General features: G+C 65.1%; 15 protein-coding genes across 25 annotated transcripts; 2 read left to right on the top strand and 13 right to left on the bottom strand.

The window, feature by feature from the left end:
- Window positions 1–7,928: 7,928 nt before the first annotated feature.
- S100A12 (S100 calcium binding protein A12) lies at window positions 7,929–10,931 on the bottom strand. Its single transcript, XM_075907832.1, has 3 exons — window positions 10,774–10,931; window positions 10,247–10,411; window positions 7,929–8,209 (listed from the first exon to the last, which is right to left on the bottom strand). Exons 1-3 carry the CDS (start codon window positions 10,780–10,782, stop codon window positions 8,042–8,044), a joined length of 342 nt encoding a protein of 113 aa, XP_075763947.1. The 5' UTR covers window positions 10,783–10,931; the 3' UTR covers window positions 7,929–8,041.
- Window positions 10,932–10,956: 25 nt separating this feature from the next.
- On the bottom strand, window positions 10,957–27,285 carry LOC142819606 (uncharacterized). 2 transcript variants are annotated; one of them, XM_075907823.1, is made up of 5 exons: window positions 26,442–27,285; window positions 25,742–25,852; window positions 17,024–17,373; window positions 12,059–12,149; window positions 10,957–11,108 (listed from the first exon to the last, which is right to left on the bottom strand). In XM_075907823.1, exons 1-5 carry the CDS (start codon window positions 26,533–26,535, stop codon window positions 10,957–10,959), a joined length of 798 nt encoding a protein of 265 aa, XP_075763938.1. In that variant the 5' UTR covers window positions 26,536–27,285. The 2 variants fall into 2 exon arrangements, with proteins under 2 accessions (XP_075763938.1, XP_075763939.1); XM_075907824.1 differs by having other exon boundaries at window positions 11,070–11,288.
- A 3,661-nt stretch (window positions 27,286–30,946) lies between these two features.
- On the bottom strand, window positions 30,947–67,188 carry LOC142819607 (protein S100-A1-like). Of its 3 annotated transcripts, none has more exons than XM_075907826.1 (3): window positions 67,086–67,188; window positions 32,795–32,985; window positions 30,947–31,271 (listed from the first exon to the last, which is right to left on the bottom strand). In XM_075907826.1, the coding sequence occupies exons 1-3, from the start codon at window positions 67,093–67,095 to the stop codon at window positions 31,116–31,118; spliced, it is 357 nt and encodes a 118-aa protein (XP_075763941.1). In that variant the 5' UTR covers window positions 67,096–67,188; the 3' UTR covers window positions 30,947–31,115. The 3 variants fall into 3 exon arrangements, with proteins under 3 accessions (XP_075763941.1, XP_075763942.1, XP_075763940.1); XM_075907827.1 differs by lacking the exon at window positions 67,086–67,188 and adding an exon at window positions 38,705–38,827; XM_075907825.1 differs by lacking the exon at window positions 67,086–67,188 and adding an exon at window positions 34,648–35,062.
- On the bottom strand, window positions 31,287–32,778 carry LOC142819605 (uncharacterized). The gene has a single exon (XM_075907822.1). It carries the CDS (start codon window positions 32,447–32,449, stop codon window positions 31,415–31,417), a length of 1,035 nt encoding a protein of 344 aa, XP_075763937.1. The 5' UTR covers window positions 32,450–32,778; the 3' UTR covers window positions 31,287–31,414.
- Window positions 44,992–47,236, top strand: LOC142819612 (protein S100-A8-like). Its single transcript, XM_075907839.1, has 3 exons — window positions 44,992–45,145; window positions 45,740–45,903; window positions 46,881–47,236. Exons 2-3 carry the CDS (start codon window positions 45,760–45,762, stop codon window positions 47,025–47,027), a joined length of 291 nt encoding a protein of 96 aa, XP_075763954.1. The 5' UTR covers window positions 44,992–45,145; window positions 45,740–45,759; the 3' UTR covers window positions 47,028–47,236.
- LOC142819608 (uncharacterized) lies at window positions 59,186–61,605 on the top strand. The gene is made up of 3 exons (XM_075907828.1): window positions 59,186–59,507; window positions 60,097–60,260; window positions 61,250–61,605. Exons 1-3 carry the CDS (start codon window positions 59,201–59,203, stop codon window positions 61,406–61,408), a joined length of 630 nt encoding a protein of 209 aa, XP_075763943.1. The 5' UTR covers window positions 59,186–59,200; the 3' UTR covers window positions 61,409–61,605.
- A 6,281-nt stretch (window positions 67,189–73,469) lies between the features above and the next one.
- On the bottom strand, window positions 73,470–76,258 carry LOC102454638 (protein S100-A6-like). The gene is made up of 3 exons (XM_075907478.1): window positions 76,118–76,258; window positions 75,248–75,406; window positions 73,470–74,084 (listed from the first exon to the last, which is right to left on the bottom strand). Exons 2-3 carry the CDS (start codon window positions 75,386–75,388, stop codon window positions 73,890–73,892), a joined length of 336 nt encoding a protein of 111 aa, XP_075763593.1. The 5' UTR covers window positions 75,389–75,406; window positions 76,118–76,258; the 3' UTR covers window positions 73,470–73,889.
- A 9,510-nt stretch (window positions 76,259–85,768) lies between these two features.
- LOC142819613 (protein S100-A6-like) lies at window positions 85,769–88,177 on the bottom strand. Its single transcript, XM_075907842.1, has 3 exons — window positions 88,038–88,177; window positions 86,963–87,121; window positions 85,769–85,983 (listed from the first exon to the last, which is right to left on the bottom strand). The coding sequence occupies exons 2-3, from the start codon at window positions 87,095–87,097 to the stop codon at window positions 85,849–85,851; spliced, it is 270 nt and encodes an 89-aa protein (XP_075763957.1). The 5' UTR covers window positions 87,098–87,121; window positions 88,038–88,177; the 3' UTR covers window positions 85,769–85,848.
- A 4,309-nt stretch (window positions 88,178–92,486) lies between these two features.
- LOC102462333 (protein S100-A6-like) lies at window positions 92,487–95,254 on the bottom strand. The gene is made up of 3 exons (XM_075907841.1): window positions 95,109–95,254; window positions 93,731–93,889; window positions 92,487–92,701 (listed from the first exon to the last, which is right to left on the bottom strand). The coding sequence occupies exons 2-3, from the start codon at window positions 93,863–93,865 to the stop codon at window positions 92,558–92,560; spliced, it is 279 nt and encodes a 92-aa protein (XP_075763956.1). The 5' UTR covers window positions 93,866–93,889; window positions 95,109–95,254; the 3' UTR covers window positions 92,487–92,557.
- A 2,439-nt stretch (window positions 95,255–97,693) lies between these two features.
- LOC106732620 (protein S100-A6-like) lies at window positions 97,694–100,139 on the bottom strand. The gene is made up of 3 exons (XM_075907840.1): window positions 100,005–100,139; window positions 98,730–98,888; window positions 97,694–97,913 (listed from the first exon to the last, which is right to left on the bottom strand). Exons 2-3 carry the CDS (start codon window positions 98,862–98,864, stop codon window positions 97,770–97,772), a joined length of 279 nt encoding a protein of 92 aa, XP_075763955.1. The 5' UTR covers window positions 98,865–98,888; window positions 100,005–100,139; the 3' UTR covers window positions 97,694–97,769.
- Window positions 100,140–100,934: 795 nt separating this feature from the next.
- Window positions 100,935–104,146, bottom strand: LOC102462470 (protein S100-A5). 2 transcript variants are annotated; one of them, XM_075907831.1, is made up of 3 exons: window positions 103,888–104,146; window positions 102,203–102,389; window positions 100,935–101,082 (listed from the first exon to the last, which is right to left on the bottom strand). In XM_075907831.1, exons 2-3 carry the CDS (start codon window positions 102,353–102,355, stop codon window positions 100,942–100,944), a joined length of 294 nt encoding a protein of 97 aa, XP_075763946.1. In that variant the 5' UTR covers window positions 102,356–102,389; window positions 103,888–104,146; the 3' UTR covers window positions 100,935–100,941. The 2 variants fall into 2 exon arrangements, with proteins under 2 accessions (XP_075763946.1, XP_075763945.1); XM_075907830.1 differs by lacking the exon at window positions 103,888–104,146 and adding an exon at window positions 103,148–103,864.
- Window positions 104,147–108,323: 4,177 nt separating this feature from the next.
- Window positions 108,324–110,467, bottom strand: LOC142819610 (protein S100-A4-like). Of its 5 annotated transcripts, none has more exons than XR_012897483.1 (4): window positions 110,310–110,467; window positions 109,211–109,368; window positions 108,521–108,773; window positions 108,324–108,474 (listed from the first exon to the last, which is right to left on the bottom strand). XR_012897483.1 is itself a non-coding variant. In XM_075907833.1 (4 exons), the coding sequence occupies exons 2-3, from the start codon at window positions 109,349–109,351 to the stop codon at window positions 108,609–108,611; spliced, it is 306 nt and encodes a 101-aa protein (XP_075763948.1). In that variant the 5' UTR covers window positions 109,352–109,368; window positions 110,310–110,467; the 3' UTR covers window positions 108,324–108,474; window positions 108,567–108,608. The 5 variants fall into 5 exon arrangements, 2 of the variants coding, with proteins under 2 accessions (XP_075763948.1, XP_075763949.1); XR_012897484.1 differs by having other exon boundaries at window positions 108,543–108,773; XR_012897485.1 differs by having other exon boundaries at window positions 108,324–108,499; window positions 108,544–108,773.
- A 1,152-nt stretch (window positions 110,468–111,619) lies between these two features.
- Window positions 111,620–117,922, bottom strand: LOC102462057 (protein S100-A2-like). Of its 2 annotated transcripts, none has more exons than XM_075907829.1 (3): window positions 116,341–117,922; window positions 115,314–115,477; window positions 111,620–112,447 (listed from the first exon to the last, which is right to left on the bottom strand). In XM_075907829.1, the coding sequence occupies exons 1-3, from the start codon at window positions 116,450–116,452 to the stop codon at window positions 112,283–112,285; spliced, it is 441 nt and encodes a 146-aa protein (XP_075763944.1). In that variant the 5' UTR covers window positions 116,453–117,922; the 3' UTR covers window positions 111,620–112,282. The 2 variants fall into 2 exon arrangements, with proteins under 2 accessions (XP_075763944.1, XP_014433499.1); XM_014578013.3 differs by having other exon boundaries at window positions 116,323–117,707.
- A 2,352-nt stretch (window positions 117,923–120,274) lies between these two features.
- On the bottom strand, window positions 120,275–125,692 carry S100A2 (S100 calcium binding protein A2). 2 transcript variants are annotated; one of them, XM_075907837.1, is made up of 3 exons: window positions 125,547–125,692; window positions 120,802–121,119; window positions 120,275–120,483 (listed from the first exon to the last, which is right to left on the bottom strand). In XM_075907837.1, exons 2-3 carry the CDS (start codon window positions 120,940–120,942, stop codon window positions 120,319–120,321), a joined length of 306 nt encoding a protein of 101 aa, XP_075763952.1. In that variant the 5' UTR covers window positions 120,943–121,119; window positions 125,547–125,692; the 3' UTR covers window positions 120,275–120,318. The 2 variants fall into 2 exon arrangements, with proteins under 2 accessions (XP_075763952.1, XP_075763951.1); XM_075907836.1 differs by lacking the exon at window positions 125,547–125,692 and adding an exon at window positions 123,689–123,974.
- A 209-nt stretch (window positions 125,693–125,901) lies between these two features.
- On the bottom strand, window positions 125,902–127,818 carry LOC142819611 (protein S100-A4-like). The gene is made up of 3 exons (XM_075907838.1): window positions 127,662–127,818; window positions 127,266–127,424; window positions 125,902–126,139 (listed from the first exon to the last, which is right to left on the bottom strand). Exons 2-3 carry the CDS (start codon window positions 127,404–127,406, stop codon window positions 125,975–125,977), a joined length of 306 nt encoding a protein of 101 aa, XP_075763953.1. The 5' UTR covers window positions 127,407–127,424; window positions 127,662–127,818; the 3' UTR covers window positions 125,902–125,974.
- Window positions 127,819–128,917: the final 1,099 nt, after the last annotated feature.

The following is a 128,917-nucleotide window of genomic DNA, read 5'->3' as shown; positions in this document are numbered from 1 at the left end:
TCTTAGGAGGGCAAAGCATCGGGGTGGGGTTAGGGTTCGGAATTTGGGGTAATCGCCTCGTCGAGAGGCAGCGAGGGCTCCTGTGTACAACCTCCCATGCGAGGGAGGCAGGCTGCAAGCTGCGAATGCTTCCTGCAGGGGCTGGGGGTTTCCACATGCAAACAAAAGGCGCAAACGTTCACCCGACCACCCTTCAGGTTAGACGAGAAAGAGCATCTCCGAGGCGCCAGGCTCTGACACAGCAAACCACCCACCGTGCACAAGAAGTCTGCCGCCCTGCGTCTAGTGCAGAGAAGGACAGACACGGTGTCCCGTTAGCCACGGCACTCCGGCCTCCGCCAGGATTCGAACTCGCACCCCCAACTCCCGCTGCCCCAAATCACCGTAAATGACGTTGCTGCAGGGGGGAGAATGTATCCTTGGTCCTGTCTCTTTCGTCGCCCTGCGCCCCTGCGCTGTACAGACAGAATGAGGCGGTCAGGGCAGTATTCCTGAGAGCCGCACCTTTGTAGCTGCTCGGGGGAGATTCCAGTAATCTCGGGAGAGATTAGCAGAGCGCCCACAGCTAGGTCATGTGTCTATGGGTGGTGCACATTCACACACGCCTCGGTGCACATGCACAATTATTCCACACATGGATGAAAAATCTGCACCTGGATGGGAAAGATTAGAGGGAACATTGGTAGGAGGGCAAAGCATTTTTATTCCCACTTTTATGGGATGTTAAAGGGCTTTTGGGGGGGAAGCAGAAATGTTCATGGGGGAAATTAGCATTTTTGTTAAGTTGGGGGGGTCTGTTAAAAAGTCCGCATGCCCCACCGGATCAGATCTGAACTGGGGACGGGGCTCAGTTTTCAATGAGAACTCAGAAAGGTTCAATGCATCCAACATTTGGGTTCTGCTGAAATTTGGGGGCAGGCGAACGTAAAAGAACGGCCCTTCCGGCTGCGTGAGAAAATGAAGCAGCTTTGTTACTGGCCTGCGGCCTGGGAGAGGAAACACCGTCCGGTCCGGACCCAGTAATCACTGTAGATTGTCTCAGGAATTCAGAATACGCCTGCGTCCTGTCCCCTCCCCTTAAATGAAGGGCTTTGGGGCAGGGGCTGTGTCTCTGTTTGCTCAGCACCCGCCATGACGGGACGCGGTTCTCAGTTAGCAGCCAGGCGTGACACTGCTAAGTGAGAGTCCTAGGAAGGCTGTCTCTGCTACTGCCTCCTCATGTGGCCTTGGCTGAGTTCCTTACCCTTTGCAGTCAGACCTGGCTGCCCTGCATGGGTGTACTGGGGCCATGGCGTATGAACACGACCCTTCTTAGAACAGCCAAGAAGCCACCATGGGCGTTTGGAAGCCACTCCCAGGTTGTGGGACACGAGGGTTGAAACAAGCCCTCCGCTAGAGCAAACCGTGAAACTGGAGGGGGCCTCCATCCATGTGCAGCAGCTGAGGGTGTGTCCTAGGCCTGGATGACTGCCCTGAACTGCTCCGCTGCCGGGGGCAGGATGGTGACGTTTCCGGCAGGTTTCCGCAAGGGACACCGAACCCACAGACGTTATGTGACCAGCGCCGGCTCTTCCGGTCCAGAGAGCCATTAACCAGCCTCTGGAGTGTTGTGGCCAGTTCTGGGCCCCCCACTACACAAAGGGCCTTGGAGAGGGTCCAGCGGGGGGGGCTGGAGCACACGACCTACGAGGAGAGGCTGGAGAGAGGCTGTTCTCAGTGGGGGCAGGTGACAGAACAAGGAGCAATGGGCTCAGGTTGCAGTGGGGGGGGCCTAGGTTGGATATTAAGACACACTATTTCCCTAGGCGGGCGGGGAAGCCCTGGGCTGGGTTCCCGAGGGAGGGGCTGGAATCTCCATTCCTAGGGGTGTTTCCGTCCCGGCTGGACCAAGCCCTGGCTGGGCTGCTTGAGTCGGGTTGGTCCTGCCTTGGGCCGGGGGCCGGACTCGAAGGCTCCTGAGGCCCCTGCCCCCCCCGGGGTTCTAGGATTTTAAGACTCAGGGACCTGGCCGGTACTCGAGTGGCGCACGAGTGGTCCTGTCCGTGCGGGGGGCATGTCACGGGCTCCTGTGGGAGTGAGGTGCCCCAGCCCCGTTAATGCCGTCGGGCCCCGCTGCCTTAGCCCCTGTCCCGCGAAGACGGAAGCACGGGCTCCGCTCTGCCTGCGCTCGGCTCAAAGCCGGGGAGCTCGGAGGCGGCCCGTGGGTCTGCGCTTCCGCAGGGCCTGTGCGGCTGACGGGCCGCACCACGTGCTGGCCACGAACCCAGCTCCCTAGACATGGTTTGGCTCTGAAACGAGGCCGGCAGCGGGAACCTTTCACGTCTCTCCAAAGGAGCCGGCCTTGTTCCGCACCAGGGGGTTCCGAGAGCCGGGGAGAGGTGCCACGGACTGGCCCAAATCCCAGCCACGTCGCAAAGGCCCCCCGGCTGCCGGCTCCCTGCTGGGCGCCTCCCATCCAGCCTCCGTGTCAACACCCGGCGGAGGGAAGCTGCAGCAAGCCCTTGCGCAAGCGTGCGGCCCGCGAGCGGCCGTTGGGGGCTTGGGGGAATCCGGGGCTTTGCTTCAGAGCTGCGGCTCCGGGGACATTTGTGGCAAGTTTCTTCACTGGATTGTCGGCGCCGGGCCAGGTTGCAGCATCTGCCCGGCCTTGGGAAATGGAAACGCTCGGGGCGGCGGCGACGCAGGCTCGGGGGGGCGTTTCGCAAGGGGCGCGCTGAGCAGGCTGCATTGTGTCACTGGCTTCCCCGGCCAGATTTCTGTAGCCGCGAGTGATTTGGGGGCCCCTCCTCTCCAGGAGCTGAGCTGCCGCAGCCCACGCCGGCTCCACAAGAACTGGGGCTGAGGCCCCGGGCCTTAGGTCTCGCCTGGGGAGCTCGAAACTAGATGTGCCCCAAATCAGCAGCAGCTGGAAAACGCCAGGCCAGTGGGTCCGTCTAGCGCAACATCCTGGCCCTGGACGTGGGCAGCCCCAGCTGCAAGAGGCATGGCCCTAAGGGCTAAGCAAGCCTAGGGCAAGTTCCCTCCTGACCCCGGCAGGCGGCAGCTGCTTTGAGCCCTGAAGCATGCGGATGTGTGGCCCTTGCAACGCTCTGTTTTGTATCCCTTCCGGATCAGCCTCATTAGCCGGGTACCAGCCCCGTCCCGTTTGGGATTAGCCCCCCGAGGCCCCTGCAGCAAGGGAATTCTGCACCGTTTGCAGGGCTGGCGCCGCGACGTCCAGGCAACGCCGGCCTTGCGCCCAGGCCCGTCTGTGCGCCTTGGAACGGGGTGTGTGCTTCATAACCGAGCGTGGGCCACGACGCGGTGAAACCCAACGGCCTTCCTGCCCCACAGGCCCCTGGCTGGGATTCCTCCCGGTTCCACCTCGCTTTTCAGGGGGCCGGGCTGTGTGTGAGCGCCACGGGACAACGCTCACAACAGCTGCGTTGAGCTCTGGTGGGGGGGTGCCAGGCCGCTCCCTCAGCCGCCGGGAATCGCCCTTCCTGGAGCCCTGCCCGGCACAGAATGGCTGCGGGTGAGGGGGCAGGAGATGCCTGGGAATTCGAGAGCAGCGAGCGGGGAGGGGTTGCAACCCGGCGTACCCCCTACGATCGCCCGCCCCGAGCCGGGGGAGGCTCCCTGGCGCCCCGCTATCGGGGTCTTGTGCGCTGGCTGCGCGCCACCGGGGCACCCGGGTTAGTGACACACACCCAGTGTGGAGACGTGGGGGACGGCGCCGCGCTCGCCCAGGGACCTGATTGAAAAGTGGATTTCACACCGAGCCAAAGCAACGCAAACGGGCGCTGGGGAATGTGCCATGGCCGGCGTCCCCTGCGGGTCCTTTCCCCAGCCTCCCCCGGCCCCCGCCTGGCCCTCCCCCGGCCCCCTGCCTGGCCCTCCCCCGGCCTCCCCCGGCCCCCGCCTGGCCCTCCCCCGGCCCCCTGCCTGGCCCTCCCCCAGCCCCCTGCCTGGCCCTCCCCCGGCCTCCCCCGGCCCCCGCCTGGCCCTCCCCCGGCCCCCTGCCTGGCCCTCCCCCGGCCTCCCCCGGCCCCCGCCTGGCCCTCCCCCGGCCCCCTGCCTGGCCCTCCCCCGGCCTCCCCCGGCCCCCTGCCTGGCCCTCCCCCGGCCTCCCCCGGCCCCCTGCCTGGCCCCCCCCAGCCCCCTGCGGGTCCTTCCCCCGGCCTCCCCCGGCCCCCTGCCTGGCCTTCCCCTGGCCCCCTGCCTGGCCCTCCCCCGGCCCCCACCCGGCCCCTGCCTGGCCTTCCCCTGGCCCCCTGCCTGGCCCTCCCCCGGCCCCCGCCTGGCCTTCCCCCGGCCTCCCCTGGCCCCCTGCCTGGCCCCCCCGGCCCCCTGCGGGTCCTTCCCCCGGCCTCCCTCGGCCTCCCCCCCCGTCCCCCTGCCTGGCCCCCCCCCCCGGCCCCCTGCCTGGCCCTTCCCCGGCCCCCTGCCTGGCCCTTCCCCGGCCCCCTGCGGGTCCTTTCCCCGGCCTCCCCCGGCCCCCTGCCTGGCCCCCCCGGCCCTCCCCCGGCCCCCCGCCTGGCCCTCCCCCAGCCCCCTGCCTGGCCCTCCCCCGGCCCTCCCGTGCGCCCCCCCATCCCGCACCCGGCCCCCTGCCTGGCCCTCCCCCAGCCCCCTGCCTGGCCGGGAGTCCTGGACGTGGGCTGGCCATAGCGGAGGGGTGCGCTCCGGTGTCGCAGGCTGCCAGGTCCTGGCCACGGCGCAGCAGGGCAGGGACGGGGAAGGCCCTCTGGGCCGGCTGCGCTGTCCATCTTGCCAGAAGCAAGTCCGGCTCCTGCCACGTGGGAGCAGCCTCCAGGCCGGCCCCGCCACCGTCCCACAGCCGCCACGGGAACAAACGCGGTGCCGCCCGGCTCTCGTCTCCGCCCAAATGCCCCGTCCCCGGAGCTGGGGGGGGCCCAGAGCCATTTCATGGGCTCTAAGCAAGCGAGGGCGGCCCCACCTCCGCTGGGGGGAAGGCCCCCGCAGGGAAGGGGGAGCCGCGTAGTGCTGCACCGAGAGCCGCTGGCCCGGCCAGGTGGATCCGGGACGGGGCTCTCCTCTCCCCTCTCCGCACGGCGCCGGGAGCCCCCTGCCCAGCGGGTCCCTGCCCCGGTTAGCCCCCCCCCCCCCCCCGTGCCTGAGCCGTGGGGTTGCTGTCTGCACGGGGCGGCCGAGCCGCAGGACAGCCGGGAGGCCACGCTGGGCGGGGCGCCAGCAGCAAGCCCAGAGCGCTGAGCAGTGGCACCCCCCCGGGCAGGCTCCCTGCCCCCCAGGCAGCAGGGAAAGGCGACTGGCTGGGGGAAGGCCTGGTGTCTCCCTGCCGCTCCCTCTCCCACACCCGCTGACGGCAAATGAACGGCAACCTGACCCCCACCCCGCAGCCACTGCCGCAGCAGCTCCCCGGCCCCCCACGGGGCACCACGGCCTCACCCCACGGCCCTGCGGAGGAGGAGGGCGGGATTCGAACACGTGCTGCACGCCCGCGGCCGCGCACCCTGGAGGGAACTTAGGCAGCGAGCGCCTGGCGGGGCGGGACGAGAACTCAGAGCCATCCCGTTGGACGGAGAATTGGTGAAACCTTTCCCCTTGCTCGGGAAGGGCCCAAGCGCGCGCCCCACACACGACGGCCCGGCAAAGGCCCTGCGGGCTGCAGGGGACCCGGCTCGGTGGAGTCCCAGGCGATGCTGTCGCACAAGCAGACGGGGGCCCGCGGGGCGGATCAGCGAGCCTGCCGGAAGACCCGGGGGATGGCTGGGGGTTGCTCGCCGGGGAGGCCGCGAGCACCAGGCCCGCTCGGATTCGGGAGGAGGCGGTGCAGGGGGACGTGCCCGGCGTCTCCCCGTCCGGAAAGGGCGGCTCTCGAAGGCCAATGGGCCGCGTGGCCCGTGTCCGAGGAGGGCAGGCCCGGAAGCAACCGGCCTCGTTTGCGGCGAGTCACTTCAGCTGGAAATCTGGTCCGCGGCACGGCCAAGGCTGCATGCCACCCCCTCGCCCTCCGGCCCGCCAGCCTTCCGTGGCACCGTCCACGCGGCCGGGCCGGGGGGCTGCCCCCTCGTCCTGGGGGACCCGGCGCAAGGGCAGAGCGCTCACAGGTCGCTTTCCCGTGTCCGAGCACCCGCGACGCGATGGCCACGTGGACAAGCCCACGACTCGCCACGCCCTGGGACAAGGCACCGAGGGGCCCCCCCGATCCCCGTCACTGGACGCCTGCCAGGGATGGTCTGGGGAGTGAGCCCTGCGCCCTCCCCCCACCCGCCACCTCCCTCCCGGGGCTGGAGCGCCAAGGGACCCCGAGCCTCGCAGGCCGGGGCCGGACCCGACCCACAGGCGCTGCCCGGAGGAGGGGAGGAGCATCTCGGCCCCCTGGGGACCTGCAACTCAGCAAAGCACCGCCCCCGCCCCTCCGATTGGCTGTCAGTATAGCCAATGGGAGCAGCAGGGGGTGGTGCCCGGGAGCAGCGAAGCACGGAGCCCCGCCCCGCTGCCCCTGAACTCTCCACCCACCCAGACCCTGTGACCTAGTGGGGGTACCTTGCTGGCTACAGCTCGGCCCAGCAGGGCAGGGGGGAGTCATTATGCAAAGGGGGCTTCCAACCGGTCCGACCAGCCACCCCCAGGGAGAGGAACAAAGGAAGGGGGATGCCGCCCTGGCTGGGGGCAGGGCTGGAGGAGAGGGAGTTAGTTTCTGCCTGGGAAGCAGGGGAGAAGCCACCCCCCATCTCAAGGGGGGCACTGAGGCCTCCTAGCCCCAGTTCCTGGAACCAGATTCCATCTGTGCTGGGCTGTATCCTGGAGAAGCAATAAACTCCCCCTGCTCTACTGGCTGGGGGAGTCCGTCCGTGCCATTTCGGGGGTGCAGGAGACGGGAAAACCCCAACGCGTTGTCACAGACCCCACCCCCTCTGCACCCTCCCTCCAACACAGACCCCACCCCCTGCCCCTGCCCCTGCACCCTCCCTCCAACACAGACCCCACCCCCCGCCCCTGCACCTGCACCCTCCCTCCAACACAGACCCCACCCCCTGCCCCTGCCCCTGCACCCTCCCTCCAACACAGACCCCACCCCCCGCCCCTGCACCCTCCCTCCAACACAGACCCCACCCCCCGCCCCTGCACCCTCCCTCCAACACAGACCCCTGCCCCTGCCCCTGCCCCTGCACCCTCCCTCCAACACAGACCCCACCCCCCGCCCCTGCACCCTCCCTCCAACACAGACCCCACCCCCTACCCCTGCCCCTGCACCCTCCCTCCAACACAGACCCCACCCCCCTGCCCCTGCACCCTCCCTCCAACACAGACCCCACCCCCCGCCCCTGCACCCTCCCTCCAACACAGACCCCACCCCCCTGCCCCTGCACCCTCCCTCCAACACAGACCCCACCCCCCGCCCCTGCACCCTCCCTCCAACACAGATCCCACCCCCCCTGCCCCTGCACCCTCCCTCCAACACAGACCCCACCCCCCGCCCCTGCCCCCTCCCTCCAACACAGACCCCACCCCCCACCCCTGCACCCTCCCTCCAACACAGACCCCACCCCCCTGCCCCTGCGTCCCGGCAGTCCCCTCCCCGACCGTGAGGTGGCTGGTTTCCCCTGTGGGTCGGCAGCCCCCAACCCCAGAACGGTGCCAATTGCTCAGGCCGGCTTGGTCCCTTCCAGGTTCACTCTGGTCCTGCCCCCCAGGGGTGGGAGGACACGGGGGCGCCCGGGGGGGCAGAGAGCTAGTGAACAAGCCGGCAGGGCCCCGGCCTGCCACGGGGCAGGGCCTGTAAGAAACTGGACCTGCCTTTCCCCACCGACTTTGCCCCTCTTCCTGCCCCTCCCTGGGGCGCACACGCCCCCCGGGAATGCCCATCGCCCCAGAGAAACTGCCTCGCCAAGACAGCAGCCCCCGGCCTGGCGGCCCCGCGGGGAGGAGCCGGCCCGGCAAGGAAAGGCAACAGGCTCGGAGACCGTCACAGCAAATCTTTATTGGCTCGCGGCCGAAGCAGCCGCCAGGAATCGCAGCCCGGGGCAGCGTCTGGCTCCATGGGCCTGGCCCCGCCGGCGTGGGGCACCCGGGCCTAGTGCTGATGCTGCTGCTGCTGCCCGTCGCCCTCGTGGAGGTGGTCGTGCGTGGCCACGGTCACCCGGCAGATCAGGACCATGAACTCCCCGAAGCTGAGCTGCTGGTCCCGGTTCTTGTCCAGCTCTCTGAACAGGCTGTCGACGGTGCTTTTGTCCTTTAGATTCTGTAGGATACCGGGGGGGGGTCAGCTGCCGCCAGCTCCTTGCCCGGAGAGATGGGGGGACCCAGGAAGTGCCCGGCCGGCAGCCCCCCAGGACCCTCGGCACGGAGCCGGGGGACAGGAGACTGAAGGGCGAGGCCAGGCTGGCCGTGCCCGTGGGCTGAGTGGCCCGGTGATTGGGGTGCAGGAGTAGGAGCCTCTTCCGGCCGGCTCCGCCCCTCGGTTCCCCCGGGACAAAGCTCCCAGCCCCCCGGAGAGCCCCCTGGAAGCTGCAGCTTCTAATCCCCGGGTGTCCCCTTCCACCTCCCGCTCCACCTGCTACCTGGCGTCTTCAGCCCTGTCCCCCGAGTCCAGCCCAGACTGGCTCTGCGCACTTCGCACGGCAGCCTGGCTCCGGGCATTCCTGAGGTTTCCAGGGGCATCGCCAAGGAGCCCGGTGTCATTTTCCCCAGGGGAAACTGAGGCACGGAGCAAGCAGGGGCTTGCCCAAGGTCAGCGTCAGAGCGAGGAGGGGAGCCGAGACCTCCTGAGTCCCTCCGGTGGGCGGCCAACTGTGCCGCAGCAGGGGAGAAGGGGAGCTTGGAAGACACGGAGGGCCAGGGCGCAGGAGCAGGGCAGGAGGACATGCAAAGCCCACGAGTGCAGCGGATCCCCAGAAACCCCTCCGTGATGGGGGGCGCCCCAGACACTCTGCCAGGGACCCGCACCTGGCTGCCAACCCGAGCAAACCCGGCTCCCCACGGGCACGGCCCCACGGCTGCCCGCCAAGCTGCAGTCCCCTGCGGCAAGTCAAACACCCGGGGCCTGGGGAGCCAGAGGGAGGCGGGGAAAGACCCCGAGCCGCCCCATGGCCCCCGCCTGGTGCGACTGACACCTGGCCCTGAACTGCGCTCCGCTTTCCAGGACCCCGGCCGCGGCGCACCAGCCTCACGCCCTCCCTCGCGCCCTGGCAGACCCGGCGCCCCCCACGGGCCAGCCTCGCGCCCTCCCTCGTGCCCTGGCAGACCCGGCGCCCCCCACGGGCCGGCCTCGCGCCCTCCCTCGCGCCCTGGCAGACCCGGCGCCCCCCACGGGCCGGCCTCGCGCCCTCCCTCGCGCCCTGGCAGACCCGGCGCCCCCCACGGGCCAGCCTCGCGCCCTCCCTCGTGCCCTGGCAGACCCGGCGCCCCCCACGGGCCAGCCTCACGCCCTCCCTCGTGCCCTGGCAGACCCGGCGCCCCCCACGGGCCGGCCTCGCGCCCTCCCTCGCGCCCTGGCAGACCCGGCGCCCCCCACGGGCCGGCCTCGCGCCCTCCCTCGCGCCCTGGCAGACCCGGCGCCCCCCACGGGCCGGCCTCGCGCCCTCCCTCGCGCCCTGGCAGACCCGGCGCCCCCCACGGGCCGGCCTCGCGCCCTCCCTCGCGCCCTGGCAGACCCGGCGCCCCCCACGGGCCGGCCTCGCGCCCTCCCTCGCGCCCTGGCAGACCCGGCGCCCCCCACGGGCCGGCCTCGCGCCCTCCCTCGCGCCCTGGCAGACCCGGCGCCCCCCACGGGCCGGCCTCGCGCCCTCCCTCGCGCCCTGGCAGACCCGGCGCCCCCCACGGGCCGGCCTCGCGCCCTCCCTCGCGCCCTGGCAGACCCGGCGCCCCCCACGGGCCGGCCTCGCGCCCTCCCTCGCGCCCTGGCAGACCCGGCGCCCCCCACGGGCCGGCCTCGCGCCCTCCCTCGCGCCCTGGCAGACCCGGCGCCCCCCACGGGCCGGCCTCGCGCCCTCCCTCGCGCCCTGGCAGACCCGGCGCCCCCCACGGGCCGGCCTCGCGCCCTCCCTCGCGCCCTGGCAGACCCGGCGCCCCCCACGGGCCGGCCTCGCGCCCTCCCTCGCGCCCTGGCAGACCCGGCGCCCCCCACGGGCCGGCCTCGCGCCCTCCCTCGTGCCCTGGCAGACCCGGCGCCCCCCGCACAGCACTGGCCCCACCAGGCCGGCCTCACGCCCTCCCTCGTGCCCTGGCAGACCCGGCGCCCCCCGCACAGCACTGGCCCCACCAGGCCGGCCGCGCTCACCTTCAGGAAGTTGGCCAGCTGCTTGTCGATCAGCTGCTTGAGCTCCCCCTTGGTCAGGGTGTCGAAGTGCCCCACGCGCTTGGAGTACTCGTGGAACACGTTGATGATCTGCTCCATGGCTTTCTCCAGCTCCGAGAGGTTGCCCTTGATGGTCTGGGTCACCTGCTACAGAAGCAGCGGGATTGAACCAGGGGAGAAACGTGCCGGGGTCGCGGGCGGAGCAGGGAGGAGGCGCCGGGAGCCACGCTCCACGGCCCCTCCAGCTGGCCCGCGCCGGGTGCGCCAGGCCGGGGGGAAGCGTCCGAAGCCGCGTGCACCACGGGGGGAGGGGGGTGGCCCTCACCAGCCCCACGTGGAGCGGCCACGCGAGCTCTGGAAGCCGCTCCCAGGAACTGCCCCGTTTCCCCCGCCGCCGGGCCTCGTGCCCACGGACACGGCAGGAGGAAAGAGGCTGGACCCAGGCTCTGCGCAGGACAAGCCCCCCCGCCGCACGCTGCACAGGACAGCGCTCGTGCGTCTGCACTTACCTGACTCATGGTGCAAGGGACGTGCGAGCGACACCCAGGTGCGAGGAAGAAGGCTGAATGCGGGCGGCCAGGAGAGACCCCGTTTTATAGCCTGCCCGGCGCGCGGCTCCGTCCCCCCCGAGTTGTGAAATGTCGCTGCCTCACCTGATTGCAGGCCAGGCCGTTGCACACCCCGGGCGTTGCTCAAGGCTGCGGTGCGGCCCCGTACGCAGCATTCCTGTGGCTTCTGCTGCAATGCCGCCGGGAGCCCAGCGCCCCTCCAGCCTGCCCCCACTTCCTCCTGCCTCTGCCTCGTGTTGCAGCTGGCTCGGCCGGGGCGCAGCCTGGGCCGTGGGCTTGGGGGCAGGGGAGGGGTGTGAGAGCGGGGCTAAGGAACGGGCCTCCGGGGTCCCCTCGCGCCCGTCTTCCCGCAGCAGGCGGGGGTGGCAATGGGCGACGCGGAGGAGGCCACGCGTGGGTCTCCCCCTGCACGGTGTCAATAGCACTGCGAGCCCTGGGGGATCAGGGCGCCGCCCCTGGGGACATGGGGGGAGACGCCCAGAGCTTCGTGAGTGCCTGGGGGGTGGCCTGTCGGCCCTTGGCGCCGTGGCCCCATGTATTCCTGGAGAGGCCGAGTCCAGCCCCCCCCGGCGCCGGTTCAATTGTTTGTCTTATGACCCAGCTGAAGAAAATCGTTGGTGCCGCGACCCAACGTAACGTGACTGGCCTGTGAGCTCGGGGGGGGGGGGGGGCGGGAGGAGCTTTGGGGGGCAGGAGGGGGCTGGGGCAGGAGGGGCACCCAGTGCAGCAGGGGGGCTGTCACGGCTCTCAGGTGGTGCCCACACTTGGCCCGTCCGTCCCCGGGCAGGACCCCCCCTCCAGGGCAGGGACCCTCTCCTGGGGAGCCCCCCTCCCCTGGGGGTCTGCCCCTCCAGCCTCCGCCTCTCAAGGCCTCCAGCCGCTACCTCCGCCGTGAGCCCCCTCGGGGGTCCCCTCCCTCTGGCCCCAGGGTCTCCCCTCCCAGAGGGCCTAGCGCCCCCCTGTTCCCCAGCCCAGAGCGACTCCGGCCAGCACAGGACAGGGGGTCTATGGAGCTTTGGGCGCAGCAACGGATCCCTCAGGCCAGTCGGCCGGGGCCTCCGCCCGCACGTCAGCCTCCCTGCAGCCGGCTGAGTCCTGCCTGCTCCGCCCTCAGCCCCCGTCTCCCAGCAGAGCCCCCGGTACCCCCAGCCACAGCCCCTCCCCCGGCCATTGTCTCCTCCCCAGCTAACGGGGTCGTCTGGGCCCCTCTTCTCTGCCCCCCTACCTGCCCGATGTCTCTCGTCTGGCGGGACCGGCCGTGTCCTCTGAGCAGGGTCGGGGTCACCAGGCACCAGGCTCCAATTCTGGGCTGTTCCCTGAAACAACAAACTCCCAGTAACCTCCAGGCACTGAGCCCCCCTGTGTGCAACCCCCCTTGGACCCCCCAAAACTCCCCCCTTCCTCCCAGGGGCTAAGGCAGCTTCCTGCCTCTCCCGGCACCGCAGGCTCCCAGCCGGTGGGCGTGAGGGGCTAGTGCTCGGGGCAGGGGCAGTGCCCGGAGCCCTCTCCCCTAGGGGCCGGGCCTGCTGCCGGGTGCTTCTGGGGCGCAGCACAGTGTGCGGTGCCAGGGCAGGCAGGGAGCTGCCTCAGCCCCCCACAGCTCCCCTGGGCCCTCCAGCCACGAGCCCCAGGGCCCGACATCCCCCGCCCAGTGCTGGGGCGCGGCCCCTCGCTTGGAACCGCCGTGCTTGAGTGACTGGGGTGCAAAATGCCTTGGACAGGCTGCAGAATTCGTTCCCCCTCCCCCCGCTTCCTCCGCAAGGGAGTCCGGGTGAAAAGTGACCAGCGAGACGCAGGCCGGGCCAAGCCCTCCCTGGGCGGGGGGCCCCCGGGGCGGATGCGGGAATGTTTCTGGCTACGCTGGCTCAGGGCCCTTCTCCGTGAATTCCCTGGCCTCGCTTCTGGGGTCCCAGGGCCTGGCCCACGGGCGTTACGCTGCAGCAACTTGCACCTGCTTCTGGGGCGGCTGGCAGGGAGGGGTCCCGCACGGTGGCCGCCTGCACCCCAGGGGCTGGGGCCACGGAGCTGAGCCACGGAGCTGAGCCTCTGTGCTCTGCCGTGGGCCTGTGCCGGGCCCCAACACAGCACACGGGATCCAGCCGGCAGCGCCCGCCCCCGGACTCAGCCCCCGCTGCTGATGGGTGGGCCGCTCTTCGCAGTCGGGAGGCCTTATCTGACAGGCTCCAGGCAGAGAGCCAGCGGGTCAGAGGTCCGGTGCCAGCTGATCTCCCCGCAGCTCGGGTGCCCCACCTGTTAGACGAGGACACTTGTTCTAAGCCCTTGGGGCAGGGATTGTCCGATGGGCTCGGGGGTTGCCAGGTCCCTTCCCAGAACATCCCAAACAGGCAGGGAAAAATTGGTTGAGAAAAAAAAAAAGAGGTCGCTGCGCCTTTAAATGACTGCGCTCCTCTCCTCCTGCCCCCACAGACCCACCCGCCTCCCCTCGGGGCAAACAAAGGACACCGGACAGTGTGCACGTCCCGGGTTCTCTGGTTCCTTTCACCGGACACGCGGCCAAAACACGGAACTGGCGGAAACCGGACCCTGGGCGTGAGCACGGGCGCAGACCCGGAGCGACAGTCCCTGCCCCATAGGAGGGAAAGTGACTTACCCGTGGCCCACAGATTCCGTGGCAGGCTCAGGAACAGACCCCACCTCCCCTGAGCCGCCCGGGCGCTCGGGGGACACCACGCGGCGGCATTTGTGACGTAGTGGGGGGACCTGGCTGGGGCTGTGGTAACCCCACTGGCTGCTGTCGGTACCACGGCCCAGCAGGGCAGGGGGGAGTCACTATGCAAAGGGGGCTCCAAACCCGTCTGGCCAGCTACCCCCATGGAGAGGAACAAAGGAAGGGGGATGCCGCCCTGGCTGGGGGCAGGGCTGGAAGAGAGGTTAGTTTCTGTCTGGGAGCATGGAGGAGACAGCCAGGGAAAGGGGCTGGGATTTAGGGGCCCAGGCTCCCCCATCTCCAGGGGGGCTGAGGCGTCCTAGGCCTGCCCTGGAACCAGATTCCATCTGTGCTGGGCTGTACCCTGGAGAAGCAATAAACCCCCTCTGCTCTACTGGCTGGGGGAGTCTGTTCGTGCCACTACGGGGTGCAGGAGACGGGGGACCCCGACGCGCCGTCACAGCACTATATTGGGTGACAGCTGCTGTGAGCCTGCCCCTGTGCGGGTCACCCTGCCGTGGTTTGTACCCATTCCCCTGCCTGGCTCCTCGAGTCCCATTCTGTAGCAATTTGGCTGGGCACTGCCCCGGTACGTCGGTGTGGGCCTGAGCTCGGCCTGCGCCGCGCCGCCCGCAATTATCCGAGCCAGGAGCCGCCTGTTACCCAGCACGCCCTCGGGCTTCCCGCTCGCTCGCTCGCTCGCAGCCAGCCTGGAGCGGCCGGGCTGGGGGTTTCCAGGCTGTGGGTTGACTTATTGCCACAGCCCCTCCGCCGAGGTTGGCTCTGGGCTGCGTGCCAGGAAGGAAATGCGCCCCCCCCCCGCACACACAGGCAGGCGGGGGGCGCGCGCCGGCCTAGCACCGGGTGTTTCACAAGGTCTCCTTGAGGGGACCTGGCCCCGGCTACAAACAGGGCGGGGGAAGGGTGGACGGTCGTGGAGTCAGCCGGCTCCGGGTCTCGGCCCAGCTCGGCTGCCTGAAGCAAAGCGCCGCGGCCGAACGATCGAGGGGCCGGCGGGGGCTCGTGTCTGGCCCCTGGCTCTGTCTGCGCAGCGCCCAGCGTGAGAGCATCCTCGCCAGCCCTGGCCGCTGCTCCCCTCTGCCCCGAGCCCTGGGGACGTAGCCAGGCCGCACGCCGCGTTGGCCAGCACGGGCTTGGCAGAGGCTGGTTCCCAGGGGCTCAAGTGCAGTGAGGGGAGCAAGATGTGGCGGGGGTCAGGGAATTAAGCTGTAGCGGGGGGGACTTGGGCTGCAGTGGGGGGTTTGGGCTGCAAGGGGGGGTTGGGCTGCAGCGGGGGGGGGGTTGGGCTGCAAGGGGGGTTTGGGCTGCAAGGGGGGGTTGGGCTGCAGCGGGGGGGGGTTGGGCTGCAAGGGGGGTTGGGCTGCAGCGGGGGGGGTTGGGCTGCAAGGGGGGTTGGGCTGCAGTGGGGGGGTTGGGCTGCAAGGGGGGGTTGGGCTGCAGTGGGGGGTTTGGGCTGCAGTGGGGGGGGGTCTTGGGGCGGCCCCACATCAGGCCTTTTCATGGCACAATCCTGCCCCATGGTGACCAAGTGAGCCCGGCCTTTCCGACGCTGCATCTCGCCCGCCCTTGGCCTGCCAAAAAGGGGGCCGCCCGGCCCCAGGAGCAGCCTGCCTGGCCCAGGCCTGGGGGCCCCTCCGGCCCCGAAGCCCGTCTCTGCCCCGGCCAGCCCCTGCGGGAGCTCTAAGAGCCCCAGTTACAGAATAAGCGACCCCCCCAATTGGCTAAAGGCGCGAGGGGAGTTCAGACGGCGCCGGAGGCGGCACCCTGCACTGGCCAGCTCTTGCCGGGGAGAGACGGGGGGCAGTGGAGCTCTGGGGAGCTGGGAAGCGAGTCCCCCCCGCCGCCCCCCGCCACCAAAGCTGCTCCAAGACGAGGTCTCGGCTGCCCAGGGTCCCGGGACCAGCCGCCGCGTGGGGGAGTTGAGGCTGCGTCCCATGGATCCCGGTCCCTGCCCGGTCGCCGGTCGGGGGCCTCGCGGCGGGGCCGGATTCCACGCTCCCCGAAGCAGCGCCCCCATGGCAGAGCCTGTTGCCGTGGAGAGCGACGCACCGTGGGCAGCTCACCCGCCCGGCCTGCGCCGCTTCGCGTTCTGGGCTACGCTCCCGGTGCCTGCTGGGAGCAAAACGGTGCAGCGGGTGGCGATGGGTTCATGTCGTCCGTATCCCACAATGCACCCGTCTGCTGCCTCCCCACTGCTTGAGGTCAACGGGAAACGTCTTCTCCCGCCTTGTGGGGGCGTGGGCGTGTGTGCGGACGCCGGAGCGGCGCGAGCCAGGGTCCCGTTTTGCACCAGACCAGTGCGATGTTGATCTCTGCCCCGGTGCGCCGCATGGCGCAGGGTTTTGAGAGCGGACGCCTCCCACGGGCCCAGAGCCTTGGCCTTGGCCAACACCACGTCTACGTGAGCATACACTCGACCCGGCGTGGCGGGGAATCGCGCTACTCCTCGCGACAACAGGAGCGCCCACGCCGACGTCACGGCCCCGAAGGTCGATGCAACAGGGTCCGCAGCGCGGGCGCATCGGTCGGCCAATCGCCCTCGTGCGGCTACCTGCGCTGTAAACGCCTGGCGTGGACCAGGCCTGCATTGCGCACTGGTGGGAAGGGGCGACGCGCGCCCCGGCGCGGGAGCCGGGCCACAGGGCCTTGTGCACTAAAGATTGCGACCTCGTTTCACAACCGCACCGAACGGGAAGCCGCCACAGCTGGCAGGAGGCCCATTTCTCAACAGGCCTGTCAGCGACCCTCCCGTTGCAGCACTCGGGCCGAGCTTAGGAAACCGCGCCTGTCACGTCGCGTTCCGGGGCCCGGCCGGCGGGCAGGGAAGCGGCCGGGCTAAGGGAGAGGCAGCAGCATTCTTAGCAAGACTCGGCCGGCCGGGCCCTGCCGCCCTCCGCATGATTCTAATTCCTTTCTCCCGGCCTCGCCTGAATTGTTCGGCCTGTTTGCAGCCAGTACGCTGTCCGCGGCTAAGACGCAAGGCAGTGAGGCGCGACTGCATGCCATCCGCCAGGCACACCCCCAGCCAGACACAAAACACTGTTGTGATATCTGCATCAGGCATCTTCCATCCTGTCTGTCTCCCAGCACTGAATGTGCTTGGGCAGCCACCCAGGAGGGATTCAAATACCACCCCGCTGATTAGCCGAGCGCCCACAGCCGGCAGCCTGTGTTTCTCCTGGTGGTGCACACCCGCACGGGGCTTGGTGCGCAAAACAAAATTCATCCCACACATGGATAGGAAAATTTAGAGGGACCGTCACTGTGGGGTCATTTTTTTCCAAAGCAGCTCAACTCCCATATCGACACTAAACTAAACGGCCTTTATTTAGCCTCTTCTGGCCTCAACATCCATGAGTCTATGAACCGCAGCTCAAGGAAACCAGGGGGTTTGTCTTCTCAAATTCGGCTTCTCTGCGAGCTGACCCACACGGCCTGAGCTTGGGCCAGTGACTCCCCAGGGCGCTGCACATGCCCAAGGGGTAATGTAAATCTGCTCACCACGTCATGCCAAAGCCACCGTCCTGGCTGGCGTCTCCTGGCGCGGCGGCCGTACACGTAACAAGCTCTAATGATGCTTCCTGATCTCCTGCGACCATCCCATGTCCTTGCGTGGGTCATAGACGCGGATCGTTCACGTCTCACCGCAGCGCGGCCGAAAGGAACCTGTGTCCTGCAAATCGCCAGCTCATCCCTGGGATACTCCAGCGGACGGGGCTGGTGCGTCTGGTCCGGGAGGAGATTCTCAGGGGTCCGTGCGATCAGGGCGGTCGTCATCGTGAGCTCATTCAGGCCCAGGGCGTCCCGTACGCGCTGCAGCTGGGGTGGGGCGTTCGGGTGCTGCTGAAAGACTGTGGGAAGGGAGAAAATGGGATTAAGGGCCGCGGCCTCCGTGACGACGTGTCGGGGACCCCCCCGCCCTGCGCCCCCGTCCGCAGCCAGTCGGGACTGTCAGGCAGGCAGTAGCCTAGGAGGTTTTATTGGTTCTCAGAGACCCAGCGCAGCGCAGGCTGGATGTTCGCATAGGAGCCAGGGCAGCCTCAGTTCTCTTGGGGCGAAGGGGGTTCACAGGCCCCTGAGCCCCCCTGCCCTGGACCAGGGCTGGATTAAGGGCGGCTAGCCGGGCAGCTGCCCAGGGCGCCAACCTACGGGGGGGTGCCCAGGGCCAGCCCGAGCCATTTGCGCGCCTGGGGCCCTGGGAGCATGGCGCCGCCCCGGGAGTGCGACGCACGTGTGGCGCCACCCCAGGTACGCGGAGCAGCGCAGTGCTGCCCCCGCCTGACCTGGCAGCCCCACACGGTGCCCCCTACAATGGGGCGCCCCGGGTGGTAGCCCGGCTGGCCCGTACCTGGGGGCACCTGACGGCAGCTGTAAAGGGCACCGTGCGCGCGGCACCCCTTAGAACTGCCATCAGGCGCCCGGGGCCGATTGCGGCTGTAAGGTGCGCTGCGCGCTGGGGGGCGGGGCCATGCATGCGCCGTGTGCCCGGGGGCGGGGCCATGCATGCGCCATGTGCCCGGGGGCGGGGCCATGCATGCGTCGTGTGCCCAGGGGCGGAGCCATGCATGTGCCGTGTGCCCGGGCGCGGGGCCATGCATGCGCCGTGTGCCCGGGGGCAGAGCCATGCATGCGCCGTGTGCCCGGAGGCGGAGCCATGCATGCGCCGTGTGCCCGGGGGCGGGGCCATGCACGCGCCGTGTACCCGGGGGCGGGGCCATGCATGCATCGCGTGCCCGGGGGCGGAGCCATGCATGCGCCGCGTGCCCGGGGGCAGAGCCATGCATGCGCCGTGTGCCCAGGGGCGGGGCCATGCATGCGCCGTGTGCCCGGGGGCGGGGCCATGCATGCGTCGTGTGCCCGGGGGCGGAGCCATGCATGCGCCGTGTGCCCGGGGGCGGGGCCATGCATGCGCCATGTGCCCGGGGGCGGAGCCATGCATGCGCCGTGTGCCCGGGGCGGGGCCAGGCATGCGCCGTGTGCCCGGGGGCGGGGCCAGGCATGCGCCGTGTGCCCGGGGGCGGGGCCAGGCATGCGCCGTGTACCCGGGGGCGGGGCCATGCATCCGTCGTGTGCCCGGGGGCGGAGCCATGCATGCGTCGTGTGGCCATGCATGCGCCGTGTACCCGGGGGCGGGGCCATGCATGCGCCGTGTGCCCAGGGGTGGAGCCATGCATGCGCCGTGTGCCCGGAGGCGGGGCTATGCATGCGCCGTGTGCCCGGGGGCAGAGCCATGCATGCGTCGTGGACCCGGGGGCGGGGCCATGCATGCACCGTGTGCCCGGGGGCAGAGCCACGCATGCGTCGTGTGCCCGGGGGCGGGGCCACGCATGCGCCGTGTGCCCGGGGGCGGGGCCACACATGCGTCGTGTGCCCGGGGGCGGGGCCACGCATGCGTCGTGTGCCCGGGGGCGGGGCCACGCATGCGTCGTGTGCCCGGGGGCGGGGCCACGCATGCGTCGTGTGCCCGGGGGCGGGGCCACGCATGCGTCGTGTGCCCGGGGGCGGGGCCACGCATGCGCCGTGTACCCGGGGGCGGGGCCACGCATGCGCCATGTGCCCGGGGGCGGGGCCACGCATGCGCCGTGTGCCCGGGGGCGGGGCCACGCATGCGCCGTGTGCCCGGGGGCGGGGCCACGCATGCGCCGTGTGCCCGGGGGCGGGGCCATGCATGCGCCGTGTGCCTCGGGGCGGAGCCATGCATGCGTTGCCCGCCCGCTGCCCGGGGCGCAGGAATGGCTCGAGCCGGCCCTGCCCTGGACTTAGTCTGCTCTCGTCAGGCATCCCCCAACCCAGACTGCCCAGCTCCCAGCCACGGGTCACTCACCCCCCGGGCAGACACCCCCCTTCCTTTGTTCCAACTCCTTCCCCTGGCCAGGTGTGAAGCGGCTGGGCCATTGTCTATGTGCCTTGGCTCAGGAGCCCCCCATGTCCCGCTGGGCCCTGCCCGGACAGACACAGAGCAGCGCAGGATCGCAAACGCAGACAGCCCCCCCCACGTCACAGCCTCTGCCTGGGGGAGGCGTGAGGAGAGCGGAATGTCGAATGCCAGACGCGCCGCCTGGAAACCGGAGGGGCGAGGGTCCCTTTGGCCACCGCCGGACATTGTCCAGCGCGTCGTTTTCCATTCGTTAAGACGTCGCGCCTCCTTCGCAGAACACGCCCTCTGCGCCCCGCTTGCGGCTTTGCAACTGAACATTCCCTGGCTTTTTTAACAGGTCCTTAGCCATTTTTTTCAAGTTTTGTCTGGAAAATGGCGACCGGCGCCGCCATGAGAACGAGGGTGCGTCGACACGGCACCGTTATTTCGAGAGAACAAGGCGAGCGTCTACCCAAAGCACTGGAAAAGAACAGGCGGCCTATTCCGAAATCTGCAAACCTCATTCTGCGAGGAAGAACGCCCCCTCCGGAATAGCGATTCCCAAAGCAGACGTGTGTAGACGCCCACTGCTGCCACTTCGCAATCGCGCCTCCCCAGGGCCATTTGACGTGATTCCTCCCCCTGCCTCCTGGGGCTCTCTGTCGAGAGCGCATCTCCACTGAGCCGGCCTCGGACACATGACGAGGCTTCCCTGCCGTGTAGACGCGCTATTTCGAAATAAGAACATTCGGAAGAACTATTCCGGAATAGCTTATTTCGAAACAAGCGTGCAGAGCAGACGTGCCCTTATGCACCAAGGGGCTAAGCCAAGATTTCCTCCTGACCCGCCTGGGTCTCCAGGTAAAAGCCAGGGCTGCTACTGGCGCAAAGAGGCCAGCTGCAGCATGCACGGGTCCAACTGACACCCCCCACCCCGGCTTTCCTGAAGCGACTCCCAATTCGCACTGGCGTACCTGACGGCAGGATCGGGGCCAGGAGCACCCTAACATTAAATGAGGGGCAGACGCAGAGGCAGGACCCCGCAGTCCTTGCTGGGCCCAGCAATCTCCCCAAAAGCGCCCAGAGGCCGCGGGCCTGTGGCCATCCATGGGGCTATTCCAGATTGATCCGGGGCGGGTCAGGGCAGAGCAGAGGGAGGCTGCAGGCAGAGGGGAAAGACAAACCCAGCTCTGCTCGTAACGTACGACTGGCGGGGGATCGTTCTAGCTGACACTGACTTCACACCAGTGTAATTAGAACAGAACCTGGCCCACTGGCCCAGTGACCTGCCCCTTGGGGTGCCCTTCCCCGGCAGGCTGAGCCGAATCGCCCCGGCTCAGCTCCCCGTCAGCAAGTTCCCGGTTCTTCCTGGAACCCCCTTGGCGGCTTGTCCTGCTGCGGCCCCGGGCAGGAACGTCTGGGGAAGATTTCGAGGCTGGTTTCAATAGCCGCGCAGGCCAGCCAGCTCGGCGTCTGTCTGGAAAAACCGGACAGGGGAGAGTGGGGCCTGCCGCAGCCACTGACGAGGCTAAAACCGGGAGCCACCTCCCTCCCCCGCACACCTCCCCCTTCAGCGATAATTCAGAGGCAAAGAATCTCTAGTAGGAAAAGGCCGAGGGGCAGGCGCTGATGGGCAGGGCCCACAGACCCAGGTCATCGGCTGTAGGCCTGACCCTGCGCCCTCAGGGCCTGAAGCCATGAGCTGCTCCAGCACAAGGCAAAAGCAGCCGCCTCGCGCCCGCGTCTCCAGAACGAGCGTTTGTCTGGCTCCGTCTAGGGCTCCCCAGTGCCAGGCAGAGAGAGGAAGTGACGTCTCCTCCGTCAGCCTGCAGCCCAGGAACTCACTGTGCCTGGGTCCCGGCCCTGCCGCCCCAGGTCTGGGGGAGGCACCGGATGGAAGGCCAAGCGGGCAGAGGGATTCCTGGCGGCGGAGCCCAGGACCGGGAGGACGAGCCGATGCAAACTCACAACCAGGCGCAATTCTCTTTGGGCGTCTACACTCGCCCCCAGTTGGAACTGGTGCGGACGTCCCCTCGGAGAGCCCAGGGGGCTGGAGAATCGCAGAATCCTAGAACTGGCAGGGCCCTCGAGGGGTCGAGTCCAGCCCCGGCAGGACCCAGGGGAGGGACCCTAAGGTCCAGGGGCTGGTTGCAGCCCCCAGCGTGCCTGGATCCGGCCCCTGAGGCCCCTCAGCACTGGGGAGCCTGCGCTGGCCCTTCAGCCCCCCTGCCGCCTCTCCGCAGGGCTGGAGCGCACAGATCTACTGGCCTGGGCCCCCAGGCCCATGGGTGCGAGGGGAGCTGCCTACGGGCCGCACCCAGCGGGCACACGCAGACACGCCAGCGAGGTGCCCGGAAGGCCAAGGGGACCGAGCTGTGGTGACCGGCCCCTTCCAGGAGTCTTCAGGGCAGACCCAGGAGGCCGCCCCTGGACCCAGCAGCCCCAAGGCGGCAGTTTCCTCCTGGCAGGGACTGTTCTGCCCTTCCCCAGAGCTGAGGAGGATGGATCGGTTCATGGGCCGTCTCGTCTCCAGGGCATGGGGGGAGCAATCGCTGGCCTCCCCGGGGCTTTGTCCGGCTCTCTGGGCTTTCCTTTGTGGGCAGGAGGCCGGGGAGCCGACAGCCGCACCAGGCACCTGACAAGTTGTGGAGAGGGGGGCAGGGTTCCCTGGAAGCTAAGCACTCGGGTGGCTGCCCAGGACAGATCCGGGTGCCTCCCAGCTGACTGACAAAGTGCCCAGAGCTTCCCACAGCCGGCAGCGTGTTTCTAGTGGTGGTGCACGTCCGCATGTGCACAGAACAAAATTTATTCCACACATGGATAGGGGGAAAATAGAGGGACCAATAGAGGGGCGGCTCAGGCAGAAGGGGCAGGGCCAAGGCAGCCAGGCGGGAATGCCCCGCGCACACACACACCCCAAGCCCTCGGTGCCACCCAGAGCACCGCTCCGGCGGGCTGGAAAGGGCCCAGGCCTCCCGCCTCTGCCCCTGCCGTTCTGTGTCTCCCAGAGGAACCCACGGCTGCAGATTTCTGCAGGGCTGCGCCGTCGGCACCTTTCTTCACGTCCTGCCGCCAGGCTTGTGAAACGGCCCTTGTGTAACGGCTTGGGCCACGCGCCGCTCCCGGAACGTGCCGGGTGCAGGGCGGGGAAGCTGGCCAGGCGCGTCGGAAATCAAATCGCCCCGGGGTGGGCTAGAAGCACCGTAAGCACAGCCCCGAGCCACAGCCGGAGGGAGCTAGGCCCTGCCCTTCCAACCGCGCGGGACGCTGCCACGAAGGAGCCACGCGCCACGAGGGGCGGCGCCCGATACAGGAGCCCTGTTACGCCAGGACCACCTGCGCTGGTGTGTGGCTCCGGGCCGCGGGGCTGGGCTGCCGAGCAGGGTTAGCCGCAAGCTCCCTACCCGGAGACGCTGCCGGGCCACGTCTGCCAGATCGACTGGCTGCCCCAGAAAGCAGAAGCCCCTTGGCCCATCCTGGCTGCCGCTAGACCGGGGAGCTTGTCCTAGAATCAGGGGACACTGGGGCTGGAAGGGGCCTTGAGAGGCATCGTGTCCAGTCCCCGGCCCTCACGGCAGGACCCAGCACCGCGTAGAGCATCCCTGGCAGGTGTGTGTCCAGCTCTTCTGCATCCCCAGGGACGGAGATTCCACAACCCCCAGGCACCGTATCCCCGTGTTTCACCCCCCACAGGCAGGAAGCTTTTCCTAACGTCCAACCTCAACCTCCCCTGCTGCACTTTCAGCCCCTTGCTCCTTGTCCGGTCCTCAGAGGCCGAGGGGACCAATGTTTCTCCCTCCTCCTTGTAACGCCCCTTTAGACGCCTGCAACCTGCTCTCCTGCCCTTAAAGGGTTGACACCGTTTCATTGCGTTTATGACTCCAGATCAGACCAAGGGGGAGGCAGTGTTGCCTAGTGGGAGAGCACTAGACTGGGGCTCAGACAACTAGAACTCTATTTTTTGGGCCAAGGGCCCTGACCCCCATCACCACCCCCAAGCCAGCGAGACTGACTCCCCGCGCAGCCCCGCTCTGTCCCTCCAACCCGCCCACACCTTTGTCCAGGTGTCACCTGGTCCCACCTCCGCCTCCCCGGCTTGTGCTACAGCGAGCATCAGCCACTGTGGACGTGCTGGGCTGGAAAGCCTCCCCTAAGCGAGTCACACTCCAAATTCCCACCCCCGACCAGGCACCGGCGCAGGGTCCGGGGAAACTGAGGCACACACGGGGGGTTCCTCCAGGCCGGACGAAATCACTCGCAACAGAGCAGAGCGAACGGCGTCGGTGCGATCCCCACGGGGCACACCCAGGGGAGCTGCTCCTCCCCTCCCTTCCGCGGAACACGCCTCCGCCCGCCGGCCAGGCCTTGGCCCCATCTCCGGCTCTCGGCTGCTGGCTGCGTGGGGGGAGCTGGGTGCACAGGGATGCGCGGCGGGTGGGGAATCACCTGCTGATGTGCAGCGTTGCTGCCCCCTAGCGACGCGTCCCAGCGTCCCCGGCCTTGGCACAGACGGGCGCTGGGCCCTGGAGCCTGGCCGCTCCCTCCCCTTGCCAGCGTGCAGGGGACCCTGGGCACTGGTGGGGGGGGTCTGCTCTGTGACCCGGGTCCCCCTGCGCTGGGCTGCGATTCCCATGGACTCACCCACGTGGGGATTGGCCCAGACACCCCGGCCCAGCCTGGGCAGGGAACAAGGCTCTTCCCAGGGGAGACAAAGGGAGGGAGGGGGAGACGCCACCCGGCTGGGGGCAGGGCTGGGAGGGAGGCAGGTCCTGGCTGGGAACCATGAAGGGGACAGACTAAGCTGGGGGCTGAGGGTCTGGGGGGCGATGGATCCCCTCCCCCAAGGGTCTGAGGCTGCCGGGCCCTGACTCCTGGAGCCACGTCCCGTCTGTGCTGGGCTGTACCCGGAGGAGCGATGACCCCCCCGTTCTACTGGCCGGCGGGGTCTGTTCTGGCTGCTCCGGGGTGCAGGATCGGGGGGTCCCCGACGCGCCGTCACAGCTGATCTCCCCGAGGGGCGGCATCACCCCAGGCCCTGCACGGATCCATGGAGGGGGCAGAATATTAACCCCCCCCCCAAGGCGCACTAGCTTTGGGCACCCTCCCAGGGCAGCCGGTGGAGGGTCCCCGGTGCCATCCCGGCTCGAGCCATTCCTGCGCCCCGGGCGCACGACATGCCTGGCCCGCCCCGGCGTGCTGCGCACCTTGCAGCTGCAATCGGGCGTGTGGCCCCTTAGAGCTGCCATCAGGCGCCCCCCATAGGTCGCTAGCCCCCCGCTTAATCCGGCCCGGCCCGGTGCTGGCACAGAGCCAGGAGGGCGCCGAGAAATGAGGTGCAGCGCCGTGAATTGTCCCACCGCGCGGGCAGGCGCCCCGGAGCGATCCCGCGAGTCCTGCTGGACGTTCCCTCCCCTCCCTGTGGCCGAGGGGAGCTTTGCTCATACGCCAGAGGGCAAAGGAACGCCCCGCCCATCGCCCCGGCCTTCCCGCCGCACCCACTGCCCCATGGGGCGCCAGCCGGGGTCCCCGGCCAGCAGCAGTGGAGTCTGGGCCTCCCGACCCCGGCTCTCCCCGTCCCGGGCGCCTCCCCGCCACGCAGAGCAGTTGGCAGCAGGGAAAACGATTCGCCCCCCCGCCAGCGCGGCCCGCGGGGGCGCTCAGACCCGCCCAGCTGCTCTGTAGGGGTGTGGCCAGGGTGCGCGGGGCCAGGGCAGGCGCGCACGGGGGAGCGGCCCCGGGGCGGCTCTAACTTGCCCCAGAGGCTGGGGAGTGCAAAGACTCCAGCCCTTCCTGCCCTGCCACCACGCGGCCCCGTGCCAAGGCCAGGAAGGGAGCCGAGCCCTTGGAATCAAGTCGTTCCCAACATCCCTGGGCCGGGCACCCACCAGCTGCCCCCAGGCTCACCCCGCTTGATGCCCCCAGGAACGGCCCCTGCTCGGAGATCTGGGCCCAGCTACAGGAAACCCCAACAGGAAGCAGCGCCCCTGGGCCCCTTTGCCTCCCCTCCCCTCCCCTCCCCATGCACAGACACACGGTTCTCGCCGGACTCCCGTGCATGGATGCAAATGGGAATCCCCCCCTCCCCCCAAGCTGGCTATATGGTCCAAAGCAGAAGGGGATTGGAAGCCCCTGCCTCCCCCCCGACAAACGTCAGGGTTTCCCAGGGGTGAGGGAGTCGGGTGCTGAGAACATTTCATTTCTATTGTGATTTTTATTTTTTGTAATAAACTAAACAATGAAAAGACCCCAGAATGCCCTGGGCCAAACAACGCTTCCCTCCCAGCTTCTGCTGCAGCAAACCCGGGTCAAACTGGAGCCGTTCCCAAAGACGGGTTTCAAGGCGCCGCATTGTACAGACTTACCCATCTCTCGGGACACCTCCTCCCTGGCCTGGGACCGGAGTCGTTCCCGGGAGCGGTCGCCCTTCAGAGCCCGCGACTCAGACGGGACAAGCCAGACCCGCCGTTGGGTATCTGAATGGGAGACAGTTTTGTCCAGTGTCTATTTCCTGGTTACAGATTCGTGGCGATCGGCGCAGGGAGCGAACGCTGAACCTGAGCGGTAGCGCGGGGAATGGACTGGAGGGGACGAACGAGGTGCGGTTCCAAACAAACCCAGGCGGTGTGTTTATTTGTAGGCCTAGTTCAGATAGAGGGAGCCTATTTGTGTGTCTGTGCACATACACGCGTGTGCACACACACGCGCGCACACACGTGCACAGACGCGTGCACACACACATGCACACACACGCGCACACATGCACAGACACATGCACAGACGCGTGCACACACACACGCACACACGTGCACACACATGCACACACACGCACACGCGCACAGACACATGCACACACATGCACGCACACGCGCGCACACACGCGCGCACACACATACACACTGTGTGGCACAAAAAATGACACAGAAAACAAATCCAAACTCTCTACAAAACTTGAACTAAGCCCAGGTGCCACATTGCTGTCGCTAACACGCGACCGGTCGTGCTGGCTGGGAGCCCGCGCTTGGGTGAGCGGGAGGAAATGAGAGCGGCTCTTGGCAAAGCCACCTGGGTACGAGTGTCGCCTTCTCTTTTCTGGAGCTGTTTCGCGTCGGGTTCCCAAAACCCCAGCAGTGACAATGCGTCTGCGCTGCTGCCGCATTGAGCCTCTGCGGCGGGAACCCCTCCCCCTGCACCGGGGTCACCTCCTCCTGAAGTCAACCGTGGAGCCAGGCCAGGGCTCGCAAAGGCCCCCGCCCCCGTCCGTCAGCACGGGACCAGCTCAGGCCTCGGCGCCGGCCCGACGCGCGTTTCCAGCCCGTGTGGCTGCACAGAGGCTTGAAAACCTGCTCGCTGAAGCCCCCAAAGCGACGTGGCCGGCAGCAGAACCCCTCGAGCAAGAGGTTTGAAGTCTCGTCGCTCTTTCAGCCTCGCTCATGGTATTGAGGGTGTGCAAAGGGCCCGCCTCTCGCGAGCGCCCCGTGGGGCCACAGGCCTGCGCCCCCCGGCCCCTCCGCCCTGACTGGAAGCGGAGGGGTCCCAGGAGGCCTTTCTGGTGGGTCTCCTGGGACCAGACTTCTTTTTTGTAGCTGCTGGGGGTTGGGGGGAAACCCAGGCCTGGTCACCCGTAACAAGCGGCTGCCCCATAAGTGTCTCTGTGGTCCGCTGCTACCCGGGCCACTTCCCCCGGAAGCTGCTCCGTCCAGCCCCCTCTCTTGGGGCTTTGAGGGCAAGTTCTCGCCACATGTTCCGCAATCTGTGGTCGTCTATCAAAGCCTGACATCAGCCACCGGCCCTGGACTTCAGCCAGAGTCAAATCCAGTCCCGCTCGGAGCTGTCTGAGCTGCCACTGTCTTCCCAGTCACCCCCTGGGACTGGCTGGGTCAAGCTCCTGCAAGGAAGGGCCAAGCCCTGGCCCTGCAGCTTCTTTTATATCAGCTGGCTGGGCCCTGATTGGCTGCCACAGAAGCAGCCACTCTAGTCTGCTTGGAGGACCTCTCTTCTGCTCTTTTGCCTGGGGTGGGGTATGGCAAGGCCACCAGCCTCCAGCAGGGGGCGTCAGACCTAGCCCACCCCATCCCTGTGATTCTATGAGTCTCTGGAGGTGTGGCCGGGGGAGGGAGTCAGGCCCCCCCCCCCCCCCCCCCGTCTGTGCGACTTCGGCTGGGCTGGCACCCAGTGCTCACAAAAAGAGCTCGTTTCCGGGTACAGGAGCCGGCCCATCCCTCCCTCCTCCCCGTATCTTGTGTCTGTCGCCGTTCCCGGAATCCTCATCCCAAAACATCAGCCCCCAGGCAACTGCACCGCCAGGAAAGGCCGACGTGGCCCGGAGGGCTGCGGCAGCTGGCGCCCCAGGCGGAACACGCGATCGGCGCCCCCGCCTGCACGGCCGCCAATGACATGACGTCACCGTGGGGCGCCCCATGGAAGGCGACGGCCGAGTCGGCCGATACTGGCGGGCCGCCCCTGCAGATGGCGACTCCCCTCGCACTGCTCAGGCAGGGGGGGGTGAATCGGAGAGCTCCCCGGCAGCACGGGGCTCTGCTCCTTCCAAACCCGCCCCGGGGCTCCCCTGGGCTCCCCTCAGGACCAGAAGCCAGCCTGGCCCATCAGCCCGTTTCCTTGCACAGCTGGGCAGCGCTTACAGACACCGGCCAGTAGGGGGCACCCACAGCCCACACAGCAACCAGTGACTGGCCGGGGGGGGGGCCAGGGCCACACGAGTAGACAGGCCCCCCCCCCGAGTGTACAGCCCCCCCCCGAGTGTACAGCCCCCCCCACACACACTATGTCACAACCCATCCCCCACCTCTCCTCAGACACCCCAGTGCTCCCTGTGCCCCCCAGCCCCCCTCACACAGGGGAGAGGTTAGAACCCATCCCCCACCTCCCCTCGGACACCCCAGTGCTCCCTGTGCCCCCCAGCCCCCCTTACACAGGGGAGAGGTTATAACCCATCCCCCACCTCCCCTCACACACCCCAGTGCTCCCTGTGCCCCCCCAGCCCCCCTTACACAGGGGAGAGGTTATAACCCATCCCCCACCTCCCCTCACACACCCCAGTGCTCCCTGTGCCCCCCAGCCCCCCTCACACAGGGGAGAGGTTATAACCCATCCCCCACCTCCCTCAGACACCCCAGTGCTCCCTGTGCCCCCCTCACACAGGGGAGAGGTTATAACCCATCCCCCACCTCCCCTCACACACCCCAGTGCTCCCTGTGCCCCCCTCACACAGGGGAGAGGTTATAACCCGTCCCCCACCTCCCTCAGACACCCCAGTGCTCCCTGTGCCCCCCCAGCCCCCCTTACACAGGGGAGAGGTTATAACCCATCCCCCACCTCCCCTCAGACACCCCAGTGCTCCCTGTGCCCCCCCCCAACCCCTTTACACAGGGGAGAGGTTATGAAACCAATCTCACCAACTCCAAACGGGCTCTCCGCGTCCCAAAGGACCAGCCGCATCCCCGGGTCAATGGATACGCTGGCTCCCTGGGCAGCCCTTTCGTGCCCACACGGATCGGTGTAGTCGCTAAGGACGGGCGGGCGGAGAGCTGAGAGTCAGGCTGCTGATGAAAGAAGCACGTTGCATCCACCGGTCACAAGGGTCTTGGCGCCGCTCGCAGCAGAGATGGAACAAGCGCCTGTCGCTGGGCTGCAGCCCGTGAGGAGGGGTCCTCCGTCCCTGCGGGCTCAGTTCCTAGCAAGCTGCCTCCAAAGTGCTGAGGCGGAGGAGACGGCCCCGGGCCCCTCGTGTGGAGGGAACCCCGTTGCTCTGGCTGTGCGAACGTGCCTCCCAGCACGGCCTTTGCCCCACGAGCAAGCCCCGGTCCACGCCTGGCTCACACGCGGGTCTGCAGGCTCACCGCCAAGCTCCCCAGCTGTGAGCGCTCCCCCGGAGGGGCACTGTCAGGGAAGCGCTGCGGGCCACTGGACTGCCGCCCTGCCGCAGGAGACTGCCCGGGCCTGCCGCTGCCTCCCAGAAGCAAACACGTGCCGTGCCGGGACAGAGCCACCACGCACAACTCCATGTACAGAAATGCCGCCCAAACAGAATCAGCGAGTCGCAGACACCGCACGTGTCTCGCTTTGCACGAGATTCGGTGCACGTGTAGAATGGTGGTCGCACCAGCAATTGGTGTGTTCAGAGCCGACTCCAGTCGCGTCTCACCCCCGGTGGGCGATAAATGCCTGCAGGGAAACTTGTCCTCCACTGCTCTTGGGTGCTGTGTGGGGCAGGGCGGGTGTGGGTTTGTGCCCACGGACGCTGCAGAAAGGCCTGACTCCAGTCTGTGACAGGGGTCCCGTAGGCTTTGAGCCCATACGCTTATGAATGCGACGTGCCTGGAGTACGCTTTGTGCGAGTTTCTTCGTGGGAAACCGTTCCCATGTTTGTGGTTAGAAATACGGCCTCCAAACCCGGGTCACTAATGCAGCCTTGCTAAGTGAGGGCCGCACAGGGAACTTAATGGCCCAGTAATCAACACAATGAATTGGGAATAGACTTGGATTTCCTGTCAGCCTGAGAGGAGGAGTCATGGTGGCTCCTCCCAAGACACATGGCCATGCCCCCCGATGCTGGGACCCATCTTGGACGCTGTACTTTTCCACTCAATGTGAGAGCGAAGTTTAGACTGAACACAAAGGATTCCCGCCCTGTGCAAAACCTGTTTCAGGGTGGGGAGTGAGGGACTCCTGCTCCGCGGTCTCTTGGGCTACCCCACCCAGGATGACGCCTGGAATCAGCTAAGACTGAACGGGGGAGCGGGAAAGAGGCTGGGTCCATCCTGGGAGGCTTTCTAGTCAGTGAAAGAAGCTTCTTAGAACAACTCTGCGGGCGAGATATTCCACATCCCCAGCTTCCTGCTTAGCCGCCAGGCCCCCCCCCCCCCCACGGATGGGCTCTGCCGGCCGCAGCTCGTGTTGCCGGCTGGAGCCCAGGGGGGGCGGCGGGGCGGGACTGGCGGGTGGCCCTGTCCCGGCGCGCGAGGCCTGGCGAGCCCCTTTCAGCAGAACGGGGCGAGGGGGGGCCTGCAGCCGTAGCTCAGGGGCCGACCGGGAGGAGGGGGACGCGGGGAAGGGCAGAGCCCCTGGAGCCGCTGGGCGCTAACCCGGGTGTGGGGCTTGCTGCTCCCGGGTGAGAAGGCCCAGGGCGGCGGGAGGGGGAGGGGCCCAGTGGTGGGTGTCCCTTGGGACCAGGGCTGTTGAAGGGGGTGATGCTCCACTCTGAACCCCGGCCTCGCACCTCCCCCTGGGCCGGGGCACCGCGACGGCCACCCAGCGCGCTCCCCTCAGTGCCGGGCCCTTTGGCCCCTCTGGGGCTCTTGGCCCCGGGTTCACACCCATGGCCACCCATGCAAAGAGGAAGGGGCCACGCCAGGGCTGTCCCGCCGCGGGGACAACGTGGGAGGAGAATCCGGGCACCCAGGCCTGTGCTGGGCTAGAACCCGAGTCCCTCACCCCTTGAGTCTTACCCGCTGGCCACGCGCCCCTCCCGCCCCATTGCCCCCCCCGCACCCAGCTCAACAGGCCCCCCGCCCGGCGGCTCGCGGACACAGCGACGGGACACGGGGCACTGGAGGGAGGCAGGTTTTATTGATGGTCTCTGCCCGAGCCGGCAGCGTCTCTCTGGGACACGGGCTCATGGCCAACCCTCAGTGCGGCGTGGGGGGGTGACTTTGTCACGGCCGGGATGTCGGAGCCTGGCAGAGGCTCTGGGGCCTACGGCGCCCGTGCCGGGCTGCTCTACTCTGTGTCATCAGGCGGGTGCGTCTCAGTGTGCGTGAGGGCCATCACGTTGGCCATGATGATAGCGAACTCGTGGAAGGCGATGCAGCCGTTCTCGTCTCCGTCAAGCCCCGTGAAGAGCTTGTGGATGTATTCCTCGTCGGACGTGTCGGGCTGCCCGGGCGCAGGAGAAGGAAGAATCCCTTGGTCACATGGTGCTCAAGGCTCGCCCACCCTGACGGAGCCAATGCACCCTCCTTGCACGTCTAACGGCAAAACCCCGCCTGCCCCGCCCACGCCGGGGAAAGATTCCCAGCTCAGGGGCAGCTGGACACCCGGCTCCCTAACGGCCAGCTCCCCGACCCCCGGCTCCCCGACCCCCGGCTCCCAGACGCCCAGCTCCATGACGGCCGGCTCCCAGACGCCCGGCTCCCTGACGCCCGGCTCCCCAACGGCCGGCTCTCCGACCCCCGGCTCCCTGACGGCCGGCTCCCTGACGGCTGGCTCCCTGACGCCCGGCTCCCAGACGCCCGGCTCCCAGACGCCCAGCTCCCAGACGCCCGGCTCCCCGACCCCCGGCTCCCAGACGCCCGGCTCCCAAACGCCCAGCTCCCCAACGGCCGGCTCCCAGACGCCCGGCTCCCAGACGCCCGGCTCCCTGACGCCCGGCTCCCCAACGGCCGGCTCTCCGACCCCCGGCTCCCTGACGGCCGGCTCCCTGACGGCTGGCTCCCTGACGCCCGGCTCCCAGACGCCCGGCTCCCAGACGCCCGGCTCCCCGACCCCCGGCTCCCAGACGCCCGGCTCCCCGATGGCTGGCTCCCCGACGCCTGGCTCCCAGACGGCCGGCTCCCAGACGCCCAGCTCCCCGACGGCCGGCTCCCAGACGCCCGGCTCCCAGACGCCCGGCTCCCTGACGCCCGGCTCCCCGACGGCCGGCTCCCAGATGCCCGGCTCCCAGACGCACGGCTCCCTGACGCCCAGCTCCCAGACGCCCGGCTCCCTGACAGCTGGCTCCCAGACGCCCGGCTCCCTGACGCCCAGCTCCCAGACGCCCGGCTCCCTGACAGCTGGCTCCCAGACGCCCGGCTCCCTGACGCCCAGCTCCCAGACGCCCGGCTCCCTGACACCCAGCTCCCAGACGCCCGGCTCCCTGACGCTCGGCTCCCTGACGCCCGGCTCCCAGACGCCCGGCTCCCAGAACCTTTCCCAGGAGTCCCTGACTCCCCGCGCCAGCAGCCTGAATGTGAAGCTGAGAGGGATTTGAGACCCCTCCATGGGGCCCCGGAGATCCCCAGGAGGTGGGAGGCTCGGTGAGCTGGGCTGGGCCCTGCGAGCTGGGCCTGCCTCATGTGGCGGCGTTTGCTTGCACCAGGCAGCACCAAGGGCAGTGCTACAGGGCCCGGGCGGCGTTTCACTGACAGGGTTCCTGATTTGGCGCCGCGCGGCGAGCGTTGGGTTCAGGGAGCATCGCCCTGCGCCCTGGCGCCCGTTCAGGGTCACCGCGCGGCCTCGTGGGCTCCCCAGGCTAGCCCCGCGGCTGCACTCAAGGTGGGCGCCCGGCATCCGGCGTGCAACAGCCAGGCCCACGGGGGAAATGCCCCCGACAGGGCGAGTGAAGGGAGAGGAGAGGCCAGACCCTGGGGGTGGCCAGGGCGCCCCCCACCCGTCCCTCACACCCCGGCAGCTCAGCTCACCGGACACGTGGCGCTCACAAACGAGCTGCAGTTCTCCTGCATCAGCTGCTGAAACTCGTCCTTGGCCAGGCAGTCGCCCTCAGAGGCGTAGCTGTGGAACGTCTCGACAATGGTGCTCATGGCATTTTCCAGGTCGCTCGCCATGGCGCTGGGTGTCTGGGAGCCGGAGACAGGGGCGCTGCGTCGGTTCACTGGGTTATAAGGGAGAAGCCAGGTCACCTCTGTGCCCCCGGGGGGCGGCCCCAGAGTCTGTACGAGGGGGCCATGTGGGGTGTCAAACGAAAGCTGATGTCCTACTGGTTCTGTGTGGGCTACTCCTGTTCCGGAGTGATGTCTGTGTGTGGAGGTCTGGCTACGGGCGCTGTGCTTATGCTGAGACAGAGCACTGGGCCAGGAACGTCCAGTCAGCGGCTGTGCTAAGTAGGGACCGCCAGGAGGGATATAAAATGCCATGAGGCGAGACCATCTGGTCTGCAGGGCTGCTCCTGATCCCACAGGCGGCCTTGCGAGAACATGAGAACACAAGAACGGCCGGACTGGGTCAGACCCAAGGTCCATCCAGCCCAGTAGCCTGTCTGCCGACAGTGGCCAGCACCAGGTGCCCCAGAGAGGGTGGACCGAAGACAATGATCAAGCGATTTGTCTCCTGCCATCCCTCTCCAGCCTCTGACAGACAGAGGCCAGGGACACCATTTTATCCCCTGGCTAATTGAGTTAAAACAGAGTTTGAAGAGAAGCTAGATAATGTACTGGAGGTTAGGTCCATAAAAGGCTGTCTGCGAGGGACAGAGCCGGGGGATCGCCGACCCCTCCTGACATGGGACGTGCACCAGAGACTCCTAAGCCGGCCGTTTGTACCAGCTCTGCTGAGAGCCTGCAGCGAGAACTGGGGGATTGGTGCATGTACCGTATTCTCCTCCACCTCACTCGCCTCCTTTTCCTTCTTTTATTAATAAACCTTTAGATGTTCAATGCTAAAGGCTTGGCCCAGCGCGCTCTTGTACATTGACCGGGATCTGTGACTGGTTCTTTGGGACCGGGGGACCCGTGCGGGCAGGCGAGATCGGGTTCCAGAACCCCTCACTGGCGTGCAGGCCCGGGGCAGACTGGGGCACAGGGAGAGCTGGGGTTTCCGAGGGGTTTTGCGTGGCGTGACTGGTATCTGACCTGTTTGGGAAGGTCGCTGGTCGGGGGCTGTAAGGAGCCCTGAGCGTGAGCAATTCACCCTGAGCGGTGCCCAGACCCAGCCCGGCCCGTCACACGCTGGCTAAGGACGGGTCCAGACACCGAGCCGGTGAATGACCGCAGCCTCCTGCCTCCGGCAGCCTGGCCGGCGCTCACCCAGCCGGCGGAATGTCCCTAGCACGGCCCCCGGGCTGGAGTCCCAAGGGCCCGCTGAGGATGCCCTGTGTGCGGGGCACAGATCTAGGGACGGGCCCGGCTCTGGGGGGGGAGGCAGAGGGCGGGTTCTTGAGTATTGGTCCCATTCGACAGACGGGGCCCTGAGCCACGGAGGGGTCTGCTCACTCAAGAGGAATATTCAGGGCACATGGGGGTGCATTATCCGCACTGGGCTGTCGCTGCTGGGCTGTCACCCAGCTCTGGCCGTTCCCTGGTTCCCTTTCCCAGGAGCGGAGCCTCTGCCCCTCCAGCCCAAGGCAGCGTGATCAGCCTGTCCGCGGCCCCGGAGACCTCCCTGCGCTCGAGCAGCGTTTCTGCCTCGCTGCCGGGGCGTTGCTGCTTCGTGAGCTCCCCCAGGCTCCAGCCACAGCTCCTGTCCACACCGTGCCCTGCCGGGCAGTGGGCTCCGGACGGCCCGGCCGTGGCTCCCACCAACGTGGCCACAGACTCACCTGTGTCGCTGGGAGCTGCCGGAGACGAGCCGCGGGGGTGAATACAGCCCAGGGCGCGGGCGCTTTTATAGGCGCCTGGCGCTGAGCCCTGCGCGGGCGGGAGAACGCCCCTGCCTGCCCGGTTCTTGTTTCCCGCCCCCGTCAGATCCCGGAGCCTTGTGCAAGGCCCCGCGCCCGGCACGCGCAGGAGAGGCCTCTGGGGAGGGGTCGCTCGGTGGTTTGAGCCTTGGCCTGCTGATCCCAAGGGTGCGAGTTCAGCCCTGGAGGGGCCAGTGAGGGACCTGGGCAAACCCGTCAGGGATGGTGCTTGGCCCTGCCGTGCGGGGGGGCTGGACTCGACTCCCAGGCCCCGTCCAGCTCTCCATAGAACAAGTCTGTGCAGAGCAGGGGGCTGGGCCATTCGCCTGGCGGCACCAGCTGGCGCGGGGCACCGCGGGGCCGGGGTCACCGCCGTCCTGCGCCTGGGGCCTTGTGCTCCGGTTCACCCCGAGCATGATGGGAGCTCGGAGCCGGGCCCCACGGCTCAGCGGGGTCACTGCAAACGCTTGTGGGGTGCCGGGGGTGTCACTGAAAAACCTCCCCTGAGGCTGTGGGAGGCAGGGCCCTCGCCAATGGGGGGCTTGGCTCCAGCCCTGGAAGGGGAGGGGAGGGGCGGGGGCGGCTCTGCCAGCGGTTTCAAGGGCCCAGAGGCTGCGGTCCTGGCCGGGAGCCAGGGGGCCGGTCGGGCCCTTCGGCTCCGCTGTTCCGGGGCACCGGGCGCGAGGCGCGGCCAGAGGAGTCCGGAATCCGGTTGCGGGGCGCTCGGTGCAGCTGCTCCCAGCCCGGCTGGGCTCCGGGGCTCTCCTGCCGGCCGCCTTGCGGAGCACCAGGGAAATGCAAACCCCTCTCCAGGCCCCCCCGTACTCTGGGGGGAGCTCCATGCAGCAGGTCGTCTTCCTCTTGCCCAGGCTCGCGGGAGCAGGACAGTGTCAGCTCGGCCCCCTCGTGCCCAACAGCCGGGGGGGGCAGGGAGGAGGAAGCAGCCGGCTGGGAACGTCCCCGGCTCCCCGAGAGCCAGAGGACAAAGAGCAGCAGGGACCCGGCCTGTGCGGCTGCAGCTCCCCCCCCAATGGCTCCCTTGCCCCCCCACTCATCCCTGCACCCCCTGTCTTGTATCCCTCCCCCCGCAGCCCTGACACCTAACCCCCCCCCCCACGTCTCCCTTCTCTGGGCCCAGTGCACTACAGCCCACTGCCCTCTGTTCTTGAGGTACCCGGGTGACCCCCTGCCGGGAGCTTTGGGCCCTTTAAATCTCCAGGCCCTGGGGCAACCGCCCCTTTGCCCCCCCCCCCCCCCCGGCCTGGTCACTCGCGAAGGCAAAAAAGAAGGTGCCTGTCAGACAAGAGACGTTTTACCAGGAAGCGTGGGGGGAAAGGGGGGGCTGGGCGATGTTCGGGGGGAGGGCAGAGGAGCAGGGAAACAGCCGGGCCGGGGGGCAGCCCCTCCCTTGCCAGCCTTGCTCGGCTTGCGGGGGCCAAGGAGAGGACAGATTTCTCTGTGGGTCAGGGGCCCCCGACCCAGAAAAGGTCCCCCGCCCTGGTCTCCACCCTTGGGATCAGCTGGAGGCTTATTAAATGGGTGGTGCCTTTATCAGGATCTCAAGAGGAGGGAAACTGAGTCACCATCAGTAGCTGGCTCATGGGCTTGGCCGTGTTCAGATCACAATGTGCTGCCCACGCTGCATGCTCCGAGTGCCTGTCACTTCCTGGGGCCGGCCCGTGGCCCTGTGCCCGGACGGACGCTGCGTTGGGGCAATCGCTCTGCACCTGTCCCCCGCCCCCGAGCCAGCCCCGGGCCTGAGCGTCCGGGAGGGACCCCAGCCTGCTCCATGCGCTTCCTGGAACCAGCTCCATGCGCTTGCTGGGAGCGAGGCCGCAGCCACGAGGTCGCCGGCCTGGCCCTGGCCAAAGCCCCGCAGGGTCCATCGCTGGGCGTGTCCCTCTCGGCCCTCGGCCTCGCGACGCCCGCCGGGGAGCCCCCCGGCAGAAGGTGCCAGCAGCAGCCCTTTGGGCAGGGGAGGGAGGGGAGCTGTTCCCAGCCGCAGGGAATGGGGGGGACGCCATGGCCCCTGTCTTTGCAGAGCCCCCCCCCCGTGCCCGTCCCCCATGGCCGGGGGCAGCTGGCCCCCTCTGCCCGCCCAGTGTGGCCAGGCCGCTCACTCCTCCAGGCTGCTGCTGGCCAGCCCCCTCAATGGCTGCCACGTGGGCCGGAGGGCTGGGCTGGGCTGCGGGGCCCCAGACCCAGCTGCAGGGGCTCTGCAAACCCGGCCCAAGAGGTGGGGCAGTGGGGAGCGGGAGGGGGCTGGAGCCGCCCTTGTTCCTGGGGCAGGACGCAGGGCTGGGCAGCAGGGGGCGATCTCCACAGGCCGGGGAGCTCGGGTCCCCCCAAAGTCTGGACCCTGAAAGTCAAACTTGGCATCTGCTGAGAGCGCCTGCCCGAGCCCGACCCGCCCGGCACGGGCCCCAGGGAGCCGGGCCTGAGCAGGCGTGTGGCCCAGGTAATTGACGGGTGGCGGATGCTCCTGCCGAGCGAGAGCAGAGAACGGGGACGAGGTGGCTGCAGGTGACGGCAGCGAAGGGAGTTACCGAGCCAAAGTAAACAACAGGCGCCAGCTCGTCCCCACGCCCGAGAGGCTCCGCCCGCCGATTGTTGTAAACATCCCTGTCAGGAGCCAGGCGGCCTCCACTCCTCCGTCAGTCGGAGAGGTTCCCAGCCGGCATCGCGGGCCGGGGGGGTCTCCTGGCCCCCCCCTCCGTTGTTTAGTTTCCCACCTTTGTTGCCCTTTGCCCAAGCCGGAGCTTCCTTGTGCCCGGCTCAAACCCCCCCCCCCCCTCCGGAGCGGAAAAGCGCCGGATCCAGCCGGGTCCCCGCACTGGGTGCCGGGGGGCGCAGGCCCAGCCCCCGTCTGGGCTCCCGGGAAGAACCAGCCCTTCCCCTGAGCACCGGCCCCCACGGCCCCGGGTCTCCCGTCAGCACGTCGCCCGTTCCGAACCGCGCCCGCGGCGAGCGCCCAGCTCCACCCGCCCGAGTGGTGCGCGAGGCACCGAACCTGCGTCCGGCTTTGAAACGGGCACCCAGGGTGCACATGCCTAGAGCGCCTTCGAGTTCTCCCTATGCATATTCATGAGCCAATTTACATAAAGCCGGGGGGGGGGGGGAGCGGGACAAGGGGTCTAAATTGGGTGGACCGCTCCGCAAGGGAGCTAGGCCTCGGCGTCCTGGAGGCCAGCTCCTGGGAACCCGTGTGCCGCGGCCGTCGGAAGCGTGAAGAGGCTTTTGGGAAGCAGGAGGAACGAGACAGAAACCGTCCTATTGGCGCTAGACAAACCCGTCTCCCGCCGCCGCTCACCCGCTCGCTTGGCATTGGGCGAGGGTCCTCAGGGCCACGCCCGGGACGGGGGTTTGGATCGGGGGCGATCAGAGAGCCTGGGAGTGTCGGCGAGGGCCCAGGGCCACAGGGGGATCTCCCTGCTCAGCTGAGGACGTGGCTTTGCCCCCGAAAGCGCATGCTACTAGCGAGATACATTCGTCAGGCTGGAAGGGGCGACAGGGCTGCGTGTGGCTTTGTAACCTTACTGACTAGCCCGCTCTGAGACTGTTACGGGGGGTATGGTGGAGAGCTACGTAATCATGATTAGTGGGGGGAATTGAATGACAGGCTGTTTACTCCTTCACCTTACAGTAGGTCACCCAACGCAATGTATAGGCAGCAGATTTAAAATTTAAAAATAACCTCACCGTTAACCTGTGGAACTCTTTGCCAGGGGATGGTGTGAAGGCCCAAACTATGACACTGGGCATTGGCCACTGTGGGCAGACAGGACACTGGACTGGTTGGACCTTTGCTCTGACCCAATTTGGCCGTTCGTATGGTCTGAGTATCTGCCCCCAGCTGTAACCCCTAGAGCAGAGAGAGCGCCCAGGAGTCTGGACAGGGCCTGTCTCTCCCCAGAGTTACTCGCAAAGGAGGAAAACACGTGACAACGTTAACCCTGGCCAGGTCCCTTTGGTGACTTACCACGAGAAGTCAGAGCATGTTAGCGCTCGAGCCGGGTGGATCTAACGGTTCCTGATTGGCCGTGCCCCTGGCCGCTCATCGCTCAGTTCTCTGCCAGGAAAGGAGTTTCCCGGTGCCGCCGTAGCCCTGGAAAACAGGGTGCATGCCTGAGGGAGGGGGGCCGGGGCAGTGCCCCTCCCCCCGATGTGGTGCCGAATCCACTGATGTCACCCCCCTCCCCCGCCTCCTGTGAGGAAATGGGGAGTTTGGAGGGTTCAAGGGGGGTTACATACTGGGGTATTGGTTCAGTGTGTAGTCCCCTTACTAAAGGGGCCTCTGTTTTATTCTGAAAAGACCCTGTGTGCTGCAATCCAGACTACAATTCCCATGAGCCCTTGGGAAAAGATAGGACTCTGGGGGGAGAGAGGGGGGCTCTCCATGTGCTTGAGGACAGGGACCTGGCAGCCTGGGACTCTGCCTTGGCGTGTGGAACCGAAGGGGGAGCCGGGCTGCGGCCAAGGACACTGAGCCAGTGCAGGGGCTGTCGGGTGCAGCTCCGGGATGCCTGTTGGAACGGGGGGCTAGCAGGCTGCCTCCGATAGGCCCAGCACGAGGCAGTGAGTTGGGCCTGTTGGAAGAGGCTGCCTGGGACCGAGCTGCTGCCTAGCCTGGACCGAATCCTCACTCCAGCGGCAACAGCAGCGCCCACGCAAGCACCTGGGACTGAGTCCAGGGGTGGGGTCACTGGGCTCTAGCTGTATGAGCCTCAGTCGTTGTTCTGGGTTTGTTAGTGCTCTTCCTTGCTACCCTGTTTATTCAGGCTAAGTACAGAGTGTGTATGTTCAAGTGCCCCATTAGATACCAGGGATTTGTACTTGCTCTGGAATTAGATCCAGATTTCTGTCGGGATGAGTCTCCTCCTGGAGGCTCCCCAGGCACCAGTGCGTGTCCAAGGCCAGCCAGGCGGAGGCACATTCATTGCCAGCAAGGGGGCGGACAGGGCTCTCCCCACTAAACACCATCCCCACTGGGGTGCTCAGGATCTCTTTGGGGTTAAAACACCAGGCGCCCCTGTGAGCGTGACCTGCTCCCCAGTAACCCGGGGAGGAAAAAGGGGGGTTACAAATCTGACAAGGGGGGGCCTTGATTGTTTCAGGGAACAGCCCAGAGTTGGAGCCGGGGGGTCTGGTGCCCTGGTGCCCCCGGCCCCGCTCAGAGGACACGGCCGGTTCTGGCCAGAGACAGACAAGGGGCGGCTGAGGGGAGACGCCAGCAACCGGCCCAGCTGGTCCCAGCGAGGGGGGAACACTGGGTGGGGAGGGGGGCGGAGAAGAGGGGCCCAGGCGACCCCGTTAGCTGGGGAGGAGACAATGGCCGGGGGAGGGGCTGTGGCTGGGGGTACCGGGGGCTCTGCTGGGAGACGGGGGCTGAGGGCGGAGCAGGCAGGACTCAGCCGGCTGCAGGGAGGCTGACGTGCGGGCGGAGGCCCCGGCCGACTGGCCTGAGGGATCCGTTGCTGCGCCCAAAGCTCCATAGACCCCCTGTTCTGTGCTGGCCGGAGTCGCTCTGGGCTGGGGAACAGGGGGGCCCTGTTCCTTCTGGGAGGGGAGACCCCAGGGCCAGAGGGAGGGGCCCCCCAAAGGGCTCACAGCAAAGGCAGGCGGCTGCAGGCCCTGAGAGGCACCGTCCCCCAGGGGAGAGGGGCCCCCCCACGAGAAGGTCTCCACACTGCAGTGGCTCCCGGGAAGGGGCGGCGGCAGTGGGGGGTCTGCCCAGGAGCCGAGGGGCCAAGTGTGGCCCGACCAGTGAGCCGTGCCCCCCCCGTACCTCCCACCGCTGCGCACAGAGAGCCCCCGAGCACCACAGCGTAGCCCAGTGCCCGTGTGCCGGCGAGTAACCCGCCACGGCCTGGTGCCTGCCACACGCCCTGGCCTTCGCCGCTCCCAGCGAGCCCAGGGCAGGGCCCAGCCTTGGGTGCAGGAGCATCCGCCCCCCGTCAATTAACTGGGCCACACGCCTGCGCTGTGCCTAGACTGGCCAGTTTTTCCGGAAAATCAGCCGCTTTTTGGAAAAACTTGCCAGCTGCCTACACTGGCCGCTTGAATTTCCACAAAGGCCCCGACGTCCTACTGTCCGAAATCAGCGCTTCTTGCGGAAACACTCGCTGCTCCCGTTCGGGCAAAAGCCCTTTGCGCAAGAGGGCCGGGGTAGACAGCTCAGATTTGTTTTCCGCACAAAAGCCCTGATTGTGAAAATGGCCATCGGGGCTTTTTGGCGGGAAAGCGCGTCTGGATTGGCGCGTCTAAAGTGCTGTGCGGAAAAGCGTCCTGCCAGTCTAGACGCTCACTTCCGCAAACGCTTTTAACAGAAAACGTTTCCGCTAAAAGCATTTCCAGAAAATCATGCCAGTCTAGACGCAGGCCCGGCTCCCTTGGCCTGGAGCCACCTCCCTGCCGGGGGCCGTGCCGGGCGGGCGGGCCAGGCTCGGGCAGGGGCTCTCAGCAGATACCAAGTTTGAATTTCAGGGTCCAAACTTCCAGGGGGACCCGAGCTCCCCGGCCTGCCGAGATCGCCCCCTGCTGCCCAGACCTGCCCCCTGCACCTGCCCCTCTCGCCCTCCCCTCCCTGCTGCGCCCCTTTGCCCCCCAGCTCCCAGGCCCGGGCAGCGGTGGGGGGAGCTGAGCCCTGCGTGTGCCAGGCCCTGCCCAAGCCGGCCCCATGGCTGTGGGGCGGGGCAGGACAGGGGAGCCATCGCCAGCCTGTCAGGGAAGCCCCCTTCCTCCCCTTCAGGCTGCTGCTGGCACCTTCTGCTGTGACCCTGGCAGAGACCTGGGGAGAACCGTGACCCCACGTGCTCCCCCTCCCCCCCCCGCTTTGGCCAGGCGCGTCGCCAGCCCCAGCAGAAGCAGCAGGCGAGAGGCCGGTTGCTCAGGCACCACCTGTCCCTGCTGAGCGAGGAGACGTGTGTGTGTGTCCGTCTGTCTGTGCGTAGCGAGGGCCTGCCCGACTCGCCCTGAAACGCCTCCGCGGACGGCAATTTCACAGCCTCCCCGGAGCAATTTACTCCTGACAGGAAGCGGCTTCGGCTCAGGGCGGGGGCTCCCCGGCGGGCGTCGCGAGGCCGAGGGCCGAGAGGGACACGCCCAGCGATGGACCCTGCGGGGCTTTGGCCAGGGCCGGGCCGGCGACCTCGGGCTGCGGCCTCGCTCCCAGCAAGCGCATGGAGCCGCTTCCAGGAAGCGCATGGAGCAGGCTGGGGTCCCTCCCGGCCACCTCCCACTCGGAGTCCTTCCCGGACGCTCAGGCCCGGGGCTGGCTCGGGGGCGGGGGACAGGTGCAGAGCGATTGCCCCAACGCAGCGTCCGTCCGGGCACAGGGCCACGGGCCGGCCCCAGGAAGTGACAGGCACTCGGAGCAGGCAGCGTGGGCAGCACATTGTGCGCTATCAGGTACTGACAGTGACTCAGTTTCCCTCCTCTTGAGATCCTGATAAACCCCCACCCTTTTAATAAGCCTCCAGATGATCCCAAGGGTGGAGACCAGGGCGGGGGACCTTTTCTTGGCTGGGGGCCCCAACCCACATAGAAGTCAGGCAGGGGCCACACGCAAGTGAGAAGCAAAAAACAAACCACAGAAAAGAGAAAATCCCAATCGAAACCAAACCCCACCGACCTGGCGCCGACGGAGGAGACAGAGGTTTGGGGGGGGACATGGGAGCCATTTTGGGGGGGGGCTGCTGGGTCCCTGCTGCTTTTCGCCCTCAGGCTCTCGGAGAGCCGGGGACGTTCCCAGCCGGCTGCTTCCTGCTCCCCCCCGGCCGCTGGGCATGAGGGGGAGCCAAGCTGATAATGTCCCACTCGGAGAGCCAGGGCAAGAGGAAGAGGGCCTGCTGAGAGCAGCTCCCCCCCCAACCAAAGGTCACTTGGGGGGCTAAGGGCTGGAGCACCCTGGACAGGGGGTCGCACCCCCCACCGACCCGTCCCCTGCCTAGCTCCCTGTCTCCGCCGGTGCCCACGGAATAGCGGAGGCCGTCCCGGTGCCCGGCTCCCTGTCTCCGCCAGTGCCCACGGAATAGCAGAGGCCGTCCCGGCGCCCGGCTCCCTGTCTCCGCCGGTGCCCACGGAATAGCAGAGGCCGTCCCGGCGCCCGGCTCTCTGTCTCAGCCAGTGCCCACAGAATAGCAGAGGCCGTCCCGGGGCCCGGCTCCCTGTCTCCGCCGGTGCCCACGGAATAGCAGAGGCCGTCCCGGCGCCCGGCTCCCTGTCTCCGCCGGTGCCCACTGTGACGGCGCGTTGGGGTCCCCCGTCTCCTGCACCCCGAAATGGCACAAACAGACTGCACCAGCCAGTAGAATTGAGGAAGTTTATTGCCTCTCCAGGATACAGCACAGCACAGATGTAGTCTGGTCACAGAGCTGGGCTAGGATGCCTCAGGCCCCCTTGAGTTGGGGGGAGACTGGGCCCCTAAACTCCAGCTCCTCTCCCTAGGCTGTCTCATCCATCCTCACAGACAGCCACCAACCAACCAACCAACTTCCAGCCCTGCCCCCCAGCCAAGGCAGCATTCCACCTTCCTTTGTTCCTCTCCATGGGGGGTGTCTGGCCACTGGTTCAACAAGTTTGGCATTACCTCTGCCTAGCGAGGTTTTCCCTGCTGGGTCTTGCTCCAGGCAGCAGGGGTCACCACAGCCCAGCAAGTACCCCCACTACGTCACACCCACGGAATAGCGGAGGCCGTCCCGGCGCCCGGTTCCCTGTCTCCGCCGGTGCCCACGGAATAGCAGAGGCCGTCCCGGGGCCCGGCTCCCTGTCTCCGCCGGTGCCCACGGAATAGCGGAGGCCGTCCCGGCGCCTGGTTCCCTGTCTCCGCCGGTGCCCACGGAATAGCAGAGGCCGTCCCGGCGCCCGGCTCCCTCTCTCCGCCGGTGCCCACGGAATAGCAGAGGCCGTCCCGGCGCCCGGCTCCCTGTCTCCGCCGGTGCCCACGGAATAGCAGAGGCCGTCCCGGCGCCCGGCTCCCTGTCTCAGCCAGTGCCCACGGAATAGCAGAGGCCGTCCCGGCGCCCGGCTCCCTGTCTCCGCCGGTGCCCACGGAATAGCGGAGGCCGTCCCAGCGCCCGGCTCCCTGTCTCCGCCGGTGCCCACGGAATAGCAGAGGCCGTCCCAGCGCCGGGCTCCCTGTCTCTGCCGGTGCCCACGGAATAGCAGAGGCCGTCCCGGCGCCCGGCTCCCTGTCTCCGCCGGTGCCCATGGAATAGCAGAGGCCGTCCCGGCGCCCGGCTCCCTGTCTCCGCCGGTGCCCACGGAATAGCAGAGGCCGTCCCGGCGCCCGGCTCCCTGTCTCAGCCAGTGCCCACGGAATAGCAGAGGCCGTCCCGGCGCCCGGCTCCCTGTCTCCGCCGGTGCCCATGGAATAGCAGAGGCCGTCCCGGCGCCCGGCTCCCTGTCTCCGCCGGTGCCCATGGAATAGCAGAGGCCGTCCTGGCGCCCGGCTCCCTGTCTCCGCCGGTGCCCACGGAATAGCGGAGGCCGTCCCGGCACCTGGTTCCCTGTCTCCAACGGTGCCCATGGAATAGCGGAGGCCGTCCCGGCGCCTGGTTCCCTGTCTCTGACGGTGCCCATGGAATAGCGGAGGCCGTCCCGGCGCCTGGTTCCCTGTCTCCGCCGGTCCCCACGGAATAGCAGAGGCCGTCCCGGCGCCCGGCTCCCTGTCTCAGCCAGTGCCCACGGAATAGCAGAGGCCGTCCCGGCGCCTGGTTCCCTGTCTCCGCCGGTGCCCACGGAATAGCAGAGGCCGTCCCGGCGCCCGGCTCCCTGTCTCCGACGGTGCCCACGGAATAGCAGAGGCCGTCCCGGCGCCTGGATGCTCTGGCAGAGAGAGACGGGCAAGAGTCCGGAGTGTCCTCTAGAAAAGGGCTCGACTGGCCCCCTGGCTCTCAGCCAGCACTGCCGCTGGGTCCTGGCCCCCCTGTGTCCCCGCCTCAGGCCCTGCCCCTTCCAGGGGCTGGAGCCAAGCCCCCCCCATTGGCGAGGGCCCCGCCCCCCAGACACAGCCCTGGGGAAGGTTGTTCTGTGACCCCATCGCCCCACACAGCGGCCGTGGGAGCGTTTGCAGTGACCCCGCTGAGCAGTGGGGCCCGGCTCTGAGCTCCCGTCATGCTCTGGGTGAACCAGGGCACGAGCCCCAGGCGCAGGACTGCGGTGACCCCGGCTCCACGGTGCCCCTTGCCGGCTGGTGGCCCCTGCCAGCCCCATGCCCTGCCCCGATGCCAGAGGCCTCCCCTAGGCGTGCCGGGCGCGGGCCTTGCACAAGGCTCCAGGACCTGACGGGGGCGGGAAAACAAGAACCGGGCAGGCAGGGGCGTTCTCCCGCCCGCGCAGGGCTCAGCGCCCATAAAAGCGGCCGTCCCCTGGGCTGTGTTCACCCCCGACGGCTCATCTCCAGCAGCTCCCAGCGACACAGGTGAGTCTGCGGCCGCGCTGCTGGGAGCCACGGCCGGGCCGTCCGGAGCCTGCTGCCGGTGTGCACAGGAATAGCGCGGTGGCTGAGGCCTGGGGGAGCTCACGAAGCAGCAACGCCCCGGCAGTGAGGCAGAAACGCTGCTCAAGGGCAGGGCGGTCTCCGGGCCCGCGGAGAGGCTGATCCCGCTGCCTTGGGCTGGAGGGGCGGAGGCTCCGCTCCCGGGAAAGGGAACCGGGGAACAGCCACACGGCCAAGGCTGCCGGGCTAACGCTGAGGGTTTCATCTGCTCCATGAGCGAGCAGACCCCCCCTCCCCCCCGTGGCTCAGGGCCCCGCCTGTCGAATGGGACCAGCGCTCAAGAACCCTCCCTCTGCCCCCCCCTAGAGCCGGGGCCGTCCCTAGGTCTGTGCACCCCACACAGGGCGTCCCTAGATCCATGCACCCCACACAGGGCGTCCCTGTCTGATCCCAGCGGGCCCGTGGGACTCCGGCCCGGGGGCCGTGCTCGGGACATTCCGCCGGGGGCTGGAGGCTGCGGTCATTCGCCGGCTCGGTGTTCGGCCCCTTCCTGAGCCGGCGCCCTCCTGTCTCCAGCTCCCCAGGCACCCAGCACCATGGCGAGCGATCTGGAAAATGCCATGAGCACCATTGTCCAGGTGTTCCACGACTACGGCCCTGAGGGCGACTGCCTGAATTTGGAGGAGTTTCACAAGCTGATGACGGACAAGTGCAGCGCGTATCTGAGCGCCAAGTGCCAGGTGAGCAGAACAGCCGGGGCTGGGGGACAGGGATTGGGGGCGCCCTGGCCACCCCCGGGTCCGGCCCCTCCTCTCCCTTCTCCGGGGCATGGAGGAGCCTCAGGGGAGCCCGCCAGGCCGCGCGGTGACCCTGAACGGGCGCCAGGCGCAGGGCGATGCTGCTGGGACCCAACGCTCGCCGCGCGGAGCCAAACCACAGGCCTCGTCGGGGAAACTCCGCCCGGGCCCCGCGGCGCTGCCCTTGGCGCTCCCTGGCGCAGGCAGGCCCAGCTCCCGGGGCCCGGCCCGGCTCATGGGCCTCCCATCTCCTGGGGATTTCCGGGGCCACACGGAGCCTTTCCCCTCACGACCCAGTGGAAGAAATCCTGGATGTGAGTGCAGTGCAGGGCCCCGGGGTGGGGCTGGGATGGGGCTTTGGGGGGTGGAGGGGGCTCCAGCTTTGGGGGGTCAGGACTGCAGACCATACTGCCCCCGGGAGCAGGCTCCCCCCGCTGGGCGTGAGGGGCTAGTGCTCGGGGCAGGGGCCGTGCACGGAGCCCTCTCCCCTAGGGGCCGGGCCTGCTGCTGGGTGGCTCTGGGGCGCAGCGCAGTGTGCGGTGCCAGGGCAGGCAGGGAGCTGCCTTAGCCCCGCCCCTCTCCCGGCCACGAGACCCAGCGCCCGACATTCCCCCGCCCAGTGCTGGGGCGCGGCCCGACAATGGAAACCCCCTGACACGGAGGGGTCTCGAATCCGTCTCGGCTCCACATTCTGGCTGCCGGCGCGGGGAGTCAGCGACTCCCGGGAAAGGCCCTGGGAGCCGGGTATCAGGGAGCCGGGCGTCGGGGAGCCGGGCGTTGGGGAGCCGGGCGTCGGGGAGCCAGGCGGGGCAGGCGGGGTTTTGCCGTTAGACGTGCAAGGAGGGTGCGTTGGCTCCGTCGGGGTGGGCGAAGCGCGAGCACCATGTGACCAAGGGATTCTTCCTTCTCCCGCGCCCGAGGGGCCCGACACGTCCGAGGACGAGTGCATCCAGAACCTGTTCACCGAGGCCGACAGCGACGAGGACGGCTGCATCACCTTCAGCGAGTTCTGCACCATTCTGACCAAGCTGATGGAAAATGAGCACGACTCCAGGCACAGGCGTTAGAACACCGCGTGAGGCGGCCCGGCGTGGGGCACGGGCCCCGCAGGCTCCAGCGCCTCTGCCAGGCTCCGACGTCCTGGCCGTGACACGAACCCAGTGAGGACCCTCACCCCCCACCTCAGCAGGCGAGGGTTCGACACTAACCCGTGTCCCCAGAGAAGCGCTGCCGGCTCGGGCTGAGACCAGCAATAAAACCTGCCTTCCGCCCGCTACTCCGTGTCCCGCCATTGTGTCCACGAGCCGCCGGGCGGGGGTGCTGGGTGCGAGGGTGGGGCCGTGGCGGAAGTGGGGTGGGCTGGTGGCCAAGATCCGTGCCTCTGTGGCCAGGGCACAGGTGCAGACAGGGCACCGCCAGGCTGTTTCTGGCGCTGCTGGGACTCAGACCGTGGCTGGGACGTGGTGTTTGGAGGCGGCCGAGCTGGCCCAGGGACCCTGGGCAGCAAGACGGGGTCTTGGGCTGCGAGCCCGGGGGAGGGAAAAGCCAAGGGGGTGCAGAGACAAGAGACTCCCTGTGGTGCCTCTCCAGGAGCACCGGACAACACGCAGCGTGGGCGAGGGAGGGAGGCAGCCAGGCACCGGGGGGCTGTCCAAGCGCTGGAGGGCCAGGATGGCAGGGCAGGGGGGCAGGCCTGGGACAGAGGCTTTTGGGGTTAGGCAAGGGTCCAAGAAGCCGCCACGGGGGCTGAGCTGCCCAAGGTCTGATTCCGGGGAGCCGAGATGGAAAACACACGACTTGGGGGGGGGGGGGATTGGTGCCTGCTGGGGACAGGGACAAAAGAGCCCTGGGAGCGGCTGCTTGCAGCTAAAACGTCTTCACGGGCTCAGGGCCGGGGGGGCAGCAAAGACGTAAGAAACCTGCGCTGCTGTGCGGAGGGGGAAACTGAGGCACCCAGCACGGGTGCAGCGATGGCTGACGGCCACGACACCGACGCACTAAAGACCTTGCTCTCTGCTCCCTCGGGCCGGCCGCACCCCTGGGCACCCTGGGGACAGGGACACAGAGCAAGGGCCATTAGGGACGTCCCAGGGCTGGCGACACCAAAGCCCACGCTGAGTTCTGATCACCAGCCCTCTCGCCGGGACCTCGGGGGCGTGTCCCCCCGGATTTATGTAAATTGGCTCATGAATATGCATAGGGAGAACTCGAAGGCGCTCTAGGCATGTGCACCCTGGGTGCCCGTTTCAAAGCCGGACGCAGGTTCGGTGCCTCGCGCACCACTCGGGCGGGTGGAGCTGGGCGCTCGCCGCGGGCGCGCTTCGGAACGGGCGACGTGCCGACGGGAGACCCGGGGCCGTGGGGGCCGGTGCTCAGGGGAAGGGCTGGTTCTTCCCGGGAGCCCTGGCGCCAGGGTGTTGGCGGAGTAAGTATACATATTCCCTGTGTCTTTTGTGTTTGTTAGTCCTTTTGGGACTCTTGCGGTCAGCACATAGGTCTGAACACTGCACTTGGCATTTGGGGCTGAGAAGTTGACACAAAGGGTTCGGGTCGCTCCCGGGTAGAAACTCCGCAACCCCATTGGGATGCATGCTGCGCAATTTCACTAAATGTAGGAGTGATTTGGGGATTAAGATAACAAAAGATGATTTAATTAAGTTCTGTCAGCTAGAGTGGCCAACCTTTGGGATAGGCTGGCCAGATACAAGGTCTTTTAATGTAAATCTAGTTGCCTCTGTGCATGGTGTTGTTACTCGAGATGGGCACTGGGATCAGCTCCAATATATTGATCGTTGGTTGAATGACACGCAGAGGCGACCTGCATGGCTGCTGAAGTGTAGCATAGGAGCTTGTAAGGTTATAGGGGCAAAAACTAAGGCCACGGGAGGCAAGGGTGCATGCCCCACGGTTTTAAATGATCCTGTAGTGAAGCTGATCTGACTCAAGGCAGGCGTAGAAAAACTCCCGTGGTGGAGCAACATGAGGAGGGGAAGGAAGAAGGCGAAGCAAGCTACCTGTGTGTAAACCCCTCCTCGCGAAGACTGGAAATAATATACTGGAGCATGCCTTTGTTGTTTCATCTGCATGCCCAGTTGCCCTGCTGGGGTGAGATATGCTAACTAAGCTGCAGGCTGACATTTTCTTCCGTGGTGATCAGATTGTAGTGCAGCTGCCGGTGAAACAGGGCTCTTCCCCCTTTAACACCCCGGTTTTGGGGGTGCTCAAAGCAGACGGCACCTCGTATAGATTAGTGCGGGACCCGAGGGCTGTAAATAAGAAGGTTCTTGTGGATCACCCTACGGTCCCAAATCCACACACCATTTTAACACAAGTTCCGGCAGATGCAAAGGTATTTTCAGTGTTGGGTTTAAAAGATGCTTTCTTCTCCGTCCCTTTGCATAAAGACAGTTAGAAACTATTGGCCTTTGAGTGGGAGGACCCACATACCCAGGACAAAACTCAGTTGTTGTGGACTGTGTTGCCCCAGGGTTTTGTATCAGCTCCCCATCTCTTTGGGATCGCATTGTAGAAAGACTTAGAAAACTGGAAAGGACAACGGAGTCCCTGCTGAATGCCCTAGGGAAAAAGGGAGATAAAGTTTCACAAGAAAAGGCCCAAATATGCCAGCCAAAGGTCACCTTCTTGGGCTATGAGATTGAAAAGGGAGTGCGGGCTTTGAGCAAGGATCAAATCCAAGCAACTTCAGAAGATTCTCAAGCCCTTCTTAGCAAATAGATAACGACAGCCTCTCTGGCTGGAATCGCAGGCAACCCAAGGAGGTTTCACAACACAAGTGGAGGCCGTCCAGAGAAAAAACATAACAAACAGTTAAAACCTTTCCCTCACACACCCTTATAATTGGCTTGAGGGCGTGGGAGAAGGTAACTTAAAAGCCACCCTAATGTCAACCAGTAAAAATTGAATGTAAAGATGTAATCACTAAAAGCTAAATCTGCCCTAACAAGGAGACACATTCTGCAACATAAATCTCCTTACAGAGCATGGGCGAGTGATCCACCCCAGAATCAGCAGCATAGATCAACTGCTGCAGCATGGATGTTATGAAAACCCTATGCTGAGAAATTTAAAATTAGTAATAGCTGACTGCAATAATACACATTTGGATTTATATACTGAAAAGAATTAGGAGGTGTGAGGGCTAATTGGAAAGCCCACTCTCCTTACCAAATTAATGCTGGATAAACTTGTGTCATTGGGAAAGGTCATTTAGCAGGAATCAGGATGGACCAGAAGAAGGAAAAAAGCATGTGAAAGGGGAAGGCAAAAAGTTTGGAGCCCTCTGGGCATAGTAGAAGGAAAATAAGGAATTCTGCTGAAACTTAATTGGTTAACCGCATAAAAGAATAGAATCTATACATTGTAAATTTGTAAAACCTGCACCCTAAGGGTTAAATGTGTCTTCCAAGGAAACTAATTATTGTTAAAAAAAACCAAGCCCAGAAACTTCCCGGTGTTTCTGTTCAAGGCTGAGCTGATAGCACTTTTGGCTTGCTTTCAGATCCAAGGTTGTGTGTGTCTGCAAACTGCCTGTCTGTTCTGGAACGGGGGGAGGCACTGTCCCCCATAAGTAAGCCTGTAACATTGCATGTGATTCTGTTCAGGAAAAGAAAACCTTTTTGCTTGCTGGAATAGTAACTAGCAAGCACCTTGTTCTAAGAAAGAGTTTCTGTGGCAGTAAATCATTTGAAACTTCACATTAAAAAAAAGAAGCCTGGTCTGCAGTACAAGAGGGAAACTGAGGCATGCCACTGTTGGGGAGGGCTAGCAACTCTGAGGTAATTCAAAGGAGCGGAAGGGCACGAGTACCGATGAAGTGCCCTTGTTCTCGGAAAGTTGCAGCTTACTTGCCCACAGAAGTGGTAAGGAAGTAGCTGTAACCGGCTCCCCTAACAGATCTTAGGCAGTATTTTAAGTTATAATGGGCCACCCCGACGGGGGTAGAAATGTTTTCTTGTCTTTCAGATCATCAGAAAGCGCTGGTGCCAGCTGAAGAAAAACAACAAACAACAACAACAACAACAACAACAACAAACCATGGTTCTGTGTCATGACATCATAAGTTTGTGTTCTGTCCAAGTTTGTCTTGTGTGTCTTAATTGTAATACGTATTGCAAATATTGTTGTGTGTAGAAAATTGTTTTTTAATGAAGGATAATTTGAGTAAAGCAGAAGCATGAATTTAAACAAACAAAATGAATAATGGGGCCCAATCAATTGGCAACTTTAAAATGTAGTGAAAGGATAATAGTGTAGTGATTGTTTAGACTAGGAGAATGTTAACAATGTCTCCACAGGTGAACACAAAAAAAAGGAACTGGAAGGAAGCAAGGAGTGCATCACGTGAACAGAAGGCTAGGAGACGTGAACAGAAGGGTAGGAGACGGGTACTAGCCTCTTCCCATCAGATTGGTTTTGCTTTAATGGCCACACAAATGAAATATTTAGCTTCTGAAAGTTTGCACACCAACTAGAGAAGTGGTTTGGCCAGAGATAAGAAGAAATCTGTAAGAAACAACACGGGCAAGTGGACATCAGCATATTTAAGTAAAGATGCCCACAACAATGAGGAAACTAGTAACCTCACCATTGCAATAACAGCTACTTGCCCTGCTACTCATTGGTGCCTGATGCCTTAAAAGGCCTCAAGAATTATGGAATTCCATGGGTTCCTATTAACAATTAAACATCTGTGAACCATGCTTATACTATAAGAGAAACAGCGACTCTAGTCAACGTAACCTCCTTCAAGTCACATACATAGAACAAATACACGCTGGCTATGTCTACACTGGGCCACTTATTCCGGAAAATCAGCCGCTTTTCCAGAATAAGCTGCGAGCTGTCTACACTGGCCCTTGAATTTCTGGAAAAGCAACGACACTCTACTGTACAAAATCAGCCGCTATTCCGGAAAAACTATTCTGCTCCCGCTCAGCCATAAGTCCTTATTCCGGAACACTGTTCCGGAAAACGGCCAGTGTAGACAGCCCAGAAGTCTTTTCCGGAAAAAAGCCCCGATCGCGGAAATGACGATCGGGGCTCTTTTCTGGAAAAGCACGTCTACATTGGCCATGGACCCTTTTCCGGAAAAAGGGCTTTTCCGGAAAAGCATCCTGCCAATGTAGACGCTTTTTTCCAGAAATACTTATAACGAAAACTATTCCGTTTTAAGCATTTCCGGAAATTCATGCCAGTGTAGACGTAGCCGCTAATAGCAATGGGGAATACACAGCCTTGGGCCTCTCCTCATTCACACAGAATCATTTTGTTTATTGTAACAGCATGGACACTACGAGGACAAAGAATACACAGTCCTCTGAGTTACATTTTGTATGGAATATTGTGGGAAAGAAGCTAAACACTGACATCAGGCCACTGAAGTTGGACCTACTGACTCCCACTGGGGCTTACCACTTAAAGCCCAGACAAAGGTAACCCCTGAGGCATGGCTGTCATTTGTTAAACAATGGCCATTGCTAACTTGCCCCCATTTGGATATCATCAACCAGGACTTTAAGGACAAACTAGAGCCTCCCAATTGTGCATCATGCCCTGAACAGACCCCTGTCCCAGAACCAGGCCAACTGTCCCTGGTCCTTACCTTGGTGATGATCCACACTGGTATAGACCAGCTGTGTGCTAGACTGGCTAATCAACTTGGCAAATGCCTGATTAGGCAACGACGGGGCTTAGCAGATACCATCGCAGATTGGTTTGGGCCTGGAAACTCTGTCAGCAACACTTACGTCATAGCCCAGAAATTGTATAGAACCCAGGCTGGTAGATGCAGTAATACCCTCTGGGGATTCCTCACTCAGATCAGATCAGAATGGTAACCTCCCTGCCTGTACCAAAGCAGGAGCATACAGATAGATCGAGGGCATCGCTTATTCTGAAGGTGTGGGAGCCTCCCTATACCCAGGGATTGTTGCACCCACTTCGATAAGGAAATTTTATGTACCTGCCCATTTAACATCATGACGAATCTGCCTAGGTTTGATGTGGTTGTCTCAGAGAAACAAAAACATCGAGCTGGTCCAAATGAACGGTACCTACTGGTGTTTGACTACCCAGACAGATCGCTCCATCCTGCCCCTTTACATATCCGTCTGTGTGCATAACAGCCCCTCACCGGATGATCCTTACCGTTGATGGAATGCGGCTCTATCGCACTTCGGCAGTGGAGGTAACCTCACATGAGATCCTGAGTGGCATGGTGGAAGTAAGTACCTAGAGGAGGGTTTACTGGCCCTGCAGGCAAAGATCAAGGAGTTAGTAGCCAATGCCCAAAGAAATATCGGGGCTGGCCGTCTGAGGTACACACAGATAGGGAAACACCGTGGACCATACCAAACACCTACCTCTGCAGCACTCGACCAGGCAGTAGAGGTCAAACCTATAATCATGGGTAGCGCCAGTAAGGTGATGAAATACCTTGGGGATGGATTTGAATAGTGTTTGCCAAATTATGTGGGAAGTTTTGATTTTAACATTTATAATAATGCTGGTGCTGTACTCGTACTTCCAGAGTAAATTAAAACCCCTTAAATTGTTGTATTTAACCTGGTGGGTTAAGGAGAACCCCAAAGTCAAGAGAAAGGAACTGTAGGAGTAAACTGAGGCAGTCCATGGTATCTTGCTGAGAACTGACAAACTCAGATCATTAGGTCAGCCTGAGAAGCATGCGCTACAGCAGTTACTGTGACCCTGGTTCCCCTGGCAACCACATTCCAAAGGGCCTCACTTTGATAAGGCCGGTAGCAAACAACCGCGCGGGATTGTTTTTACGGTTTGCTTTAAATAACCTTGGTTCCAAAGGAGCCAGCTGGCTTTTAGCTCAGAGAATAGAGACTCTTATGTCCATCGGCGAAAGACCGCTCTAGAAAGACCTTTGCCAAGTCTTGCTACCCACCAACACCGCTGTGATGTGCCAAGAACTGACTGTTGGCCAACGCTTCTCACTGCAAAAAGATCCCTCCATCTCGAAATGATCCTACCCCGATTGCTGGTAAGCCTCTCTCTTCTGGTCCTCCTTTCCCACCTGCTGGACACCAGAACCAAAATATTACAGGGTGATGTGCTAGTAACCTCTCCCCTGCGTGATGCTGAACCAAGACTGTTTCAAGGAAAAAGAGGAAAAGTCCGCTCCTCTGACACGGCCAAAGCCCAAAGATTTCTGACTACAAAACGACTAAAACTGAAAATTAGTAAAAAGGGAACATGAACACGAACCTCATTGTGCTGTGTTGGTACATTCCTGTTTAGCTCTGTTTTGTAATGATAATGTTATGCTTATTGCCTTGCCTAGCACCATGTCTTCTAGCTCTTGTACAGCGGACTGTACGGTCAGTTGTAAAACGTGCAGTGTTTGTACATTACCAGAGACTAGCAATGGCTGAGACAGATGAAGTATAATTCGAAGAAAGCATCTTGAGGAGGGAATTGTAGTAAAAACTAAGTGTGCTTCTTCCCCTCCATTGCTTAAGCTGGAAACAGCACATTGCGCATGCCTTAGAAGCTGCTAAACTTTCTGCCAGGGAACTGAGTAAACTTGCAGTGACCAATCACGTTGCGACACGCTGGCCAGAAGGAATGTAGAATCCATCAAAGTTTCAGCTCGGGCGCTGCCCGTGGTCGACCTTGCTTTGAGCACTGAGCTCCGCGGCCGAACTTGTTTGCAAACAATAAATGGAGTTGGACCCAGCCTGAAAGTGGGACTCTCTTCTCGAGGCAAATTGAACTAGCCTCCGGGGACGAAACTAGCAATTTATGCAACAGGGGATCTGCCCAGAAGCCGAGGGGCCAAGTGTGGGCTGGACCAGTGAGCTGTGCCCCCACCCCTGCACCGCTGCGCGCAGAGAGCCTCCGAGCACCACAGCGTGGCCCAGTGCCCGCGTGCCGGCGGGTAACCCGCCACGGCCTGGTGCCTGCCACACGCACTGGCCTTCGCCGCTCCCAGCGAGCCCAGGGCAGGTCCCAGCCTTGCGTGTAGGAGCATCCGCCCCCCCTTCAATTAACTGGGCCACACCCTGGTGTTATCTCAGGCCCGGCTCCCTTGGCCCGGAGCCACCTCCCTGCCGGGGGCTGTGCCGGGCAGGCCGGGCTGGGGCAGATGCCAAGTTTGAATTTCAGGGTGTGGAGGCAGGAAAAGGGAAGAAGGGAATTTGTGAGCAGCCATCTTGGTCTTGTTAACAAGAGAGCAAGAGTCAGGCCAAGTGTGTGTCCTGACCACGCGAGATGTGGAATGAGACGCTGCCTTCGCCTCTCCCTCCATACGGAGATACGGACAGAACGCTGACTCTGGCAGGGGCCGTGAGAGAAGGAGCATCTGGGAGGAACTAGGTCACTGTCAGCCATTGGCGTTTGGATGGGAAGGAGACTGATTGTTAATGTTATTATAGCTAATGGACAGTATAGAAACTGCTTCAGAATTGCTTGTATTCGAAGATCTGCCGGGGGGGGCTCGTCCCCGTCCGAACCAGTGTTTCCCTTGCTGCAGCTCGTAATTCAACTGCCCCTGGCTACGTGTTGCTGCAATCTCAGAGTGAGGACGATGTTTTCTTCCACAATTGTCCAAACGTCCAGGGGGACCCGAGCTCCCCGGCCTGCCGAGATCGCCCCCTGCTGCCCAGACCTGCCCCCTGCACCTGCCCCTCTCGCCCTCCCCTCCCTGCTGCGCCTCTTTGCCCCCCAGCTCCCAGGCCCCGGGCAGCGGCGGGGGGAGCTGAGCCCTGCGTGTGCCAGGCCCTGCCCAAGCCGGCCCCATGGCTGTGGGGCGGGACAGGGCAGGGCAGGGGAGCCATCGCCAGCCTGTCAGGGAAGCCTCCTTCCTCCCCTTCAGGCTGCTGCTGGCACCTTCTGCTGCGACCCTGGCAGAGACCTGGGGAGAACCGTGACCCCACGTGCTCCCCCCCCCCCCCCCGCTTTGGCCAGGCGCGTCGCCAGCCCCAAGAGAAGCAGCAGGCGAGAGGCCGGTTGCTCAGGCACCACCTGTCCCTGGTGAGCGAGGAGACGTGTGTGTGTGTCCGTCTGTCTGTGCGTAGCGAGGGCCTGCCCGACTCGCCCTGAAACGCCTCCGCGGACGGCAATTTCACAGCCCCCCCGGAGCAATTTACTCCTGACAGGCAGGAAGATTTTCCTAATGTCCAACCTTGTGTGTGTGTGTGTGTGTGTGTGTGTGTGTGTGTACGTATCTCTGTGTGTGTGTGAGAGAGGCCGTGTGTGTGTGTGTGTGAGATTGTGTGTACATGTGAGTCTGTGTGCGTGTGTGTGTGTGTGTGAGATTGTGTGTACATGTGAGTCTGTGTGCGTGTGTGTGTGTGTGTGAGATTGTGTGTACATGTGAGTCTGTGTGCGTGTGTGTGTGTGAGACTGTGTGTACGTGTGAGTCTGTGTCTGTGTTTGTGTGTGAGAGAAAGACTGTGTGTACATGTGTGTGTGTGTCCCCAGCTATCTCCAAGATACTACTGACTTCCTAAAGAAACTACAAAACATCGATAACCTCCCCAATAACACCATCCTTGCCACCATGGACGTAGAAGCTTTATACACCAACATCCCACATGAAGACGGATTACAAGCAATTAGAAACACTATCCCAGAGGACACCACTGCCAACCTGGTAGCAAACCTATGTAACTTTGTCCTCATCCACAATTATTTCCAGTTTGAGAACAACTTATACCTCCAGATCAGCGGCACAGCCATGGGTACACGCATGGCCCCACAGTATGCTAATATCTTTATGGCTGACCTAGAACAACGTTTCCTCAACTCCCGTCCTCTTTTACCCCTTCTCTACTTCCGCTACATCGATGACATCTTTATGATCTGGACACATGGCCAAGAAACACTGGAGACATTCCACAGAGATTTTAACAACCTACACCCCACCATCAACCTCAGCCTGGACCATTCCACACGAGAGATCCATTTCCTGGACACCACAGTACAAATCAACAATGGAAAATTAGACACCACCCTCTACAGAAAACCCACTGACTCATACAGTTACCTAAATGCCTCCGGCTCCCATCCAGAACACACCACACGATCCATCGTCTATAGCCAAGCCCTTCGATACAACCGCATCGAGCTGTAACGATCGTTCAGAAAAGCACTCCTAGTCCGAACTATCTAGTCCGTGCCGTGTGTAGCCGTGCGGCACGGAGTCCGCACTAGCGGACATTTAAAAATGGCGCCGCCCGGGATCATGCAAATGAAGCCTGGGAAATTCAAATCCCGGGTTTCATTTGCAACTCCGTATGACTACATTAACCATCCTAGTGTGAACTAGGGGGATAGTGTAGACATACCCCTATAGACAACCACCTCACCTCAAGATGATTCTTACCAACAACCACAGGACATACCACACTAATACCAACCCTGGTACCTTCCCTTGCAACAAACCCCGTTGCCAGCTTTGTCCACATATTCACTCTGCTGATACCATTATTGGACCCAACCAAGTGAGTTATAAGATCAAGAACACATATTCCTGCGCATCAAGAAATATAATCTATGCTATCATGTGCCGAAAGTGTCCGTCTGCTCTGTACATTGGACAAACGTCTCAGACACTTCGCCAAAGGATTAATGCCCACAAAACAGATATCAGACAAGATCACAAAGAGAAAACAGTTTCTTGCCATTTCAACCAGCTTAGGCCAGGGCCGGGCCGGCGACCTTGTGGCTGCGGCCTCGCTCCCAGCAAGCGCATGGAGCCGGTTCCAGGAATGGGCACCCGGCCGGAGCAGGCTGGGGTCCCTCACGGATGCTCAGGCCCGGGGCTGGCTCGGGGGCGGGGTACAGGTGCAGAGCGATTGCCCCAACGCAGCGTCCGTCCGGGCACAGGGCCACGGGCCGGCCCCAGGAAGTGACAGGCACTCGGAGCATGCAGCGTGGGCGGCACATTGTGATCTGAACACGGCCAAGCCCATGAGCCAGCTACTGATGGTGACTCAGTTTCCCTCCTCTTGAGATCCTGATAAAGCCCCCACCCATTTAATAAGCCTCCAGCTGATCCCAAGGGTAGAGACCAGGGCGGGGGACCTTTTCTTGGCTGGGGGCCCCTGACCCACATAGAAGTCAGGCAGGGGCCACACGCAAGTGAGAAGCAGAAAACAAACCACAGAAAAGAGAAAATCCCAATCGAAACCAAACCCCACCGACCTGGCGCCGACGGAGGAGACAGACTCTCCCACGTCCCCCTCCCAGCCCAGAGCCTGGGGGCCAGGCGAGTAGATTGGGTGTTGTGACGGCACGTTGGGGTCTCCCGTCTCCTGCACCCCGAAATGGCACAAACAGACTGCACCAGCCGGTGGAATAGAGGAAGTTTATTGCCTCTCCAGGATACAGCACAGCACAGATGGAATCTGGTCACAGAGCTGGGCTAGGATGCCTCAGGCCCCCTTGAGATGGGGGAGACTGGGCCCCTAAACTCCAGCCCCTTCCCCTAGGCTCTCCTGCATGTTCTCAGACAGCCAGCAACCAACTAACTCCCTTCCAGCCCTGCCCCCCAGCCAGGGCAGCATTCCCCCTTCCTTTGTTCCTCTCCATGGGGGGTGTCTGGTTCAACAAGTTTGGCGTCACCTTTGCATAATGAGGTTTTCCCTGCTGGGTCTTGCTCCAGAGAGCAGGGGTCACCACAGCCCAGCAAGTACCCCCACTACGTCACAGGTGTGCTCCAGGCCCACGTGGGGCAGCGGGGGTCGGAGAGGCTGGAGTGTCAGGGTGGGGTCCCCACTACTGGGGGGGGGGACTGGGCCTCAGGTTCCGCACCTCTGGGGGAACGAGGTGGCTCCATTGATGCCCATGGGCCCTAGAGCCCCCCTCCCCGGATGTAATCAGCTTCGCTCCCCTGAAACCGGCGGGCGCCCTGGGCCAAGAGCAGCTGCGGATCCGGCAGCCGCCTGCTCCAGCCGGGCTGAGACCCACGTCCCTGAGCAAACTGCTCCGTGTCCGGCCGCCCGGTCGTCTCCTCGCCCCCGCAAGCCGAGCAAGGCTGGACAGGGAAGGGCTGCCCCCCCGGCTGTTTTCCTGCTCCTCTGTCCTCCCCGGCTCCCTGTCTCCGCCGGTGCCCACGGAATAGCGGAGGCCGACCCGGAGCCCGGCCGCTCTGGCAGAGAAGAATCCCTGGGGAAGGTTGTTCAGTGACCCCTGGGAGCCTTTTGCGGTGACCCTGCTGAGCAGTGGGGCCCGGCTCTGAGCTCCCGTCATGCTCTGGGTGAACCAGGGCACGAGCCCCAGGCGCAGGACAGTGGTGACCCCGGCTCCAAGGTGCCCCTTGCCGGCTGGTGGCCTCTGCCAGCCCCATGCCCTGCCCCGATGCCAGAGGCCTCCCCTAGGCGTGCCGGGCGCGGGGCCTTGCACAAGGCTCCGGGACCTGACGGGGGCGGGAAACAAGAACCGGGCAGGCAGGGGCGTTCTCCCGCCCGCGCAGGGCTCAGCGCCCATAAAAGCGGCCGTCCCCTGGGCTGTGTTCACCCCCGACGGCTCGTCTCCAGCAGCTCCCAGCGACACAGGTGAGTCTGCGGCCGCGCTGCTGGGAGCCACGGCCGGGCCGTCCGGAGCCTGCTGCCGGTGTGCACAGGAATAGCACGGTGGCTGAGGCCTGGGGGAGCTCACGAAGCAGCAACGCCCCGGCAGCGAGGCTGCTCAAGGGCAGGGCGGTCTCCGGGGCCCGCGGAGAGGCTGATCCCGCTGCCTTGGGCTGGAGGGGCGGAGGCTCCGCTCCCGGGAAAGGGAACCGGGGAACAGCCACACGGCCAAGGCTGCCGGGCTAACGCCGAGGGTTTCATCTGCTCCATGAGCGAGCAGACCCCGCCTCCCCCCTGTGGCTCAGGGCCCCGCCTGTCGAACGGGACCAGCGCTCAAGAACCCTCCCTCTGCCTCCCCCCCTAGAGCCGGGGCAGTCCCTAGATCCATGCACCCCACACAGGGCGTCCCTAGGTCTGTGCCCCCCACACAGGGCGTCCCTGTCTGATCTCAGCGGGCCCGTGGGACTCCGGCCCGGGGGCCGTGCTCGGGACATTCCGCCGGGGGCTGGAGGCTGCGGTCATTCGCCGGCTCGGTGTTCGGTCCCTTCCTGAGCCAGCGCCCTCCTGTCTCCAGCTCCCCAGGCACCCAGCACCATGGCGAGCGATCTGGAAGATGCCATGAGCACCATTGTCCAGGTGTTCCACGACTACGGCCCTGAGGGCGACTGCCTGAATTTGGACGAGTTTCACAAGCTGATGACGGACAAGTGCAGCGCGTATCTGAGCGCCAAGTGCCAGGTGAGCAGAACAGCCGGGGCTGGGGGACAGGGATTGGGGGCGCCCTGGCCACCCCCGGGTCCGGCCCCTCCTCTCCCTTCTCCGGGGCATGGAGGAGCCTCAGGGGAGCCCGCCAGGCCGCGCGGTGACCCTGAACGGGCGCCAGGCGCAGGGCGATGCTGCTGGAACCCAACGCTCGCCGCGCAGAGCCAGACCACAGGCCTCGTCGGGGAAACGCCGCCCGGGCCCCGCGGCGCTGCCCTTGGCGCTCCCTGGCGCAGGCAGGCCCAGCTCCCGGGGCCCGGCCCGGCTCATGGGCCTCCCATCTCCTGGGGATTTCCGGGGCCACACGGAGCCTTTCCCCTCACGACCCAGTGGAAGAAACCCTTGATGTGAGTGCAGTGCAGGGCCCCGGGGTGGGGCTGGGATGGGGCTTTGGGGGGTGGAGGGGGCTCCAGCTTTGGGGGGTCAGGACTGCAGACCATACTGCCCCCGGGAGCAGGCTCCCCCCGCTGGGCATGAGGGGCTAGTGCTCAGGGCAGGGGCCATGCACGGAGCCCTCTCCCCTAGGGGCCGGGCCTGCTGCCGGGTGGCTCTGGGGCGCAGCGCAGTGTGCGGTGCCAGGGCAGGCAGGGAGCTGCCTTAGCCCCGCCCCTCTCCCGGCCACGAGACCCAGCGCCCGACATTCCCCTGCCCAGTGCTGGGGCGCGGCCCGACGCTGGAAACCCCCTGACACGGAGGGGTCTCGAATCCGTCTCGGCTCCACATTCTGGCTGCCGGCACGGGGAGTCAGTGACTCCCGGGAAAGCCCCTGGGAGCTGGGCGTCGGGGAGCCGGGCGTCGGGGAGCCGGGCGTCTGGCTGCCCCCGAGCTGCGAATCTCTCTGGGAGCCAGGCGGGGCAGGCGGGGTTTTGCCGTTAGACGTGCAAGGAGGGGGCGTTGACTCCGTCGGGGTGGGCGAAGCGCGAGCACCATGTGACCAAGGGATTCTTCCTTCTCCCGCGCCCGAGGGGCCCGACACGTCCGAGGACGAGTGCATCCAGAACCTGTTCACCGAGGCCGACAGCGACGACGACGGCTGCATCACCTTCAGCGAGTTCTGCAGCATCCTGACCAAGCTGATGGAAAATGAGCACGACTCCACGCACAGGCGTGAGAACACCGCGTGAGGCGGCCCGGCGTGGGGCACGGGCCCCGCAGGCTCCAGCGCCTCAGCCAGGCTCCGACGTCCTGGCCGTAGCACGAACCCAGTGAGGACCCTCATCCCCCACCTCAGCAGGCGAGGGTTCACCACTAACCCGTGTCCCCAGAGAGGTGCTGCCGGCTCGGGCTGAGACCAGCAATAAAACCTGCCTTCTGCCCACTACTCCGTGTCCCGCCACTGTGTCCGCGAGCCGCTGGGTGGGGGGCCTGGGGAGCTGGGTGCGAGGGTGGGGCCATGGCGGAAGTGGGGTGGGCCAGTGGCCAAGACCCGTGCCCATGTGGCCAGGGCACAGGTGCAGACAGGGCACCGCCAGGCTCTTCCTGACCCTGCTGGGACGCAGACCGTGGCTGGGACGTGGCGTTTGGAGGCGGCCGAGCCAGCCCAGGAACTCTGGGGTGCAAGACGGGGTATTGGGCTGTGAGCCCGGGGGAGGGAAAAGCCAAGGGGGCGCAGGGGAGAGAAGAGACTCCCTGTGGTGCCTCTCCAGGAGCACCAGACAACGCGCAGCGTGGGCGAGGGAAGGAGGCAGCCAGGCACCGCGGGGCTGTGTGACGGACCGGGCCGTGTCTGGGCACAGCTGAGGGCGTCCGCTCAGGGCGAATTGCTCAAATCCGGGGCTCCTTACAGCCCCCGACTGGTGACCTCTCCAAACAGGCCACAAACCAGTCCCACAGAGCGCTTCAGCAACCTGCCTGAAGCCTCACGAGCAAAACCCCTCCGACGCCCCAGCAATATCCGTGCCCCAGAAGGCCCCGGGTCTCATACACTGGTGGGGGGTCTTAGCACCCAATCCCACCTACCCCGAACAAGTCCTGTCCGGTTCCAAGAAACCAGCCACAGATCCCTGGTCAATTTACCCTTTGGACCTTACCCACAAATCACGCTGGGCCAATCCTTTAGCATCTAACATCTAAAGGTTTATTACCACAAGAAAGAAAAGCATGAGAGTGAGGTTGCTAAAGGATAGTACTTTACATGCATCGAGTCTCCCAGTTCTCGATTCAGGCTCTTGCAGAGATGTTACAGCTGCTGGCTCAAAACTCCTTGTTGCGCATCCTAGGATCAGGATGGGTCCACAGGTCTTTTCTTCGATCCCTGCAATGCTGCCTCTGGGATGAAGTGCTGAGCTGAGAACAAAACATGGAGTCCACCACATGGCCTCTTTATCCCTCCTTCCTGGTCTCTTCTTGGCTGCAGCAGGTCACCTGGCCAGCGGCCTATCCCTGCGTTCCCTGCCGGCAGCCCTCAGGTGTCCGCCCTCATTCTTTAGGTGTGTCCTTGGCCCATTGAGTGCCATTGTCCCACAGGGCCTCGCTGATTAGCATGTCCATAGGCCGGGCTCTGCCTAACGCTCAACCACATGCAGAGAAATATTCAGTATCCACACAGATTCCAGACTCCTAACTACACACACAGACATTATACAATCACATGGACAGCGTACACAGGATCGGCAGACAGTGAGCTCCTATTCAACACCCCACATGGCCCCTTTTATACCATTTCTGGGGCCAACACCCCCACCTGTGGGTGCAGCAGTGACCTGGCTGCTTCCCTCCAATTCAGTAACGTGACACCCCCAATGCAAAATTGATGCAGGAAGTGATGCCAGTAACATCACTGAGGGCATCATAGGCCTCCCCATGTTTTGGCTCTGGGTCATCACATGTTCTAACCCAATGTTAGAAACAACAGTACAGAGCTGGATCAGTGTATGAGAACCCAGCTTGCCTAAAATAGGCTTCATTACTGCAAGGTCTGTCATAGCGACAACCACGTCCTTGCACTGTCTTAGAATCCCAAGGTAAAACTTGGTAAAACCCAGAGCTACTTGGATCTGCCTTTGTAGCACGATCCCCGTGTGTGTCAGGTGATTTTGCCCAGAGCTGAAGAAAGTAGTGAATTTACCCAGGCCAGCTCTGGCAACTCTCTGAACCACAATTAACATTGTGTGAATGCAGGTATTCTCATCCCAAATAGTGTAGGCATTTTTGCACTTCTCCATGAAAACAAAATGGTGGTGTGCCTCAGTTTCCCTTGTCATGCAGCACCGTCTGGCTGGAACCTTTTTTGTCCTGTAAGAAGTTCCTAGACCAGTTACAAGCATTAACCACGAACTAGCAACATCACAATGTCCATTTACATCCTGTCTGTCGTTTGGCACATCTCCAGACAGAGTACATGGTATTTCCGTAAGATCATGCCCATTGAATACCCTTACAATTCTCTGCAACTATAATCCATCGGTTACAAGAATTAACATCAGTAACAAGAACAATCCTACATCAGGTGTATATTGACATACTCCATCCTGCCCCTTCTCTGGCCCCACCCCATTGCAGTTTTGGCCCTTCAGGTTTAAACTGCAAATCTTCTTGGCCAAAGCAAGTCCTGCCCCTCCCCCTTGTCCTGTGGGCTCCAGGCCTGAAACCTCTGGCCAGACCAAGACAATGGGCTGGCTGGGTGTGACTCCCTGGCTCACAATGGCCCTGGAATTCCCCCCCTTTCCCCACTCAGTGGGGTAACAGCAGTGAGCTGTAGCCTCCCAAGTCTCTCCTCTGTCCACCTCCAACCTCTGTTTCCACATGGAACCAGATATCAACTTCCCTGATTGAGTATGAGTGTCCACCGTGTCTAGAGACGGGAGCGTAACTGCCATCTCCTGCATCCTAGGGAGAGTGACCACACAGCTGTTCTGCTCTGCATACTTAGCTACCCAGCCCTTCTCCTGGATCTGAGACACTAACTTCCCACTCTCCTCACTCACCTGGGAACAATCCTGTCCCACACACACTGACTTCCCAGCAAGCTGGTCACCCACAGTCACTGGGTTAGCAGCCTGCTCCAGTTCTCTGGCTGTTCCTGCCTCCTCTGGAACAACCCTCAGTCCCTCCGAGACCTCTCCACCACCATCCACACTGGGTTTCCCTAAACCCAAGTCAGTGGAGTCACTGCCAACAGACAAATTCTGCCCATCAGGCACTGACACAAGTGCCTCACACACCAAGCTGCTGCCTTTTACAGGCAGAGCTTTCTCCTGAATGCCTTCTCCCAGCCAGGCATCGTCACCTCTCTCAGCTACAGCGAACTGCTTGCTACAAGCACTGCCAGGACTCTCTCTTTTTTTGATCAGAGGAAGTGGGTCTGGCCCACGAAAGCTCATCACCTAATAAACCATCTTGTTAGTCTTTAAAGTGCTGCATTGTCCTGAATTCTTTTCCCTATGAGCTTCCTTAAGCCACAGTTCACCCTTCTCTGGCTCTGCAGCAGCATTGCCCTGCTGAGCCCCAACCAACTCCTCTTGTAATTCCTTTACTCCCTGGGTCATCCCTGGCCCCTCCGGAGGATTCACAGATAATCCCTTCTCAGGTGCACAGACAAAGGAAGGAACTCTTCCCCACACACGGACAAACAACCAGAGACAGTTTCTCCCTTGTCCCAACACCCCTGGCTAATCTCAGGCATACAGCTAGCCACTGGGACAGCTTCCTTTACTGCCCCACTGCTACTTCCACCAGCCATATTGCCAGCTTGCACACACTGTGCTTCACACACAACTCAATTTCAGCTTGTGCAGGTTCAATTCCACAAACCTCACCAGCCGCCAACTCAACTAAAACTTCGCTCTGGCCAGCCACTCCCGACTGCCCCAGAGAAACATTTCCCTGACTTCTGGGCCCTTCCTGCCCTGGTTCTGATTCCAGCCTCACCTCTGAGACATCAGATGGGCCCTTGGGTCCCTCACCCACAGGCTCACTGCCCCCCTGCGCAGACACACAGCCATCTGCCACAGGCACACATGTAGAGACACTTTCCCCTTGGTTACAGTAAGACTGACCCGCTCCAGGAAACTTTCCATACCCACATGCACGCCCTTCCCAAACCTCCCTGTTAGCTACAGGTAACACAAAAGGTTTGCATTCACACATGCTTTGGGGTTGGGTCATCACATCAGCTGGGCAAAACACGTCTGCCATATCATAAGCATCCCGCATACCCACAGAGTTATACATTGAACCTTCAGGAGGAGACGGTCTCTCTTGTTCTTTTAGTCTCTTAAGCTGAAGTTCAAGTCTAGCATTTTCCTCCTTGGCTAGGGCCATCTTCTCTGCATGCTCCGCCATTTCCTTACGTTGACGTCTGGCCCTCTCTGCCTTTCTCTCTGCATGTTCTGCTTTTCTCTTCTCAAGTTCCCGATCCAGCTCCTGCTTTCTCTGAGCAATTTCTTCATCTGCCTTCGCCCTTCTTTCAGCAGCTTCTTGGCTCGCTTCTGCTCCTTTTCATCCACATCTCTGGTTAATAACAGCACTACCAGATCTAGTTTAGAGGCCCTCTTCCCAAATTCAGTACCGGGACAGGCTGTCCAAGCGCTGGAGGGCCAGGATGGCAGGGCAGGGGGGCAGGCCTGAGACAGAGGCTTTCGGGGACAGGCAGGGGTCCAAGAAGCCGCCACGGGGGCCGAGCTGCCCAAGGTCTTATCCCGGGGAGCCGGCCCAGCGCCAAGAGGGAGGGACCCGGGGCGCGCCGGGGGAGGGGCTGTCCTGGCGGGGAGTGTGTCTAGGGCAGGTCTGCATCTGCAAGCCCAAGCTGCCCACCTGTCACTCGGGTGCCAAGTGAGGGGAGCGACACGGATCCGAACCCTGCAGGACGGAGACAGCAGGACCCCCACTGGCCCACACCCACCGGCGCCAGGCGTCCGGCTGGGGGCCCCTCTCACAGCCAACGCCCCCCCGGGACAGGCAGCACAAACCCCCCAACAGCGCCTGGGGTCTGCAGAGACCTCGCACGGGAGGGTGGGAAACGCCCCTGCAGGAGGAGAGAGCGTGAGAGCTTGTCGCAGGGGAGGGGGCGGGCGGGCGGGGGGGGGGCTCCATGGGGTGCCTTGGCTTCCTCACGCCTCGGCAGCTGCTGGCCCCGGAGCACGTCCCCGGGGGCGAGGGAAGCCTGCAGCTTCTCACTCCCCACCTCTGCATGGCTGCCCGGCCGCTCCTCGGCGAGAGGAAAACACACAACTGGGGGGGGGGATTGGTGCCTGCTGGGGACAGGGACAAAAGAGCCCTGGGATGCCGGCTGGGAACCTCTCCGACTGACGGGGGAGTGGAGGCCGCCTGGCTCCTGATTAGAACAATCGGCGCGGGAGGAGTCTCTCGGGCCTGGGGATTCTGCCCCCGGTGAGAGAAGGGAAGTCGGGGGGAGCCTGCCCCGTGTGTGAGAAGGGGATGGAGGTGTCACCCCTCCCCACGCGACCCCGAAAGCCTCAAAGATACGGAGCTCAATAAAAGGAACCCGACTCAGCAGCTTCCCTTTTACCGGGGGCTCGGACCTCCCCGCACCCTGCCGGCGGCTCGCCCACGGGTGCCATTCCCAGGGTCCCGCCCTGCCCCCTGCTTCCTGCCCCCCCTGCCAAGGGCGTCAGACACACCCCAGCCCCCAGCCCCGTCTCCCCAGGGAGTTAGCCAGCGCCCAGCACTTGGCACCCGGCGCCTCCTTGGGGTTCGGGACCTTGCTCCTTCCAAAGCACCCGGGCCCTCGATTAGCGGCTTCGTGTCCCTTTGCTCGGCGTCCTGCCGGCCACTTCGCATCCCTCCCCAGAGGCACCGAGCTCCGGGCGGCTCAACTCACCCTCTGGGGCTCTTCATTACCTTGCACCATCCGCGCACCCTCCACCGCGGCCGCTCGCTGGCCCGGAGCCAGCCTCAACCCTGCCTGCTGACACCCACGGGCTTCGGGGAGGGCGTCGGGCCTCCTTTGTGTAAGCGGGGGAATGGTCCCGCTATTGTGGGGAACTTTCCTGGCTTCTATCCCACCCCGGTGAAATGGACCAGCAAAGAGATCTGAGTCCCCACTCCCACTTCCTTTACCCCACGGCTCCCTGATCCTGAGGGCTCCTCCTCCTCTCCTGAGTAGCAGAGCCCTCGAAACCCCAACAAGGCTGGGCCCAGGTTTCCTGGGGCTTAATCCCTGACCTTGTAGTCACTAGGGCAGGAGTCAGGGTGTCCCCACTCCGAGGTGCTCTCTGCACACTGCAGGCCTTCTTGGCCCAGCGACCACTTCATAAGGTTCAAAGCAAATACAATTTATTAAACATCAACTGATTAAAGAGAAAAGAATAAGAAACAATGAGACTGGTTCAATGAGAACACACAGCCCTGCTCTGCAGCACGGGGACATCAAACCAGCAGCCTGCAGAGTGTAAGGACAGTCCAGTCTCTTCCTTAGAGGCCCCTTAGAGGCCCTGGATGTGCTGCGGGCGGGGGGGCTACAGGCTGGACACGCTTGCTCTGGCAGTGACCACACAGCCTCATGCTCTAAGTGGCCAGACCCCTCTTCCAGTCTGGCCTGCTGGGCCTCTTGGCTGGTGAGATCTCCCCGCCCAGAGCCTCTCCCTGCCCTTTGCTGGTCCCAGCTGCTCACCACACCCAGCTGCAGGCTGTGCTGCTTTGCCAGTCTCCAGCTCCTTGCGTTGCTTCTCTGTCCCTTTTGGCTCTGAGCACTGCCAGTCTGCTGCTCAGCACAGGGTCTGCGCTCCTTGGGCTGTGTGTGCCTGGCTCTGTCACTGCAGGACTGCCCCTCAGCACAGCTTGCACTCCTTGGGCTGTGTGTGCCTGGCTCTGTCACTGCAGGACTGCCCCTCAGCACAGCTTGCGCTCCTTGGGCTGTGTGTGCCTGGCTCTGTCACTGCAGGACTGCCCCTCAGCACAGCTTGCACTCCTTGGGCTGTGTGTGCCTGGCTCTGTCACTGCAGGACTGCCCCTCAGCACAGCTTGCGCTCCTTGGGCTGTGTGTGCCTGGCTCTGTCACTGCAGGACTGCCCCTCGGCACAGCTTGCACTCCTTGGGCTGTGTGTGCCTGGCTCTGTCGCTGCAGGACTGCCCCTCGGCACAGCTTGCACTCCTTGGGCTGTGTGTGCCTGGCTCTGTCGCTGCAGGACTGCCCCTCAGCACAGCTTGCACTCCTTGAGCTGTGTGTGCCTGGCTCTGTCGCTGCAGGACTGCCCCTCAGCACGGCTTGTTCCTCTTAGCTGTCTCTCAGCTCTCCCCTTGCTCAGAGAGACCCAGAACAATCCCAGCTCACAGGGAGGACGGGGCCTGGCCTCTCCCTTTCCTCACTGGCCTGTCCAACCTGTCAATCAGGCTGAGCTGGAGTGTTGGCTGCTTTCCATTGTCTCTGGGGTCTGTCAGTCTCCGGGCCCTGATTTCTCATGGACCCTTCCCCTTTTGATACTGGGAGCTGGTGAACCAAAAACTCCCACAGTCCCCTTACATTTGGCTCCCCAGAGCCAGGCGTCCCCTCTGGAGACGGCAGGTTCTGACGGATACGCCATCCCAAGTCCGGATGCCAGCTGGTGCGAAAGAGCCGGTTCCCCCACAGGGCCACGTGCACAAGAGCGTGTGAATTTGCACCCACACACACAGCCCTGGTGAACACACACACAGAGCCCTGGTGAATGCCAACGCACGCCTGCCAGAGCTTTGCTGCCCTCTCGTGGCCTGTCCCACAAACACACCACGGCTCACAACCCACTAGCCCGGCCTCCAGCCCAGTGGGCACAGAGCTCCGCTCATCCCCGTCCTTCAGCCCCCGGCCCGGGGGGGCAGATCGGTTCTCCTCTTCACACGCCACCCGCCAGCGTCCGTGGGCTGCAATAGCTCTGCCTGCTTCCCACAGGGGCCAGACGGTCTGACCCCCACCGTGGTGCCCTGCCGGCAGGGGCAAAGCCCCCTCGTCTCTGAAAGAAAGAAAGAAAGAAAGAAAGAAAGAAAGAAAGAAAGAAAGAAAGAAAGAAAGAAAGAAAGAAAGAAAGAAAGAAAGAAAGAAAGAAAGAAAGAAAGAAAGAAGACCAGCCGGGCGGGGGAGGAGGATGGACGACCGTTTCACTTTCTGCCTCAGGCACTCACAATGTTCCACTGGCTTAAACATAATGAGATTATTAAAAATAATTCCTTGGAGGGCGGCTCTGTGGGCTGGGAGCTTTCTGGGGCCCTCGGGTCACGTTTTCCAGCCTCTCTCTGCCACAGTAGGAACGGGAAACTCTGAAATTCCATGTGAGGGTCTCGTGTCGTTTGGCCCGTCCGTTAGACGCACCGGGCGCAGAGGCCGGGGAGCGCGGCAGGAACCCGTTGGACACGTCCTCAGGCAGATGCGTGGGGTTTCGAGGCAGGTCCAGTTCGGGGGTGTGGGAAGGGGCCTGGTGGGTGTGGACCCCTGACAAGGCGGCGGGAGAGCGAGCAGGAAGCGGGGTGCGAGGCTGAGGGCAGAGAAGGGTCGGGCGACCCACACGAGACGCGGGCTGCCCCATGGAAGCGGCGGAGAGCCGCAGGCCTCCTGGGGAACGGCTTCGAGCCGCAGGCTTGTGGCTGGGAGGGGGCAGGAGTTTGGGCTGGGCGCATGAGGGGCTCAGGGCAGGGAGGCGGGGAGCAGGACGGGCGCAGGACACAGACTTGCAGTGTGCGGACGGCGCAGGAGAGCTGAGGCAGAAGACTGGGGACGTGGGGGTGCAGGAGTGTGGGGGGGCTCAGTGTAGGGGAGGCTCAGATGTGCTTTTGGGGGGGAGTGTTACGATGCTGCAGCCGGATGGGGGCTTGGCCCCAACTGGGCCTTGTTGGCCAGGGTTCATTTTTAAATAAAATATCACGTCAAACCCAACGTCTTAGCGTTGCCTCTGTTAGTGAGGGGAGGGGCATCTCCCCCCGCCCCGCCAGCAACCAGCCCGCCTTCCCTAAGGCTGCTGAGCCAGGACCCCCCTCCACCGCTTCTGCCCCCGCCGCCCGCAAAGGCCGCCGCCGCCACACGTACGGGCCGTGCCGCAGGGCGCCGGGGCGGCGAGCACGGGCAGAGACGCGGCTCACCGCGGGCCCGGCCGCAGAGCGGCTGCGGGTCGGGGCCGGTTCCTCAGGAGCCGCAATCCTTTCGCTCGCCTGCTCTAGCGGGGTCTCCCCGTGTCTCTCTTTGGCCTCGGCGTCCTCTCCTGGATCCGCCCTCCGGCCGGGCCTGCTCCTGGCTCTGCGCCCCCTCTGGGGGGGGTTTGTCCTGCTTGTGCTCCGGGGTCCTCCCCTCCCCAGGGCCCCCTGCTCAGCCCCCGGGAACACCCAGCTCCCCTGGGCCCCCCTAGCCGCAGGGACCCACGGCCAGTCTCCGCCTCGCCCCTGCCTCGGGCAAACTGCAGCCTGGAACGGCCACTCAGCGCTGGCAAAGCGGGGGGTCTGCTGCCCTGCCCACCACGGCTGCCTCTGCAGCCCCAGCAGCCTCGGGCCTTGCTTCAGGCTCTGCAGCCGGGGGGCTTGCCTGGCCAGAGCCCCCCCAGCCCGGCTCTGCTCTCTCCAGGGCAACAGGCAGCCCCCCCGGCTGCAGGAGAGCCCCCAGCTGGGCCTCCTTAGCAGAGCTGCCTCCCCTGGGTTTGCCCTTAAAGGGCCAGCGCAGGCAAACGCCCCGGCCCAGGTGTCAGACAGCAATCGGCACGGGGCCAGGTTGGCAGCGCTTCAGAAGGACGGGGCCCCAGCTCGTTAAGAAGGACCCTGGTCCCACCCGCAGGGCTGCCAGGTGTCCCGTAGTCACCCGGACAGTCCGGTATTTTCGCCTCCTGCCTGGAAAAACAATTCAGAGAATCCGGGACACCTGAGCTGTCCTGAGCTGTCCTGAGCTGTCCGCTATTTTTTGAATTTTTCCCCAGCCAGGAGGCGAAAATGCCGGACACCTGGCAACCCTCCGAACACTTAGCGCCCAGCCTCCTCCCGGCTCTCAACACCCCCAGCCCCAGCCCCCATGCTTACCTGCTTCCCCAAGGCTGCCAGCACGGAAAGGCTGCTGGTCAAAAGACCTAGAGGAAGCAAGGCTTCCCCTGGGTCTTAGTGCTCACAGCTCCCCTGTTCCTATCCCTGCACTCACTCTTAAAGGGGACATGCTCTTTTAATGCTGGTTTATTTTAATGTTTTGGGGTTTTTTTTGGCTTAATAAGTCCTTGGAGTCCTTTTTTTTTCCCCTTCAACAGACGTTTTTCCCCGGTGGGGTGTTTGGTTTTTTTTTGGCAGGGGGGCGTGTTTCAGTATTTTTTGTTTCAACCATCTGGCAACCCTCCCCACCGGTACCGCCCCAGGTCCGGGAGAGGGTCTAAACTGCCAGCAGGCTGGATAGAGCTGGTCCGATGGAACCACACGACGCAGGGTCAGGGGCGGTGCGCGGGTAGCATCAGAGGGTGGCCACCGACAATGGCAGGAGCGATGTGCGTACCTCTGTGTCCGGCCTCGGGGCGGCGGGACCTCTCGGTGCGTCGGGCTGTCGTCAGGGTGTAGCTGTGTGTCGGGGCTGGGTGGAGTCTACTGACGACTGTTGCTGGGAGTCAGCCGACAATAAACCCGGCCAGGCTCCCTCCTGATGCGCGGTCCGAGGGGGCCTCTCGGAGTCGGCCGTGGCGACCCCCAGGACCGAGCGCCCGCAGCTGAATGCTCGTCCTCGCTGATGGCCTGTTGGGACCCCGGCCGGCACGTCCTGCCGCCGGGGACCCGACCGCTGAGCTGCCAAGCAAGCGAGCTCCGACCGCTGTAGGAACTGGGCGCTGACGTGACAGGAAGCTGCGCGCTAGGGAACCCCCTTCTGCACGGGTGACATCCGCCACGGGCCCGCCACCGGCTCCGCTCCACAGAGCAACAAGGCACTTTGCTTAATGGGCCCGGCAGTGTGGGGCGGAGCTAGAGTGACCCCCATGCCTGCCCAGGTGGGCCTCGCCCCACGCGCGCACCGCCCCCAGCCAAGGGGTGCAGGGCCCCATATCCCCATTGTCTTTTCTTGCCCTGGGAGTCTAGTTGCATTTCCTCGGGCTGCAGGGCTCCAGCGCGTGGCTCTCCCTGACCCACCCCGTGCTGACAAGGCCCCAGGCGTGGGGCTGAGTCCTGCCGTGGCAGCATGCCGTGGGGCAGGGGCAGCACCAAGGAGCCACAGGACGGGCCCCACAGGCGGCCCAGCTAAACAGCTTCGGTTCGCCGCCTGGGCACAAGGCTGGGCCCCGCCCCCGGCCGCTCCTGGGAGCACCCCCTGGTTCTAGCCTCCCCCAGGAGACTGTGGCCGGGAGCCACCTGAGACGGGAAGAGCCTCCAGGCTGGGTCAGGGTTAGGATCCATCCAGCCCAGGGTCCCCTCTGCCCACAGCAGCCACTGCCTGATGCCCCAGAGGAATCCTCACGGGATCCCTCCCATCACCTGACAGAGGCCAGGGACCATATTCCTGCCCATCCTCACTAACAACCATTGATGGACCAAACCGCCATGAATTTATCCAGCTCTGTTTGAACCCTGTTCATAGTTTTGGACTTCACAACATCCTCTGGCAAGGAGTTCCACAGGTTGACTGGGTGCTGCATGAAGAAAAACGTCCTTTGGTTTGTTTTAAACCTGCTACCTGCTTTCATTTGGTGAGCCCTAAGTTCTTGTGTTATGGGAACAAGTAAATAACTTTTCCTTATTTATTTTCTCCAAATCAGTCATGGTATAGGCCTCGATCATACCACCCACCCCCCCCCCTTAGTCTGCTCTTTTCCAAGCTGAAAAGTCCCAGTCTTGTTAATCTCTCTTCATACAGCAGCCGTTCCGAACCCCCAATCGTTGTTGCAGAGTATGGACAAAGCAACACTCTGCCTGCCTTGACACCTCAGATACAGACACGCCTCCTGGTGAAATCTGGGACAGTCGCCTCTCCCTAGAGATCCTCCCCCACTTCTGACTTTCTGCCCAGGCCTGCTGGCCCTTCCCACACAGTGGATTTCGCCCTGTTCGACCCAGGCCCCCCGGGAGCCCAGCCACTCAGTGAACTACAGTGCCTCTCAGTGTTACCCCCAGAGACCGCAGGGAGCCAATGGGAGGAGAGTGTGAGACTCGAATGGGAGCAGCGATCTCCATACTGCAGTCTTGTGTGGGAACAAGAGCTGGGAGACAGGCTGAGCCAGGTCTGGAGGGTGGGGCGCTGCCCCGCCTAGCAAGGACTGAGCCTTAGAACAGCAGATGTGAGTAGAACAGGGAATGTGCAGTTAGACGAGATGCAATTCATTTCTTTTATTTGGGGTTTTGTGACCTCCTCGGGGCTGAGCCATGTGCTCCCCTTCCCCACACACTGTAACTTTTAGACTGAATCCCAGGGACACCAATGTGCTTTAATCTGCCTTTTCCAATTACGCTGTAACACTTAGCAACCAAGAACGGCGCCTTTGTGTTCTTAATAAACTCCCCTTCTCAAGGCTCTGGTCTGACTCCTGGGAGACTCGGGGAGCATGTGCCTGAGTCGGAGGGGTCTGCTAGCAGGAGGCACCGTTCATTTTCCAGCTCTCTGCTGAGGGAGGGTCAAGGAGCTTGGGGGACCCCGACAGGAAGAAATTCCCAAGTGCACCTGCCTGGCTTCTCCAAGGGGTGCCGGCAGTGGGGCGGGTCCAGGGAATCTGAGACTCAGGGGAGTTTAAGCCATTAGTGGCCGGGGCCTGCAGGGCCCCCACCTTCCTCGTCCGGAGTGCCGCACGGGGGAGCAGCCCCCTGAAGCGCCTCGTTGTAAGCCATGCAGAGCGCCCCTAGCAAAGAGGAGAACTCCGGGAAGCTGATTATCTCGTCCTTGTTCTTGTCCAGATCCTCCGTGAGCCCCGTGATTTTCTCCTCCGGCAGTTTCTAGAGGCAGAGCAAAGCACAGACACTGCTGGGTACCCTGGGAGGGGAGGCTTGGGGCCCAAGAGGGACATGGGGGCCAGATGTAACGTCTCCCAGGCACCTCCTTTCCCAGCCCACCATGGTTGCTATGGGAGGCGGTTTGGTGGTGGGGCTGCAGCGAGTGGGGCTGGACAGAACGGCTCAGCCTAGACCCTCTGGGGACCTTTCCGGCCGGCGACTCTCCCACGGTGACTGGGGGCCCCTGGAGTTTCTCCACGGGGTCGATTTGTCGTGCAAAGCATGAGGACGTCCCAACACCCCGCGCACATGGGAGCCCCGTGCAGAGCACCCTGCACCCGCCAGGCCACGGCTCCCCAAGTCCGGGGGCAGGTCCCTGCTCCCAGGGGGCCCTGGATCAGCTGGGGATTGTCGGAGCCACCCGCCCACCCCTCCTTGTCTGCCGCACGGGTAGCGCAGGAGCCGACTGCGCGGGATCTACAGCCGCACCAGGGCACCCTTACGTGAGACAGGCAGAGCGAGAGGGGGCTTGGGACCCAGGCTGCAGGAACCGGGCTGCTCGGCTCTCCGGCACAAGCAAGAGAGGGGCTGGGGCCAGCCTGGACAGCTTGTGCAGCTCACGCTCACCCTCGCTCACTCTCTTCAGGGCAGGGCTCTTGTTTGTGTAGCGCCCAGCACGACAGGGCCCCATATCTGACCAGGCACCCCATGCACTAAGACAGGGAACCTCAGGACCACAGGAGGGCCCCGGCTTGCTTGGATCTAGCCCCCCAAGGCTAAAGGGGCCCCCCTCAGAATTGGGGAGCCCATATTAGCACTCCAGCCCCCCACTGCTGGCCTGGAGCACAAGATCTACTAGCCGGGGCCCCCAAGCTCAGGGGCGGGGGGGGGGGAGAAGAGTCTTTCTGCTGCTTTATGTTTTTTTATCAGTGGGGGGTTTTTTGCTTCTCCCCATGGGTCAGTGGCCCATGACCCAGAAAAGGTCCCCCCGCCCCTGCACTAACGTAAGGCAAACAAACCTACCTCCAGCAGAGCCAGCCGCTAGCCCCAGGGGTGGCCAAAGTGGCTGACGCCCTCAGGGGGTGGCTAGATTCTCCCTCAGCCCAACTCAGCTAACTCCTGGGGGGGGGGAGATTCCACCGCCCCCCATCTCCAGCCCCACTCACCGCCCCAATGGTCAGCTCCTTCTGGATCAGCTCCTTCAGCTCGCCCTTGCTCAGCGTCTTCTTGTCCCCTTCCTTTTTCGCATACTTGTAGTAAGTGAGAACCATGCACCAGAGCGCCTGGTCAAGAGGGGTCAGCGCCATGCTCCGGGCTGGGGAGAGCTGGGGCAGCGAGGGGAGACGGGTCAGCGGGGAGGCCAGGGCCCCGAGGAGCCGCCCGGAAAGGGAACGGCAGGAGCTGGACGAGCAAAGCCGCCCCCAGACCCGCCTGGGGAAGGGACCGGCCCGGACACACGGGAAGCGCCCAAGGAGCGGGGCCGGTGGGTGGCTCCCCCAGCTCCCTGGGGTGCAGGCTTCCCCTGAGCTCTGTGCCAGCCCCCCACGAGCACCCCATGGCACGTGGGCATCCGCCGGCCCCTCCCCATGGCACCCCAGGGTGCAGGGGGCGTAGCCCTGGCCCCCAGCAGAGGGAGGGAGAGGAGCTGAGGCGACGGGAGGGCGCTGGGGGCCTGGGGCAGCGGGAGGGGATGTTGGCAGAGTCTGTAACCAGCACACGCTGTATCAGAGCCGGGGGTGGGGGGGCGTCTGTGGCCACCTCCCCACAAGCCCCGCATCTGGCGGAACCGCCTGCAGCCCCCCGGCCCCGCCCACAGAGCCCCGGCCCCACGGAGCTGCCCCCCCACCCCACTCTGAGGCGCTTGCGCCTTGGCAGACGGGCCGGGGCTGCGCGGAGCGCGCAACTTGTGCGCAGGGCCCGGGCAAGCCGCGGGGGCGCCCAGCCCGGACTTGCGGGCGCCCTGAGCTCCAGGGGACGGACTCGGCCCGCCCCGCGGCGCTGCAGCGCCCTTGGGGGCCGGGCTCATCCGGACTCACCCGCCGCACGCGAACCGGCTGCAGGTGCGAAGGAGGCGCGGGGCTGCGGTGACAGCGCCGTCCGCGGGCTGCCCTTATATAGCGGCCCGGAGCCCCGCCCTGCAACCCCGTAGCCCCGCCCACTTCTGCCACTGCCGCTGTGGCTGGCCCCCGCCCTGTTCCCAGCCGGCAGGGCCAAGGGTGGGGATCAAACGCGCCATGGGCAAGGCGGGCAGGTGCCCAGGGAGGCAGAGAAGCACCTGGGCGCTGCCCTGAGTCCCAGAGCGGGGCCCGCACTGCCTGGGACGGACAGGCCTTGGGGGCAGGGAGCACCGCACAGGAAAGGAAAATGACCCAAAGATCCACTGTCCCATAGCGACTCAGGAGAGCGAGTCCCTGCCCTCGGGGGGGGGATACAGCGGGAGGGGCCGTTACGGGCCGTCCCCGGGATCCTGACAGCGACCGACACCCTAGGGGAGAATAGAGAGAGACTGAAATCCTTTGGAACCCCTCAGCAAAAACGGGGGGTCCAGCTACCCCCACCTGGGCCGGGCACTCACCTCAGAGCAGAGTGCAGAGAGAAAACACTAGACCTGGCAGGGAGCATGGAGTCCAGTCCCAGGACCAAGCAAGAGGTTCCCAAACTTTTCGGCATCACGCCCCCTTTTGATTCCTGAATCCCCCACCCCCACCCTCCGCCCAAAATAGCACCAAAACTTGAGAAAAAAAAAAAGGAACTGACGGGGCAGCAAAACCTGATGGGGGGGCTGGATCACCTCACGCCCCCCCTGGAATTTCTTCATGCCCCCAGGGGGGCACGCCCCTCAATTTGGGAACCCATCTAGATCATCTCTGACAGGCATCTGTCCAACCTGCTCTTAACTATTTCTGGTGTTGGAGATTCCACACAGAACATGGCCAAGGGGGAGCCAGTGGATGGAGGTTACTTAGATTTCCAGAAAACCTTTGATAAAGTCCCTCACCAAAGGCTCTTAAGCAAAGTTAGTTGTCCTGGGATGAGAGGGAAGGTCCTTTCATGGACTGAGAACGGGTTAAAAGACGGGAAACAAAGGGTAGGAATAAATGGTCAGTTTTCAAACTGGAGAGAGGTAATTAATGGGGTCCCCCCAGGGTCTGTCCTGGGACCAGTCGTATTCAACCTTTTCCTAAATGATCTGGAGAAGGGGGGGAACAGGGAGGTGGCAACATTTGCAGATGATCCCAAACTGCTCCAGACAGTTAAGAGCAAAGCAGACTGCGAAGAGCTTCAAAGAATCGCACCAAACTAAGTGATTAGGCAACAACATGGCAGATGAATTTGAATGTTGATAAATATTGGGAGACGTGATCCCAACAATACATATAAAATGACGGGACTAAATTAGCTGTAAGAGAGAGATCTTGGAGTCATCGTGGAGAGTTCTCTGGAAACATCCTGCAGTGAGCGGCGGCCGTCAAAAAATCAAACAATGTTCAGAATTACTAAAAAAGGGCTAGAGAATAAGACAGACACGATCTTATTGCCTCTCTATGCATCCAAGGCACGGCCACATCTTGAGTACTGGGTACAGGTGTGGTTGCCTCATCTCCAAAAAGATATGTTGGCGCTGGAAAAAGTTCAGGAAAAGGCAACAAAAATGCTTAGGGGTTTGGAGCAGCTGCCATTAGAGAAGAGATTCATAAAACTGGGACTTTTCTGCTTGGAAAAGAGGAGACTGAGGGAGGATATGATAAGTCTATAAAATCACGACTGGAAAATTATTTACTTGCTCCCATAATGTAAGAACTAGGCGTAACCAAATGAAATTAATAGGTTGCAGACTTCAAAGAAACAAAAGGAGGCATTTCATCACACAGCGCACAGCCAACCTGTGGAACTCCTCGCCAGAAGAGGTTGTGAAGGCCAAGACTTTAGCAAGGTTCAAAAAAGAGCTAGCTAGATTCATGGAGATTCTGTCCATCCATGGCTATTAGCCAGGGTGGGTAGGTCTGCCAGAGGCTGGGGATGGGCAGCAGGGGAGGGGTCACTGGATGGTTCCCAGTTCTTTTCACTCCCTCCGTGGCACCTGGCAGTGGCCGCTGTGGGCAGACAGGACCCTGGGCGGGATGGACCCTTGGTCTGACGCAGTCTGGCCGTTCTTCTGACCGGTGTCCTACAGGTCAGACTAAGTTCTCTGACAGTCTCCCCTTGCCCACTACTCCCCTTAATCCCCTGCAGCCTGGCCCCCCCTTTCCCGCGGCCCAGCCTGTCTGCCCCGATTCCCATGGCACGAGCGCCGCGGCACAGGAGGAAACAAGTCGCTGTGTACCAGTGAGGAACACAAAACCGCCGGACCCGCCCCTGCGGGCACCTGCAGCCCCACCCGCCCCGTCATGGGGTGTGATTGCTCATCAGGTCCTGGCGAGCCAAAAGCCGAAGCCCCATTTCCATGAGAACAGGGCAGGGCCCGTTCCCAGTCACCGGACCGAACCGGCATTCGCGCTGGTTTCGGAACATGCCCGGTTCCCCGCTTTGCCACGGTCTGTCTCCCGCCCTCTGGGAGAAATGGAACCCGGCCCCGCACACGGGCCCCACTCCGGTCTGCGAAGCCAGGCCCGGCATGTGACCGGCCCGGCCCCCGAGTCACCGCCACCCTGCGGGAAGGGAGGCGGAGCCATGCTCCCGCCACTCTGCTCCAAACGCGGACCGTGCCCCCTCTGCCTGCCAGGCGCGGGGGGAAGCAAGTGGCCTCGCCCCGAAGCCGTGGGACGGGCCCTGGCAGAGCCAGGCGGTGGCCTCGAGGGATGGGCCCAGGATGGCCGTTCCTGGGCTCCTCGGAGCAGAGGCCGACGCGAGGAAAGGTGCCCGGCATGGGGAGCAGCGGGCGCTTGTATTGGTCTGATCGCGGCAGGGGCGGATGCTGATGCTCGCCTGGGCCCACCGGCCTCCTCACAGAGTGTGGGTCGGACGAGAGCTACCGCGGGAAAGTGCCTGCTGAGATTCCCACAGTTCCAGCTTTACAGGCCCCTAAAACACCATCACAGACTCCTAGAACCCCAGGCCGGGCAGAGCCCTCAGGAGTCATCGAGTCCAGCCCCCTGCCCAAGGCAGGACCAACCCAACTCAATCATCCCGGCCAGGGCTTTGTCAAGCCAGAACGTAAACACCTCTAGGGATGGAGAGTCCCCCCCTCCCTAGGGAACCCAGCCCAGCGCTTCCCCACCCGCCTAGGGAAATAGTTTTTCCAAAAGTCCAACCTAGACCCCCCCACTGCAACTTCAGCCCCATTGCTCCTGTTCTGCCACCTGCCCCCACTGAGAACAGCCTCTCTCCAGCCTCTGGAACCCCCCTTCAGGGAGTTGCAGGCTGCTCTCAAATCCCCCCTCACTCTTCTCCTCTGCAGACTGAACAAACCCAAATCTCTCCGCCTCTCCTCGTAGGCCATGTGCTCCAGCCCCCGAATCATTCGGTTGCCTCCGCTGGACCCTCTCCGATGCGTCCACATCCTTTGTGTAATGGGGGGCCCAGAACTGGATGCAAAACTCTAAATGTGGCCTCACTATTGCTGAATAAAGGGGAATAATCTCTGCTCTAGATCTGCTGGCAACGCTCCCCCACATGCTGTCAGCCTTCTTGGCTGCCAGGGCGCCGGCTGACTGCTAGGCGAGCGTGCTCTGAGTAAATGCCCTTCAGCCAAGCGTGCGCATTCCCAAGCGGCCTGGCTCTTTCTCTGCTGAAAGTCTGATGCCAGGGCAGGCTGGGGAGGCCAGGACGCTGCCAGGGTTGGCAATGAGCTCCAGACCGTCGTGCAGGTGAGACCCACCCGTGGCGGTTAGCCAGGCTGGCAGGGCGGGGGAGCCTCCCGCTGTCTGCCAGGGCTGGAATGGGCGATGGGGGAGGGATCCCTGTTTAGTTCCCTCCCTCTGGGGCCCCTGGCAGTGGCCACGGTGGGCAGCCAGGGCCCTGGGCCGGAGGGGCCTTGCTCCGACCCGGGCTGGCTGCTCTGCTGTGCTGTGCTCGCCCGATGGAGATGTTGTTTGTGTGGGCGCGAGTGGGTGTAAATTGTCGTTCACAGACATGGAGCAACAACACTGGAACCCGCCTGGATGTTCTCCCCGCACTGCAACCGAGGCGATGCCCAGCCGGCGGAACCGACGGAACCGGTACAATTAGCGCCACGTGATCCAGGCCTTCAGCGGCCGGGATCCCAGCAAGACGTCGTGTCCCTCCGAGACGGGCAGCGGGAGGCCGGCGGGTTGTCTCCAAGCCCGGCCGTTCTTACGCTCCGCGCTCCCGAGCTCGGGGGGACTGGTCGCCTTCCCGGCCCGAGTACTTGTGGAAGGTGCAGACCAAGGTGGCCAAGGCCTGTTCCACGGGGGTGTCTATGGCGCACGGCCACATCTGTCTGGAAGAGAACAGGGCCCGGAAGGGGCTGCTCCCTGGGCCCGGCCACAGACTAGAGACCCGAGGCTCATGGGACAGCAAAGGTGAGACCTGGCTGGGAGCCAAGGGTCCTCTGACTTTTCTACCATGTGTGGAATAAATATTGTTCTGTGCACCAAGGCATGAGCAGATGTGCACCACCCGTAGAAACACAGGCTGCCAGCTGTGGGCTCTGCTATCACATGGACGCCATTGGAATCTCTTTTGGGGGCTGCCCGAGCGCCCGGCTTCCCGGGAAGACTGGAAGGAGCTGCGCAAGGCAGACGGGCAGTGCCCGGACAGCTGGGTGCTGGGTCAGAGGGGGAGGGCGGATACCTGCCCAGGCATTCAGAGCTCGGCTTCCGCTCGGCACCTTCCGCTTTCCACATGCTGGCCAGCCCAGCGCTGGTGTTCTGCTGGGCAGGACAGTTTGGGTGACCATATCCCCCAGCTCAATACAGGCACCTGGGAAATGACTCGTATTCAAGCAAGTTCAACACCAAGCAAACAGAACGCCAGGGCACACGGAGCATGCAGGGCGGGTGTAGCCAGGGTGCAGAAAGGGGAGTGGCCAGGGGCCATGTGTGGGCAGAGGCACAGCCCACGGGGCCGGCATGGGGTAGCCGGGGGCTGTGTGGGGGCGGGGGTAGCCCGGGGCGAGCAGGGGGTAGCTAGGGGCCGTGTGGGGGCAGGGGTAGCCCGGGGCAGGCAGGGGGTAGCTAGGGGCCGTGTGGGGGCGGGGGTAGCCCGGGGCGAGCAGGGGGTAGCTAGGGGCCGTGTGGGGGCAGGGGTAGCCCGGGGCAGGCAGGGGGTAGCTAGGGGCCGTGTGGGGGCGGGGGTAGCCCGGGGCGAGCAGGGGGTAGCTAGGGGCCGTGTGGGGGCAGGGGTAGCCCGGGGCAGGCAGGGGGTAGCTAGGGGCCGTGAGGGGGCGGGGGTAGCCCGGGGCAGGCAGGGGGTAGCTAGGGGCCGTGAGGGGGCGGGGGTAGCCCGGGGCGAGCAGGGGGTAGCTAGGGGCCGTGTGGGGGTGGGGTAGCCCGGGGCGAGCAGGGGGTAGCTAGGGGCCGTGTGGGGGTGGGGTAGCCCGGGGCGAGCAGGGGGTAGCTAGGGGCCGTGTGGGGGCAGGGGTAGCCCGGGGGTGGGGAGGGGGAGCCAGGGGCTGTGCCAGGGGCTCAGGGGATGATGCAGCCTGGGGAGCCCCAAGGATCCCAGTCGACCCCTTGGCTCCAGCTTTCAGCACCGTGGGGGTGCCAGGCTCAGCCCTTCTGCCCCCAGCTAATGCTCATGGGGGGAGCAGCAGGAGTCAGGGCTTAAGAGTCAGGGCTTAAGCGGGGGGCAGGGCAGGGGCGCCAGCTCGAGGGGGGGAGAAGGAGGCAGACCCAGGGGGCGCTGGGGGCCCTGGGGTTCAGGCACCAAAGGCTCGGGCGTCCCCACCGAGACACCTGCGTTGGGAGACCACCCCCCCCCCCCCCGGCTCGCTGCCCGACCTCGCCTCCTCCCCCTCCCCCCCCCAGCTCTGAGAGCAGAGGGGCTGGGGGCTCTCCCGGGGACAGCGATGCCCCTGCCCGAGAGCCCCTCGGGGCGCAGCCCTCCGCTCCCGGCCCGAGCCCCGGCACTGTGGCTTGGGGGGAAGGGTCAGGGATTGGGGGGGGGGGGCTCTGCGGATCAGGGCTGCTCCTGGGGTCATTGTGGGAGGGGCTGCCGGGGACTGGCGCTGAACGGGCTGGCAGACCCCCTCCCCCCCCGCTTTGGGGTGCACGTGGAGAGGGGCGACCCCCGCCCCCTCTGTCACACACAGCCCCCCCCCCGTGAGAGACTCCGTGTCCTGCTCCCCCGCCTGAGCGCCCCCTGCCGCACTCACCTGCCGGCACTCACCTGCCGGCCCCTCACAGGCGGCGCTGGCCCAGCCTGGCCAGCAGGGGGCGCCGCGCCCGCAATACGGGACCAGTGGCCGGTTCTATAACCCCTGGGGAGCGCTGCAGTGGGGGGTGGAAAGGGCCCCCCCCGAGAAACACACCCCTCCCCCCCCCAGCATGGCCCTGCACCTCGGGTCTGTGTCCCTCTCTGCTTCCACCCCCCTGGGGGGCGAGTCCCCTTGTCCCCATTTCACAGCCCCGGAGCTGGGCGGCTGGCGCTGGGGTCGAACTAGGGACGTGGCAGAGTCACTGCTCAACCGGCAAGCAAACGCTCACAGGTTAATGCCATGGGCTAGGCTCCCCGCCCCCCCCCCAGTAGGTTTTTTAGCAGGCTGGCAGCAGCTCAGCTCAGGCCCGGCTAGCACCGTCCAGGCCCTCCCCCACTGCAGCTCTGCACTTAGGGGGTATTAGGAGCCAGGTGGGCAGGCTCAGATCCGGTTGGAGCCCAGTCCGAGAGCTCAGACCCTCCCTCCCCACAGACAGGGGCTGCCCAGGCGCTATAGAATTGTCCTCTCTGCCGACAGTGGCCAATGCCAGGTGCCCTGGAAGGAGGGAGCACAACAGGCAATACGCACGTGATCCCTCCCGTCACACATTTGCAGACAAACAGAGGGGGGCACCGTTCCTACCCATCCAAGCTAATAACCATTGATGGGCCCAACCTCCATGAATCTATCTAGCTCTTTTTTAAAGTCCTAGTCTTCACCACATCCTCTGGCAGGGAGTTCCACAGGTTGCCTGTGCGCTGAGTGAAGAAAAACTTCCTTTTGTTTTTGTTTGTTCATTTGGGGTTTGTTTGTTGTAAACCTGCTGCCTATTCATTTCATTCGGTGACCCCTAATTCTTGTGTTATGGGAACCAGTCAATAATCTTCCCTTATTCACTTTTTCCACACCCGTCATGATTTTCAAGCTCTCTCTCCTGTCCCCCTTCGTCTCCCCTTTTCCAAGCTGAGAAGTCCCCGTCCCATTCAGCTCTCCTCACATGGCACCGTTCAAACGCCTCGTCACTGGTGTTCCCGTCTCTGAACTTTCTCCAAGTCCGGGAGATCAGGTTTTGAGAACTTTTAAGATCCCCTTGGTGCTAGATCTTAACTCCTTTGAGCGCTGGAACCCGCGTGACTCGCCCCGGGTGACACAGGCCGTCTGGGGCAGGGCCTGGCCAGGCACAGCCCCAGTGAGCCTCTGCCCCCAATGGTACCCCCGGCTTTCTTGGGCCGCGTTCGGATGCCCCGGGCCGGGACACAGCTCTGCACTGAGGACGTTTGACGTGTCACAGGGATGCTCTTCACGCGTCTCCCGCTGCACCCGTGTCACATGCCCATCATTCCCTTGTTGACTTTAACACGCTCCGTGACAGCAACCCACAATTCCCTACAGCTCTTGTCCTGTTCCCCCTCCCAGCACAGCTCCTCCTGCTCTTGTGGGAGCAGCACCCCACGGCGTCCCACTGCCCATCACCTCTACCCCTAGGCCCTGTGGCTAAGCCGGGGCTCTGCTTATAACCCGTCTGCTTCCCGCTCCCCCCTCGGGCAGGTGGATCCGACCCAGGCGGGCCCAGTGCTGAAGGAGGCCGGGGAGGCCCAAGGCTGCCATGTGCCACCTGCAGGTTTGCTCTTGCCAGCACCCGGAGGGCCCTGCTCAGACCGGGGCTGGGGAAGGGGCTGGAGCGGCTGCCAGTGACTGAGCCACAAACAAGCACAAAGACGCCTCCTCGGTACAGGGCCAGTACCCAGCCTCCCCGGGCAGCACCAGCTGCTCCCCCCAATGCACAGCGGAGCCAGCTCCCAGTAACAGAGCCACCCTGGGGCAGGGGGAGGTGGGTGCTGGCCGTGTGCTGGTGCTGGGAGGGGCAGGGAAACGCCCCTCCCCCCCTCCCGGTGGGTCTGTTCCCTGGGACTGGGGCTGACTCTTTGCTGGACTGTCCCCCTCTCGGACCAGCCCCCCGGCCCGGCAGGCAGAGATCCAGGCGGCGCTGCGCTCCCACCAGCGCTGTTCTCCGACAGACCCGGTCTCCCCAGCCTGGCTGCCCACCGGGCGGAGACGGGCCCCACCCCCGTGTGCTGCTCCCCGCTCAGAGCCACGGGGCAGGCGGCCCAGGGCCTGGAGAGAGAGGCCCAGGACATGCTGGTGCTAGGGGTGAGCCAACCCTCCTCCGGCCCGGGCCTCTCCTGCGGTGCCGCTCCCCAAGGATGGGCCGATCCGGTTCCGCGGGAACTATCGGCCGCTCAGCACCGTCCCCGTGTCCGACCCCCCCCCCCCCGCCCAGGCGAGCCACTGGACACACTGGGGGAGCTCGCTGACCCCCCCCCCAAAGGGCTACTGGCAGGTGCCACTGGCCCCGAGGCCAGGCTGAAATGGGCATTTCTCAGCAGGTGGGGTCTGAGTTCCTGCTCCTGCCTCTCGGCCTCCAGGGGGCGCCAGTGGCTGCAGGTGGGGCGCTTTGCCCAGGCTCACCTGGAGGGTATTTGTGTCCCAGGCCAGCCGAGTGCCGGGTGGAGCAGGGGCCCGGGCTGACCCCGAAGGCTGGAAGTGCAGGGTGGGGATGTGACTCCCCTCCCCCCCAAAATACTGCCTGAGGCAGGTGACACCTTTCCCCTGGAACCAGAACACAAGCCTGGGGGGCAGGGCTCTGAGGGCTGCTGGGGGTGGGTGAGACTCCAGCTTAGGGGGCAGGGCTCAGTGGCCACACCCCTCCCCCAACACACACCAGGGCAGGGCCGAGTGGAGCCAGTGCCCGGGTGGGGCAGGCAATGCCACCGCACCCCCCACCTTACGTGCCCCCCAGCCCTGCAGCAGGGGCCACGGCCCAGCTGGGCTCAGGGAAACAGCGGGGGCAGCCCAGGAATCCCCCTGGGGACTCCGCCACCAACTTTCCCCCTAGGAGCAGGGAAACGCGGGAGAGCAGCTTCCCCTGGAGCCGGCTGGGAGGGCGCGAGTCCCCAGGGAGCCAGGGTCCCCGGAACGGAGCCAGCGCGGCTCCAGCGCCATTCAGAGCCACCAAGGAGGGACCCAGCAGCCTTTCCTGGGCCCCCCACTGCCATGGCACCACCGTGTCCCTACTCAGGAGCCGGTGTGGGGCTGCCCCAGCTGGAGAGCAGGCCAGGTGGGCGATGGCAAAGCAGCCGCCTGGGGAGAGCTGTGTGCAGGGCTCTGTGCCAGGCCGGTGCCAACGCCCCAGAACCTCTAGCGCCGGCTGCGGGGAGTGACAGCCGCTACTGGAGGCGGAGCATGGCCGGAGCGCTCAGGCTCATGGGGGGGATTCGGGGGACATTGATTGTTTGGCCCAGCTCACAACACCCCCGCAGCCCGGCGCAGTTCACGGCGCTTTGCCAAGCACCGAGCCAGGCGCAGCAGCAACGATACAAAGGTTTATTGGCTACAGGGCGACCCGTGGGCACGTCCCCGCTGGGCCGGCAGCATCCTCCCCGCCACTTCTTAATGTGCCAAATCCTCGTGGTAAATCGTGGCCAGTACTGCCAGGAACGTGACGTACTCCTGGAAATCGACTTCCTGGTCCTTGTTATGGTCCAGATCCGCCATGAGCTTCTGGATTTCCGCCTCCTTCAGCTTCTAGAGGCAGAGCCAAGCAGACACCGCTCAGCACCGGCAGGGGACGCTCTGGGACCCAGGGGTTAAACCTGGCACCTGACTGGTGGGGCCGTAGCGTGTGGGGCTGGGCCTGTGCCCTAGAACAGCCCGGCCTAGACCGGGCGCTGGGAACCTCTTTGGGTCAGGAGCCGCTGAGCCGGGGGGGCCACACTCAAGTGAGAAACATTAAGACCCCTCGCTGAGGTGCCCCCGACTGACAGATGCTCCCCACGTTCCCCTCTCCTGAGCCTCAGGGGCTGGGTCCAGGCATCCGGGGGCAGCATGTGGGCCCAGGCCGCAGGTTCCCCACCCCCATCCCAGACCCTCTGGGGGCCTTTCCAGCCTGCGACTCACAGTGACTGGTCCCTGGCGTTTCTGCTCTGGGTTGTTGAGCAAAGCGGAGCCCAGAGCACAGGGGAGCCCGGAGCAGAGCGCCAAGCCCGTAGCACCCCGAGTCTGGGGGCAGGTTCCTGCTCCCACGGGGCCCTCAGCCAGCTGGGGATTGCTCCAGCCACCTGCCCACCCTCCAGATCCACCCCCAGGCCAGGGCCCCCTTGGGAGAGATTCTGCCAGAGCGAGGCAGACGGGGCAGCGAGAAGGGGCTGGGGCCCAGGCTGCAGGGACCAGGCTGCCCAGCTCTCCAGCGTTGGGCGGGAGTGGGGCTGGGAACGCAGGTTCTGGGCCCGGCTCGGACACCTCACACGCCGGCCCCTCCCCGCCCGCACTCCCAGGGCAGGGCTCCCTGTCCACGCAGCACCCACCCCAGCCTGGCCCTCCCTGGCTCGGGCAAAGGAACCGGCCTGCCCAGAACCAGCTGCCAGCCCCGGGGAGCAGCCAGGCCCTTTGCTAGGAGTCCCTCCCCCCAACCCAATGGTCACCCCTCTGCCCCCAGCCCCCTCCCCCCCATGGCCAGCTCCTCCCTCAGGGACTCCCCCCCCCCCCCATCTCCAGCCCCACTCACCGGCCCAAGGCACAGCTCCTTCTGGATCAGCTCCTTCAGCTCGCCCTTGCTCAGCGTGTTCTTGTTCCCTTCCTTCCCCGAGTACTTGTGGAAGACAGAAATCAGGCCCCCGATGCTCTGGTCCAGAGATGCCATGGCCGCGGGTGCGGCTGGGGAGATCTGGGGCAGCGAGGGGAGACCGGTCAGCGGGGAGGCCAGGGCCCCGAGCCGCGGGGAGCTGGACGAGCAAAGCTGCCCCCAGACCCGCCTGGGCCTATTTGAAATCATGGGAAGGTGGGCGGGCAAAGCCCCAGGAGCGGGCCGGTTGGGGGCTCCGAGCTCGCTGAGGTGCAGGGTTCCCTCGGCACCGAGCCAGCGCCCCGCGGCACCTGGGGCTTCCGCCTGCCCCTCCCCATGGCCCCCCGAGGCCCCGGCGACGTAGCCCTGGAGCCCCCAGCAGCGCGAGGGAGAGGGGCTGAGCCCGTCCGGGGGGCGCTGGGGGCCTGGGGCAGGGACTGCCGGGGAGGGGCTGTCTCGGGTCACACGGCCGAGGCACTGGGGCGTCGGGGGAGGCGTCTGGCCAGGTTCTCCCCAAACCGCCCGCTGCCCTCTTCACCCCGCCCCCAGCCTCTTCGGGCGCTCGGTTTTGCGCCAGGTGTGGGGCGGGCGGGGCCCAGCGTCCCCCCCCCCCCGCCTCCTTTCCACAAGGGGCCGCCCGGTCTGCCGAAAACCCGAGCCTGCGGCAGTGACGCGGCTGCAAGTGACCCAGCAGATCCCGCGCAGCGCCCCAGGCTGGAAGGGCGCAGATCCCGCGCAGATTCCGGAATCGGGTCTAGAGGGGCGCCGCCGAGCTGGAGCCCTGCCGGGGCTACGCGGGGCGCGCAGTGTGTGCGCAGGGACCGGGCAAGCTGCGGGCGCCCAGCCCGGGGCGAGGGGGAGCTCCGGGACCTGCGGCGCCCCGACCTCCAGGGGATGGACTCGGAGCTGGAGCCGGAGCCGGAGCCGGAGCAGCAGCGCCCTTGGGGCCAGACGGGCTCCGCTGCGCGGTGCGGGGGCTCATCCCGCGCCCCCCGGGCAGAGAGCGGACCGGACTCACCAGACAACGAAGGGCGCTGCAGGTATGAAGAAGGCGCGGAGCTGCGGTGACGGGTCTGCCCGCGGGCTGCCCCTTATATAGCGGCCCGGAGCCTGCCCCCTGCCCGGGTCAGGGGGCTGGGTGTCGCGTGGGGAGGCCCCGCCCCATCTACCGATAGCTCCGCCCACTCCTGCCACAGCCCCAAATGTGCCCAGCGCAGCCTGCCCTTTGCTGCAGTGTCCTGCCCCCTCCCCCAGCCGAGCAGGGCCGGGGGGGGGGGGCGGGCAGGTGCCGGGACCCCCTGGCCCAGAGCTTGGCCCAGCCAGCAGGGAGCCTGGAAGGTGGGCGAGGCCCAGGCTGCGAGGGCCGTGCGCCAGGGGCTGCCCCGATTGCCCCGCCTCGCCCAGGGGCAGCCGGCGTGGGGGGCTGGCTGGGCCGGGGAGGCGCAGAGCAAAGCGGCCCCGTGGCCCCGCGCGCTCCAGCCTGGGCGGCCGTGGCAGGCGGGGAACCGAGCGCCGCGGCCTGGGCAGAGCTGTGGATGGGACCCCGCCCGCAGCGCCAGCTCCCCGCGCCCCTGGAAGAGGTGGCCGCAGGCCGTGCACAGGGCGGAGAGGGACACGGAGCGCTCCTGGGAGTCGAGTTCCTGGGCGCTGTTCTTGGCCCGGCTGCTCGATGCCGCCTTCCAGCCGCTGCAGGGAAAGGGGAGAGAAGCCAGGGGGATGGGCGCAGCTGGCTGGGATGGGCCCGGCCTGGGGCTGTTTCTCCTGCTTTCCAGCAAGCTGGCAGGAGCACGGCGGGTGCTGCGGGGCCAGGGGCGGGGACACGTCACGGCTGGCAGCACACGACCCACCTGACCCACAGGCTGGGGGGCAGCTCTGAAAATGCCCATCCCCCCCCAAACTCCCCATCCTTTCTTTGCACTTTGTGAGTGAAAACCCAGCAGCTCAGCAGGGGGATCGGGGGGGGGGGGGGGGCACGAGGGGGCACCAAAGGTCAGATTGCTCCCAGCTACTGCCCCCCAGCAGCACATCTCAGAAGCTCTCACCTCCCCCAGCCTCAGCTTGTTCACAGGCCCCTCTGGCTCAGGGGGAGCTTGTCGCCTTCCAGGACTTGTGGAAGGTGCAGCCCAAGGTGGCCAAGGCCTTTTCCAGGGGGGTGTCCACCCATGGCCACATCTGTCTGGAAGAGAGAACAGGGCCCGGAAGGAGATTGGAGCCGCGATGGGACAGCCAAGGTGAGAACGGCTCAGACAACCCCCGTGCACCTGGATGGGAGCCAAGGGTCGCTCTGACTTTTCCACCACGTGTGGAATAAATTTTGTTCTGTGCACCATGGCGTGAGCAGATGCCAACCACCCAGAGACTCGCAGGCTGCCGACTCTGCTATTCAGCTGGGCAACAATCGAATCTCTTTTGGGGGCTGCCCGAGTGCCCGGCTCCCAGGGAAGACTGGTAGGAGCTGCACAAGGCAGATGGGGAGTGCTCAGTGTGACGGACCCCCCCACCCCATGCTTTTTGAAATGGACTTATGGACATGAATTGACTTAACTCAAAGGTACTTTGAGCAAATGATTTTGTGTAACCCACGGATCTTCATGTCATGATCCGCAGGTTCTGTTGATCTTACTCTGTGGTATGTATCATTTGTGTGTGTAGAAATAGACTCAGGGAGTGGGGAATACTTGGCGAGTTTCCAGTGTGTGTATGGGAGACATGGAGGGTGTTACCTGCAACTTCTAGATGAGCCACCGTTAAACAATCTTTTGTCCTTAAGTCTGAGCAGGGGTTGGTAGGGAGGGGCCTCAACTCCTTAACAAAAAGAACAGGAAAGGAGAGGCCTAGGTCTTTGGGCTGGGCTGCACCTGGAGGAAGGAGCAGAAGATCCCAGGGTTGGTTTGGAGGGGCAGCTGGAAAAGAGGGTTCAGGGTGAGTTTGTACCCAGGTTTCAGTGGAGAATTAGCCAAGTGTTGGTGCTTCTTTGATTTATAACCGACTTTGCTCTGCCTGTTCTCACTTATTACTAGTTAAATCCTGCTGCTCCCACTTAATGCGTCATTCTTCTTTTCTGTCACACCCCAGGCTGTGTCTACACTGGCACGACCGTGCGCGAATACTCTTTAACGCAAGAGTTCTTGCATGCAAGTATTTGTGCAAGAGAGCGTCTACACTGGCATGTGCCTTTGCACAAGAGATGTGCTTTTGCACAAGAGCATCCGTGCCAGTGTGGACGCTCTCTTGTGCAAGAAAGCTCTGAAGGCCATTTTAGCCATCAGGCTTTCTTGCGCAAGAAATTCATGTTGCCTGTCTACACTGGCCTCTTGCACAAGAACGCCGCGCCAGGGTAGGCAGGCAGCATGTTTTATCTCGCCAATGTAGACACAGCCCCAGTGTAAATAATTGTTACCTGGAGGCACAACCACTGTGCACCTTCCCCCTTTCATTGGAAAAGGGGCTTCCTAATTCTTTGGGGTTCGACCCCATTTGGGGAGGGGTATCCTGGGAAGCTGGGCACTAAACTGCTCTCTGCTTGGGCCTGAAGAGGTTCAGTGTCTGTGCTGCTTATTGGGGGCAGGACCGGGCGGTGAGGAGCCCAAGAGAGCGGGAAGGCGAGTGGCGGTCGCCCGAGGGGCCGTCTGTGACCGGGGGCTGGGTTGGAGGGGGAGGGCAGACACCTGCCGTGGCATTCACAGCACGGCTTCGGCACGGCCTGTTCCGCTTTCCAAGGGCTGGCCAGCCAGTGGGCAGGACACTGGAGCCTTGTTAATGCCCAGGAGCGGCCAAGGCCCCCCCCCCGCCCCACTCAGCTGTGGTCGCGCCTCCTTCTTCCCACCCGGCTCTTGCCCGTGGGCCCAGCTGTGCTGGGGCCTGGCGGAGCGAGCGGGCTGCAGGCCGACTCCGGAAGCGGCTCTGATTCACAGCCCGCGGAGCCCCCCCCACGCAGCCCAGGAGGAAGTGGCTGCAAAGTGGTTAAGCCTGTTGCATCCTGGTGCTGCAGCTGCCTAGAAACAGGCCCCGGCTGCCGTGGGCAGAGCCCAGGGAGGGGCCGGCAGCCTGCTGGCTACAGCCATGGCCCGGGTGGGAGCGTGGGCGCCTCATTCCTACCCCCAGGGATAGGGGCAGCCAGGCAGGTGGCGCTGTCCATGCCGTGCCGTGGCCTGCTGCTTGGCTAGCTCCTGGCTCATGGCATTGGCCTCGGCTCTGACACTGACTCCCAGCGTGACCCTGGTTTCATCCCCTCACCTCCCCCGCCCCCCCCCCCCCCCGGGGTCTCAGTTCCCAGCCCATCCATTGCCTGTCTCCTCTGCTGGGCCGGGGGCCTTTGGCGCAGGCGTCTCAGGGCTGGTGGGACACCCAGGGGGACGCACAGCCTGGCAGCCAGAGAGTTAAGGCTCAGGGGCGAGGATTACGGGGAGGCTCTGCCCAGGCCCCAGGGCGGCTGCACACGGGCCGGATCCTCCATTGCCCGGAGCAGGGGTGGGCCCCCAGGAAGCGAGAGGCTGTAAAACCCAGGGCTGAGTCAGGGCCCTTCCCCGCGCAGCGAGCAAATCCCAGCCCTAGCAGCGAGCCGCAGGGAGGGTGGGGCCAGGTGTCCTGGGGCGAGGCCCTGCCGGGGAGCTGGGCCCCTGACTCCTCCTGCCAGCCGGAGCAGGCGGGTCTCCACTGGCTGCCGGGCCACCTGCGTTTGGCCTCTGAGGGCGTTTCCCGGTCAGACCTGGGGCCCTCCCTCGGACGCCCCTCCCCCACGAAATGCCCCCGATCTGGTGTCGGCACAGCGGGAACGCAGGGCGGCCCCGAGTAAGACCCTGCAGGGGGAGCAGCCGGCTCAGGAGTTGCCAAGGCAGGAATCTCCACCGGGGGGGGGGGGGGGGAAGGGGAGACACACAGTCTGGCGCAGAGCCAGTGCTTGGGGGGGGGGAGGGGAGAGACAGGGAAATGCCACTGTGCCCCCGGCCTGCGGTACCTCTAGACCAGGGGCCACGGCCAGCCGGGCTCAGAGAAACAGCCAGGAATCCCCCCAGGACTCTGCCACCAACTTTCCCCCTGGTTCAGGGAAACGCGGGAGAGCAGCTTCCCCTGGAGCCGGCTGGGAGGGCGCGAGTCCCCAGGGAGCCAGGGTCCCCGGAACGGAGCCAGCGCGGCGCCAGAGCCATTTGGACCCAGCAGCCTTCCCTGGGCCCCACTGCCATGGCACCGCCGTGTCCCCACCCCAGCCGGAGAGCAGGCCGGGGGCGATGGCGAAGCAGCTGGCCCGGGGAGGGCTGTGTGCAGGGCTCTGTGCCAGGCCGGGGCCAACGCCCCAGAGCCTCTAGCGCCAGCCGCTAGCTCCCAGGAGTGACAGTCGCCGCTGGGGGGAGCCCGTGGGGCTGAGCCTTGTGGGGGGCACCTGGTTTGGTTGTTTGGCCCTTCGACGCCCCTCCCAGCCCGGCGCAGTTCACGGAGCTTGGCCAGGCACAGAGCCAGCCGCAGCAGCAACGGGACAAAACCCAGTTTTATTGGCTACAGGGTGACCCGCTCCGCACGCTGGGCCGGCCGCATGCGCCGCTACTTCTTATACTTTATCAGAGCCTCGTTGTAAACCATGGCCAGCGCCCCCAGGAAAGCCACGTACTCCTGGAAGTCGACACTCTGGTCCTTGTTCCGGTCCAGATCCTTCATGAGCTTCTGGATTTCCGCGTCCTGCAGCTTCTAGAGGCAGAGCACAGACGCCGCTCAGCACCGGCAGGGGAAGATTTGGGGCACAGGGGGGACATGGGGGCCAGGTTTAATGTTTCCCAGGCGCCCCATTTCCCAGCCCACGACGGCTGCTATGGAGAAGGGATCTGGGTGGTGGGGCTGTAGCGGGGGGGCTGGGCCCATGCGATAGAACAGCTGGGCCAAGACCCAGGCCGGGAACCTTTTTGGGTCAGGAGCCACTGACCCACAGAAACAAATCGGGGACGGCAGTGCAGGCGCCCCAAAGCCAGGGGAGCCCTGAGCCTCAGGGCTGGATCCAGGCAAGCCAGGGGCTGCATCCGGTCCCCAGGACAGAGGTTCCCCACCCCTGCCCTAGACCCTCTGGGGGCCTTTCCAGCCAGCGACTCACAGGGAGAGCGGGGGCCCCTGCGGTTCCGTCACAGGGTTGTTCTGTCCAGCAGACGTCCCAAGCACTCAGCACACAGGGAACCCCGAGCAGAGCGCCGTGCACCCGTCAGGCCCCGGATCCCCGAGTCTGGGAGCACGTCCCTGCTCCCACGGGGCCCTGGGCCAGCTGGGGATTGCTCCAGCCACCCGCCCACCCTCTAGATCCACCCCCAGGCCAGGGCCCCCTTGGGAGAGCGAGGCAGACGGGGCAGCGAGAGGGGGCTGGGGCCCAGGCTGCAGGGTTCCTGCAGGGACATGCTGCCCGGCTCTCCGGCATCGGCAGGAGTGGGGCTGGGAACAAGTTCTGGGCCCGGCTTGGACACTGTGCGGCTCACACACGCCGGCCCCTCCCCGCCCGCACTCCCAGGGCAGGGCTCCCTGGTCTGGGCAGCGCCCAGCACGAAACCTGCCTGCTGCAGAACCAGCTGCCAGCCCCAGGGAGCAGCAGAGGCGCTAGGGACTGAGGGCAGAGGAACAAAGGGGGCGCTTTGCTAGAGGTCCCTCCGCCCATCCCAACACTAGCACCTCTGGCCTCTGCCCCCTCCCTCCCCTGCAAGGGCCAGCTCCTCTGGGACCCTCCCTGCCCCCACTCACCGCCCCAAGGCTCAGCTCCTTCTGGATCAGCTCCTTCAGCTCGCCCTTGCTCAGCGTGTCCTTGTCCCCCTCCTTCCCCGAGTACTTGTGGAAGACACACACCAAGGCCCCGATGGCCTGGTCCAGAGATGCCATGGCCACGGGCGCAGCTGGGGAGATCTGGGGCAGCGAGGGGAGACCGGTCAGCGGGGAGGCCAGGGCCCCGAGCCGCGGGGAGCCGGACGAGCAAAGCCGCCCCCAGACCCGCCTGGGGAAGGGACCGGCCCGGACACGCTGGAGACGCCCCAGGAGCGGGGCCGGTTGGGGGGTTCCCCGCACTCAATGGAAGATTCTACTTGAGTTCAGGCTTCGCCTGGCGCCAGGCCAGCCCCTGCCCCTCCAAGGCACCTGGGGTGTCCCCCTGCCCCTCCCCATGGCACCCTGGGGAGCGGCCCTGGTGCTCCCAGCAGAGCGAGGGAGAGGGGCTGAGCCCGTCCGGGGGGCACTGGGGGCCTGGGGCAGGGGCTGTCTCGGGTCACAGGCCGGCTGGGCGCAGGGCGAGGGATGCTGGGGAGGCGTCTGGCCAGGTTCCCCAACGTCGCCCCCCCCGCTGGCGCAGGGCCCAGGGGGAGCTCAGCCCCGCAGAGGGGGAAGGCTCCAGCATTACCTGACTGTGGGTGGGCAGGACACCCCCTCCCCCGCCCCATCGGAGACCGAGGTGCCAGTCACCGGCTGGGTCCCCGCCCCCACCCGGCCCCGTGGCTCCGGAGGGGGGCAGGGATTCTTGCGACCTCTCCCCCCCGCCCCTTTCCCAACAGAGGGGCGCTCGGTTTGGCAGCCAGGGGCGGGGCCGGGGGCGGGGCCAGCCCCCCCACCCGGGGCCAGCCCCCCCACCCCCGCTTGCCACTAGGGGCCGCCAGGTCTGCCGAGAAATCCGAGCCGGAGGCTCCCAGCGGTTGCGCAAGTGACCCAGCCCCACGCGCCGTGCGCCGCGTTCCACCCCCGCCCTGCCCCGCCCCGAGCCTAGAAGGGCGCAGATCGCGCGCAGAGCCCCCAGGCTGGAAGGGCGCAGACCCCGCGCAGATTCCGGGAGCGGGGCTGGAAGGGCGCGGCGCCCCCTCTCCGGGGCTGGAAGGCGCAGACCCCGGGCGCAGCCGCTTTTTCGCTGGAGCCGCCCTGGGGTTGCGCGGGGAGCGCAGCGTGTGCGCAGGGACCCGGCAAGACGCGGGCGCAGCAGGGGGCGCACAACCTGGGGCGGGCGGGAAGCTCCCGGACCTGCGGGCGCTCCGAGATCCGGGGCGCAGACCCCCCCGTGCAGCAGCGCCCTTGGGGGCCAGGCGGTCTCCGCTGTGCGGGGGCTCATCCCGCCCCCCCCGCAGGAGAATAGGACAGGACTCACCCGAGACAATGAAGCGGACTGCGTTAACGGCACCGCCCGCGGGCTGCCCCTTATATAACGGACCGGAGCACGGCCCAGTGCCCCGTAGAGGGGGGCTGGGTGTGTCGCGTGGGGAGGCCACGCCCCGTCAACCCATAGCCCCGCCCACTCCTGCCCCAAAAGTGTCCCGCTCAGCCTGCCCTTTGCTGCGCTGTCTCTCCCCGCCCGGGGGCTGGAGAGTGGCCCAGGCCGGTCTGAGGTGGGGGCCTTAGACACCTCCCGGGGCCGGGCCGTGCGCCAGGGGCTGCCCCGAGAGCCCCGCCTCGCCCAGGGGCAGCCGGCGTGGGGGGCTGGCTGGGCCGGGGAGGCGCAGAGCAAAGCGGCCCCGTGGCCCCGCGCGCTCCAGCCTGGGCGGCCGTGGCAGGCGGGGAACCGAGCGCCGTGGCCTGGGCAGAGCTGTGGATCGGACCCCCCCCCCCCCCCCCCCGCCCGCAGCGGCAGCTCCCCGCGCCCCTGGCGCCAGTGGCTGCAGGCCGGCCCGGCCGAGACCCGCGGGCCGCTCCTTGGAGTCGATTTCCTGGGCGCTGTTCTCGGCCAGGCTGCTCGATGCTGGGGGAGCGGGGGGGGGGGGCCGCTGGGGGAGCGGGGGGGGGGGGCCCGCACTGATGCTGGGCACGGCCCAGGGCACTTCCTGAGCCCGGCCCCAAACCGCCCCCCCTCCCAGGCAGATGTGCGAGTGCGCCCGGCCCCAGCACGGGCGCGGCCCTTGGACAGCGCCCGCCTGCCCGTAGCCAGCCCAAGCTGGGGCCCCTGATGACCCAGCTGGGGGACCCGAGCCCCAGGGGACCCCGGCAGCAGGCAGCACCATGCACACCCCCAAGCAGCAGCAGCCACGCGGCCTGGTGCCCCATTCCCCCCAGACTGGGGGGGAGCATCCTGCCATGGAGCAGCCCATGAATGCGCGGGGGCGCCCGTGGCTTCCCCCTGCCACTCTGCTGGGGTCGCGCCGCCATTGCCCGTGGGCCCGGCTGCGCTGGGGCCGGGCCGCTCTGAGTCAGGGCAGGAGCGGGGGAGCCCCCCTCACGCGGCCCTGGAGGAAGCGGCTGCAAAGTGGTTCAGCCTGTTGCATCCTGGCGCTGTGGCTGCCTAGAAACAGGCCCCGGCTGCCATGGGCAGAGCGCAGGGAGGGGCCGGCAGCCTGCTGGCTCCAGCCATGGCCCGGGTGGGAGCGTGGGCGCCACATTCCTACCCCCAGGGATAGGAGCAGCTGGCGCTGTCCGCGCGGGGCCGTGGCCTGCTGCTTGGCTAGCTCCTGGCATTGCCCTCAGCTCTGACACCGACTCTCAGCGTGACCCTGGTCTCATCCCCTCACCCCCCAGGTCTCGGTTCCCAGCCCATCCGTTGCCTGTCTCCTCTGCTGGGCCGGGGGCCTTTGGCGCAGGCGTCGCAGGGCTGGTGGGACACCCAGGGGGACGCACAGCCTGGCAGCCAGAGGGTTAAGGCTCAGGGGCGAGGATTACGGGGAGGCTCTGCCCAGGCCCCAGGGCGGCTGCACACGGGCCGGATCCTCCATTGCCCGGAGCAGGGGTGGGCCCCCAGGACGCAAGAGGCTGTAAAACCCAGGGCTGAGTCAGGGCCCTTCCCCGCGCAGCGAGTGAATCCCAGCCCTAGCAGCGAGCTGCACGCAGGGTGGGGCCGGGCGTCCTGGGGCAAGGCCCTGCCGGGGAGCTGTGCCACTGAAGCCCCCTGCCAGCTGGGTCTCCACTGGCTGCCGGGCCAGTGACATTTGGCCTCAGAGGGGTTTCCCAGTCAGACGTGGGGCCCTCACTCCGATTCGCCCCCTCCGGTGCAGCAAGTCTCCGCAGCCCAGGTGGGAATAAGACCCTGCAGGGGGAGCAGCTGGCTCAGGAGTTGCCAAGGCAGGAAACTCCACTTGGAGACAAGTCAGGCACAAAGCCAGTGCCTGGCGTGGGGGAAGGGAACTGGCACCGTGCCCCCAGCCTGCAGCGCTAAGCCCAGCCTCTGGCCCAGGAGCCACGGCCAGCTGGGCTCACAGAGAAACAGCCGCAGGGGCAGCCTAGGACTTCCCCCAGGACTTTGCCACCGACTTCCCCCCATCTAGGAAAATGCAGGAGAACAGGCCAGGCTTCCCCTGGAGCCACGTGGGAGGGCGCGAGGGCCCAGGGAGCCAGTGTCCCCGGAACGGAGCTGGCACGGTGCCAGAGCCATTCAGAGCTGCCCAGGAGGGACCCCGTAGCCTTCGCTGGGCCCCCCTGCCATGGCACCGCCGTGTCGCCGCTCAGGAGCCCGTGCGAGGCTGCCCCAGGCGGACAGCAGGCGATGGCAAAGCAGCCAGCCCAGGAAGAGTTGTATGCAGGGCTCTGTGCCAGGCCGGTGCCAATGCCCCGGAGCCTCTTGCAACAGCCAGTCAGCTGGCAGCTTCCAGGGAGTGACAGCCACCACTGGAGGGGGGGGCGGCGTGCGCAGAGCGCTGAAGCTCCAGGGTGGGGGCACCTGCCAACATCTGGTGGGTGTGGCTGTTTAGCTGCTGATGCCCGTGAGCCTGGTGCAGTTCATGGACCTTTGCCAAGCACAGACCCAGCCGCAACAATACAAAACATTTTATTGGCTACAGAGTGACCCGCAGGGCACGTTCCTGCTGGGCCGGCCCCATGCGCCCTGCTACTTCTTACACCCTGCGAAAGCATCGTGGTAAACCATGGCCACTGCTGCCAGGAACGTGACGTACTCCTGGAAGTTGACTTCCTGGTCCTTGTTCCGGTCCAGATCCGCCATGAGCTTCTGGATTTCCGCCTCCTTCAGCTTCTAGAGGCAGAGCAGAGCACAGACGCCGCTCAGCACCGGCAGGGGAAGGTTTGGGGGCCCACAGGCAGGGGGGGGATGTGGGGGCCTGGTTTAACGTCTCCCAGGTGCCTCGTTTCCCAGCCCACTACGGCTGCAACAGAGGAGAGCTCTGGGGGTGGGGCTGTAGCGTGGGCACTTGTGCAATAGAACAGCTCGGCCTAGACCAGGTGAGGGACCTTTTTGGGTCAGGAGCCGCTGAGCCACAGGAAGAAGAAACGCCAGGGGGCCGCACCCAAGTGAGAAACATCCAAAACCCCTCGCTGCGGTGCCCCCGACTGACAGACTCTCCCCACGTGTCCCTCCCCCGGCGCCTGGGGGCCCAGCCTTGTGGACTGTGCGCTCCAGCCCTATGGGCAGGGACAGGAGGGCCAGAACAGGCACCCCACAGTGCTGTGGGAGCCAAGTCTTGGGGGCCAGATCCAGGCAATATGGGGGCCACTTCTGGTCCCCAGGCCGGAGGCTCCTCAGGCCACGCTAGACCCTCGAGACCTTCCCGCCCTGCGACGCTGCCAGGGGTTGTTTTGTCTTGCAAAGATCTCCCCAACCGCCCAGCACACAGCATGGACCCTCCCTGCACTCAGGCAAACGGCTGCCAGCCCGGGGCAGCAGCCCGAGTCGCTCCGGACCCAGGGCAGCAAGAACAAAGGGGGCACTTTGCTACGGGCGTCTCAGCCCAACCCAGTGGTAACACCCCTGGCCTCTGCCCCCCGCACCAGCAGCTCTCCCCCTCTCTCGAGCCTCAGGGACCCTCCCACCCCCATCTCCAGCCCCACTCACCGGCCCAATGCTCAGCTCCTTCTGGATCAGCTCCTTCAGCTCGCCCTTGCTCAGCGTGTTCTTGTCCCCCTCCTTCCCCGAGTACTTGTGGAAGACACACACCAAGGCCCCGATGGCCTGGTCCAGAGATGCCATGGCCGCGGGTGCAGCTGGGGAGATCTGGGGCAGCGAGGGGAGACCGGTCAGCAGGGAGGCCAGGGCCCCGAGCCACAGGGAGCCGCCCGGAACCGCGGGAGCTGGACGAGCAAAGCCGCCCCCAGACCCGCCTGGGGAAGGGACCGGCCCGGACACGCTGGAAACGCCCAAGGAGCTGGGCTGGTTGGGGGGAGGGGAGGACTACTACCCCCCCCACACTCATTGGGGGATTCTCCGGGGCTGCAGGCTTCCGCTGGCACCATGCCAGCCCCTGCCCCCATGGCACCTGGGGGCACCCGCCTGCTCCTCCCCATGGCATGGCCCCGGGGCTCCCAGCAGAGCGAGTGAGGGGCTGAGCCCGTCCCAGCAGGCACTGGGGGTCCGGGGCAGGGGCTGTCTCGGATCACACAGGCGGCTGGGCGCGGGGTGCAGCAGGCTGCCCCAGAACCGGCCCCTGGCACGGTGCCCCCGGGGAGCTCAGCCCCGCAGAGGGGGGAGGCTCCATCGTTACTGGACACGCCCCTCCCCATCAGAGACCAAGGGCTGGGCCCCCCCCCCCGCTGCCAGCCCCAAGGCCCCGCTGCCAGCCCCGCCCTGTGGCTCCGCGGGGGGGCGGTTCTCGCGACCTCTCCCCCCCAGCGCAGGGGCGCTCGGCTGCGCAGCCAGGTGAGAGGCGGGGCCCAGCGGCCCGTCCCGCTTGGCCACACGGGGCCGCCAGCTCTGAGCAGAAACCGCAGCCCGAGGCTCCCGCTGGTTGCGCAAGTGACCCAGCCCCGCGCGCCGCTTTCCGCCCCGCCCGCAGGGCGCAGATTCCGGGACCGAACCTACAGGGGCGCAGCCGCCGCGCAGCGCCCGAGGCTGGAAGGGCGCAAACCCCGCGCAGGATCCGAGATGGGGGGGGGAGCGAGGGGAAGTAGCCGCTCCTTTGCTCGGGAGGCGCCGCCGGGCTGGAGAGGGGCCGGGGCTGCGCAGGGCGCGCAGAGACCGGGGAGCCGCGGGCGCAGCGCGGGGCGCACAATCCACGCCGGGCGGGAGGGAACCTCTCGGACCTGCGGGCGCCCCGAACTCCAGGGGACGGAGCCCCCCGGTGCAGCAGCGCCCTTGGGGCCAGGCCGGGCAGAGGGAGCGGATCGGACTCACCCGAGACAACGAAGCGAGATACGAGAGCGAAGGAGGCGCAGGGCTGCAGTGACTATACCGCCCACGGGCTGCCCCTTATATAGCGGCCCGCAGCCCCGCCCTGCAACCCCGCCCACTGCCGGGGAGGGGGGGGCTGGGTGTGTCTCGTGTGGAGGCCACGCCCCGTCACGCCATAGCCCCGCCCACCCCTGCCCCGACCCGAAAGTGTCCAGTGTCCAGCCTTCCAACCCGCCCTTTGCTGCGCTCTCCCGTGTCCCCCCCCCGCCAGCCCCGCCCCACTCTGTGCAGCCGGCAGCATGGGGGCCAATCGTGCCTCTGGGGGCCAAGGAGGCAGGGGAGCACCTGGGACCCGCCTGAGGAGCTGTGGAGAGTCCCCCAGGTGGCCGGGACCCCCTGGCCCAGAGCTCGGCCCATCCAGCAGGGTCGCCCTGGCCGGCAGGGCCAGGGGTGGGATCAGCTGTGCCATGGGCAGGGCGGGCAGGTGCCAGGCGCCCAGGAGGCAGGGGAGCTCCTGGGCGTGGCTTGAGGGTTTCCGGGGACCCGCAGGTCGAGCTGTGGAGAGTCCCCCAGGCAGGTGGCCGGGACCCCCTGGCCCAGAGCTTGGCCCAGCCAGCAGGGAGCCTGGAAAGTGGCCCAGGCTGCGAGGTTGGCCCAGGCCAGTCTGAGGTGGGGGCCTTAGACACCTCCCGGGGCCGGGCCGTGCACCAGGGCTGCCCCGAGAGCCCCGCCTCGCCCAGGGGCAGCCGGCGTGGGGGGCTGGCTGGGCCGGGAGGCGCAGAGCAAAGCGGCCCCGTGGCCCCGCGCGCTGCAGCCTGGGCGGCCGTGGCAGGCGGGGAACCGAGCGCTGGACAAAGGAACCGTGCGCCGCGGCCTGGGCAGAGCTGTTTATTGAACGACCCCGCCTGCAGCGCGAGGATTGCGGGGCCTGGCCCGGCCCCTACTTCCTGCTCTCCTGGAAGAATTCGTTGTAGGCCATGCACAGGGTGGAGAGGAACACGGAGTACTCCTTGAAGTCGATTTCCTGGTCGCTGTTCTTGTCCAGGCTCTTCATCAGCTGCTCAATGCCACCGTCCAGCCGCTGCAGGGAAGGGGGAGAGAAGCCAGGGTGATGGGCACAGCTGGCTGGGATGGGCCTGGCCCCGGGGCTGTTTCTCCTTCTGCTTTCCAGCAAGCTGGTGCAGGAGCAGGGCATGGTGTCACAGAGGCATGGCCCGGGAGACATCACGGCTGCTTCCGCGGCCAGGCTGGCAGCACACAACCCACCTGACCCACAGGATGGGGGGCAACCTTGAAAAACACCCGTCCTGTCCCCCAATTCCCTGTAAATCTCTTTGCATTTTGAGAGTGAAAAACCCAACATTTTATGCAGGTTTTCAGAAAGCACCAAGGGTATGTCTACACTCGCGGCTTCTTGCACAAGAACCCACAGGGTGCGTCTGGACTGGCAAGATTTTGTACAAAAACTTGCCAGCTGTCTACACTGGCCACTTGAATTTGCACAAGAGCACTGACGATCTAATGTAAGAATTCAGTGCTTCTTGCACAAATACTTTGACGCTCCCACTTAGGGATAAGCCCTCTTATGCAAGAATACTTGTGCCAGAGGGCCAGTGTAGACAGGCACCTTAACTTTTTGCACAAGAAAGCCCGATGGCTAAAATGGCCATGGGAGCTTTCTTGCGCAAAAGCGCGTCTATATTTTGCTCAAAAGCATCTGTGCCTATCTAGATGCTCTTTTGCGGAAATAAACTTTTCTGTTAAAATTATTTCCACAAAATCTTGCCAGTCTAGACGTAGCTCCGCCTGCTTTTGCACAAGGAAATTTACAGTATGGCGTGGGAAGAGAGAGCTCCTTGCACAAGAGCTATGCTCTTTTCTATCAGGTGTAAGCCCTCTTGCACAAGAGCTCTTGCACAAGAGGGCAGTGTGGACACCCAGCAAGGATTCCTTGCACAAGAAAGCCCTCTGGCTAAAATGGCCATTGGAGCTTTCTTGCATCAGAGAGCGTCCACAGTCCCACGGATGCTTTTGCACAAAAGCACAGCTCGCACATGGCAGTGTGGACATTTTGTTGCACAAGGGTTCTTGTGCAAGGTGTTCTTGCACAAGAAGCCACCAGTACAGACATAGCCCAAGAGAACAAGTGGGGGAGGGAGGGACATGAACCCCTTCCTTCCCCACAGCCCTCCAAAACTCACCTCCCCCAGCCCCAGCTCGTTCTTCACCAGCTCCTTCAGCTCCCTCTTGCTCAGGGTGAGCTTGTCGCCTTCCCGGCCTGAGTACTTGTGGAAGGTGCAGACCAAGGTGGCCAAGGCCTTCTCCAGGGGGGTGTCCATGGCGCACGGCCACATCTGTCTGGAAGAGAGAACAGGGCCCGGAAGCTGGCTGCTCCCCGGGCCCAGCCACAGATTGGAGCCACGAGGCTCATGGGACAGCAAAGATGAAAACAGCTCAGACAACCCCAGTGCACCTCTGACTTTTCTATCAGGTGCGGAATAAATTTTGTTCTGTGCACTGATGCATGAGCAGCTGTGCACCACCCGTAGAAACACAGGCTGCCAGCTGTGGGCTCTGCTATCCAGCTGGGTGGCATTTGAATCTCCTCTGGGTGGCTGCCCAAGCGCCCAGCTCCCAGGGAACACTGGTAGGAGCTATGCAAGGCAGATGGGCCGTGCCCAGACAGCTGGGTGCTGGGTTCGAAGGGCACTTTCCGCCTTCCAAGTGCTGGCCAACCCGTGGGCCTGGCTGAGCTGGGGCCGTGCAGAGCGAGCGGCTGCGGGTTGGCTCCGGAAGCGGCTCTGATTCACGGCCCGCAGAGCAGAGGAGCCCCCCCCCCCCACATGGCCCAGGAGGAAGCGGCTGCAAAGTGGTTAAGCCTGTTGCATCCTGGCGCTGCAGCTGCCTAGAAACAGGCCCCGGCTGCCGTGGGCAGAGCCCAGGGAGGGGCCGGCAGCCTGCTGGCTCCAGCCATGGCCCGGGTGGGAGCGTGGGCGCCTCATTCCTACCCCCAGAGATAGGGGCAGCCGGGCAGGGGGTGCTGTCCATGCTGGGCTGTGGCCTGCTGCTTGGCTAGCTCGCGGGTCACGGCATTGGCCTCAGCTCTGACACCGACTCCCAGCGTGACCCTGGTCTCATCCCCTCACCCCCCAGGTCTCGGTTCCCAGCCCATCCGTTGCCTGTCTCCTCTGCTGGGCCGGGGGCCTTTGGCGCAGGCGTCTCAGGGCTGTTGGAACACCCAGGGGGACGCACAGCCTGGCAGCCAGAGGATCAAGGCTCAGGGGCGAGGATTACGGGGAGGCTCTGCCCAGGCCCCAGGGCGGCTGCACACGGGCCGGATCCTCCATTGCCGGGAGCAGGGGTGGGCCCCCAGGAAGTGAGAGGCTGTAAAACCCAGGGCTGAGTCAGGGCCCTTCCCCGCGCAGCGAGCGAATCCCAGCCCTAGCAGAGAGCCGCAGGGAGGGTGGGGCCAGGTGTCCTGGGGCGAGGCTCTGCCGGGGAGCTGGGCCCCTGACTCCCCCTGCCAGCGAGTCAGGCCAGGGGCGATGGCGAAGCAGCCGGCCCGGGGAGAGCTGCGTGCAGGGCTCTGTGCCAGGCCGGTGCCAACGCCCCAGAGCCTCTAGCGCCAGCTGCTCAGCCGGCCGCTCCCAGGGAGTGACGGCCACCGCTGGGGGAGCCCGTTGCACTCAGCCTGGCGGGAGAGGCGCACATCTGGCCAGGGGGGGCCCGCTGACTCTGCATGCCAAGGGGGGGTGCACATCTGCAGGGGGGCAGGCGGCCGGGGAGAGGAGCCGCTGTCCCTGGGCTGGTGCCAAGGGAGCCGCACATCTGGAGAAGGGCGAGTCCAGGAGTCGGCACGGCCGGGGAGCAAACAAACCCAACTTACCCAGAGAGGAGCAAAGAGCAAAGCAGAGAGCTGGGGCCAGACGGCAGCGCCCGCCTTTATCCGCTGGGCGCCCCGAGGGAGCCGGCACCTCGCCCCCGGGAGCGCCAATGGGAAGCCGAGCTGGTTGCCAGGATCCGGCCTCCCGGCTGGATTCACTCCAGGTGGTTTCCAGGGGTTGCCCGGCCGCCGATCCGACTCCTCCCGCAGCTGCTCTGGGGATGGTGGGTCGGGCACACGGGGCAGCCGGGCATCCCCCCATCCCGCCGCCCATGCGATAACTAGGGCACGGTCGCCTGTTTCCATGGCTCCAGCTGCAGCCTGGCACCGTGGGGCCGGGGGATTTCCTGCCAAGGGGACGCAGAGGAAGGCAGGGACCCGTTGCTTAGCAGCCAGAGGCAGGAGAGCAGTGAGCCCAGGGGATGAAGGCAGCTGGACCATGCGAAGGGCGGGGCCAGGAGGGATGAGCAGAGAGAGAATGAAAAGGTCCGGGGAGGAAATGGGGAAGGGGAAGTAGCTGATTTGGGGGGCCCATGTGGAGCGGAAGGCAGGGAATTCATGGTGCTCTTATTGCTGGAGGGGAGTGAGACGGGTTGTATGGGGGAGACGTAACGCCAACCTGTGGAACTCCTTGCCAGAGGATGTTGTGAAAGCCAGGACTTTAACGGGGTTCAAAAAAGAGCTACAGGTTGGACCTCCCTGGTCTGGCACCCTCTGGACCTGACTGGTCCTGGACGAGGGATTTTTCTGGACCAGGGAAGGTTATTTCAGGGCCCCTCTGATGTCCCATCCCCACTTCCTGGCTCCCCCTGCAGCTCAGCTGAGCTGGGCGCTGGCTCCTGGGCCCCCCTCGCAGCCTAGCTGAGCTGTGCAGGCTCCCTGCCTCCCGCCCAGCCCAGCTGAACTATGCACCTGGACCCCCGCCCCCCTGCAGCGCTCCCGGACTCTGGTCATGCCAGACCACGGATGCTGCCAACAGAAAATCCCAGATTCCAGAGGTGCGACCTGGCGATAAATTCCCGGAGGTTCGGTCCGTCGGTGGCGATTGGCCAGGCTGGGCAGGGATGTCGTCCCCGGCCTGTTTGCCAGGCCGACGGCAGTCGACAATTCCCTGTTCTGCTCACCCCCTCTGGGGCCCCGGCAGGCTTCCGGCTCAGATTTTCCATCCGTGAGCAGAGGGAGTTGTGCCTCGTGCGCCAGTGAAGTCGTGTGCGCTCGCTCGGACGCCTGGCACCGCCCGGGATAACAAACCCTGCACCCACCACCCCGAAATCCACCCAGCTCGCTGGCCCCCGCCCCAACCCACACTGTGGGGCCACAGCCTGGCCCCTCGGCCCACGCACAGCCAGGGACAGATCTAGCCTGTCGCCCTATAGCTGTGCCCAGCCTTGCAGTCTGCCCCCCATGTGCCACCAGTGTGTGTACGCCAGGGCCAGGCTCTCTGCCCCCAGACAAACAGCCAGGACGGGGCCTAGGGCCCCTGGCACCGGCCCCTGTGGGCAGACAGGACACTGGCCCCGCTTCTAATCAACGGGGGCTCCAGGCAGGTCTCTCCCCAGCTCAAGGGCCCGTGTCCTCGCCCGGCTCCCGCCATGCTCAGGGCCTGGCCCCCGGCCTGCCGGGTGAGCAGCGCCCGTGCCCACGTCCTCGCGGCGCGGGCTCCCCGTGTGCAGCCCCGCCCGGCAGGGGCCTCGGGGCCGGGTCTCGGGGGCCTTGGCTGCGCTCAGCGGTGACGCCCGGATTCTTTCCCAGGGGATTCTGGGAGAACTTGTGGCAGGGAAGCGGTTGGAGGATGGTCAGCAGCCAACCTCCCCGCACAGTGGGGCTACCCATCCCCCGCCCCGGGCTTGCGCCCCTCCCCCAGCTCGCCCAGACTGCCATCCCCACGGAAGAGAGGGGGTGAGGCAGCAGGTGAGAGCCTGGGGAATTGCAGTGGAGCCAGACCCTCAGGGCCCGGCTCGCTGCTGCCCTGCCGCTGCCCAGTGGGCGTGAGACTTTGCCAGGTCAGCAGGGTTCCTTGCACGCCCACTTGTGCGCACTGGTGCAAATGACAGCTCGAGGTGCAGGTTGGCAGGATGCCTTGCACGCCTGCTTGTGTGCACTGGTGCAAATGACAGCTCGAGGTGCAGGTTGGCAGGATGCCTTGCACGCCCGCTTGTGCGCACTGGTGCAAATGACAGCTCGAGGTGCAGGTTGGCAGGATGCCTTGCACGCCTGCTTGTGCGCACTGGTACAAATGAAAGCTCGAGGTGCAGGTTGGCAGGATGCCTTGCACGCCTGCTTGTGCGCACTGGTACAAATGAAAGCTCGAGGTGCAGGTTGGCAGGATGCCTTGCACGCCTGCTTGTGCGCACTAGTACAAATGAAAGCTCGAGGTGCAGGTTGGCAGGATGCCTTGCACGCCTGCTTGTGCGCACTGGTACAAATGAAAGCTCGAGGTGCAGGTTGGCAGGATGCCTTGCACGCCTGCTTGTGCGCACTGGTACAAATGAAAGCTTGAGGCGCAGGTCGGCAGGGTGCCTTGCACACCCGCTTGTGCACACTGGTGCAAATGACAGCTCGAGGCGCAGGACAATGGTGAGCCCGCCCTGGCCGTGTAACGGGGGTTTCCAGCCTGCCCTGGAGCGACAGGATCCAAGGGGGCCATGTGACCCGGGAGGTGGGCGATGGCTCTGGACAGAAGAACCAAGCCTTTGTGCTCGCCGTGCATTGCAAACGCCCAGCGGTCACGAGGGGCGCCCAGCCCTGCCGAATGGGCGCCACATGACCCGGCCCTGCCGCCTCCCCAGCCTTGCAGCGTGACCGGGCGCCTGGTGATCTGGGGGGGGCTGTGGCGTAGTGGGGGGGTCTGCTCTGTGACCCGGGTCCCTGCGCTGTGAGGTGAGATTCCCACGGACTCACCCGCGTGTGCATTGGCCCAGACACCTCGGCCCAGCCTGGGCAGATAACAAGGCTCTGGGGGGCGGGGGGGGGAGACAAAGGGAGGGAGGCGGAGGCGGCCACCTGGGGGGGCCTGGGAGCTGGGAAGTCTTGTCTGGAAAAACATGGAGAGAAGAGACTAAGCTGGGGGATGGGAGGGGGGCGATGGATCCCCTCCCCCAAGGGTCTGAGGCTGCCGGGCCCTGACTCCTGGAGCCACGTCCCGTCTGTGCTGGGCTGTACCCGGAGGAGCGATGACCCCCCGTTCTACTGGCCGGCGGGGTCTGTTCTGGCTGCTCCAGGGGTGCAGGATCGGGGGGTCCCCGACGCGCCGTCACCGAGGTGCCTTAGAGCTGCGGGAATCGGACCCCCTCCCCCGCACCTCGGGCCCAGCCAAGTGCCCCCCCGGGTGGGTGCCGGAGCAGCTCGGGCAGGTGGCTGCTAGCGGCTCTGGGACGAGCTCCCCGCCTTTATCATTCCACCAACGGCTCTCATGGCCTTGGCTGCCCCCCCACTAACCCAGGGGGCCACAGTGGGGCAGCCCCTCCCCCCAGCCTGGCTGTCCCAGCCCTGGAGCAGCAGGGACCTGCCGGAGCAACCGGGGGCCAGTGAGGATTCTGTCCCAGGGGAGCACGGGGCAGGACAGCGGATACCGGGGGGGGGGGGAGCCTCGGGCGCCTCCGTCCCTTTGATCCAGGAGGAGCAGCTCCCTGGGGAATGGGCCTGGGGGGGCAACTGGCCCACAGACCAGCAGGTGTCGTTGGTTTCACCCCCGGGAGCACCCCAGGGTGCGGCTCCTGCGCCTGGGAGCAGCTCGAAGGGCAGCCGGCCGCGGGCGGGGGAGGGACCCCGGGGGGGGGGGGCGCCTGGCCGGATCGCAGCCCACCCAACACAGTGAACTCCGGCACCCCCACTGGGGCCTCCCCACGCGGCCTGGCCCGGCCCTGCCCGTCTGCTCTGCCCCGCCACACGCCCGTCCTCACGCCGGGCATCCTGGCTGCCCCTGGGCCGGGCCATGGGGATGTCGTCCCAGCCCTGCTTATTCCAGAGCCTGGAAGGTAGGCCTGCTCTAGGGGAGAGCCCCACGGACAGCTGGGGGATCCGACACCCCCCCACATGTAACCCCCAGCCCCAGACTCCTGCGTTCATAAGGGGACTTTTCGCCCCAGGCCTTTAGCAGACACCTCTGCCGCCCGAGCTAAAGGAGTCATTCTCTTAGCTGGTAGCAGTAGTAGGTTGGTCTCTGCTGTGTGCCCGGGCCCTGGAAGGACCCAGCACGCTGCCTAAACGTTCTGCTGTTTGAGACTCAGCAGGCAAAACAACGGGGTGGGGGCCCCTGGCGCTTTGCAGTCCTCTGTCTCCGCCACCGTTACACGTCAGCCCAGCTGGGAGGGAGGGGGCAGAAATGAGTCACGGGTCTATTTTCATCCAGGCCCCTGACCCTAGGCCACAAAGAGCTGCCCATCACCACGGCATCTGGGCACCAAGCAAAACACCTGCATGCGCAGTACACCAGGGCCTGTCGTTAAAGCACCCTTTATTGACCGCGCCGGAGGCGAATCCCGCAGGGGTCGTGGGGGGCGGCGAGGCAGGTGCTGTCAGCCGGGGGGGGCGGTGCTGTCAGCCGGGGGGGGCGGCGCTGTCAGCCTGGTGGGGGCCGGCGCTGTCAGCCTGGTGGGGGCCGGCGCTGTCAGCCGGGGGGGGCGGCGCTGTCAGCCGGGGGGGGCGGCGCTGTCAGCCTGGTGGGGGCCGGCGCTGTCAGCCGGGGGGGGAGGGGCTGACAGTGCCGCCGCCAGGGCCGGGCCTCACATGTTGCGTGGCATCTTGTCAGGGCAGTCGTGGAAATCCTCGTTGCACATCATGGCCATGCAGGCCAGGAAGGTGGCGTACTCCTGGAAATCCACCTCCTGGTCCCTGTTGCTGTCCAGGTTCTTCATGAGCCGCTGGAAGCTGGCCTCGTCGGTCTGCTTCTGCGGGGGCGGGGGAGAGGTTTGCACGGCGCCGGAGGCAGACACCGCCCGCCCGGAGCACCTGCCCCCCTCGCTGCAGCTCCCCCCACCTCGCGGCATCTCCGCTGGGGGAGCATCCCACAGGCAGGGCCCCCGGGGGCTTCCCTCTTCCCTGCCTTCAGATACCGCCAGCAGCCACAGCTCACATGCCTGTCGCCCCGGCAGGTCTCCAGTCACCCACACGCAGCCCCCAGCCCCCTGGGAAAGGAGGCTCTGCGTTTATAAGGGGGCTTTTCGCCCCAAAGACCTCTGCCACCCGAGCCAAAGGAGTCATTCTTAGCTGGTAGCAGTAGTAGGTTGGTATCCCCCCGGCCCGGCCTGCTCCTGCACCCACTCCTGAGGCCTGTGTGGAGCAGGGTGGGCCATGGGCCGGTCAGTCTGAGCCCCCCCTCACTTACGCTGATGTAGCTGGGCAGCTCCTTGGTCACCAGCTCCTTCAGCTCTGCCTTGTTGAGCTTGTGTTTGTCGCCTTCCTTCCCCGAGTACTTGTGGAAGGTGGAGACCATCAGCTCCAGCGCCCGCTCCATGGGCCGGGCCATGTGGGCGGCTTGCAGATCTGCCAGGCAGACAGGGGATGCTGGTGAGAGCTGCTCCCCCGTCCCTGCCACCCCACCGCGGAGCTGGAGAAGTAAATCTACTCGCCTGGGCCCCCAGGCTCCGGGGTGCGAGGGGAGTGTGGGGGAGCCTGTCTCCGCAGTCGGGGCCACGTCCGGGAGGGTTTGGTTCGGGGGCTTTGCTCCTCACTTGTGTGGGTCCCCGGCTGAGTTCTCTGTGGCCCCCGACCCACACCAGGCCCCCAGCCCTGCTTCAGGACTTTGGCCCGTCCGAGAGGTGCATGGGAGCGTCACGCACCCCAGACCGGCACCGCCAGGGACGGGCCAGCTACGGGGCAGGGCACCAGACGAGGCAGCCTCTCCCGAGCCGGGCCAGCCCCGACGGTGCGAATCCCACGCCCATCCCGGAGCCCGGCCAGGGCAGCGCACCACCGTCCTGCGCAGAGCCATGCCCCAGGCTACCCGGGCGGGACAGCTCCCGATCTCCAGCGCTCCCGGGCCAATCCCGAGTCCCCACCCAGCATCCCGGGGCCAAGGATCTTCCCAGGGGCTCTGGTGCACCGGGCGCCTCCCTCCTTCCTGCCGTCAGCCGCCGCCTGCGCAGCTCACGTGCCCTGGCTGGGCGTTGGCTTCCGGCCCGGCTGAGCGCCAGCCCCACGCTGGCAGGGAGACACGGGGGCGAGGGGGTGGCTGGGCCTGGAGGAGGAAAACCCCGCGGAGCAGCCCGGACTGTCCAGTGCGCAGTGGCCGAGGGCGGCGGCCGGACCCGAGTCCTGGCTCCTGCCTGGACGGGGCAGCTCCTGGCCCTGCCGGAGCCTGAACCCGGAGCCGGGCCCGGCGCCACTCGGCTCCCCTCGATCTGCGGCGCGGCCCCCACGTGTCTCACGAGCAGCCCCGGCTCGGCCCAAAGCCCCCCAGTCCCCGGCACAGAAGTGGCTCTTACCCGGCAGCGAGAGGAAGCGGCGAAGGGGCGGCCGGGCGGTGGGGGCGAGGGACGGGGCTGCGGATTTATAGCCCTCGGCCCCACAGGGACACCCACTTGCGGGCGCGAGTGAAAACGGGGCCAATGGCAGCGCCGGTCTCTGCCCCACCCCTCCCCTCCCCTCCCCGCTCACTCCCCCTCCCTGCCCTGCCCACTCCCCCTCCCTGCCCTGCCCATTCCCCCTCCCCTCCCTGCCCACTCCCCCTCCCCTCCCACTCCCCCTCCCTGCCCTACCCACTCCCCCTCCCACTCCCCCTCCCTGCCCTGCCCACTCCCCCTCCCCTCCCCTCCCTGCCCAATCCCCCTCCCCTCCCCACCCCTCCCCGCCCTGCTCACTCCCCCTCCCCTCCCCTCCCTGCCTTGCCCACTCCCCCTCCCTGCCCTGCCCACTCGCCCTCCCCTCCCCTCCCCTCCCCGCCTTGGATGATTCTTTCCAGCTGTTTGGCAGGAAGGGCGCTCAGCTCGCCCGCAGTTGGGGGGGGGGGTGCCAGCCGCACGGGCCTCCGCAGCAGTAGTGGGGGGAGGGGTGGCCCCGCTGGGATGACACGTCGGGGGGCAGGGGCAGAGGGTGCGTGGGGGGGAGGAAGGAGGCTCACAGCAGCCCCCTCCGAGCCCTCCCCACCCCCTGGTGCGGCGCCAGGACAGAGACCTGGGCGCGTGCTCAGCTGCGAGGAGCGGGGGAGCGAAACCAGGGCCGTCCTTGCAAATTAGGGCCCCCCCCCAGCTTCTGGGGCTTCCCTCCGCCCCAGCCCTCCCCCATGGCTTCTGCTGGGGGCCTGGGGCTTCCCCCACAACCTCCCTCCTGCATGGATCCTGCTGGGGGCCTGGGGCTTCCCTTCTGCACCCCCCTTGCAACTCGCCAGGATCCGGCTTTCCTGGGGGCCAGCGCGGAGCTGCAGAGGCCAGGGGACTCCTCTCTGCCCCCCAGGCTGGCAGCAGGAAGGCTCCTTAGCCGGCTCCTGAGCATGGGAGGACGGGGCCTGGGAGATGCCCCAAGGCAGCCGCTGGCAGAGAGGCAGACACAGCACAGGCGGGGCCCCCGAAAACGTGGTGCCCCAAATGTTCAGGTGCCCTCCGCAGCCACGTGTTTCACGTCTGCCTAGGGCCGGCCCCGTGCGAAATGCACCCTCCAGCGTGTCCGGATCGGCCTCCTTCAGCCTGGCGTGGGCGCGCGCCGCACGCCGGGTCTGTCCTGGGGTCCCCTCCCCCGGCGGAGTCGGCCCCCACCGCCTGTGTTCACACGCGCCCTCCGGATTGGACGCTCGCCGGGCCCAGGTTTCAACCAAGGCTTTATTCAGTCTGGCGGGACGCGTGGGGAGACCCCAGTCGGCGAGGCAGCCCAGAGAGGCCTTGCCCACGGCTGGCGAGGAGCCCGCTGCAGGAGGAAGTGGCGCTGATAGAGCCGTTCGCCCCAGACACGTCCCGTGGCACGGCAGTCCGTTCTGAGCTGGGCAAAAGAGGGGACCTTCCCCGAGACTGGCAACATCGGGGCGTCTCCGGGACCCGGCTCGTGGTCTTACTGAACCCCAACGAGGCACGTGGCGGATTCCGGGTTGTGTCACTGAATGCACTTTCGGAAGGGCGTGTCATGGCCGACCATGCGCTTTGGCGCGCTGCTGCCCTCTGCTGGATGCACTCCGCTCAGCTCCACTGTGTGTCATAGCCCCTGCACTGTCCTGTTCCTCGGTCTTTTCAGGCTGGCAACCCCTCCTTCTGTCAGAAGTGTCTGTGCCCTGCCCCGCCCAGACATGAACTGTGAACGCAAGACAGGCAAGATGACTGATCGGGGGTGCACACTTCACCTCGCCGGAGTCCAGCCCTCGGTACAGCTAGGAGGTTCCACCGTGGCCGCTGGCTGGGCCGGGGACTCTGCTCCTCTGCGTTGCGCCGGTGCCCTCCCCCAAGCCAGCGGCCCTGCGCCAGCCGGGGCAGCTTCACTGTCCACGGGGCAGGGCCGCGGGGAAGTCCAAGAAGAACTCGTGGCTCAAGGTGCATGCCACGGCCACGAAGCGGATGTACTCCTGGAAGTCAACTTCCTCGTCTCCGTTAGTGTCCAGGATGCTCATCAGCTCCTCGAAGGCACCTTCCTTCACCTGGACCTAGGGGCAGACACGCAGGTGAGCGGCCAGCAGGGACAGATGGCCTAGCGGTTAGAACAGCGGGCAAGGGATCCCGCCTGCAAAGTGCCACGGAGCCATCCAGGGGCTGGTCTTCATGGAAGATAAACACGCCCCCCGCCCCCGTGGGTAAAAGCCACAAGCAGCCTCGTGGCCCCTTAGGAGACCCCCCTGGGATGCTGTTACTCCTCCAGCACGCCTGAGGAAGTGGGTCTCCCCCACGGAAGCCCCGATTCCCCAGACTTTGGCTAGCCTCGAAGGGCACCGCTATGCTAGGAACAACCGAAATAACGGAAATCGACGCCATAACTCCCGAGATGACATCGAACGAGCGCGTCCCCACGCCGGGGGAGCCTCCCAGTGAACCCGAGGCAGGCGGCATGAATGTGGGGCCCTACCCCGACTTAGACCCCCAGGGAGCACGGGGGGTAATTACGGCGAATGACTCTGGGGAGCCGTTATTTGGAAATAGTGGCACCGGCGCGTCCACGCGGCCGCCGGCTCACAAGACCTTTTTGGAAATTCGCGTCATTCCCCGAGGAAAGCAGGAGCACAGATTGTGCGATAACCAGCCCGGTGTTTCGAAAAAACGGGATTGGTCGTGGGGACTCTCCGCTTATTAACGTGAGCGCAGGGGGGTTCTTTAGAAATCAAGCCCTAGTGCAGGGCAAGGCAGAGGTGCCAGAGGGCTGCTCGTTGCTTTGCAAAGGAACCAATTTAGAGAGTCGGCAGAACCGGAATTCATCTCCAGCAAAGCCATTAACCAGAGTTGTTGACCCGAGTCCCACGACTCGAACTCGAGTCCGACGTAAGTCACCGAGGTGACTCGACTTGAGACTCGACTCGGGTTCCTTGGTTGTGACTTGAGCCTCGACTGGAGACGTGCGCATTTTGTTAAATCGACTTGGTGAAAACAGTGTCGGGAAATGCCGATATTGATGGCTTGGACAAAAGTGACTTGACTGGCCCACGAAAGCTCATCACCTAATAAACCATCTTGTTAGTCTTTCAAGTGTGGCACCGTCCTGTCTTTTGTTTCAGCTGCACCAGACTAACACGGCTGCTATTTAAATTAAGACTTGAGACTCCACGGAGACTTGACAATGACGGCCTGAAAACAACACTGCCATTAACTGGCTGGCACATTCCAAAGCCAATTTCGCTCACCTTTAATATTTGTATTTCCATATCAAACGCTAAGGATGACACACGGCCAGTCCACTTAGCCTCATGAACACAGGTCCTACAACTGACAGGTACTTCTGCTGTTATATAGATCGCTTGGTTTCTGTTATTTCGACTCCCGTTCGTCTGATGAAGTGGGTTGTGCCCACAAAAGCGCCTGATTCTATAGATTTTGGTTAGTTTCCGAGGCTACGTTTACACTGCAGCGTTATTTCTGGATACAGACGATATCCCGAAATAGCTATTCCGCGTCTTTTGAGCACGCCCGTTATTTCGAAATAGAACGGGCTCTCTATTCCGACGTCCCTGTAAACCTCGCTCCACGAGGAGCAAGGGACGTTTCGGAATAGCGATTCATTTCAAAGTAAGTGCCGTGTAGACGGCGCCAAATTTAGAAATCAGCCATTTCGAACGAAGATTGAAATAAGTCCTGCAATTTGCATAGCAGCGTAGACGCACCCTAAGGTGCCGCAGGAGCACTCCTTGGATTTCAAGTTACAGACTCACATGGGTTAGCTCTTTCGGGACACCGCCCACATCCCGACATAGCGCTGCAGTGCAGACGGAGCCCTTGCGGAAAACTTTTTCGCCACGTAAGATGCATTTTGGGGATTGGTCCCTTGTGGGGGTTGGTTTCCAGGGCGCGGAGCCCTCCCAGAGCGGAACCGGTTCCGGTCTGCGTTGCTCTGCAGGGGACAGGACCCCAAATGCGGTTCCTGGCCCGGGGGGGAGCAGAGGAGCTGGCCCAGTGGGACGGGGGATGGGGAGCCCCGAGGGCAGGAAAGCAGGCGTCAGTAGCGTGATTAGCACATCGGGGGACAACGCCAAGGGGACTTCTGTGAGCCACCCCATCACAGGGATCTGAGAGCAGCCGGCAGCTCCCTGAAGGGGGTTCCCAAGAGGCTGGCGAGAGGCTGTTCTCAGTGGGGCGGATGCAGAACAAGGCGCAATGGGGCTCAGGTGCAGTGGGGGAGGCCTAGATTGGAGATTAGGAAAAGCGATTTCCCGAGGCGGGTGGGAAGCACGGGGATGGGTTCCCTGAGCGGGGGGGGGGGGGGGGTGGAATCTCCGCCCCTAAGGGTCTCAGCTTGACCGAGCCCTGGCTGGGATGATTGAGTTGGGGTCGGTCCTGCCTTGGGCGGGGGGCTGGACTTGTTGCCTCCTGAGGTCACTGCCCACCTCCATTGTCCGTGGTGCTCTGAGAACAGCCTGCCCTGTTATCTGCTACCAGGGCTACTCGTCTAGCTCCGGCGGCAGAGCATGGGTCTTGGGCCTGCAGACCTGGCACTCAGAGCTGGAGGGAATTCGTACATAACACACGACAAGGAAAAATACAATAGAAACAAACAAAAAGTCAAGAGGCAACGTGGCCTAGTGGATAGGGCACTGACCAGAGAACTGGGCTCTTTCCCAACTCTGCCACTGACTTGCTGGATGACCTTGGTCACCTCTCTTCCCCGCTCGGTGCCTGTTTCCCCTCCCACCCTGTGCACATTAGACTGAGCTCTGGGATGGTCGCTCCTGCTGGGTCTGTGCAGCTGAGACCTCCGGGTGCTGGGAATTATTGTCACCCGTGGTTTGGAACCCATTCTGGGTCGAGACAGCTCTTGTCTCCTCCCAACGGCTCCTCTCCAGCACCCCCGTCCTCCGCCCGCCTACTCACATTGCCCAGGCTGGGCAGCTCCGTCTCCAGCAGCTCCCTCAGCTCCCTCCTGCTGAGCGTGAATCGGTTGCCTTCTTGTTTGGCGTAGCGCTGGAAGGTGCACACCAGCACGGCCAGCGCCTGCTGCAGGGTCTGCGGGGCTACGAAGGCCGACATCCGGGGGGCTGGAAGGCAGGAGCAGATAGATAAATAGATGGGAGGTGGGGATGGATAGATCGATAAATAGATCGATAGATCGATCGATAATCTTTGTGCTGAGGATGGCCAATTTCGGGCCAAGGCCCGGCCTTTTCCTGGCCTGTTTCCCGGGCGCTCCGCGGGGGGAATGGATTAACAGGGCCCTGCAGGAGTGAGGGTCCCTGCTCCCAGTTCTCCCCTCCAGTGCGGCGAGCCAGGCCTCCGCCCTCCCCGGGAGGTGGAGAAACACGCCCGCCCAGCACTGCCAGCCGGGGGAAGGGCAGAGATGAGGAAGACTCTGGGATCAAAGGGGTGACCAGGCCACAGGCCCCAGCCTGCTCTCCCCTCCCCAGCCCGGGGGCCTGTGGCCCCAGCCACCTCCCCTGGGGTTCAGTCCCTCGCCCCTGGAGTGATCCCGGGCCGGGCAGGACAGCCGCTTGCCATCTGGCCTGGAAAGCAGTGCGGCGCGGGCTGGGAGCCAGCCAGGGAGATAGGCCAAAGGAACTTCGCCAGGGGTGCAGCCTCCCAACCCTCCTTCCCCGCCCCTGCCAGGACTCCCCCGCTCCCCTGTCTCCCTGGGCACCACCCTCTGCGCCGCACACATGGGCAGACTCGCGGCCCATCTCGCCCAAAGCCTCCACCACCAGGGGCCCGCTCGTTGCGTCCATCCCTGGGCGGAATAAATTTTGTTCTGTGCACCGTGGCATGTGGTAGGTGCACCACCAGTAGCCCACCGCCCGCGCTTCCGGGGAGTGGCTTCCCCCCGTTGGAACATCAGGGCAACGCCCTCAAGCCGAGCCAGGCCCACCCCTCCCGGGCAGGACGCCTTTACCTTAGGAAGGGAGCTCACCGACTCGAGCAGCTCGGGGAAGGGTCCCAGAGGCCCAAGCGAGAGCGGGCGAGTGGGGCGGTCGGGAACCTGCTTTACCAGCTGCAGCGACGTCCCAGCCGTGGGTGTTCATCTCGCCGGCGCGTCTGGGAAACAGCCCCAAGCCAGCCCCACCCCAGAGCTGCACCAATCAGCTTCCAGACCACGCCCGGAGCCCGGCATGGGGATGGAGGAAGCTGCCTGGAAAGCCAGCCTGGGTGTGGGTCTAAGCGCTCTGCCCGGGGAACAACGGGGCCTGCGTCAGCCCGGCACGCAGACCTCATGGGCCTCTCTGGCAGCCTGCGGCCCCGGGACCCCCTGCACACGGAGCTCCAGGGAGGGTCTCTCCCTACCTTTCTCCTCCTCTAGTGGGGGATCAAACCTGCATCTGTCCCTCCCCTCTCGCCGCAGGGCGGAGCTACCTGGGCGCCAGCTGCTGCTCCTCCACCCCGCGTCTGAACGGGACTGCGCTCGGAGCTGCACGCCGCGCCCGCCTGCCATCTCCGGCCTGGCGCACGCCTGGGGCAGCCAGCGCCGGCCTCCGCCCGGTTCACAGGTCTTTGTGGGCCCGAGCGGAGGGCCCACCTGCCTACCCAGAGGCAGCCGCAGGTGCCCAGTGACGCTTTGGTGCCTACGAAGTGCGGCGGGAGTTTTGCGGATCAGAGTGGAGCCAGAACGTAGGCCCCTAAACCCGGCTCCTTCCTGGCTCCGCCTTCTGTGCCTCGGTTTCCCCTCTCCGGAGAGGGGGTGACGAGCCCCTCCCTGTCCCCCTGGCGAGGTGCAGATAAACACATCATGTTTGCAGGACACATCCCCGTAGTCAGTGCGCCGTGGCGGTGTGTGCCGCTTGCTCCGCACCAGGCAGAGCGCCCGCGGCTCTGGTCCGCCTTGTCTCTTTCATGGCAATCTGGGAGCCGGCGTTTCAGCTTTTAGCCCTTTGGAGCTGGGGGCTCCGGGCTAATAATAATAGAGAGATGTACATCTCTCCTAGAGCTGGAAGGGACCCCGAGTCCAGTCCCTGCCCTCACGGCAGGACCAAGCTCCCTCCCTGACACGTTTGGCCTGATCGCTAAATGACCCCCTTCATGCTCAAACCACTGAGCTGGCCGTTCTGTGAGCGGCTCTGGGGGCAGGGCGCGTACCCTGAGAACACAGGCTAGGAAACAACCCCCCGGCAAAGGAAACACGACAGCGAATCGAATCCCCAGCGTGTGGAGTAAACGCAGCAGAAACCCGCGGAAACCAGGCACCAAGAATCCCGCGGAACACCCTGCCCTGGCGCCGGGCGGGACTGGACGCACGTTTCCCTTTAAATCGTCGAGTTAAAGATCCCTTTGGTGGCTCAACACCCCCCCCCCCCCCCCCGGCCCGGCTCTGCCGCTGGTCTCCCCATGGAGAAGCAGGTTAAATCTGGTGTCAGTTTCCGTGTGGGAAGCGGCGGGTCCCCCGGGGCGTGGGGCGGGCCAGCTCTTACGAAAGGCCTGAGAGAGCCGGGTGTGTTCAGAGCTGGGGCGGTGGAAAAAGTGAGGGGTTGTGCAGTGGAAGCCGTTGGCTGGCTGGGGGGGGCGGTGGCCTGTAGAAATAGCACAGCGGGCCGGGGGGGGGCTGGCTCTCTGCGGGCGGGCTCTTGCCTCAGTGGATGAGGTGGGGGAGCGACTCGGGGGGGGGGGGCCAGGGAGGGGCAGGCACCCGCCATGGAAAACGTCTCTGGTTTTCGAGAAGAGCCGGTGCGTGGGCCGGGGGCGGGGCTAATTCCAACGGGGGGGGGGGGAATCTGTTTCTCATTTGTAGGAGACGAGGAGACCCTGCTGTTTCCTGGGGGGGGGGGGGGTTGCTAATGCTGGGGGAGCAGGGCCCAGGCCCTGTGGGCAGCCCCCAGGGGATTAAGGACACCGGACTGCACAGGGCACCACTGGTCATGAAAGAGGTGCCCAGGCAGTGTCTGGACATTCAGAATGATGGAGCAGGGACCAGGGTCCCGGAGCAGCCGGGCCTAGTGAGACTTGGGGTCCCGGAGCAGCGGGGCCTAGTGGGAACCGGGGTCCCGGAGCAGCGGGGCCTAGTGGGACTTGCGGTCCCAGAGCAGCCGGGCCTAGTGGGAGCCAGGGTCCCGGAGCAGCTGGGCCTAGTGGGAGCCGGGGTCCTGGAGCAGCGGGGCCTAGTGGGAGCCGGGGTCCTGGAGCAGCCAGGCCTAGTGGGAGCCGGGGTCCCGGAGCAGCCGGGCCTAGTGGGACTTGGGGTCCCAGAGCAGCCGGGTCTAGTGGGACTTGGGGTCGCGGAGCAGTCGGGCCTAGTGGGAGCCGGGGTCCCGGAGCAGCCGGGTCTAGTGGGACATTGGGTCTTGGAGCAGCGGGGCCTAGTGGGAGTCGGGGTCCCGAAGCAGCCGGGCCTAGTGGGAGTCGGGGTCCCGGACCAGCCGGGCCCAGTGGGAGCCGGGGTCCTGGAGCAGCCGGGCCCAGTGGGAGCCGGGGTCCTGGAGCAGCCGGGCCCAGTGGGAGCCGGGGTCCCGGAGCAGCTGGGTCTAGTGGGAGCTGGGGTCCCGGAGCAGCTGGGTCTAGTGGGAGCTGGGGTCCCGGAGCAGCCGGGCCTAGTGGGAGCTGGGGTCCTGGAGCAGCCAGGCCTAGTGGGGGCTGGGATCCCGGAGCAGCTGGGCCTAGTGGGAGCCGGGGTCCCGGAGCAGCTGGGTCTAGTGGGAGCTGGGGTCCTGGAGCAGCCAGGCCTAGTGGGAGCCGGGGTCCCGGAGCAGCCAGGCCCAGTGGGAGCCGGGGTCCCGGAGCAGCCGGGCCCAGTGGGAGCCGGGGTCCCGGAGCAGCCGGGCCTAGTGGGAGCCGGGGTCCCGGAGCAGCCGGGCCCAGTGGGAGCCGGGGTCCCGGAGCAGCCGGGCCCAGTGGGAGCTGGGGTCCCGGAGCAGCTGGGCCCAGCTCCTCCTCTCTGCTCCCACGTGTCTTGCTCTCGCTGGGCGCCCAGCGAGGGGGCTGTGCCCCGAACAGCTCGTCAGCCGCCGCTGGGCTTGGCAAAGCAGGCGATAATGGATCCGGGGGGGGGGCTCTACGGAGATGCAGCCACTGGAGGGCAGATGTGTCTCAGTTCCCTCTGCACCGTCCGTGCCTAGATCCCCCTTCCTGTGTCCTCTCCCGACCCCGATACGGCAGCAGCAGGTGCCGCCCCGCCCCTCCCCTAGCCGACCCTTGACACCTCTTCCTCTCTCACCCGGCGTTCGCACCCTCAGCCCCCCCTCGGCTCCGTGCGCTGGGCGCCGTTCCGGGCTCGGAGGCAGAGCAGGGGGGTGACTGTTCGGAGAACTTGCTTCAGTTCCGGTGCCGGGGAGAGTGGGGACTAGTGGTTACTCCAGCCTGAGCCCAGAGGCGGAGCAGTCCAAGCCCTTGTCTGCGCCCAACACCTGCCTTTCGGCGCCAAACAGCGAGAGCCTTTTGCCGGGAAGAACGCCCCGTCCTGGCAAGCAAAGGGTGCCGCCCTGCAAGAGACTTGACAGCCCTGGCCCCGCTCCCCGGCCGGAGCGCTGCACCCCAGCCCCACTCGCGGGGGTCGGAACACCGGGGGCAGGGGTGGGTGGGCCTGGATGAAATGGGGGGACAGGGCCTACTCAAGCCAGCCGTGGGTGTGCCACGGCCACAGGGCTGGGGACGGCGGGCTGGGCCAGGACCGGCACCGCCCAGGGTGGCAAATCCGGCTGTTCTAGCCACATGCCCCGTCCCTGGGGGAGGGGCAGGGGCATGAGGATTGTGCCGGCGGGTGAGAGCTCGGAGCTGGACTGACTTGGCCCCTTCTGCCCAGCACGTGGCTTGACACGTCCCCCTCCCCACTCCCGCCGGGGCCCAGCCCTGGGCTGCCTCTCGGGGGGGGGGGAGGAAGGGGCCTGATCCCAGCCCCCCACTCACAAGACACAACAGACACGTCCGGCTCCAGCCCTTTATTGTGCGCCCCGCGGCCGCGCCGGACTCAGACTTTGCGGTTCCTCTCGTCGGCGCACTCCCGGAAGAACTCGTCGCACAGCTCGGCCGCGAGGGCCAGGAACACGGCGTACTCCTGGAAATCCAGCTCCGCGTCCCCGTCGGCGTCCAGGTTCCTCATCAGCTGCTGCAGGCCGCTTTCGTCCACCTGCTCCTGCAGCGGGGAGAGGCGGGACCCCGGTCACGAGGGAGGAGCGCGCAGGGGTCACAGCGCAGAGCCGGGTGCCAGGCCAGCTGGGTTCTGTTCCTGGCTCCCGCCAGCGGGCGCTTATGGAAGTGGCCTGCCCGTGACTCAGTTTCCCCAGAGGATCCTTTGCAAAGTGCTTTGGGAGCGACGGAAACACATGCCCCATCGGCCGCTACTGTTATTTGGGAACCACACCGGCTGCGTGTCTGCTCAGCCGCCATCGGGCCAGGCTGAGCCTCCGGGCCCAGCCTTAGGGGCCCCCCGCGCCCATCTCCCTTAACTTACCCCCACAAAGCTGGGCATCTCCGTGAGCAGCAGCTCCTTCATCTCCGCCTTGCTGAGCTTGTACCGGTCGCCCTCCTTGGCGGAATACTTGTGGAAGGTGCCGACCAGCATGCCAAGGGCCTGCTCCAAGGGGGACGCCATCCGGCAGACCCGCGAGGGTCAGGAAAGAGCGAGGCGGGTGACCCAAGGCCCTCAGCCTGGCCGAGGGGCGTCTCCGAGTGACGCGTGGGGAAGAGATTCCCAAGAGCAGACGCTGCTCTAACCGAACGAGGCCCGAGGGGACCCAAGTGCTGGGAGCCACAGCGAGGGTCCTTCGGCCTAGAAATAAGGCACAAACTTTGAACCCACAGCGGTGGAGTCTCCATCACCTGGAGTCATAGAGCCACAGATGCCTGAGGCAGGCAGAGCCCTCAGGAGTCATTGAGTCCAGCCCCCTGCCCAAAGCAGGAGCGACCCCGACTCAATCATCCCAGCCAGGTCATGGTCCAGCTGGGACTTAAACACCTCTAGGGATGGAGACTCCACCCCTCCCTCGGGAACCCAGCCCAGGGCTTCCCACCCTCCCAGGGTACGTCTACACTAGCCCCCTAGTGAAACCTCCTGTCCAAGGGCCCCCCGTTGACTCAGAGCGCCAGATGAAGACTAGGTGCCGTCCTCAAACCATGGGATGAGGGTTAAACTGGTCACTCGAAGGAGGGGGTTCATTTTGGAATCGCCCTTCTCTGCCGCGGGCAGTTCTTCCGGGCTAGTCAATTTCCAAAATGGCGACCGGCCGGGAACATGCTAATGAAGCGCGGGATATTTAAATCCCAGGCTTCATTTGCAATTTCAGTCGCCCTCATGAGCCTCCCTAGTTCGAACTGGGGGCTAGTGTCGACGTAGCCCTAGGGAAAGAGTTTTTCCTAATCTCCAACCTAGACCTCCCCCACTGCAACTTCAGCCCCATTGCTCCTTGTTCTGCCATCTGCCCCCACTGAGAACAGCCTCTCGCCTGCCTCTTTGGAACGTCCCTTCAGGGAGCTGCAGGCTGCTCTCAAATCCCCCCTCGCTCTTCTCCTCTGCAGACTGAACAGACCCAACTCCCTCAGCCTCTGCTCGTGGGTCACAGGCTCCAGCCCCCCAATCATTTTGGTCGCCCCCCCGCTGGACCCTCTCCAATGCGCCCACGTCCTTTGTGTAGTGGGGGGCCCAGAACTGGACGCAACACTCCAGATGTGGCCACCCCAGAGCCGAATAAAGGGGACTGATCCCTTCCCTGGATCTGCTGGCCACGCTCCCCCTAATGCCCCCCAATACGCCGTCAGCTTTCCAGACTCAAGGGCAGGGCCGGCCCACAACATTCTGGCACCTGAGGAGGGAGCTCAAATGACGCCCCCTGCCCCCTCGCTTGGGCCAGCACTTGGAAGGTCTCCTGTGCCGTCCTTCTCCCCCCGCGCTGGGCATCCAGAGCAGAGAGGATGCAGCTGCACCAGCCGCAGACACGTGTTCTACACTGGCTCCTAGAGGCGCCACCCCCAGTCTGGCACCTGAGACGGCCGCCTCAGTCGCCTCATGGTAGGGCCGGCCCTGTACAAGGGGGTGCTAGCTGGGCAGCGTCCCACGGCGCCAGCCTATGGGGGTGCCTGATGGCAGCTGTAAGGGGCGCCGAGCCGGCCCTGGCAATGAATGAAGACGAGGTGCCGTCCTCAAAGCCCGGCTGGAGTACGTCTCCACGGCAGGGAAGCCTCACGAGAGGCCCGAGCCGGCTCCCCGAATGGAGAGGCGCTGTCTGGATGGGGAGCCCCAGAGGCGGCGGGGAGGGGCTATTGCGAAGTAGCCGCAGCGCCTGCACGCGCCGGCTCTGGACATGGCGACTCGGGAGCGGGCGGGAGGGTTACCGGCGTCGGAATGAGCCGCCCGGGATTCCGCAACGATCTCAGACTCACGGAACGGCCGGGCAGACGCTCGCAGGGTTATCTCGGAATAACGGTGCCGTGTAGACGCACCCCAGGGGCCAGGCCTGGGGCCGGCGTGGCCCTTTCGGGCCCGGGAAGCTCGGAAGCTACCGGAGCAGCGGGCAGGGCTCGGAGAAGGGCCGGGCCGCTCTCAGGTCCGTCGATGGAGCAAACACCCACTTTATCGGGTGGCCTGGCCACAACCTGGCTCTCTCCCTGCCACGGGCTCCAGGCGCGCCTGCCGGAATCGCAGCCTCGGGCCTGAGCCGGAGAGAGGGACGCGCCGCCCGGCCCCGCGGGTCTGAGCCTGGCGTGGGGCCAGGCCTGCGCCTGACGGGCGCCCGAGCCGGGCCGGCTTCCCCGGGCCTCTCACCCGCCTGAATTCTGTGGGGCCGGCTCCGCTAACACGGAGGCCTCCTGCCGCGGGAGGCCTGGCAACCAGCGGCCTGTGTGGACGAGGGTTAAGCCCGTGGCAGGGCTCTTCCCAGCCTGGCGCGCTGCTGCAGCCCTGCCCCGCACAGCGCCCAAGCCGGCCGTGAGGAGAGAAAAGCCAACGTTCCCCCCCTGCCTTCGTTAGCAGAGCCCCAGGACGGCCGCCCCCCCGCGCCCTGGGACCAGGGGCCGCCCCGACGCCCACGGGGAAAGGCCGGCTCGGGGTGACGCAGCCAGGCCGTGGCAAGGAACCCAGGCATCCCGGCCTAGGCTGCTCCGGGGGCCTCTTTCCCCTGGAGGCGGGGGGTGGATTCTGCCTGAGAGGAGGGGTCGGCGCCATCCCCAACCCAGCAACCCCTGCCCAGCCTCTGAACCCCGCTCCCCGCCCCGGGCAGAGCTGCGCTCTGAGCGCGCCCCCGTGCTGCGGCTGGGGGGGGCTGCACAGCTGGGCCAAGCCCCCCACTCCGCCCTGCCGGGCGCCCCGGCACCAGCCACCCTGCGACTCGTCCCGGGAAGCTTACCCGGCCCGGCGGAAGGGCCCAGCAGCGAGGGAGGGGAGCACAGGCAGTGGGGAGTGTGGTTAGATCCCAATGGGACGCAGGCTGCTTCCTCCTGCCGTGCTGGGAAACCCAGCCCTAGCCGCCTCCGAATTCCCCTTCGACGCCCTGGCCCCAGGGCCCTGCCTGAGCGCCTGCCTCCTGCGCCCGGCCTGAGCGCCCGCCTCCTGCGCCCGGCCTGAGCGCCCGCCTCCTGCGCCCGGCCTGAGCGCCCGCCTCCTGCGCCCGGCCTGAGCGCCTGCCTCCTGCGCCCGGCCTGAGAGCCTGCCTCCTGCGCCCGGCCTGAGCGCCTGCCTCCTGCGCCCGGCCTGAGCGCCTGCCTCCTGCGCCCGGCCTGAGCGCCCGCCTCCTGCGCCTCGGTGCCGTGCGGGCTCTCCCCGGGCGGCTGGGTCGGGTGGACACACTCAGGGCCTGCCCGGTTGGTGGGGGGTTTGGCCCCCGGCAAATGCTGCACGTCACTTGCGGTTTGCAGAACGGTCGGCTGAACGGGCCGGGCTAAAGCCCCAGTCGGGGGGTACCTGCCCCCCGGCCCGACCCCCAACCCCCGGCCCGCACAGCGCAAGGGCCTTTTCCCCTTCGGGCCCGGGGCTGCCGTTTCAACCCGGGATTTTAACGGCGGCCGCGCCCGTTCACCAGCTCAGACCTGCCGCCCGCCGACGCCGGGAGCCCGACCTGTCGGGCAGGTATTGCCGAGCCGGGGCGGCCCCATTGGCCGCTGGAGACGCTCCGTGCAGGCGCGCAGAGCGGGGCAGCCGTACGGGAGGGACGATCCCCGAGAGCGGGAAGGGCCGGGCTGGCGGGATATGAGCCACCGGTCGCCGCCAACGGCCTGTGAGAGCGGGACAGAGGCCCCCGGGGAGGGTCGGCCCCGGGCTGGCGCCAGGCGCCCGGAAAGAGGCGGCGAAACTGGAGAGGGTCCCACGAAGAGCAGCACGCGCGGTGCCAAGTCTGGACGGGCCTTTCTCAGCGCTTGGGCCGCGGGCTCGGGGCTCGCCCCCCCCGCCAGGAGCCTGCCCTGGCACTCGCGCCCCCCAAAGTTGGAGCAGCAGCGCCAGCCTCCTGGGGGGGCTCCAAGCCCACAGGGGGAGGCCACAGGGCGCTGCCCCGCCCCCGCCCAAAGGAGTGGGAACAGTAGTCTGGGGGCTTTCCCCTCTGCTCCCGTTGGCCAGAATCCCAGCCAATGGGAGCTACAGGGGGCGGTGCCCCCCATTCCCGTCCTGCCCAGACCCTGCACCCCCCCCCCGGCATAGCCCATTGGCCTGCAACCCCCCCCAGCATAGCCCATTGGCCTGCACCCCTCCCCCCCCGGCATAGCCCATTGGCCTGCACCCCTCCCCCCCCAGCATAGCCCATTGGCCTGCCTGCACCCCCCGGCATAGCCCATTGGCCTGCACCCCTCCCCCCCCAGCATAGCCCATTGGCCTGCACCCCCCCCCCCCGCATAGCCCATTGGCCTGCACCCCCCCCCCCCAGCATAGCCCATTGGCCTGCCTGCACCTCCCGGCATAGCCCATTGGCCTGCACCCCCCCCCCCGGCATAGCCCATTGGCCGGCCTGTCAGCAGGGCTGCGGGTGGGTTTGCTCTCCGTGGGGCAGGTGCATCAGTCAGCCCTGGGTGGGGGGGCTGGAGTAAGCAGGGCGTCGGGGGGGACTGGCCGGGCGTCGGGGGGGCCTGGCTGGGCGGGGGGGCCGGAGTAAGCGGGGCGTCGGGGGGGCCTGGCCGGGCGGGGGGGCCAGAGTAAGCGGGGCGTTGGGGGGCCCCAGAGAGCCGGCAGGCGAGCATCAGGGCCCTTCTGTGGCTGCCCCCCACCGCCCATCACACCTGCTCCAGCAGCGGCTGGGGGGGCGAAGAGCCACCCAAGGCGGGGTCCCGGCCCCCGAGGCCCTGCCCAGGCCAGAGCACGCAGGGACCTCGTTCTCCTTCGCTGCCTGCGTCACCGGGAACCAGCGGGAATCATCTGGCTCAGAGTTTCCAAAACAACCGCCCCCGGGCTGGGAATTCCCCGCCCGAGAGGGGGCCGGGGGAATTGCCGCCTGCGCCTCGAGGGCTAATTAGCAGGAAGTTAGCGGGGAGCCTGGCGGGCCGGGCCCCCTCCCCGGGACAGAGCACGGCTCGTTACCGACGGCCCCGGAGCCGGGCGCAGAGAATCGTGTTCTCAGACACACCCTGCCGGAGCCTCGCTCCAAAGACGTTTATTGGCAGCCCGGGGTTCCCGGGACACGCGGGGCCGCGCGCGGGGCTCTGCGGGGTCACTTCTTGCGCGGCACCTTCTGGCGCTGGTCCAGGAAGAAGTCGTTGAAGCCCATGGCCAGGCAGGCCAAGCAGCAGGCGTACTCCTGGAAATCCACCTCGCTGTCCTGGTTCGCGTCCAGGTCGCTCAGGATCTTCTGCAGTTCAGCCTCGTCCATTTGCTTCTGCCAGGGGCCGGGGAGAAAGGCCGGGTTAGCTCGGCGGCCCGGCGAGGGCGCTGCGGGGCCGGCCGGGCCGTGCTGGAGCATCCCACAGCCGGCGACCCCGGTCTCCCTCCCTCCTCCCGTTCCCACTGGGGATCACTGGGCAGGACCCGGCTCCAGCCGCTCAGAGGAGCGTGCAGGACCCGCCCCACCCGGCCGATCTGGGACAGGCCACTCCACAGACCAAGAGTGCGACGCACGAGGTTCACTTTCCCTTCCAGAGCTTTCACCAACGTGCCCTGCCTGCACGCGGGTCAGGCTCAGCGCACACTGGCCCCATCGTGCACGTCTGAGCGGCGCCCTCCGCACAGCGAACCACCCAACAGCCTCGCGCAGCCTGGCTCACCGACTCGGGCGCTCTGACCCCCTCTAGTGGCCGCCCCGCATCCGAAGGGCTGCTGCCACCTCCCGGCTCCTGGGAGCATGAGCGGAAAGTCCCCAGGTTCTGTTCCCACGTGGGACCGGGCAGGGCCGTGTTCCACACAGACCGCACAGCGTCTGCCACGGGGAGATCTCACTGGGTAGCCCTGATGCGGGGAGGGGCCAACCTTCGTGCCAATGGAAAAAGCCTCACAATCTGGTTGAAACTGGTGGATTTTCTGCGGCTTTTTTTTAAATTGTTTCTTTTCATTTTTTAAATTTGATCATTTTGGAAAATGCAAATTATTTGATTTCCAAAATCAGGGGGATTCTTTTATGGGAGGGAGGGGAAGGGTTTCCCAAAAATGAATAGTTTGACAATAAAAAAAATGCTCTTTTATAAGAAAAAAAGCCCATTTTTTAAACTGGCCAATCAGAATTAGGAAGGAAGAAAGGGAAGAAGGAAACAAGGAGGGAGGTAGAGAGGGGGGAAGGAGGGAGGAGGAAGAAAGGGAGGGAGGAAGGAGGGAGGAAGGAGGGAAGGGGGGAGGAGGGAGCAAGGGGGAGGGAGGTCCACGAAAGTGCCTGACGCCATGTACATATTCTGTGATTCTCTAAGGCGCTGCAGGACAATGGGTTGGTTTTTAGGCTCCTGGAGGGGCCCCCTTCCTGGCTGGGGGTCGCACCCCCCCCAGCGACTCCTGTGTCGGCCTTTCCCCCCACTTACGCTCCTGCAGACGGGCAGCTCCTTGGTCAGCAGCTCCTTCAGCTCGGCCTTGTTGAGCTTGTACTTGTCGCCTTCCTTCCCCGAGTACTTGTGGAAGGTGGAGACCATCACGCCCAGCGCCTGTTCCAGGGGGCTCGCCATCGCAGACCGCTCCGGAGCCTGAGGGGTGGGGGGGGTTAGAGATGGGAGCACAGGGGACCGGCGGCGTCCTCCCGGTCTGGGAGGGTGAGGGTGGATCCCGAACCCAGCTCCTGCCTGCTGGAGAGGGATTGGCATGCTGGGACCGGCCCAGCCGTATGTGTGGGAGAGAGCCCCACAGCTGGGCACCTCTGGGGGATGGCTGCATAGAGAGGAAAACGCAGCTCTGGCGGAGAGGCCGGGGGGGGGGCAGCTCACCTCAGTCAGCGCAAGTCCTGGCAGCCACAGAGCGCAGACGCAGGGGCACGGTGGGGACCTGCCATTTATACCCTCTGAGCCCTGCTGCTCCCATCGCCTGCCGCTGCCAAGCCAGCCAGTCCCATGGGATCTCCCCCCCAGCCCCCCTGCAGCCCAGCCCCTCTAGCTGTGAGGGTTCTCCCCAGCCAGTCCCCCTTCCCGCCCCTGCCACCGCCCTGGCTGCGCCTAACGAGCCATGTGATCTCGTTAGCAGAGGGTGGCTGGCTCTTCACTCAGGCCATGGCCTCCTGCGCTGACAGGTGGGGAGGTGCAATCCACCGGGTTGAGATGCAAGCTGACACCTGGGTGTAGTCAGCAGGGCAGGAGGCCAAGGGCAGCTCCGGGCCAGCCAGGGCTCATCACCCCCCCCCCCCCCCCGCATGGGCAGGGAGAGGAGGGTCTCACCGGGGAGGGGCCACCGCCAGGTGGGTGCAGAACCGGCTGGGTAACGGTTCTCAGAGGCGTTATTCACGGTTCACAGCCACGCTGGACGGGCAGGACAAGGGGGGCTCCGCAGGGTCTGTTTGGGGACCGGCTCTGTTCAGCATCTTCATCAAGGGTTAAATGACGGCACAGAGAGGACTCTTATTGAGTTTGCAGATGATCCCAAGCGGGGAGGGGTGGCGAGTGCTCTGGAGGATGGGTCAGAATTCAGAATGATCTGGACACACGGGAGAAATGGTCGGAGGTCAATAGGGTGAAGTTCAATTAGGACCAATGCAAAGTGCTCGGCCGAGGAAGGACCAATCCGTGTCTCACACACAGAATGGGAAGGATCCTGCAGAGAGGGACCTAGGGCTCAGAGAGGACCACACGCTCAATATGAGTCAGCAGTGGGACGCTGTTCCAAAAAAAGCAAACCTGATTGTGAGCTGCACGAACAGGAGTGTGGGGAGCCAGACCCGGGGGGTCGTTCTCCCGCTCTGCTCTGCACGGATCAGGCCTCAATTGGAGAACTGTGTCCAGTTGTGGGCCCCACATTTCAAGAGAGATGTGGAGAAATCGGAGAGGGTCCAGACAGCAACAAGAATGAGGAAAGGTCTGGAGAACAGGAGCTGGGAGGGAGGCCGAAAGAACTGGGCTTGTTGAGTTTGGAAAGGAGAAGGCTGAGAGGGGACATGAGAGCGATTTTACCTAAAAGGGTTTCACAGGGAGGAGGAGGAAACGTGTTCTCCTCGGCCTCTGAGGACAGGACAAGCAGCAAGGGGCTTAAACTG

This window comes from Pelodiscus sinensis, chromosome 24 (assembly GCF_049634645.1).
Source record: "Pelodiscus sinensis isolate JC-2024 chromosome 24, ASM4963464v1, whole genome shotgun sequence".
Lineage (NCBI taxonomy): Eukaryota > Metazoa > Chordata > Testudines > Trionychidae > Pelodiscus > Pelodiscus sinensis.
This window is presented reverse-complemented; position numbering and strand designations above follow the sequence as displayed.

What these genes read in the sequence shown, in the direction of transcription:
- S100A12 (XM_075907832.1), bottom strand. An exon ending in AGCTGGCCAACTTCCTGAAG is followed by an intron (nt 8,210 to 10,246) that starts GTGAGCGCGGCC and finishes GGTATCCTACAG; the next exon opens with AATCTAAAGGACAAAAGCAC.
- LOC142819606 (XM_075907823.1), bottom strand. Translation starts at nt 26,535, where the DNA reads ATGCGGCAGCAGCGCAGACGCATTGTCACTGCTGGGGTTTTGGGAACC. An exon ending in GGAGGTGTCCCGAGAGATGG is followed by an intron (nt 17,374 to 25,741) that starts GTAAGTCTGTAC and finishes CCCTTCCCACAG; the next exon opens with TCTTTCAGCAGCACCCGAAC. An exon ending in GGTGGCTTTGGCATGACGTG is followed by an intron (nt 12,150 to 17,023) that starts GTGAGCAGATTT and finishes TTGTTGTTTCAG; the next exon opens with GGAACAGCCCAGAATTGGAG.
- LOC142819605 (XM_075907822.1), bottom strand. Translation starts at nt 32,449, where the DNA reads ATGAGGCAGGCCCAGCTCGCAGGGCCCAGCCCAGCTCACCGAGCCTCC.
- LOC142819607 (XM_075907825.1), bottom strand. Translation starts at nt 35,047, where the DNA reads ATGGCCCAGCCCCCTGCTCTGCACAGACTTGTTCTATGGAGAGCTGGA. An exon ending in GGCAGCTCCCAGCGACACAG is followed by an intron (nt 32,986 to 34,647) that starts GTGAGTCTGTGG and finishes CTTATAACCCAG; the next exon opens with TGAACCGACGCAGCGCCCCT. An exon ending in TTGTGAGCGCCACGTGTCCG is followed by an intron (nt 31,272 to 32,794) that starts GTGAGCTGAGCT and finishes GCGCCCGGGCAG; the next exon opens with CCCGACACGTCCGACGAGGA.
- LOC142819612 (XM_075907839.1), top strand. Translation starts at nt 45,760, where the DNA reads ATGGCGAGCGATCTGGAAAATGCCATGAGCACCATTGTCCAGGTGTTC. An exon ending in ATCTGAGCGCCAAGTGCCAG is followed by an intron (nt 45,904 to 46,880) that starts GTGAGCAGAACA and finishes CCCGCGCCCGAG; the next exon opens with GGGCCCGACACGTCCGAGGA.
- LOC142819608 (XM_075907828.1), top strand. Translation starts at nt 59,201, where the DNA reads ATGCTCTGGGTGAACCAGGGCACGAGCCCCAGGCGCAGGACAGTGGTG. An exon ending in AGCAGCTCCCAGCGACACAG is followed by an intron (nt 59,508 to 60,096) that starts GTGAGTCTGCGG and finishes TCCTGTCTCCAG; the next exon opens with CTCCCCAGGCACCCAGCACC. An exon ending in ATCTGAGCGCCAAGTGCCAG is followed by an intron (nt 60,261 to 61,249) that starts GTGAGCAGAACA and finishes CCCGCGCCCGAG; the next exon opens with GGGCCCGACACGTCCGAGGA.
- LOC102454638 (XM_075907478.1), bottom strand. Translation starts at nt 75,388, where the DNA reads ATGGCGCTGACCCCTCTTGACCAGGCGCTCTGGTGCATGGTTCTCACT. An exon ending in AGGAGCTGACCATTGGGGCG is followed by an intron (nt 74,085 to 75,247) that starts GTGAGTGGGGCT and finishes CTCTGCCTCTAG; the next exon opens with AAACTGCCGGAGGAGAAAAT.
- LOC142819613 (XM_075907842.1), bottom strand. Translation starts at nt 87,097, where the DNA reads ATGGCATCTCTGGACCAGAGCATCGGGGGCCTGATTTCTGTCTTCCAC. An exon ending in AGGAGCTGTGCCTTGGGCCG is followed by an intron (nt 85,984 to 86,962) that starts GTGAGTGGGGCT and finishes CTCTGCCTCTAG; the next exon opens with AAGCTGAAGGAGGCGGAAAT.
- LOC102462333 (XM_075907841.1), bottom strand. Translation starts at nt 93,865, where the DNA reads ATGGCATCTCTGGACCAGGCCATCGGGGCCTTGGTGTGTGTCTTCCAC. An exon ending in AGGAGCTGAGCCTTGGGGCG is followed by an intron (nt 92,702 to 93,730) that starts GTGAGTGGGGGC and finishes CTCTGCCTCTAG; the next exon opens with AAGCTGCAGGACGCGGAAAT.
- LOC106732620 (XM_075907840.1), bottom strand. Translation starts at nt 98,864, where the DNA reads ATGGCATCTCTGGACCAGGCCATCGGGGCCTTGGTGTGTGTCTTCCAC. An exon ending in AGGAGCTGAGCATTGGGCCG is followed by an intron (nt 97,914 to 98,729) that starts GTGAGTGGGGCT and finishes CTCTGCCTCTAG; the next exon opens with AAGCTGAAGGAGGCGGAAAT.
- LOC102462470 (XM_075907830.1), bottom strand. Translation starts at nt 103,173, where the DNA reads ATGGGCTGGGAACCGAGACCTGGGGG. An exon ending in TGGGAACCGAGACCTGGGGG is followed by an intron (nt 102,390 to 103,147) that starts GTGAGGGGATGA and finishes CCCGGGGAGCAG; the next exon opens with CCAGCTTCCGGGCCCTGTTC. An exon ending in ACGAGCTGGGGCTGGGGGAG is followed by an intron (nt 101,083 to 102,202) that starts GTGAGTTTTGGA and finishes CCTTCCCTGCAG; the next exon opens with CGGCTGGACGGTGGCATTGA.
- LOC142819610 (XM_075907833.1), bottom strand. Translation starts at nt 109,351, where the DNA reads ATGGCCCGGCCCATGGAGCGGGCGCTGGAGCTGATGGTCTCCACCTTC. An exon ending in AGCTGCCCAGCTACATCAGC is followed by an intron (nt 108,774 to 109,210) that starts GTAAGTGAGGGG and finishes CCGCCCCCGCAG; the next exon opens with AAGCAGACCGACGAGGCCAG.
- LOC102462057 (XM_075907829.1), bottom strand. Translation starts at nt 116,452, where the DNA reads ATGAACACCCACGGCTGGGACGTCGCTGCAGCTGGTAAAGCAGGTTCC. An exon ending in TCCCCGAGCTGCTCGAGTCG is followed by an intron (nt 115,478 to 116,340) that starts GTGAGCTCCCTT and finishes CCTGCCTTCCAG; the next exon opens with CCCCCCGGATGTCGGCCTTC. An exon ending in AGCTGCCCAGCCTGGGCAAT is followed by an intron (nt 112,448 to 115,313) that starts GTGAGTAGGCGG and finishes GTCTGCCCCTAG; the next exon opens with GTCCAGGTGAAGGAAGGTGC.
- S100A2 (XM_075907837.1), bottom strand. Translation starts at nt 120,942, where the DNA reads ATGGCGTCCCCCTTGGAGCAGGCCCTTGGCATGCTGGTCGGCACCTTC. An exon ending in AGATGCCCAGCTTTGTGGGG is followed by an intron (nt 120,484 to 120,801) that starts GTAAGTTAAGGG and finishes TCCCCGCTGCAG; the next exon opens with GAGCAGGTGGACGAAAGCGG.
- LOC142819611 (XM_075907838.1), bottom strand. Translation starts at nt 127,406, where the DNA reads ATGGCGAGCCCCCTGGAACAGGCGCTGGGCGTGATGGTCTCCACCTTC. An exon ending in AGCTGCCCGTCTGCAGGAGC is followed by an intron (nt 126,140 to 127,265) that starts GTAAGTGGGGGG and finishes GGCCCCTGGCAG; the next exon opens with AAGCAAATGGACGAGGCTGA.